Source organism: Patiria miniata, unplaced genomic scaffold (genome assembly GCF_015706575.1).
Source record: "Patiria miniata isolate m_02_andy unplaced genomic scaffold, ASM1570657v1 HiC_scaffold_16, whole genome shotgun sequence".
Taxonomy (NCBI): Eukaryota; Metazoa; Echinodermata; class Asteroidea; order Valvatida; family Asterinidae; genus Patiria; species Patiria miniata.
Window position 1 is genome coordinate 9,318,883 of NW_024037054.1, and position 108,702 is coordinate 9,427,584.

At 40.0% G+C, this 108,702-nt stretch overlaps 5 protein-coding genes across 5 annotated transcripts; 2 read left to right on the forward strand and 3 right to left on the reverse strand.

Annotated features, from left to right (window-relative positions):
- Window positions 1-1,531: 1,531 nt before the first annotated feature.
- On the forward strand, window positions 1,532-3,766 carry LOC119722927 (the record flags this gene model as incomplete). The annotated part of the gene is given in 2 exon segments (XM_038193332.1): window positions 1,532-1,711; window positions 2,351-3,766. Coding segments are annotated over 2 exon segments (326 nt in total), but the record flags the coding sequence as incomplete, so codon positions are not given.
- A 7,651-nt stretch (window positions 3,767-11,417) lies between these two features.
- On the forward strand, window positions 11,418-18,234 carry LOC119722928 (oxidoreductase aflX-like). The gene is made up of 4 exons (XM_038193333.1): window positions 11,418-11,843; window positions 13,560-13,764; window positions 15,712-15,891; window positions 17,820-18,234. Exons 1-4 carry the CDS (start codon window positions 11,706-11,708, stop codon window positions 17,972-17,974), a joined length of 678 nt encoding a protein of 225 aa, XP_038049261.1. The 5' UTR covers window positions 11,418-11,705; the 3' UTR covers window positions 17,975-18,234.
- Window positions 18,235-27,157: 8,923 nt separating this feature from the next.
- On the reverse strand, window positions 27,158-31,426 carry LOC119722929. The gene has a single exon (XM_038193334.1). It carries the CDS (start codon window positions 30,019-30,021, stop codon window positions 27,166-27,168), a length of 2,856 nt encoding a protein of 951 aa, XP_038049262.1. The 5' UTR covers window positions 30,022-31,426; the 3' UTR covers window positions 27,158-27,165.
- An 11,387-nt stretch (window positions 31,427-42,813) lies between these two features.
- Window positions 42,814-94,615, reverse strand: LOC119722930 (testis-expressed protein 11-like). Its single transcript, XM_038193335.1, has 32 exons — window positions 94,435-94,615; window positions 92,086-92,231; window positions 91,384-91,517; window positions 90,499-90,583; window positions 88,263-88,342; window positions 85,945-85,975; window positions 85,666-85,715; window positions 83,966-84,100; window positions 83,400-83,480; window positions 81,550-81,635; window positions 81,305-81,356; window positions 79,966-80,061; window positions 77,879-77,960; window positions 75,948-76,029; window positions 75,436-75,587; window positions 73,773-73,858; window positions 73,396-73,536; window positions 73,019-73,121; window positions 71,198-71,316; window positions 70,596-70,681; window positions 68,945-68,992; window positions 68,555-68,592; window positions 67,703-67,792; window positions 67,231-67,301; window positions 66,867-66,983; window positions 64,397-64,472; window positions 63,932-64,084; window positions 61,913-62,024; window positions 57,366-57,492; window positions 50,048-50,124; window positions 45,223-45,316; window positions 42,814-43,243 (listed from the first exon to the last, which is right to left on the reverse strand). The coding sequence occupies exons 2-32, from the start codon at window positions 92,141-92,143 to the stop codon at window positions 43,169-43,171; spliced, it is 2,817 nt and encodes a 938-aa protein (XP_038049263.1). The 5' UTR covers window positions 92,144-92,231; window positions 94,435-94,615; the 3' UTR covers window positions 42,814-43,168.
- A 5,222-nt stretch (window positions 94,616-99,837) lies between these two features.
- LOC119722931 (sulfotransferase family cytosolic 1B member 1-like) lies at window positions 99,838-105,006 on the reverse strand. Its single transcript, XM_038193336.1, has 6 exons — window positions 104,798-105,006; window positions 103,930-104,159; window positions 101,966-102,092; window positions 101,668-101,762; window positions 100,652-100,829; window positions 99,838-100,386 (listed from the first exon to the last, which is right to left on the reverse strand). Exons 1-6 carry the CDS (start codon window positions 104,919-104,921, stop codon window positions 100,280-100,282), a joined length of 861 nt encoding a protein of 286 aa, XP_038049264.1. The 5' UTR covers window positions 104,922-105,006; the 3' UTR covers window positions 99,838-100,279.
- Window positions 105,007-108,702: the final 3,696 nt, after the last annotated feature.

Consider the following 108,702-nt stretch of genomic DNA (forward strand, 5'->3'; position numbering starts at 1 on the left):
AAAACAAATTTAAGTGACTTTAAATTATGAAATGGGAGGAATATTATTGCTCGATAAAATCTGGACTTTCCCAGTTCACTCGCTTCGCCTCGTGAAATGGAAAAGTCCAGATTTTTACCTTGCGATAACATTCCTTCCATTTCACTCTGAGCCACTTAATATTTGTATAGTAGACCCCAGGGCATGGTCAGAGTTGTAATTATACTCTCAGAGTACGAGCACTTGTACTTCCGAGTACGAGTACGAGTACTCGCATTTCCGAATACGGCCATACGGCAAATGGTTCATAGTGCATAATTGCCCCAGGCCCAGTCAGACCGATATACAGACCCACTCATGGCTAGATGTTAAATGTGTTTGTCCGGACTTGCACAGAGGAAAATCAGGAATCTCGATTTCTCAACAAGCCAATCAACCATTTCAAACTGAAAGTGTCGATAAAATAAGGCCATGGTAAGCTATAACATTTTCGCCCGAGTACTGCTATTCGAGTACGAGTACTTTAATGATCGAGTACAATTTTGACATGTCGAGTACGAGTACTTTGCTGCCCGAGTACCAGTATTGTCATTTCGAGTACGAGTACTTTAATGATCGAGTACAATTTTGACATGTCGAGTACGAGTACTTTTTGCTGCCCGAGTACCAGTATTGTCATTTCGAGTACAAGTAATTTGACATTCGAGTACAAGTACGAGTACTTCAAAAAAAGTACTCGAGTAGTACCCGAGTACGAGTACCGAGTACGAGTACTACAACACTGGTTGTAATTGCGTCAGTCACAAGTCAATCACAAGTCAGGTCACTAGTAACGAGGGATGTAGAATGACAGAGGAATATCTCTGTCACGGCTCATTTGAATAGTTAGTGATTTAATTTATGATCTGGATAACTTGCAATGACTTTTTACTGACTCGATCACAACTCCGGGCGTGGTTGCATTGCATGACTGATTCTCATCTACTTAATATGTAATTAAGCATGATATGGAGGGAGCCTTTGACATGATTTAACCATGTTGAATGTGACAACAGGTAGAGTAATGAAACTACTATCGACAAAAGTGTTTGTGGTAATGTACAATTCGCAAAGTGGTTTCATAGGGGTCATTTAAGCAGACTTTAACTGCACATTTGGATTGGTATGGAGAAATCAACCCATGGTTGAACTTCATTTTGAAAAAGTAACAATTCTGGGGTATTTGCGAAAAGAAATAGATTTGATTATATTATCTTAATTTAACATTTTGTTTCCCAATGGTTCACAATCTATTTTCTATTCTATAACTTTCTTTTCATTGAAGCATTAACAGTAAAGACAAATCAACAAATTTAAAATTTCTTAATCTACATTGTATGTATAAACTTGTCAATTTAATTTACCAAGGGATTATTGTTGAAGAAGTCCCAAACTTTGATGTTTTTATCATACCTGGCAATGCATACAGATAAGTATCCAAATTTCAACTTTTGTTTTGAGTCTCTAGCTGTAGTGCTGAAACGTCTGTTTTGTACCGTTCCGTTTACTTCAGACAGCAAAAGTGATGGTGGTCCATTCTTCACCGAGTGGATCATGAAGCCATTAGCTCATCTCTTCATTGGGAGAATCTTGTCCAACATGGCAGTCATGGAGAATTATCTGATCAATGAATGTCAAGATATCAACTTCACCATCATCAGACCATCAGGACTACAGGACAAGCCAGTCTCAGGTGAGGATGTGGAATATCTGAGAGGTTTTGACTTTAACCCCTTCTCATTGCTGAAAATCTGAGCAGCACAAAATGGCACAGCTTTAGTATATTGTGCTGATGGAGTGCATTGTCACTGTACAGGCTGAGTAAAAAAAAAAAACCGAAACCCAAATGTTGGGACTATTGTTTTAGTGAAGTTCTGCATGTAGCACTTTCAAAATCTAGGATATGAAATCCCAATTCATAAGCTTTCTTTTAGCACGAGAATCATTCAAATCACTCATGTACTTTTCAAGTTACGGAATTTTAAACACAACCACTGTTATAAAGTTCTGTCCACGGATCACCAAAATAGGTGTGCGTTCTTTCAGCAAAACCAAAACAATTTACACACATCCTATGTGATTTGTTTTTTTGCTCAAAAAAAACCAGTTACCTTTGATCGCCAACAGCTGGCGTCCTGAAAGAAAGTTGACCTCTGAAAGACTGCAGTCGCGCGCCGAGTCTCATGCACGCATGATGCCCAAGTGCCGTATCACGCATCTACCAGAAATTTGGGAAGTCGTTTATCCTTGTGTAGAGGATCCGTGATTCAACCACGTGAAGACCATCCAAATCTGTTCAACTTTATAATACCTCTCGTTCTCATCCAAACAGATAAGGAGTACCTGACAGAGGAGCTACAATATGTCACGAATGGCGCGGGACGTATATCACGAGCTGACGTTGCTAGATTTATGCTGAACGCACTGGACACGTCTGATTATGATAAAAAAGCAGTGGCAATTGCTATCAAACCTTAAGATGAAAATGAAAGGTACATGACTGTAAGAAATAATATTTTTTTACACTGTCAATGTATAAAAAAAAGTCTTTTAAGTTTTATGGTTTTAAATTTAGCATTGCCCAAACAGAGATATTTTTCATAGGAATTAATTTTAAACGTATTGTTAGTGTTGCAAGAACACAGACATTGCCTTATGGGCTCCGAGCACAAATACCGTACACCTTCAGCGGCCAGAAAAGGAGAGTTGGGGGAGACCTAGACTGATTCCCGGTCCATTCACTGCGTATTTTGAATGATCCAAAGTTATCAGGGGCAGGATTAGTCTGGGAGACCATCGCAAGTTAAAATTGAACGTATTCGAGCGCCGACGATGCGCGACGCTCATGCGAAGACGATGGGGCTTATAGGTCTTGCACATTCAGGCAGTCGTGCATACTTTGCACGCGAACCATTACAGTACAGCTCATGCTTCGTTTTTATCCACGGGGCTCTCAAAAGTGGTAAAAAGCGCCCTCTTTTGTTGGCGCACGGAGCCCATAGAAGCCGCCAGCTCATTGCTGATAACTGAGGTAGTAGAATGCCAGGTTATTGTCCAGATTGCAGGTCGAAATTGCTTCAGTCAGTGTTCTTTGTCATTCCTAAAATCTAATTATAAAACTTGTCAGAAAATCCCCTCGCCCCCTTTTGATTTTTCAGAGGGCAGGTCTTTGTGGAAAAAAATCTGACATCCGCTGGTGCTTGTTTTAACTACATTTCATTCATTTACCCGTCAATCAGAGAATTATAAATTAACATTCATTTGCCAGTAATGTATTTATTAAATTTATAAACTGTTCAAAAGAAAGTGATTGTTTTTCAAGTATTCTAAGTGTTTACTTACAGAAGATGATTAGAGAATACTCCGTGAAACAACAAATTTAAATTATGGCTTTATTTCTATAAGAAAAAATTTATTCAATCAAGTTTGTATTTATTCCATGATTTGTTTCTTGATATGATCTGATGATTTGAGTTTTCTACTAACTGAGGATAGCATATTTTATACCTTCAAGATTTTATTTTCCTTTTTTTTTTTGATCAGTTATAATGTGAAGGACGTGGAATAAAAAATTAATATATTGAATGAATTTAGTTTCATTGGAGAAATTGGTTAGGAAAACAATAAAAGTAAGATTTTAAATGTAATTATTTTTTTAGTAAAAGTATATTCTAATGAACGTTATGATAATTTGTAAATGCTTGATATTATAAAATGGATCCATCAAGCTTGTTTTAAATTAAAAAGATATCACCTTTTTCCTCAAAATCATTGTTTAACCCTTTGATAAATAATTTGAATAAAATGTCATTAAAAAAAAAATTAGGTGATCCTTGCATATAAAAAACATGAATTTTGAAGTGTACACCCCAGCACATCCGACCGCTGAGCTGGTGAATAAAAGTTATACTTTATTCTTTATCAAAGAGTTCCGAGAGCCATGGAATTTGGGGGATTGAAGACAAATGGCACTGCACCTCTGGCCTGGACTTGTGGCTTCCAATTCTGAGCATTTTGAATGTTGTGGAGAAATCCTTTTTCAAAGGGCAACTTTTCCAGTTTGGGAATAATTCGTTTTAGGGGTGTGCCTTCTTGGATGAGAATATCTCACTAAAGTCAATGGTCAACCCATCAAAAATAGAAAGGAAACTGATAGACGACATTTTGATCATAATTTTTCTGCGTAAGCCTGAACACCTGTGATAGTTTTGCGTATTTAAAAAAAACATGAAGTATGGGGATTTAATTATCACTTGGTGCACCCTCGACGGAAAATCGAAACGCCACCTGCGGTAGTAAAGTGCGCCCTCAACAGGCGAACAGATGACAGTAATTCAACCGCATATATACATAATGTATAGGGTGCGTTCGAGTAGCTCACCCGGATCGACTTGAATTATAATTAGCCACGACAGACGGGTTAGCCACGACAGCGCGGCTAATCGAACGCTCGATCAAGCGCGGGCCATCACGATCCTCACGTGATGTCCGTAGCCCTGACAAAACGCCCGTTTCGTGCTGGGTCTTCGTTTGAGATTTACTGTTTTTGTGTCAATATTGCACTCAAAAAAGTTAGGCTGGAACTAATTATAGCCTCTACAACGGCGCAATGAACTTATAATTTGATTTATTAAGTTCGTTGCGACTTTAAAGAGCTATAATGAATTCCAGCCCAACTTTTTGAGTCATGCAATATTAACAAAGACCTAAAAATAATATTAACTTGATTTTTTGGGTCCACTTGACATCGCTGTCGGGCCTCCATATTTGTCCGTTTTTAGGGATGAACAACGCATGCGTGCCTTTATCCACTGAGTGACTCTTCGGCGGCCATAACCAAAAACTGGTCCTGTACATGTACGTGTTTCTCTTTGGTTAATGTTTTTGGGATTTGAGTATTGCATTATCTGTTGGGATTTTCGCCCATTTAATACTCCCAAAGAATTCACCGACAAGAAACAACCGAACCAATTCTTGGTTATGACTATTTGACCGCCAAAATATCAGAACTCTCACTCTCATCAACATATCATCTTTCAGTTTCTTTTCATTTTTCTTTTCATTTTTTTTTTTGACTTTTCGAAAAAAAATTACCCAAAGAACCGACCCCTATTTTTCCCAAAGCGGAGAAGTAGCCATCTTGAAAAAAAAAATCCTCCACCACATGGTAAAATAGCACCACTTTCTGAGCACAATTGCATCCAAAATGCTCTTAATTGGAAGCCCCAATTCCGGGCCAGAGATTCATTGCTATATCTTTTCAATTGCCCAATGTTATGGTTCTCGGAACTCTACAGAATATTTTGAGGGTATTTTGTATTCATGAGCTAGGCGGACGGATTTCTGCCGAAATCTTTGAAAATTATTTTCTCCCGTTTAGAAGCAGTGGCGTGGCACGGTCATTTTTATTTGGGGGGTAACATTTTTTGAAAAGGGTACTTGCACATCCGTTTTGAAATGTAGAAAAGTAGACAGGCTTTTTTTCTCCGTACACTTGGCCTCCGTAAAATCAAAAAGCGGGGGGGGGGGGGGGGGGGGTTACGTCGTTTACCGTCTGTCGATTGGGGCGCGGTTCAAAACCGACGAATATGCACATAAAGGGCCAATACATGGTACTTTTCAGGGCGATACATGTGCATTTCAGAAAAAGGCACCCAAAACGGCATATGCCACAAAAAAGGGCACCACTTCTCAGAAAAAAAAGGCACTTCGTAAATAAAAGGGCACTCTTTACAAATTATTGGTTTCAGTTCTTTTCGTTAAAAGGAAAAATAGGCCTGGCTACGTGCATTTTGGAAAGTTGTAACACTTGCGTTTGCAATATCTTAAAATCTTTTCAAGACTCATTATTATTACTAAGGTTCCTATGCGTTATGGTGTGCCTCCTTCACGAGTTATTAATTGATAAATGTCACCCTTTTGGCCGCGTTCCATTGGTCGACACCGACGCCAAGTCACGCAGAGTGACGCTAATGAATTTGCTCATATGCCCGTCGTCGGGTCGTTGTTGCCGGGCCGAAATCGGTCATATCAACCGTAGCGCATATGGCGCTTTGCTGAACAATGCACGTGGGTTGGGTGGGAAAAATACTTACTACTTTTACTTGGCGATAGTTCAAGGTGTAACACTAGCGTTTGCAACAACAAATCAAGCTGAAATTAGGGATATACTTGTTCAACTACTTGTGAAAAAACAACTTCCGGAGATTCCTAAAAATTGGTATAAATACATAAATTTGGGGAAGTTTTCGAACGATTTCTTTCAGCAAGGTCAGCTTTACCAGTAGTATTAGTGGAGCTGCTAAGCGAAAAATCGTGCACTTTGTGGTAAAAGCATGAATTTTGGCATGTGTGGTCAAAATGGGCTAAAAATCATTTTAAGATCGGGACCCATCCTGGATCTTGCCCATTTTGGGGGCGGAGCTTGATTTTTCAAAAAAAGGGGTGCAAACAATACAAACTCAGGAAAACTGTATTTAACATCAAATTTCCTTGTTTTTTTAAGCTTTGAAATTAACTTAAACATGAAATAAGACATTCTAGCATTCTAACACCAGTTATCTTCCACCCATTTTGTGGGCGTGGTCTAAATGGTAAAAGAGGCGGTATATATTAGCAGTTTGGTTCTAATATGGAAAACGTCATTCAGTTTGGTGGTAAAATTCTGAAAATTGGCATGTCCAATTGAAATGGGCAAACATAATTTTTTGAGGTGAACGCGTCTTGGATCTTGCCCATTTGGGGGGCGGAGCTTGATTTTTCAAAAAGGGGAGTGCAAAAAAAGAAAACTCAGAAAACTGTATTTTACATTCACTTTGTAAATTCTTACATTCTAACGTGTTATTTTCACCCTTTTGCGGGCGTGGCCTAAATATGTAAAGAGGCGGTACATTAGAGCAGCTTGATTCAAACGAGGGAAAATCATCATTTTTGCTGGTAAAAACACAACTTTTCTATCGGTTAACTATGTTTACCATACACTGTAAAGATAAGTTTTAAACGGTTGCAAGACTAATTGTTGCCCTTTTGTTCACTCACCCTGTATACTTACAATGGCGGCATTTCCTAATTGTGCATGTATTATAAACACTATGGGGATCACAAGGAGAGGGAGGGGAATTAGGGGCGGCCCAATGAAGGATTTCTTGAAAGTGCTCTTCTAATATGTTTAATATATATATATATATATAGGCATATAAACAAAAAAATGTGCACAGAATATACGTCCATTCAGGCGCGGTTCTAGAACCAATATTTTGTGTGGGGGGGGGGGGGGGGGTGGGGGGGGGCTAGCACGGTGGATCCAAACTTTTTCAGGGAGGCGTGCTGAAATGTTGACCGGTTATTTTTTCCAGACACTTATAGGCCTCCGAAAATCAATAGGTGGGGAGGGGGGGGGTGTTCATGCCATATTTTCAATGGGGAGCGCCAATAAAATCCTAAAATCATTCACGCTATATTAACTAATGTACCCTTGTCACAGCCGCTATTTCTTCTTTAGGGGGAGACCGTTCGCATGTACATCACAATCCTTCTTTATGCTAATGCAATTTTTTTTTTTTACGGAATTTATTGGGGGGGGGGCTAGACAAAATTTGGGGGGGCTACAGCCCCCATAGCCCCCCCCCCCCCCCCCCGTAGAACCCGCGCCTGCGTGCATTCCTTGCAGTGTGTACTGTTGGATTTATATTAGATGGATGGTGGGACTTGGGGGAGTAATGTGTTACTGATTGAAAAGGAGGAATAATGTTGGGGTTTTTTGAGAAATTATGTAACTTCTTAAATAATGCGTTAGCAATGTCCAGTTTGCTGACGTCACGATCCTAAAACCTCACGAAGTCATTATGTTTTTCTATATAATATCTAAGGGTACGTTTGGTAAAATTTGGATGAATGGTTTTTAAAATTAAAAATAGTCTAACTTTCTTGGACGTGCTAGGGGGTGCCCTTTCAGGCGTTTTTATGCCCCGCGGCGAAGCCGAAGGGGCATACTGTTTCCGCCTTGTCCTTCCGTGGGTGGGTGGGTGTGTGAGTTTGTCTTACATTCCCTATGTGGACTTGTGAACAAAAGATGTCCACATAATGCAGGTTGTGTTAACGTTATGTGGACTAAGCTGTGTCCACATAACGTTTTGCACCTTTCTGGAAAACAGGTTTAGAGGCATTTTTGGGTTAGGTTTATCCGTAGCAGAATGAAGAGAAACACTATAGGGAATCATAGAAAAAAAATTGGGTTGAAAGAGTTTTCACAGTTTAAGTAAAGTTAGTTTTTGTACCGAGTTTTCTTAACTACACGAAAACAAAAGAATGTCCACACAAGGTATGTAACGTAAACCTGGGTGTGTGTGTGTGTCCGGACAAATCTTGTCAGCGGGATAACTTGAGAAATACTTAAACATATGAACTTCAAATTTGGTTCGTGTATTGTTCTTGGTAATCCTAAGAAGCCTATTGCATTTGGGACCGAAAGGTCAAGGGTCAATGTCACAGTGGCTGAAACAATAGAAATTTTGTCAGCGCGATAACTTGAGAAATACTTTACATATGAACTTCAAATTTAGTTTGTGGATTGTCCTTGGCAATCCTAAGAAGCCTTTTGCATTTGGGGCCAAAAGGTCAAGGGTCAAGGTGGCTAAAACAAAAGAAATTTTGTCAGCGCGATAACTTGAGAAATACTTTACATGTGAACTTCAATTTGGTTTGTGGATCGTTCTTGGTCATAGGCCTATCGCATTGGGGGTCGAAAGGTCAAGGGTCAAGCTCACAGTGGCTAAAACAATAGAAATCTTGTATTTATTCTGAGATCATAGGGTTTAGGGATTAATTCATATAAAACCTACACGAACGTGTTGCTTAATTTTCATTCATACAGATGCGAGTAAATGCTTCAAAATTGGAAGTACCAGTAAAAGCAGATGCCATGTTTTATTCATACGAACATGGTATCATTTGTACTTTATGAACTTTGTTAATATTAATTTTTCGCGATTAACATATAATAAATGCTGTAGCTTTTGCGCAGAATTATTTGCTTTATAATTTCAAGGTTGCCCCAACCCAGCCTTGTGAATGACAAGTGCATATTTGAAATCTGAAGCATTTACTCCTTTATATTCATACGAAACGTACAGATGGGAGTAATGCAAATGCCAGTTTTTATTCATACGAACTACCGTATGGTATTATTTGTACTTTTTCGCGATTAACATTAATAAATGCAGTAATTTTTGCGCATAATTATGTGCTTTTATATTTTCAAGGTAGCCCCAACCCAACCTTGAAATATGACAAGTACATATTTAAAATTTGTAGCATTTACTCCTTTTTATTCATAAGAAACGAAGTAAACGCTTATAGTGTAGCAAAAGCATAAAGGTAAAAGTAATTATTTTCAGAATTTAGCAAACGGTTTTTAGTAAAAGTGTTTGCTTAATTTTCATTCATACAGATGCGAGTAAATGCTTCAAAATGGTAGCAAAAGCAAATGCCATGTTTTATTCATACGAACATGGTATCATTTGTACTTTATGAACTTTAATAAATGCATTAATTTTTGCCCAGAAGTATTTTACTTTATAATTTCAAGGTTGCCCCAACCCAGTCTTGTAAATGACAAGTGCATATTTGAAATCTGAAGCATTTACTCCTTTATATTCATACGAAACGAAGTAAACGATAAATAATTTTTTTCTGGTAATGAAACCAAGGATCCTCAAAAGTGCATGCCCCATGCACTGTAGCTCGCAAACCCCGAAAAAAAAACGTAGAGAGAAGACAATGAGAAGAAATTACAGTTTTAGAGGTGGGAGGAAAACCCCAGAAGAATAGTCTGGGGAAAACCCACGGAATCGAATCAGGTAGGGACTGAAACCCAATCCACATGTAGACCATGGGTGCCGATGCACAGCGCATTGTGCACGTAAACGGCATTGCGTTCGTCGCGTTTGATGCGCTTTTTTGTATCTGTCCTCCAGCACGTGACCCTCCCCGGTGCCGCTTTCCGTTTCGGTTATGATAGTTTTATTTTCCGCAAACTTATAAACATGTAAAGCTTTACATTTTGCAGGCCATTTACTCAAGAGCAAATGGTTTTTAGTAAAAGTGTTTGCTTAATTTTCATTCATACTGATGCGAGTAAATGCTTCGAAAGTGGTAGAAAAAGCAAATGCCATGCTTTATTCATACAAACATATGGTATCATTTGTACTTTATGAACTTTAATAAATGCAGTAGTTTTTGCGCAGAATTATTTTGCTTTATAATTTCAAGGTTGCCCCAACCCAGCCTTGTAAATGACAAGTGCATATTTGAAATCTGAAGCATTTACTCCTTTTTATTCATACAAAACGAAGAAAACTGTTATTAGGCCAAAAAAGGCTCTGGTTTCTGGTATGCGCGCGCGTCGCCATAGCCATGCGCGTCGGCAATGTAAGATGATGTCTTTCAATGTAAGATGATGTCTCAAACCACCAAACTCACTGGTTCGACTGGAATCCTGCTGCTGCACAATTTTAACGTGTTATTTCTCATAAAGTTATTTCTCATGTCTAAGTTTATTTCAAGCATGAAGAACAAAGGAAAATGGATGTTAAATACAGTTTTTCTGAGTTTTTTATTTTTTGCACTCCCCTTTTTGAAAAATCAAGCTCCGCCCCCCGAAATTGTGCAAGATCCAAGATGTGTTCACCTCTTAAAATTATTTTCAGCCCATTTTAACTAGACCTGCCAATTTTCAGGATTTTACTACCAAACCGAATAATGTTTTCTATATTAGAACCAAACTGCTAATATACCGCCTCTTTTGTACATTTAGGCCACGCCCACAAAATGGGTGGAAATTAACTGGTGTTCGAAAGCTAGAATGTTATATTTTATGTTTAAGTTTATTTCAAACCATAGAAAAACAAGGAAAACTGATGTTAAATACAGTTTTCATGAGTTTGTATTGTTTGCACCCCCTTTTAAAAAAAATCAAGCTCCGCCCCCAAAATGGGCAAGATCCAGGATGGGTCCCGATCTTAAAATGAATTCTAGCCCATTGGGACCCCACCAGCCAAATTTCATGCTTTTACCACAAAGTGCACGATTTGGGCAAAAATGGACATAAGCAGCTCCACTATATAACCAGTATTGACGTTTCAGCATCGATACTGACGACGATATTTTTTTACTGACATGAAGTTAAGAATTTACTTCTTCCGTTACTAACATTTCAATCATTCTGAGCATGTTTTCTGAGAAACACAACGTACAAAAGGCCATGTTTTGGGGGGTTCACGAAGAATTATTCTTCTTTTCTTCAGTGCTACGCAGTTCCGCTTCATTGCACGTGTCATTTGCCAGGCGCGGCTGGCCCAGTTATCGCACCTGTCGAATCAACCCGGGTGAGCTAAACGAACGCACTCTTTGGAAAAAAACATTGCCGGTGTCATACAGGCCTTTCCTTTTTGTTTGTAAACATTGGCGCCATTTTGTATGGGCTGCCGTAAAGCGCATAAATTGAAGCCGTGGTTGGCAACATATTTTTCCAAAAAAAGTCCTCATAACGCCATCAACACATAGTACAAAGGCATATGTGGGAATTATTTTGTGTAGCGTTGTTTATACCCGTGTCAAGCACACACCGGCGAACTCTACCCATGATTCGACTTGAAAGTTAAACATTTATATAAACTTGAACTAACGGAATGAAGAAATTTGCTGTACTCGGAGCCACTGGGGAAACAGGGCAACAGCTTCTAAAGCTGGCGTTAGGGGAAGGACATGAAGTAGTGGCTTTATGCAGAAATCCATCGGGACTGAACGTTACTCATGAAAAATTGAAGGTTAGTTTTTAACTTAAGTAGCTGGAGTTACCCAGCCCTAAATTTTATCATTGGGTTGTACAACCCAATGATAAAATTTAGATAGTGGATATTTTGCCGGAGGTAATGACGGCAAACTAACGTTTACTGAAGGTTTGCCGGCGGCAATCCATATCAACAGAGGGCGCTGTACTCTTTAAGATAGGGCTGAATTATAAGATGTATTAAATTCCCACTGAAAGTTGTGTAGCACGTTTGTGTAGTGGTTAAGCAAAGGCTCTAGTAAGCAGGATGACTCGGGTTCGATTCCGATCGCAGCACATTTTAAAGTTTTTTTTCTCATTTCCAAATAAATAGGAATATTCTTCTTTATTATTTTAACATGTCTCAAACATTTTTTTGCAGAGTATTACATTTTCTTTTTCAGATTTGTGGCTCTGGAGGAATTTTTTTTAAAAGGGAAATAAAGTCCGAAATTATAAAATGGTCTGAATCCATCTTGTGAATACGAGGTTACAACGATAATTTTGGCATGGAGCCAGACTAAAATTTGTCACCGGAAAATGTTTAAGTACAAAAAACCAGTAACTGCGCATGTTCAGTGCATATCCGGCAAACTAACGTATACTAAAGGTTTGCCGTCTCCGGCAAAATATACACTGCCTAAAATTTAGGGCTGGGTAACTCCAGCTAGTTTTTAAATTTAAGCGGGAAGTCCAGTGTTTGTATTCATTCCTCCAATATGTAAGAGCGCCGAAAAAAATTACTGGGCCAACACTCACCTGAAGAATACCAAAAGTTGTAAATCTGATGAAGAAAGTACACCATTTAAAGAGTGCAAAATTTCTTAGTTAATACTTAACAACCTGCAGTGATTCCACCAGGCGCGGTTCTACGGGGGGGCTAGGGGGGCTGTAGCCCCCCCCCCCAAATTTTGTCTAGCCCCCCCCCCCCCCCCCCCCCCCCCCCGCAAATAAATTCCGTAAAAAAAAAATTGCATTAGCAAAAACAAGGATTGTGATGTACATGCGAACGGTCTCCCCCTAAAGAAGAAATAGCCGTGACAAGGGTGCATTAGTCATGTTAGTTAACTGAATGATTTTAGGATTTTATTGGCGCTTCCCATTGAAAATATGGCATGTAAACTATAGTTGGGACCGCCAAATAAAAATATTGCGGTGGCACAACTACAGATGGTCCCCCCCATAGATAATTTCATTGGTCCCAAGTAAAGTCAGATGTGTATTAGAGTTGTAGGGAATGTTTTATAATCGTACAACAATGTACACTATAGTTGGGACCGCAAAATAAAAAGATTGGGATGGCCCAACTATAGATTCGCCCATCAATAGCTAATTTCAGTGGTCCCCGGTAAAGTCAGATGCGTATCAGAGCTGTAAGGAACATTTTATAGTTGTACATTAATGTAAACTATAGGCCTAGTTGGGACACCGCAAAATAAAAAGATCGGAGTGGCCCAACTATAGATGGGCCAGCCCAACAGTGGAACTTACAGTTGGGACCGTCCCAACTATAGTTGGGCCAGCCCAACTGTGGAACTACAGTTGGGACAGGCCCAACTATAGTTGGGACCGATGCGATAGTTGGGGCGTAACAACACTACTGACATGGGTTCTTGTGCACTGGTGGCAAATTAGCTTCAGGAAGTACGATGACGGTAAAGGCAAAATATCCACTGCCTATCAGTTATCATATGAAGAATTATTTCATTTTCAGGCTGTGCAAGCAGACGTGTTCTCCATTGATTCGTTGAAGCAACACTTCGTTGATTGCGATGCCATTTTCTCCTGTCTTGGAAGGTCGACCTCGTATACCAGACTAGAGTCCACTTTCTACTGTGATACCATGAAAGTAATCACTCAGGCTATGAGGGAGGCTGAAATCAAGCGGCTTGTTTGCATGACCTCATGGGCTACGGATTGTAAGTTCATATCAAGCTTTTTTTTAAATCATTGTCACGCATGGGCGGATCCCGGAATCGGGGGGAGGGGGGGGGAATAACATCATCAGATACCTCCAGGGGATACTGTTCTGATTGGATACTATCTAATGGGAAGTCAGACCCTAGTGGTGCTGTTCACCTGCCAGGTGGGAGGGGGGAGCTGAAGGGGGCAAGAGAAGAGGCTGGGTGGGGAGGGGGGGGGGGCTAATTCAGCTGAAGCAGAATGAGGAAAAAAATACACCCAAAATCATCACTTTATTACGGAAGCGTATATGACTATCTGAGTTACTGCGTTACTGAGATAAACTATCTTGGAAACATAGAGTCCCATCATAGAAATCACCTTTACAACTTGGAATGCAGCGATAGCACATCATGAAAACGCTGAATTCCATGAAAGCCTGTCATGGAAACAAGGAAATCTGTGGTAGGTTATCGTGGAAACGTGGCTTTTTTCGTGAAAGGCTATCATGAATAAGTGGAATTCCGTGATATGCTATCATGAATAAGTGGAATTCCGTGATATGCTATCGTGGAAACGCGGAATACTGTGATAGCCTATCACGAAAATGTGGAATACCGCAATAGGGTATCTTAGCAACATGGAATTTCGTAATGTTTTATCTCGGCAAAGCGAAATGCAATGATATCGTTAGCCTACACAAGATTCCCAATTTCCACGATAGCTCATCACGGAATTACATGCTTGCACGATAGCCTATCACCGAATTCCATGTTTCTGTGAAAAACTGATAGTATTCCACATAAATTTCCGTGATGAGCTATCACAGTATTCCACATTTCCATGACAGCCTATCCCAGAATTCCACATTTCTGTGATAGGCTATCACAGTATTCCACGTTACCACGATAACCTATCACGGAATTCCACATTTCTGTGATAGGCTATCACAGTATTCCACGTTACCACGATAACCTATCACGGAATTCCACATTTCTGTGATAGGCTATCACAGTATTCCACGTTACCACGATAACCTATCACGGAATTCCACATTTCTGTGATAGGCTATCACAGTATTCCACGTTACCACGATAACCTATCACGGAATTCTACATTTCTGTGATAGGCTATCACAGTATTCCACGTTACCACGATAGCCTTTCAGGAAATTCCATGTTTCCAAGATATGTTATATCAGTAACGCAGTAACACGGATGGTCATATACGTTTCCGTACTTTATACATGTACCTTTTTCCCTTCACTACATGCAAAAAACCCCATATGATCGAACACAAAAAAAATTGGCCAAAAAAAAAAATCCCTACCTACCTACCCTATTTTCGAATGCCATGTAATCGGAAGCAGAATTTTTCTTTTTGGCCAAAGTTACCAATAGCCGCGCGCATTCATAACGTACAGCAGGGAGCCAGGACACAGACGTTTGCGATGACATTTTGACCAGCGTTTGACTAGAGACGTTCGCACGTTGCTATCAGTGCGCAGGCGTGAGTTACGTTACACATCAACCCAAGGGCGGATCCAGGGGGGGGCCAAAGGGGGCCATGGCCCCCCCCAAAACGAAACCAATTTTTTTTTTTTTTAATGTGACATCGCAATAAAGGCAGGCAATGGGTACACCACCATCTTTTCCTCAAAAAAAATTGGTTAAAGTGGTCAGAAATTGCCTCAGATCGCACCACAGAGCATCTAGAATCCAAAAAATTTTCGGGGCCCTCACGGGCCCCGAACCCCACGCCGTAATTTTTGAGACCCACTTTTTTTGGGGGGACCAAATTTTTTTTTGGCCCCCCCAAAAATTGTGTTCTGGATCCGCCCTTGCATCAACCACTAGTCGACTAATGGTCCTTGCCTGAGCTTGCTCTAAGCTTCCAAATGAAAATATATTCAAATGGTAAGGTTTCATAATGCAAGTCATGAAGATGATTATTTCTTTACTCAGATCGGCGGAGTGAGCCTGGCACATTCCTCGTGGAACGGGTGTTGAAGCCGTTTATGCGACTGACTATCGGCAGAATCCTTGATGACATGCAACGAATGGAGAGATATCTGATTGACGATTGTCAGGACCTCAACTACACTATTGTCAGACCACCAGGCTTAACCAATGGACCACTCAGTGGTAAGAAATCTAACCTATCAACATCAAAATATCAACCCATTAGAATAAACCGATGGATTAAGCCAACAACAAAAAAGTCTCCAGATTCTGGTCTGCGCGCGTGTCGCTGTAGACATGCGCGTCGGCAAAATTAAACAGTTTTTTTTCAATGTAAGATGATGTCTCAAACTGCCAAACTCACTGGTTTGACTGGAATCCTGCTGCTGGGGGGGGGGGGGGGGCCTTAGCGCAATATGTAAGTGAGCAGACTAACGACCAGCCTGGCAGCACAAGCACGATGTTGATGTCGCTGTATAGTGTATGGGCTAACGTTACTACTGATTTCTCTGTTTTTTGTCTTGACTATCCAAATTTCCTGAAGTATGTTCATGTATGTTATTGCGTTACTGAGGTCACCTCAAGCTCCACTCTGAAGGATAGTTTTGAGAGTTTTAAGGGGATAGAAGCGTCATCTGCAACAAGTAAGGGGAAAAAAATAAGAAAACTTGCGTCACCGCACCGCTCCATACCAGAAACCGAAGACTTTTTTGTGCCTTAAGGATGTGACCTTGCATTTAATCACTTTAATTTTGTACATGTTTAGCAAATATTTTAAGAACCATTTCAACGTTTAGCCATTCACAAAGGCTGACACACGCTCATTACTAAGCAGACCGGCGCCATCACTCATTGACATGATAAATCAACAAAAAGTTAACTACGTGTGCCTCAAATGTGATTGAAGTGCTTCAAAGGTTTTGTGAATGAAATATAGGTTTGAAAACATCATTAAGTCTTTGTTCTAAGTAGGTTTAACTCAAACAAGCATCGAGTGAACGTACATGTAGGTCCCTTTTTTAAAATTTTGGGTTTCGTTGAAACGTTTTTGGAAATTTGTAAAAGAATTTAGAATCGTTTTTATTTAAACATTTAAACATGTTAATGTCACATCCTTAAGTAGTATCTAGTTAACATGTGTCAACTAACAGTAAATGTTGCAGAAGTTCTTGTACAGCAAACCAGTACTCTTTATAATGTCCATGTACTATGCAAAGCTGTTTGCCTAAGGCCAAAAAAAAAAAGTCTCCGGTTTCTGGTATGCGCGCACGTCGCCGTAGCCATGCGCGTCGGCAAAATGAAAAAGGTTTTTTTTCAATACAAGATGATATCTAAAAACCGCCAAACTCACTGGTTTGACTGGAATCCTGCTGCTGCACAATTTTAACGTGTTTTTAGATGGGGTTATGATCGAGAATAAGCTTTATGTGGCCTCTCTGTTCTCCCATATATTTGCACTAAGTTAGTCGGGCACCATTTGCAGTCATCAGCCGACATTCGAAGCAAAAAAAAAAAAAACAGGTAAAAAAAAAAAAAAGGCGCGTCGCCGCACCACTTTTGGGGCAAGCTCCATACCAGAAACCGGAGACTTTTTTTTTTGGTCTAACCTAAACAAAGATTGTTCAAATCCAGTTCGTAGGTGTGACGTCATCTCAATACTAACGAACCGGATATCGTGCTATGCTACACCGTGCTATGCACGGTTTAGCAAAGCACGAATGGAACCGGAAGTTAACGCATTTGAGCGTAGGGACTGAAAACCCAATCCACATATTGGCGCAGGCGGGATTCGAACCCGGGTCGCAGCGGTGGATGGCGAGGAAAGTACCGCTACGCCAACCTGACTCCCCAAAACAAAGGATACCCAGTGCCTGAATTCTTCAAAATTGTCAGACAGTCCTGCCTAAAAAAGATGCATTCATCCTCAATCCTCCAAAATCCTCAACCTCTACAAACACCGTTCATCCTCAATCCTCCAAAGTCCTCATGTTTATCAAACACTATATGGGCGTGAGTTAACAGTGGTGCGCGCATGTGTATGACGCTTTTACTAACGAACCGGATATCCAATGCCATCATGTTTAATAGTTATTTGGGCTTATTTTCTGCAGGTGCAGCAGTGGAATGTGAGCAGGAGGGGCAATATGTGTATTCAGTCTCCTGGAGGCGCATCTGGATGTCTCGTGCTGACGTGGCCAACTTCATGCTGTCCACACTCAACTCTGCTGATCATGACCAGAAAACAGTCGCCATAGCTGTACTGTAAGGAGTACAAATGTGGCGACTGAATAGAGTCTAGTCTCTGTGACAATCTACTACACAGTGGTAGTGGTTTGACCAATACAGGCTCCAACTTAATCAGCCTTGAATCCAGGGGCCCGTGATCGTTCCTTACACTAACCCCTGGCTGTGATGATGACGTAAATGACGCTGAATGGCTATTCACAGCGTACTGCGCGGGCATTTCGAAGATTGCACGCTGGGCGCGCCCGTAATGCGCTCGCACTCGCGTGCTTAGCTTTGCACGTAACGTCACGTACGAAAAAAAAATTATGATTCAAAAGTCGCGATGCCTGTACGATATGGATTATGTCAGCCACGTTTTTCGCTAAAAAAAACCCTGTATCTGTGGTTGTAAAGGCACGAAAGGGGTACGTACATTTAATACAAATCTTTGCTAATTAACACAACGTCCAAACGTTGTGTTTGAAAGGATTGATTCTTCAAAATCACAACTTTTAACATTTTAAAGATGGCGTCGGTACGTAAAACAGATAAACTGCAGCCCTAATTATAATATACCGTATTTCGGTATATTTAAATTACACAATTCCAGGGGTTATGATCGCGCAAGGCATGATGGGAAACAACATGGTGCTGCAAGATCGTACCCACGGGGCACGAGGTTGTGACCTTACAGGCTCTAACATTTTAACTTTCTGAAATTAGACTTGATTCAAGTCTGGCCCAGTTCTTCTGAAGGTCGTTACCTCAAAATAGCTGAACAATAGAGGACAATAGGGTCCCCAATTCCCGAGAGGTCCCCAATTTGGATTTGTGTACAAAACATATGGGAGGTCTTTCTAATTGCAGGCAAATACAAACTTGTATGTGCATGCTTCAAGGCACCACAGTTTGTAACAGCGCCCTCTATTGAGCTGAAGCAGCTCAAAATTGCAGATATGTTTTACCATTATAAAAGGGAATATACAACATTTGCTAGCATCAAAAAAGAAAACTACTAAATTATTATGAAATACCTTAGTGGACTGTTAGTGAATGACAGTCTTAAGCATCCTGTAAAATTATGACACCTGATGCCTTTGCTGTCATTTTTAAGAAAAGTGGTATTTTTGTATCAATTTCCAATGCTGGTCGGCTGACCAGTGTTGGAAAAACTGGCTTTTTAAAATACTGCCCCCAATTTACCATATTGAGTTAGTCCGCAGTTTGTTTGCAATCAATTACACACCCATGATGAACGGGTAGAAGCCAGCGAGACTGGTTCCCTGACCGTACAATTCCCTGACTTCAATAAGTTGCTCTGTTCATCTTCAGTGGGGTCAGGGAACCAGACTATAGGAACATGATTGTTTTTCTTGGTTTTTCCAGCATCTACGATCACAAAACTTCAAACAAGTCAGTGTAACAGTATTTGATACAAAATACTAACCCCCCCCCCCAAACCCATCCATTTCTGAAAATTACAGCAAAAGCAAATGTTGTTTATTCCCTTTAATTCCACATTGTAGCAGCTTGTTGATCACATACAAAATTATCATGGGGCCAACTTAAAAATGAAAACTAGCAGAGATGAATTTACAAGAGAGTAGTAGTGTAAGTTTCATTTCCCACCATTCATGATTTTCTTGTTTATTTTACAACTTCGTGGTTCTAAAGTATAGATATTATATGTATACAATGAAAATAGCCACCATAGATCTTTCAATAGCGGTTCAAGGTTTTTTAGTTTCAAATTTGCTATTTTTCTTCTTGCCAGAGACTACAGCAGATCCAATCAGATATGATGGAGTGTAGTTTCCAGTTTTCTTAGAAGTCTTTTAAGCTTATTTTGACCTTTCTTTGTTTACACTGAGCGATTTGCATAAAGTCTACTTATTTGCATGCGACCTTTAATGCTCTGCACCTTTGACCCGAAGAGGTGATTTGCATACGAAGCGTACTTTCGCAAAGGATTATATGGGGCGCTTTTGTACATGTGCTGGCTGAAAATTGGAGTAGTACAAGATGCATGTCTGAAACCGTCTTTTACCTAACGTTTACGCTATCGCTAAGACTTGAAAGAATCCTACGATAATGGAGATAAGATTTGTAGTTCTTTACTTGAAGATCTGTTGTGTTGATTAAATGTTAGTTTCCATCAATCTGATGAATCTCCTGTGGAACTGTGATTACTGACTTGAGGAATTATTGATACCGATCGGGTCTGATCGTGTGAAACAAGTGAAACTGTGAGTAAACTAAAGAATTGATAGCGGCGTTTGAGTGTGAAAGACATGAAACTATAGACGTACAAAGTGAACATTACATGGAGATTAATAATATACAAATTATTATTCATATTTTTTATTTTCGGATAATAGTGTAATATTGATCAGTTGTAAAGCTGTAGTGCAGAATATCTGGCTTAGCATTGTACTTTTAACAATACATGTACATTATGTGGATTACCACCTCTAAAATGAAATATTTTAATTGAAATAAAATGGAATAAGAATATTTATAAGTTTCAATAGATAAAAAAAGACAAAGTTCTGAAGGTATTGAAGTATGTTACTCTTAACTTAGAAGCAACAGTGTACTTTTTATCTATAAAGATTAAAGATGCACAGCTATTTTCAAGTGTCTCCGAAAGTTCTTGTTTGGCTATTTTTCTAGCAATGTAAACTGGTATTCTCTTTGAATGAGACATCAAACCGAAACATATTGACTTATCTTTATAACTGGAAAAGGCCATGTAAAAAAATAAACCAGTTTCGCATTCCCGCTGACTTCCCTTTTTCCCCCTGGGTGCCTCTTCTTTTCTCCGCATACTTTTGTTTTCATAAATTTTGTATATTGTCAATACATGTAGTTGGTATTTTTGCCCCCAACAAAATTGTAGCCATGTAAAAATTGGAACTATGTAGAAAGGGTTATGGACACAATTTTGTATCATTACATAGTGCATAAAATTGACAAAATGTGCGGGTTTTTTTTGGGGGGGGGGTTTAAGTGATGTTGCCAAAAAGGCAGCACCATGTACACCACCCTCTTTTCATTAAGAACAAAATAGTTGGTTTAAGTGGTAAGAAATTGCCTCACACTGCACCACCAAGGATCTAGCATCCAAACAAACTTCCGGGGCCCTTAAGCTTGCCCCTCAATAAAAGTCAAATTATTTAAGCGAACAAAATCATATTTTGTTGTACAGCACGGACACTACATCTTAAAGGGAATATACAACATTTGCAAACATCGAAAAATAAAATTACCAAATTTTTACGAAATACCTTAATAGGATGTTGGTAAATGACAGTCTAAAGCATCCTGTAAAATTATGGCACCTGGTATACTGTCATTTTCAAGAAAAGTGGTATTTTTGTATCAATTTCCAACGCTGATCGGCCGATCAGCGTTGGAAACAACTGGCTTTTTTTCAAATACTTGCCCCAATTGACCATTGCACTTGTTTGCAATCGATTACAAATCTATGAACGGGTACGAGCCAGCTAGACTGGTTCCCTGACCTTACAATTCCTGAATGTATGTAAACTGCTCTGTTTCTTCTTATATGGAGTCAGGGAACCAGACTACAGGAAAATGATCGTTTTTCTTGGTTTTTATAGCATTTTCGAACCCAAAACCTCCAAAAAGTCAGTGTAACTATATTTGCTTTATATTTCCAACCCCCCAATTCCATCCATTTCTGAAAATTACAGCAAAAGCAAATGATGTATATTCCCTTTAAAGCATGCTTTAAGCTACAAAGTGTTTATGTGATTCCGTTGGGTGAAATTAGACGTGAAATGGCAGCTTCGAGCTGTATGTACTCCTCAGGGAGCTGAGATGGTATTTGGAATGTTTCGTTGGCCCAATGAGCAGGGTAATAATGATGTAGCGCGTTGAACACCAATACTGCAGGATATGTGCACTTTATAAATACACATTATTGGCTTTTCCGCAAAGTTGCGGAAAAGCCTTTGTTTTTGTTCTCATTTTTTTTTTTTTTTTTGGCTTCTTCTTTTTGTCGCCTAAATCCCATAGACTTTGTGCACGTTTTTTCTCAACGCCACTTTTGGCATTAATATTTGTCATACATCATTCAAAGTTAGCATAAGCATAGCCCCTGTAGCAAAGATGTGTCCCGAAGATTGACGTCATGGTGACGTCATCGACTAATTTATTATAGATTTTTGAATATTTAATTTTTCCCATAGACTTTGTACACAAAAATTAAAAAATAATTGTCGATTTTCAAAGGGCATTTTTGACTCTTTGCCAGTAATTCATTTACACCAATCTTTGTCCAAGCAAAGACCCTAATTAAAACAACATTGTGGAATGATGACGTTATGATGACGTCATCCTGTGTTTATTTATAGGCAATTAAATTGTGTCACTTTTAATGTTTAAAAATGCATAAGAAATCAACCGTACGCGTCCGCAGCATTCTGTTGCCGGCAAGTGGTAGAGCAGGTTAAGGTCTTCATTTCATTCAGTGTGCGTGCAATCACGTGACCCCCGCTTCCGGTCGAAAAAGGCCCAAACCGGAAGTGGCTTATTATTTAAAAATGGTAATAGAAATGAACTTGCTTTTAACGGTGTAAGTCTCTTGGCCGATAGAATTCTTCAAATCATCTACCGATGACGTCATGCAATCTTCGAGCGCCCTCTAGCGACAGGTTGAAAATTAGCAAAAATGTATTTTGAATAGATGTCTGTGGCGAAGTTTCTCGGAATCGCCTAAATTTTGGTGTATATAATGACCTTGACCCACTTAAGACGTGTGCGAAGTTTTAGGCGAATGACGTCATCAGACCGGAAGTTATAATAAAAAGACCCTTTTTCATTTGAAAATTCCTGAAAAATCAACCATGGCAGTTTTTATATTTGTTTTTACTTTAATTGTCGAAGGAAGGGTAGGTCTAAACCATTTCAAAGTTTCGAGGCGATAAGCGAACTCGAACATACCCTGCGCACGCTTAAAACTTCACGTTGACAATACCTCTGCTTCAAAACATGCACAGGACAGGACGTCCACAATGTACATGTACATGTACATGCACGTACGTTGTACATAGGCACATACATCGTATGTCAGTCAGCCTGCAGCGCACGTGTTGCTGAGGTCAAATCCTGTCCACAGTGACCGTTTTAGCCGACTTTCGGCTAACTTTGACAGATTTTAAGTTCATGCATGCGCATAGACAGGGACGTATTATATCACTTTTGGCATTAATCTTTGTCAGACATCATTGAAAGTTGGCATAAGCATAGTCCCTATAGCAAAGATGTGTCCCGAAGAGTGACGTCATGATGACGTCATCAAGTGATTTATTATGGATTTATGAATAATTAATTTTTCTCATAGACTTTGTACCCAGCTTTCTCCACAAGTCTTTCCCTATACAACACTGATATATCTTACTGAGTAGTTCTGAACTTCGGCTGAGAATTACTATGAGAAGGAAAAAGAAATCGTATTTTTTTGACGCCTGTCATTTGATTCAAAATATTCCCAAGATTTAGAAAAGCAAGTAATATTTTATAAAAATGTTTCAGTTTAGGAAAATCACTAATTTAAAGGTGCAGTTTTTCTGCTGTGGGATTGTTTAACCTATTGACTTTGTACACGTTTTCCATCCACCATTTTCATAACTTGGCGATCTGGAATCGTCATCAAAGTTACAGCCAAGAAAGACCCTCATACAAAGATTATGCCAAGACTATGACATCATGATGACGTCATCATCAAATGATTGATTATGGATTCATGAATAATTAATTTTTATCATAGACTTTGTACACAGCTTTCTCCACAAGTCTTTTCCTATACAACACTGATATATCTTACTGAGTAGTTCTGAACTTCGGCTGAGAATTACTATGAGAAGGAAAAAGAAATCGTATTTTTTTACGCCTGTCATTTGATTGAAAATATTCCCAAGAGTCAGAATATCAAGTAATATTTGATAAAAATGTTTCAGTTTAAAGGCAAATCACTAATTTAAAGGTGCAGTTTTTCTGCTATGGGATTTTTAACCTATTGACTTTGTACACGTTTTCCAGCCACCATTTTTATAACTTGGCGATCTGGAATCGTCATCAAAGTTACAGCCAAGAAAGACCCTCATAAAAAAATTCTGCCTAGACTATGACGTCACGATGACGTCCTCACCTAATTTTTTATTGATTTTTGAAAATTTACGTACATATTGTGAAGTCTTATATCTACAGAAATGTAAGTCCGATTGGGTTGAAACTTGGTATGTGGCTATACCAGGATGTGTTATAGATTAAAAATGAGGTGACGTCATGATGACGTCATCCTGAGATTTTAAATGAATATTTATTTGTTTGCACCTTTTAGCCATATCTCCCGAACGCAACATGCAAAATGCAAAATTCTTTCGACAGATTTTATGTTCATGAATATTCAGGGCATATTATTGATTAAAAAAAATCGTAATGCGGAAAAGCCCTATGTTCTGTTGCAAACAGACATAGACCTCTAGTTAAATTTCCGCACGTGCTAGCCAATAGCATGTACAGGGCGAGTCAAAAAAAGCGAAACCCAAAAGTCGGGACCATTGTTTTAGTGAAGTTCTGCATGTAGCACTTTCAAAATCCAGGATATGAAAGCCCAATTCATTAGCTTTCTCTTAGTACAAGAATCATTCAAATCACTCGTGTACTTTTCAAGTTACAGAATTTTAAAGTTCTGTCCATGGATCACAGGAAGGTAAGTGTTCTTTCAGCAAAACGAAAACAATTCACATATAGGGATGTATGTGAATTGTGTTCGTTTTGCTGAAAGTACCGTCACACTTTTTTTGTGATCAGTGGACAGAACTTGAAAACGGTGGTGTGTTTAAAATTCTGTAACTTGAAAAGTACACACTGGTTTGAATGATTCTTGTACTAAAAGAAAGCGTATGAATCGGGCTTTCATATCCTAGATTTTGAAAGTGCTACATGCAAAACTTCACTAAAAAATAGTCCCGACGTTTGGGTTTCACTTTTTTGACTCACCCTGTACAGATTAAAATATGCACATCTGTAATTCTACCTCTGGATTTAACACATGGTGAAACATTAGCACAGGGGGAAAAATACAGAAATAAATTGTGCTAATTACGATTCGAAAAGAGCACAATAATATGATTAATAATTAAGATCTTGACACGTCTCAATATTCCAGCCTATTTTCAGTGCACACCTCTATGCAAATAAAGGTCTGATAACATTTTACAAAAGTATTCTGCATAAACATGCATTTCTTGTCATTAAGATTTTTTTTTTTTTTAAAGCTAAAGCATAAAGGAATGCAGAAAGTTTTCATTGAAAGTTTAAGAAATCAGCAAATAACTGCATGCCAAATCAGAGATTTTTTGCGAGAAAAAACTTCAGGAACCGTTTCATGAACACTTTTTAACTTCTGATAATTACTCATTTCGACATCATTTTTTGACATCGTTTGATGAAAGCTCGACATTAAAACAAACACCAATATCTTGCCGTCAGGTTATATACCACAAACTTAAAACACATTTTGAAGCTTTCATGCCAGTAGCCAAAACCAGATTAATGTGTAAGCATACAAAACAATTGAAAGGTTTTAGTCATTATCCAATCATTAATACAAATTGCTGCAAACAACAGCCTTTCTAATGCTCCCTTTACCCAAACAGCATGCCCCAGATTCGGGACATTTTACATGGTGTATGTACAGTAAACAATGAATTTCAGAATGCAAACGCCGTCTTTTTAACTGTTGTCCACTTTTGAGGCGCCGATATAGCGGTGAAAGTAAAATCCAAGTTTCTGCTAGCAGAAAATTAAGGTTTTTTTTTTTTTTTTAACTGGCGTTTTGACTTCTAAATCTTAATTTCCACAAGCAGGAAATGGGAAAACGGGGTTGCCGTCTACTTTTATTTTTTTCAAGTAAGAATTTGATATTTTTAGTTGTCCACTTTTGAGGCACCGAGAAAGTCATCAAAACTAAAATCCAAATTTCTGCCAGCAGAAAATTTAGTACATGTATTTTAAAAACCGATGTTGCAAAAATAGCAAAATATACGGTTGTGCACTTTTGACGCTCTATAACAGAACATTAAAACTAACAGTGAAATAGAATGGTCAATGTTTAAAATCGCCCTCTCAAAGCGAAGAAGTCTTGCACACGAATTTGAATGAACATAAAAGAAAGGTGCTGCTCAATCACTTAATTGATTGAACTGAAATGGAGTCGAATGCTCTGGTAGCGAAAATGAAACGCGTGTTCATAGCGATTCTCAAATTCAGACGAAAATGAATGACCGATTTTCAGAAGTGAATGAACATTTTATATTAAATCTATATTTCCCACATGGCTCTTCAGAAAAATGCAATTGCTTGAAATTTACAAATGAGCGCAGAAATTTATCTTAAAATACAGTATTACTTTACAAGTGAGTTTTATACAGTCACCACAATCAAGTTTACATTCGCTTGTTTCATCTTGCTTTAAGGCCAAAAATAAAAAAGTCTCCGGTTTCTGGTATGGAGCTTTCCCAAAAAATGGTGCGGCGACGCGGCTGGTTTTTTTTACCTGATTTTTTTGCTTCAAATGTGTGCTGATGACTGCAAATGGTGCCCGACTAAACTTAGTGCAAATATATGGGAGTCCATAGAGGCCACATAAAGCTTATTCTCGACCATAACCCAATCTAAAAACACGTTCAAATTGTGCAGCAGCAGGATTCCAGTCAAACCAGTGAGTTTGGCGGTTTTGAGACATCATCTTTCATTGAAAAAAAAAAACTTCATTTTGCCGACGCGCATGGCTACGGCGACGCGCGCGCATACCAGAAACCGGAGACTTTAGTTTTTTTGGCCTAAAGGAAACTTCGTCGTGTGCCCGGCAGAAGGGCATAAGTGTGCATATGCCCTTATGCAATGTAGCGTAATGACCAACATGTTCCCAGCAAAAGGTCATATGCAGAAAACTGCCTCAATTTTAATGAAATTATAACATTTTCGTCAGAAATTAATACAAGTTGTTCCTAAACTTATGATTCAAACGTGTGACAAATTTCAAATTCGTACGATTTATATTACGTGTGGGAGAACATTGGATACAACATGCACGCGAGGGAACAATGGAACCTTTCAATGCAATTTTCTTGAAAATGATTTTTGCGTCAGAACGCTCATATGCCCTTCTGCCGGGCACCCGACGACTTGTTCTTTACATTATTTCACCAAAGCACACGGTGGTTCGGCGCTCTGTAGTACCGCCCTCTCTTGACACAAATCACTTATGTCTCTCCTCAAAGTCCCACTTGAAGGAGAAATGTCCACGACGCACGGCTGAGAAACGATGTCGTCAAAGTCAAACTCGGTACAATTTCCCTCACTAATGTCCGCTTCTTTCTGCTCGAATTCCTGGGTGTTTTGCCTCTTAACTTTCGCATAGAAGGGCGATTTTTGACTCACTGATTCCTCCGGTCGTTCGGCATTTTCATCTGGGGAACTCTCCTGATATTCCACAACTTTGACGGCATCATCGAGATTGGTCAGAATTTGGCGGTCGTGGTCCGAATTTGAGTTAGAGGCGGGAGGCGAGTTTTTCTCACCGTGGACAGGATCGGTTTCCTCTCCGTCACTGTCAGCAACCGAGTCATAATCGTTCTCAAATACTCCCTCCTCACCAGCGACTCCTGTATTCTCGTTTGCGACATGTCCAGCCAAATCTTCGATATCTACTGTGCTCCGACTCTCGTTTTCAGCGCGAGTCGTTGCGTCATCTTCCCCGGTAGAACCGTTGGACATCAAGCTGTCTGTGTCGCTAGCTTCCTGTTCTTGATCAGTGTCGATCTCCGCATAGTCACCTTCGCTTACTGAAATAGCTGCAGACAGCCGTTCTAAGGGAACGGTTAGTTTCGGGTACTTTTGTGGCACTTTGGTTTTAATGAGTTGGTCAGTTTCTTTGGGTGGGTCTGTTTTAGTTTCGGATGTGGAAATGGTCGTTTGGTTGGTTGGGGTTGCATCGCTGGTTAAGAATGGAGGAATGCGAGTGATGAGGGAGTTAGGGTTACGGTAAGGGTCTGGGGTACAGGGAGTTCGTAGAACACCATCCCTGGGTGTTGCCGGGAGTGGTCGATGTAGACTGTTCGATCTCGCTAGAGCTCCAACAGCGGGCTCTCCCAGTGACTTCATGCTCCCAATTCGACGGAACGGTCTCTCGTCTGCAAATACAACATTAGGAGCTCTGTAACCACTGTCAGTAGGGCGAGCAGGGAGCGGTCGTTTCAGACTACCTCCCCGTGCATGGATGCGTTTAGAGTCCGGTGCCGGTGGGGAGGAGCGTGCAACGTCCGTTACAGCGTACGCGGGAACTAGTGACTCAGCCTCGGCACTGCTGCCTTCAAACTCGTGTGGTATGGCCATGGGAGTATGAGGCTGGGCGGAGCTTGACGGCACGGGTGGGGGAGGACTAGAACCGAAACTAAACTTGCGATTGCGAGAAGTCAGTTCACAGTCAGGAGTGATAGTTTCAGAGACTTCAATACCGTCAAATCCAGAGTCCTGATTCTCGCTACGGGAAATAGTCAAGTTTAGTCTCCCGACGTCCGTGGCCTCGTAGTAATTGTGTTCTAACGTATAGTACTCGGGCTGACTGTCAGGGTCTAAGTCTAACTCAAAGGTATCTACCGAACCACAGCCAGCAGGGTTCTTGAAACCTTTCAAGGTTCCAACACTGATGGCTGGTGAACCATTAACAATGCCATCTCCGTTAGCAACGAGGTCCAAGGGGACGCAGTCAGATGGAGGTCCCCCAGCACCATCTTTGGATTTAGCGGCGTCAGTGACTCGACGATTTGAAGCCCTCTGCCGGTTAAGAAAGACAGTCAGTAGAACGATGACAGTAGTGAGGAGAATCCCCACCACTGAAGCGCAGATTACGAATGGCGTAAAGAGCCCATTCCATCCATCATCTTGATTTGTTGATGCGTCTTGCTGATCAAGGAGAATGGGATAAGTGGGTGTAAGAGAAGAATCAATGGAACTGTGGGTGCCTGTTGGTACCATTCCAAGCGTGCTCTTGGAAGGAGTACTGTCTGTAGATCCTGGGGTACTGGTTCGAGTCCCATCTCCGGTAGGTTCGATGTGCAATGTCATGCTATCATTGCCTTTAAATCCAGACATGTGTTTGACGGCGCATTCTATGACGCTGCCATTGTGTGGCGCATTGACCGGTCCGATGGTCAACTCATCCCCGACTGTTGCCGCGTCCACACCGTTGATGCGCCAGCTGTATGATAGCGGTGTCAGGTCGTCATTTGCCACACACCTGTAGGTCAAAGTGTCTCCTAATTGCGGTTGAGCAACGGCTGTGTGAATGAGCACTGAGATGTACCGACGAAGAGGGTTCAGAAAACAGGTGCGACTTTGTTCTAAACACATGAATCGTACGTCGTAGTCGGCTTCAGTCAAAACGCGCGTAACCACGTTTCTTACTACAGGCGATCGCGTCGTGTTCCCCCTCAAAATCATCCCTCCGTACATCCACCATAAATGGCCGCTATAGTCGGGGTTGCGAGATTCACACACTAAATCTACCGTGTCTCCAACCATTGGCATACGGGACTTTGAGTCCACGTAACACCGAGGGTCGAATGGGGCAACTGTCAGTTCAGCGGCATGGGAAAATTTTCTCACGGTCAGGGTGGTGGACGAAGCGAATATTTGACACTTGTACGTGCCCACGTCGGAACTGGAGAAATTCCGTATTTGTAGGTTGAATTCTGCGAGAGCTGGATCACCAGTTATCGAGTACCGTTCTAGCTTGTCACTGTCCAGGGTGGATCGTTTAATATGCCGATTGTGACTGATGTATTGTCCCAAGGCGTTGTTCCACCAAGCCACGGTGGCTGTCTTTTGGTAGTTTTCCACGGAGCAGAGCAAGGTGGCCGTCTCACCGAGCTGAACGGCGGTATCCTCTGGCTCACTACGAAACGCATACTGGGCCTGGGTAAGTATGGGGAGACATCCACTCAGTGTTGTTAGCACTGAGAAGATGAAATATCCATAGTAAAACGATGTCATGGTGGTAAATGGTCTGCTCTCTCCTGCAGCAATGACTGTACTGACACTGACAAACGCTAATGTAACCTGCCTCGTACTTTATATATTGTACAGGTCCAGGTATGACTATCACATGGTTCGTTCCTAGATACACGATCCATGTACAAGATAAGCTTTGGTGAACACGTGGAATTCAACTCAGAAATATAAGAAGTACGATATCCATTCGTGGCAATATCGGTATGTGGTTCTCACGCAAAGGCAGGCTTAGGAATGACAGGCCGCTGGTCTCTTTTCTACATTTATGTCACGGTGGCGGCTAGGATCGTTTCTCACGGGCAATTGGTTTTCCCCACAGTGTTATTTCACAAGGTAATTCCATAAACACCAGCCGGAAGAGAGACACTGTTGCTAAAGTTCACAGTGTACTAAGACTAAGAGCGGGAAGAAGTCACCGTTATCCGGCCCAGTGTATCACATGGCGTGGTGATCACTTCCTATGCTATCCACTGTAGTTGGTTTTATTTTATCATGTCTGGTCTATCCCATAAATAGAACTTGAACCCCCATCCAACATGTACAACATTTTGTACCACAGCATTTACATGTACATGTACGTTATGTACAGCGCGTTAGCACTCTCCTTGGCGATAAGGAATTTTTAGTTTGTTGTCACAGTTAGTGAGTCAACCGGCGCCGGTTCACGGTTGATACGGCGGGAAAGCCCAACCAAAGATGCTCGAAGTACCGTGAATTAATAATTGGGCAGAGCTAAAAATATACAATCCAGACCACATATGCATTAGTAGATGCAGCAACTTTTGTCTTGACATCTTAATTAACTGCAAAGTCAATGTTTCTACTAAACGCGTGTAGAAATCCACAAGGCATCCTCGACAGCAGTACCACAAAATTCTCAATCGTATACACACGAATCTCGAAGTCTATGGTCCATGCATGTGGTTGAATTACAGTTTTCGTACAAACTGAAGTCTATAACTTACTATATTCACAAGTAGGGACCTGTGCAGTCGTGCATGAGTTCTTTTTGTGAAGTGTCTGATCTCTCGCCCTTCTGGAGGAAAACCTATCGGCAGATGTGCTCCACACCTTGGCCAATCTGCTTGGTGTACATGTATGTCCGACCATGGTCCGACTATAAACATCCCTCGTACCGTAAACTCGACATCCTCACTTCGCACGCTCACTTTTCACACTGGAAAACCTCTGGGCCGAACTGGTCGTAATTTCGATGCCATCTGTCGCATATTCCGTGCTCTGTGTTCAAGGACGACATAACCGGCCCGGTGGGGGTTGAGAAATTGGACACTTCCACCGAAAATCGGTTGCAACATAACAAGGGCCGTAACCACAGATGATATCGCGAGACAATCAAGAGACTGCAGTGGTACGCAGACTGGCAAAGCTTGGCTCATTAGCCGCTAGCTGGTGCGCATCATTACTTCCAGTGGATTTGCCTTGGCATGCGCGCATCACAAGGGCGTACAAGCTTTCTAGTGTTGGTGACTATTTCATGTCTAGTCTAAAGTGCGCTTATAGCTTGCACTGATATGCCAAAGTATATGAATTCTACTCTTGTCATTCAATGCAATGATAATTTATTCATTTGAAATAAATGGAAGCACGTTTAGATTCCTCTCAAATATTTTTAGTGATAAATTAATCACTACAAATATGCAGGTGAAACATAATTATGACCAAAAAAATAGGATGATGAATTGTATTGTAGTTTAGTGGGTTCTCGTGTTTCGTTTTTAAAAAGGAAGTCCAAAACAATGTGAATGAAATTAAAAGTCATATACAACATTTGCTTATGCTGTATTATTTTTTTTTAGAAATGAATGGATTTCAACGGGGGTTAGTATTTTATAGCAATAACGGTGCACTGACCGGTTTTAAAGTTTTCAAGTAGTGTTCATGGATGCTGGAAAAACCAAGAAAAAATGCTGTTCTTGTAGTCTGGTTCCCCTGATCGACCCAACTTCAGACGATTTTTTATAGACGTCGGGGAATTATCAGGTCACAGATCGGACTAGCTGGCTTCCACCCATTTCAAGGGGTAACCGAAAAAGTATTTGAAAAAAAAGTCAGCTTTTTTCCAACGATTGTCGGCCGACCATTCTTGGAAATTGATACCAAAAGTCCACTTTTTTTTAAAATGACACAAAATCGGGTGCAATGAGGATGCCTGAGGCTATATTATTCACTTAAAGTCAAGTAAGGTATTTCATAATAATTTGGTAGTTTTGATTTTTGCCTTTAAGTTTAATCAAGGGCGGATCCAGAAGACAATTGTTTGGGGGGCCCAAAACAATTTTGGTCTCCCTAAAAAGTGGGTCAAAAAAATTACGGCGTGGGGTTTGGGGCCCGCTTAAGGGCCCCGAATTTTTTTTGGATTCTAGATGCTCTGTGGTGCGATCTGAGGCAATTTCTGACCACTTTAACCAATGTTTTTTTGAGGAAAAGATGGTGGTGTACTCATTGCCTGCCTTTATTGCGATAAATAAAAAAAAAAAAAACATAAAAAAAAAAAAAATTGGTTTCGTTTTTGGGGGGCCATGACCCCCTTTGGCCCCCCCCCCCCTGGATCCGCCCTTGCCTTTAATTCCTGATCCAGAGTGATCAAAAAAGAATCAGCAAAACTGATTTGTATCAAAATCCAAATATTGCGACGTAGAACAGTCGTCTATCAGAACCCAATTCGAGGGGGGGGGGGGGCGGTCCACCCATTTCGGCTCCCAAATCAGCATTCCTTCAAGATGCTGTCATGAGTGGGCTAAGGTGAGTAATACAAATGACACGAGGTTTGTGTTTACCGTGTCACGAGGTCTTAGCGGTTTTTCTTGTATGTCATCGCGGAGATGATGGGGCTTTTTACGGCGCGTTTATAAGTGTTTTTAACAACGTACACATATGCTGGTACATAGTGTAAGCGTAGAACTTTGGCGCAATTGTACATGACGTGTTCTGACATCACTGTACATGTACTTTCGGTTTCCATTACTGCAGGCAAATCACTTGGACACCATAACTGTGGGGCTCAATGACTGAAAAGAAAAAAGCGGTGAATTTAGTGCGTTTTATCCTGCTAATCAAACAAACAAGAATGGTACGATGTTGGAGGTCTCATACATTAAGGGAATCAAGGTACCACTGTACCAGGCACAAAAAGTACATGTAATGCTTTTGGTAAACAAGTTTAAAACACATTACAGAAGACGCCCACGTAAACCACAACAAAATTAGATCAGAAGAGTTGAGACTATCGGGCACATTTGCCATTGCCCAGACAGGGTACACCCATTATGATTGCTGATCAATTTCAATGTTTTAAATGCGTGTAACTCCATGACAAACATTGCATGTGTACTGCAACAATATTTCTATGTATGCCCTATCATATGTAACGTAGTATAATCGTATTGTTAAAGGCCATGAACATTGAAATCGTTCAGTTTTTTTTTCTTCCCATGATGGTCTTTTTGCCTCGACCATTCCTTCCTCCATGCCTCGACTAGCGAGCAACATGGACTTGTCCTTGACCACGTGTCCATGGTAGTCACCTGTTAATACAATGATCGGCACATCAGCCGAGTACCAGATGGAAACCATACAACGGGTTACTCCACTCAACAGCGGTACCCATTTTTTTTTTTAAAGTGACGTCGCAAAAAAGGCAGCCAATGTGTCAACACCATCTCTTGCAAAACAAATATGGTAACTTAAAGTGGTCAGAAATTGCCTCAGATCGCACCACAGATTATCTAAAATCCAAAAAGATTTCAAGGCCGTAAATTTTTGCATCAACTTTTTTGGGGGGAACAAAATTTGTCCCCCCCCAAAAAAACCAATGGTGTAGTGGATCCGCCATTGAGTGCACTCTACTACTTTGAGGCTGTACACACAGGATTCTGCTTGCTCGTGATACTACGTTCATTAGTAGACTAGCCATTACGGCAAGAGCAAAACCATTTTTCAATTTTTTTTAAATGTTCTTAGCTAATTATAAGTCCGTCAAATGTCGAATATCTTCAACTCAACAGGCGTGCAGAATTAACCATGGTATTAAAAAAGTCAAAAGTCGAAACTGAAGTCACATTTTATCGACTTCGGTTGGGCAGAAATTAGCATGAAATTTATCAAAATGACGGAAAAGTGGAAAGCATGAAATTTGGCGGGAAAGTACAACCGCATAGACAGTAATAGATATCCGGCCACATCACTCAAGGCAACCGGCGCGGAAATCAGTAACTTCCAAACAATTGCGCTCGTTATCAGGGTGAGACATCCCCACTCGCTATCGCCATACAATTATTCCTGGACAAGAGAGTAGAGAGAGGAAAGAAATGATTTCCATCGCAGAGGTGTGACAATATTACTGTGATGTACTGTGATGTTTCGTTTTATAATAATCAACGGAATTATATTGCTGATTCATTTGCAGTAGGCCTACTTCCCATAATGAATTATGACGACAAACCTCTCTATTAGGAATTTTTAAGGCTGTTGGCTGATAAGCACGCGCGCACTAATTAAAAACAGCGTTTTCTGCTCCAGATGAAAATACCCATGTAAAGTTTATTTTTAAAAATGTACAGTTTTTGCAAGCTTCCGAAGGATGGTCCGTTATGGATTTGGACTTCTTTGGACGGAGACTATTCACTTTATTGCAAGCTCAAGCCGTCTAAAGTTCACAATAACAATCAAAAACGAAAATCGAGACAATGTCTGGACATGTAATCATGGAAAGTACCCTGTAATTCGTACAGACGAGCTAAGATAAGAACTGCTGAATAAGAACTGCGGTTAATAAATCGAAATGCTATTGTCTGGCTAGACATTTCCGTTGTCCGGAGACTTGCCCGATGAGATTACCGAGCGTGCGGAGGGACAAGACGCCCCGGCAAAGGCGCGTTATCGTCCCCGGCGACCTAGAATCATAAACCCGCTGACATCAATCGCGCGCCTTGGGGTCAAAATGCTCCTTAATAAATTGACCACAGCAGAATGCGGTCACTTCATTTATAGCTGACCGCATTTTGCTCTTTATAGGTGGGAGACCCAAATGGTCAGCACAAGGGGACTTATTTATAATCAGACCGGATGTGTCGGAAGTAAACACATCGAAGATAAAACTTTAAAAGCATCTATTGTTAATAAATTTGTGAATCTGCACCCAAGTCTGATTACAAAACAAACATAACAATAAGAGAACAATTATAATTTGTGGGATTGAATCGGCAATGTCCATTGTCTATAGGGTATTTTTGTTCACACGTATAAAAAAATTAGGCCGCAAATTACGTAACTCTTATTATGTGCATTGAATTTCGTGAGTTCTGGATTTGAGTCCCGCTCGGGATTCAATTTAATTGATGCGTTTGCAACAGCACCGGTAACACAATGTTTAATGAAATTGTGCAATTGCATTAGCCAGATACTGTGTTAAAGTGTTAAAATAGGGTCTAAAATTACTTTTGAGATTTTTTTTTGGTAAAAGAAAATGTGCGCATGCTATTCAGTGGCGTATGGGGGGGGGGGGGGGGCAGAGGGGGGGGGGACTCTGCCCCCCCCCCGCGGATTTTTTTTCATCACATTTTTTGTTCAGGAATTATTGAAATAAATGGTTAGAGAGTTCTGACATCATCCAAAAAAAAAACCCGCTCAAAAAACATTACAATGCGCCGTGAAATGGGTATATAATATGCAGTATGCATAATAATTGTCAGTTTTGAAGAGCGCCCCTGTTTAGAACACAACACCCCCCCCCCCTTGACATCAAAAGCTGGATACGGCACGCTGCTGATGCTATTCCAAAGAACACGAAAAATTAGAATGCTCGAGAAACATTTGAGAAGAAAATCCGTATTCGTACCAAACTTTCTGAAATCCATTGAAATGGAATGAATGTTCTCATTCTGTGTGATTGAATAAACTTGTTTGGACGGGAAAACTTCAAATATTGACGATAACCGTGTGTAAATGGCGAAGTACACTCGAAATTCGTCAAATATGTATAATTTTTTTTTCATTCAAAAAAGTAGAGCACCGTGAGTTTAAACTGTCACAGACAATTCTCCTCCATTTCAAATTTGATCCAAAAATGGTGTACAACCGAAAGGTATACATACAATTACAATGAAAGTAAACTGATACGGACAATGTGCGTGACAATTAAACACAAATGGATGTTCCAACATTTGCATACAATAACCAAAGTACATAAATGAAGTTTCCCACGGTAGCTAAGTGAAGGCAAATATATTTATTTAAAAGCAACTAAGCGAAGCTAATGAAGGTGGAAGAGGAAATAATGAGCTAAAACAATGCTACCGTCTGCACATGACTCGCTTTCCCACGCCAATCAAGCAGTAAACAAAACATGAGAAAGAACGAAGTCACGCCTGTTATTGTGACATACCAGGAAAAAGCACGCCAATTCTTACGCAAAGTTTGCTTTCCAAAGACGTCCTTTTCCTGTTTCGATTCAGAGTTGACAGGCACTTGTGTGGGAACGGGATATCACATGCTTCGGGGTTTTTTGAACTTACGCCATAAATGGTTTGTTTTTGTTTGGACAGGCTACCTGCAATACTTGGCACGATATGCATAAGGCACGCATGTGATCATGTCATCATTGCTATTAATAAAAATGACATGACTTTCAGTAAAAGGTAACGAGGACTACATGCCATTCGTTATTAAGGGCTTATAGGCCTAACTATGATCATTGCATCTTAGCTCATTTGTTGCATAAAGACTGAAGTTGGGTGCGGGGGTCCGCTCATAAGTTCGACGCCTCATAGGTCCGACGCCTCGCGTCGGACTTGTGAGGCATAACAAAAATGCGCCTCATAGATCCGACGCCGCATAAGTCCGACGCCTCATGCTCCGACACCTCACAACTTAAGTCCGAAACAGCGTTTGTCCATTGTAAGACTTATGAGGCGTCGGACTTATGACGCGTCGCACCTATGAGGCGGAATTTATGCGTCATAAGTCCGACGCCTCTTAAGTCAGAAATTTCGGACTTATGAGGCGTTGGACCTATGAGGCGTCGGACTTCTGATACGGCCCCGAAATTTTAGCTCAGTTGCTGCTACATGTATACATTTTTTAGAAAACAAAGATAACATAATTATACACATTTCTTTGGGTGTTGTAACTGGATTCCGTTGCTATAACGCAAGTAAAAACGTATGCATGCCCGGGCACACTTGTTTAAAACCACGCCACTGTCAATGGTGCACTTTCAACGACTGCTTTCTGTCGACTAAAACCTTCTTTTTTTTAGAAAGTCACTTGTTCATGACAAAAACAAAATCCGGTCAAACAAATTGACATGACCACTTTGAAACTGAGGGCTATTTCTGTACGAACTGACGCACGACCTGCATTCTCTGCAATCATCTCCTGCCTACATGTATTGCTGGCCAGGCTGAGGCTAGGGTATCATCCACAGGCCTCATCAACTCAAGTGAAGCGCTCTGACTAAATGGCATCGGTAAATCACCCCAGTATCATGACACCTGCTAGTAGACAGTGCATGGAGGGGCTTAATTGAAGGGGAGCCAGGGGAACAGACTGGCGCGGGATCAAGAAGGCAACATTGAGGGACTGTGTTGTCAGAAACATAGATTATGCATACAAATTGAAGCTTCTCATGAAGCTGAAGGGTCCTTCATAACTTAACTTGACTAATTATCAAATGATCTGCATTTGTGATTCGAGTCTGTCATTTTTTTTTAATTGCTGATATGGGTCCACAAGATTTTTCTCCTTGATACTGCTGTGAAACTCAGGCAAACATTGAACCTTTTTTAGAGGAGGAGGACAACTTTCTCCGTCTTTCTTTGGAATGTACGTAAAAATGTACACCCAGCCGATTGAATATTGGAAATTAATCCACAAACACCAAAAACTCCACAACTAAGCCTCTTCTCTTCAAGTTTGACAAGTTGATGAGATGCCTGTATAGAAAGCAACGATTTACACGTATTACACTTTTAAATTGTAACAATGTGATCTTAGTGCCTTCAATAATGTCACCAGGGCGTAATATAGGCCTCTTTTAAATTGGCATGTACGTATTTCAGGTGGTCACAGAAATCCGATATCACACAATAGGATGAATTAGAACTGCCCTTTTTACAAGTGTAAATTCCCGTTCACCATAGCTAAAAATGCAAACCATGCACTCAAATAAAATTCATTGTGTGCCCCTTATCAACATGTGAAAACAGCACATTTTGTATAAAGTCCTATCAAGCAGTTTGTATTTCAGCATGACAGGTGCATCAAGTATTTCCTTTCACAGGGTATTTGTGCATCATTCATCTGTCTGCGTTTCATCTTTGCTCTCACGTGTCTCATGACATCCATAGCTAGTATTGCAGTCCCATCGGACTCATCATCACAGACAGTGTGCATCAACATTATATATTCAGGGAAAATAGCCGATGGCTCGCTAGCGGCCACATGGGTCCAATATGTACTACTTGACTATAGGAGAAAATGTATTCAGTAATTCATGTAGTAAATGTGCAGCATTTTCACGACCATAAAAATACATCAACACGAATGTTGCATCAACCCTTCATCCCACTGGCCATGAATATTGCATACATACTTAAAACATCGGTGTTAAATTCAACACAACTAGCAGTTTCCATCTCACCGGTGTAACACTTTGACGCCGTTGGTCCGTAACTGGTGTTACATTAACACCACGTTTTTTTCGCAATGCAAACTCACTCAAATAATATTTAGCTAACACTTGCAAGACTGCATAATATATATGCTTCAGTAATCCATGGCACAATATTGTTCAGGCAAGTTGTCTGCACATGCAAGCAGGAGGTTGCGGGTTCGAACCCTGTCCGGGCAAGATTTGCCAGTTTCTCTCACAAGCGCTACAGACCGAAAGGAAAGGGGCTAAAGTCTCCAGTATAAAGTGGTGTATTTGGTTTGAATTTGCTGAATTCAATTCTTGTTTGTACCATATGGTTATGTGTAATAGGAATAGCAATATGAGGCATGGGTTACATTATCTACACAAGCAGCCAGCATATGCAGGTAAGATTGTCAATTTAAACAAAAGTCTGAAGATTGGATGACAGGTCTACACACGCATTCTTTCTATCTATAATGATGTCTTTCTCTCAGATCCAAGAAAGTCTTATTTCAGATGTCTGTAAAAAATGTCAAGCCTGCATATGGTATCTATATACAGAATTTCCAGTGTTCATGAAAAAATATATTTGTGGGGATGTAATGTGTCCAATTCCTAACTATATGTGAAAATTTTTAAATTTTTAATACGACTGATAATTAACATGCAGTCTTCAACACCCTAATGCACCACAAGCAGAGGCAGAGGGGTGACGCTCTTTTTAAGGGCATGCAATATATTCTTTAAAGCATTTCTTGAAAATGCACCTTTGTGTCCCATTTAACCTTATTTCAATTTTTATTTTGCAAATTTCAAGGGTGTTCTGGTGCCTTTTTGGTTGTTATGCTAATGTTAATTTCCATATTCAAGAGCCAAAGTGTGATGTCATTTCAGGCAGAAACCTCAATGTTACAGTTACTTTCGTAAATTGTTTTGTTCTTTGGTAAGCCACTGAGCCAACCAGTTTCTCACTAATGTTTTCAATGAGCAAATTTTTGGGTTGCCAAATTGAACAGAAAACCCCTAAATTGAACAGTGTCTTCCTGAAATATCACAGCAGCAGCGCCCTCAGTTGTCCGGAAAAGCATGGAAATTGTTAAATGTTTAAAGAAGAGCACTTTTCAATAAAATTAACCAAAATGGGATGTCAAATAGTTTTCATACATTTAAGAGGAGTAGAGTGTTGTACAAAACAAGTTCCTACGAAAGATTTATTTCATGCCCCCTTTAATTTCAGAGCAACATCTGCATGTAAATCATGTGTATAGATAAACACGATAACAGTGTGCGATAGCTAGGATTGATCAAAAGGAGTGAAGGTGGTGGGGCAGTGGGCCGGCCTGGGACCCAACTCAAATTGTGACCATTTTTAGCTGCTAATATTTAATCGCAGTACTTGTCAGAACAAAGTAACATTTTATTTTTCACGTTTGAGTAGGAGTTGTGATACAACTTCTTTAAAAAAGGTAGATAGGATCATTTGCATTTACCTAAAAAGTAAATACCTACCAAATTATCAAAAGCTTACTTCGGAAACACACCGTGAAATTATTCTGTCTGGCTCGCTGTCATTTAGAAGCAATCAAGAAATGTAGGTGATTTCCAACGATCAGTCAATTAAATGATTTTTGGAATAAAGAGTTAAAATGGCAAAATCGTATTTCGTGATCAAAAGATCGGTTTGTCCGGAAAGTGTATACATGTAGTGTCCAATGAAACTTCAGCAGGTTAGGTTTCAACATTCTTCTTTGGATTTTGAGTGGTGTTATTAGTGGAAACGAACAGCAAATGAAGAAATGATCCTATATGCCTTTATGTGACTTTTGGCTAGACTATCTCATTGCAAGCATGCAAGAACTCCAGCGAGAAAAGTTCAATTTCAGATGGACAAAAACACCGCTCCATCCAAGCTGGCTATGGGCCTGGATGACTGAGTAATGATTGGACAACAGTCCAGAGATACCGGTGACGACAGATCATCAGACATTGTTTATAATTACTCATAGCTATATGCTCATGAAATACGATGCTTTTAACGAAATTACCAGTAATCTCATCTGACTGAACAATATGCCCAGCTCGCATCATTGCCCACCACCTTAAGGAACATAAAGTCAGGCAATACGAGCGGCTTGATTGGTTAATGCAACCGCGAAGACAGCCAGACAGAGTAATGGCCGTGTGAGGCAGCAATGGTCCAAATATGACATGAAATCCTGAAATATGACGCTGTGTTATAACGAGCCTGTCTGTGATCTGAAGATAAACATGCAGCCTGCTGATAACATAAACAGACATTTTACAACTTGGGAATGAAATCCAGCACCTGCTGGCGACAGTCGGATCAATCTCAGTGACAGGAACAGAATAAACTTCCATCTTGAAGTATATTTGTTTATATGTTTTATTTATATTTCATTCCTATCTGTTGACACCAGTGAAATTGAAAAATTGCCCACAGCGTAACTCAACACTTCAAGAAAGTAGTGCCATATAGGTAGTGCAGAGAAGAGGTTGAATATAGGTTGAGTTTTAGAGATAGGAAGAAGATTCAGGGATCACATTCTCAGGTGGAGGGGAAACCCACAGAATCAGGTACTAAAAGGTTACTCTGTATGTGTGATGTATTGGTTGGGATTCGAACCTGGGACGCACAGATGGATGATTAGGAAAGTATCAATGTGCAAACCCGACACAGATGCTGTCCATTCTGAAACCAAAAGAAAGTTGAAAGAAATGATATGGAACACTCTTTTCAATGCAAATCTGCAGTGGAAAAAGTAACGTGTTTACTGATATTACACCACAATATATTTGGAGTAAAGAGAGCCTTTTACCAGGTAGTCAAAATAACACTGTCTTTATTCAAATTCTTCCCCAATACAATAACTGTACTTAAGTGGATTATTCCTCAAACAAGACACAAGCACTCAACATTAAACTAGTAACTATAAACGAGAAATTGCATCCAATGCACACACAAAATGGAATCCTAACTAACTTTTTTTGAATAGGCCTACTGTGTTTATTGCCTGAATTTCATAAGATGCAATTCACATGCAAAACCCAGCAAAACCCATTGTACGTCATTTTTACAGGTTCTGGTCCAGTCCATCATAAGTCCTCACAAGTCAATTCAGTGAACCGTGACAATGACATTCTTTTGTAGCTGTTCATACCTTGTGACTGGACTTTTGAAAGGACATTTGATTTACATTATGTTACTTGTGGACTCATAAATTAACACTCTATTCATCACGTTTTCATTTTTGTTCTCGGTACCAACACTAGAGGCAGAAACATCACATCCTGTGTAAGAACATTTTAAAGTTTCAGAAAGTGAACAAGTTGCAATCAGGGAAACAAACAGCAAACACTTAACACATCATGAAAACAAGAAGATGGCTAATGCTTCATGAAGGAAAATCCAGGAATATACAATAAAATTGATAGTTAATCATGTTAAAAACCAATCTATTGAAATGTCGGGCATTAACATTTAAAAAAAAAAAACATTTAAGCAACAATTATTTAACTACTTCTGATTAAGAACAAGCATTTAAGGTAGAATAGATCACCACTAATTGACTTTCATGGAAGGTGAAGACGGTCCTGGATTAAAACAAGTCCATCACATGACTCCCCTGTTCATCATGATTGAAACATGAGTGTGGAAAATGCCAATGTGTGAATAATTTTACTAACATTTCCGAGACTGAAGATATTAAAGATATGGTACATCATTTGCAGCTATCCAAAAGGTATCTGGTTATGTAACTATTGTTGAAAAGCATAATTGGTTTAAAGATAGTAATGGGACTAAACTCCTTGTGAATTTATTCTTCCTAAAGACGCATCGTTGGAAACTTCCGTTTGCAGTTCGTTTTTTTGTTCAGCTAATCTCGCACAAGTGTTGATACGGCGCACGCGCGCGCACAGTTGCTATAATTCGTCGGTTCAGTGCGCGACATCGCGTAGCTGCAATTGGCTCCGTGAGAACGTGTTTAAGATGCTGAATTCAGGCCCAATTCAAAACATGACTCAGCAACTTTTGATTTGAAATCGAGATCCTAGAATATTGGTTTCTCGGAATAGACAGCATTCACTGAGCTGAAACTTCATCAGGTTAGTTGTTCAGCCCCCTTCTTTAGATTTTGAGCACTTTTGTTGCTTTAAACAAACATAATGCACAAATTACAAATGATGGACGCTACCTTTAAGTTGAGTGTTTTTAACCACAGATGAGGGCTCAATTTCATGGAGCAATAATCAGTCATGAGCTGTGTGATTCCAGTGTCGTCTGGTGATCTGTTTTTTGTTCAGCAATTTTATTTTGTTCTCGGCAAACTTTCATGCTTAGTAGTTCCACAAAATTGGCCTAAGTTTCAAAAAGTCGATTCAAATCAATTCAATATTCAAGGAAGCAGGTCCTGATAGTTTTACCTACAGTCACTGTACCCTCATGTTGGGAAGACTCTACTCCTCCTCCTCGACACCCTTCAACTTGTTTCTCTCAATCTTGTCTAGGACTTCTGCATAGATGTTCTTCATCTGCAAAGTAAATCAGGATTCATTCTAAGGGATTCCTTAAACAGAATCACAAAATACTCTTGTATCTTTAGGACAAAGAGTTAGAGACAGCACTGAGCAAAATGTCTTCAAATCAACTATTTATTTATAAGAAGGATTTGCGTCCGGGTGATGTAAATCAATATTAGGTTTTGCCCTTCACCGACGTATAAACACTGTATACTCAGTGTGTTACCTCCCGAGTGAAAGTTGGAAAAAATCACTCGGGTGGGACTCAAACCTATGACCTTCTGCTTTCTAGTGCAGACATCTTACCACTCGACCACCAAGCTTACCGGGATCGGCTGGCTGGTTCGAATCTGATGTACATGTATGTAGCAGCGGGTACTGCAATTAAACTATTATTCATAAATACCTTAGACAGTTTACGCATTCCTATTGGTCGAGAGCCCGTCACGTGGCCGGTCTTAAACGGATGATAAAGACATGGCTAGCTGGTCTTAAACACTTTTCCAGTGTCACAATAAAATGTGGACTCCTAAAAATCCAGTGCCTCTTATCGTTTCATTGGTTGAACGTTCACAATCCTCACGTAGGCATGCGCAACACTACCAGGGAGTCAGAATTTTATAATTCTAAATTCAATACGCAACGCGCCAGGTGCGTTCTGCGCGACATCGCGCAGAACATGCTACGCGTGCGTCAATCTCCATAAAAGGGTTGTTTACATCTTACTCGCCAGCTGAACACTCCATTATTTTGCAAGAGGGATGTTTCAAAAAGCATAAAGTGAATTTGTTGAACAAAATCGGGATGTTTTGAACGAATTATATGATTTTTTCTAAACGAAAAGGTATTTATGAATGGGAATAAATATGTGCTCCGTCGGTATTTATCACTCTGTTTAAGACCACTTAGAGTCTGGGTGCTGACAATTACCCTCGCCTCCGGCTCGGGTAATTATCAGCACCCAGACTCTAAGTGGTCTTAAACAGAGTAATAAAAACCTCCGAAGCACACATTTATTCCCTTAATAAGAAGGACTTTGCGTCGGGGTGATGTAAATCAATATTAGGTTTTGCCCTTTACAACTATTTATTGTTTATTTGTTCAAATTGTTGGTAAGTGCTGTGGTCTACTCATGACGGTGATTGTTTAACACAAGACACCAAGTGAGGTACCACAGTTTTCCTTCTATACTTATTTGCAACATGAGCAAACCTCATACCCCTCCCCCCCCCCCAAATATTGGCTCTAGAACCGCGGCTGCTTGTTGGTGGCAACACATTACACAGTAGGTAGCATAACAATAGGTCAAACAAGAACATCATGCTTTCATGGATGTTCACAAGCATATAGAGAGTGTGCTCAAAAAGAGTGCAACATTCAGAAAACAAATACATATGTAATTGAAAAGTCTGCTTGATGTTTTTTTTTCCTTCAAATGAAATTGTATATTAAAGCCTGACTATTTCTCAATCCACTCCTTTTTTTCCCCATTCCATTTGGGTCCCTAGATCCAGAAATACAATCAATTAAGTGAAAGGGTGTAAATTGTACTTGGGCCACTCTCACCTGGACATGCTGAATCTGGGTTAAGCAATGGGCATTGAAGTCGGTGACATCGCAGGTGAGAGTGGCCCAAGTAAAATTTAAAACGGTTTACTTCATATACACTACTGCGTTGCATAAAATTAACTCATTGTGCACTTCACTGCATAATTTACCTTATATACACTGCGTTGCAAATAAATTACCTCATGTACACTGCGTTGCAAATAAATCACCTCATATACACTGCGTTGGAAATAAATTATCCCATATGCGCTGCGTTGCACATAAAGTACATTCAACATCACAGAAGTCAACAATTGTTAAATGACTTCCTCAGTCAGGTTACCTTACACAGTACAGTGTAAAAAAATGCCCTTGTATCAACACAAGGGCCAAATTATTGTAAGAATAACAAACTTATGAAGAATGTGTCTTAATTAGTTTACCTTGTCTTCATAGTTGGACTTGAGGCTCGTGAGGTGATTCATGAATCTCATACCCAGACCACACCATTTCTCTGCATCAGTCATCTGACCACCACTAATGACAGCATAACAAGTGGTCATCGATTAAAAGGGGGATTAATTCACATATTTGATATTTTGTGCATTTTCCTGAAAAAAATACCTCTGCTTGTCACCAAACGCCCTAATTTATCTCAAGTCTGAATGTGAAAAAAAAAACGACACTGACGCACATCGAGCTAATAACGAATAAAAGCTAATAAAACCAACTAGAAGTTTATTCTCTAATACGTAAGTGATGCCCTCCTAGGCTGTAAACAAAACTTACGTATTGATTTCAAAGCCAGACTGAGCTCCCAACCAAAACGGTATAAACATTCTTTTTAACAAGTATTGTTTAACATATCGTTTTCAAACTACATGTACACGCAATTTAGTATTTTGATGAGGAGTACTGTTTCAATTCACAGATGTGGTTTAGAAATTACATGCCAGGCATTCAGTTTTATTATCAGAAAAATAATAGTAACAAATACTGATCGTTTGCTTCAAAAATGTTAAGTATGTAGTAATAAGCCCTTAATCTATTTTTTTTTCAGTAAAACCTTTCATTTTAATAAGCAAGTTTACATATCTCGGTTCTGCATAAATATTTTAATCAAATGAACCACAAATGGAAAGTGACTAGATACATAATGTAATAATCATTGTAAAGTTGAACAAAATAATTTGACTGTAGCAGGATTAAAAGTACATGTAAACTGAATAATTTTGTTAACAAATTGATTTCCCAAGCGGTTAAAAGTGATATCAACAAATGCTCAGTACAGTTCACTTCAATTGATTGTCTGATTGGTTCCATTTCATAGTGGTTTGTCTTAAAAGTAATAACGATGACTGCTTCATGCCAGCCAGCTGGGTCTTCCATTGACAAGAAACCAGGCATGTCCAAGGCTATCTGGCCACAAACGCTGAAATTCAAGATTCCTCTCTTTCTCTCTCTCTCTCACGCAGCCACACATGATTTTGTCATCATCTCCCAGGGATCTGCCGGTGAGGAATCGTGGGTAATGTTGAATCGTGGGATTGCTAACGCGTCAAAGGCCTTTGTAAATACTGTAGTGTGGATAATTTTAATCTGAGGATCATGTACAAAGACTTATTTTGTGGTCCAATGGGAAGTGGAGTGATCTTCAGTTTCACATAATATTCATCTAATGTTAGGATACTGCAGGTTGGGAGTTTCAGTGAGTTCCATATAACATTTTTTCAACACTTAACATCAGTAACAATTGGGCGGATCCGGGGGAGGGGGCCAAAGGGTGCCATGCCCCCATCCCCCCCCCCTCCCAAAAAAACGAACCCAATTTATTTATTATTTTTAATTGACATCGCAATAAAGGCAGGCACTGCGTACACCACCATCATTTCCTCAAAACAAATTCATCAAAGTGGTCAGAAATTGCCTCACTGAGCTCGCACCACAGAGCTTCTAGAATCCAATTTTTTTTTCGGAGCCCTTAACCGGGCCCGAACCCCACGCCATCATTTTTTGGACCCACTTCTTGGTGGACCAAATTTGTTTAAAAATAAAATAAAATTGTGTTCTGGATCCGCCCTTGATCAGTAACATGACTGTTATTTAGAAACGACAAACAAACATAACAAGTTACATGTACGACCCAATTTTCGTAACAGTAACAATCCTTCTATTATTGAAGCAAATTCTACACGTACAGAATTTCAGGAGTAAAATTTTATTCTTGAATTCGGGAATGTAGGATGGGACTTTGCGTAGCATTTGGTAAACGTTTAGCAAATCTATTGTACACTGTTTAAGCATTTAAATGTTTAGCCACTATACAAAGGCTGCCGCCTGCTCCAGTATACATGTAGGTGCACAACAAACAAAGGACATCATCAATTTACAAAAAAGATTGTTCATAATGGACTTTCCTTTATATTCGGAAATAAAATGGATGTAAGGCATCCTTTATTTTTTATGAAATGCATGTTTAGAGCGGATCAGAGTAAACATCACTTTTTACAATGTGGTAAACTTCACATCCTTATTTTTACCATTCCAGTGCAAAACAGGATGCTCAATCCATTCTGATAAAGTTTTTGAAATGCCTCTAAAAATTTTAGCACTGAAAAACATTGTACCCATAGAACCTTGGATAAAGGTCATCAAACCTCATATCCAACCCAGTAATTTAATGTCCAGCCACGTGAGTCTTTCCTTAGCTGCAATCCAGACCCTATCAGACGCCACACTAATTCCTGGTATGTCAGCTCAGTAAGATCAAGGCCATCATGTCATACCAGACTCAATTCTCAAGATGTTTTTGCCCCAGCTTCTGCAACTGTCGAGGGGATTACCCATCCAGGGACTGTTGGTCAGACCTCAAAATTCATGAGTTTGTATATATGTACTCTGAATCCCTAGACTTGAAAGATATCTTGATTTTATATGCAAACAAATACTTGAACTTGACAAGGGCGGATCCAGAACACAATTTTTGGGGGGGCCCAAAAAAATTTTGGTCCCCCCCCCCCAAAAAAAAGTGGGTCTAAAAAATTACGGCGTGGGGTTCGGGGCCCGTCAGGGCCCCGAAAAAATTTTGGATTCTAGATGCTCTGTGGTGCGATCTGAGGCAATTTCTGACCACTTTAACCATTTTTTTTGAGGAAAAGATGGTGTTGTACTCATTGCCTGCCTTTATTGCGATGTCACATTAAAAAAAAAAAAAAAATTGGTTTCGTTTTGGGGGGGGCCATGGCCCCCTTTGGCCCCCCCCTGGATCCGCCCTTGGAACTTGAATAAAAAACCAAGTCACATAGACGATATAATTACTAAGAAATAAGTGATGTGTTCAAGCTAAATGAGTCGTTTGTCGGGAACTTTCATTTGGAGATTCAGGCCAAAATAGAGCCACTTCATCACATCACTTCATCACATCTCTTGGTGTTCCGACTTCCATAATTTTTGTACTAAAGATGGTACCAGCATGCAGTTTTCACAGCAGTAATGCTGAGATTGTACTCTTTTCAAATCTTAAAAAAAAATTGACCAGGGTCAACAAACGACTCATTTAGCTTGATCGCATCACCTATTAAGAATTATTTCCATACTTTCTCTGTTATCTTTCAGAGGGTACTGTATTTATGAATTCAAGGCTTTGATTGATTCAGCAAAAAAAAAAAAAATTGTGAAAGAATTTCCAAAGTCAGAACAAAATGTTCTCCAATCACAAACAATTCTTTCCATTTGTGAAATTCCCTTTCACCCATACCAACAAAGACAAAAAATCAACTAAAAACACCTCAACAATTATGGAATAAAATTTGCATATGAAAACAAAACTATTAAAAGCTGTAAATTGTTTGGAAATCGACAATTGTTTTCAAAAGGGAGATTCTCATTAATTTCACTGCACACTGATGATCCCTCTAATGATCAAGGGCACATTAAATACGTTATAAAATGCAAAAGGCTTAAGAGATAAAGTGCATGAGTTATCCGAAGAATTTTCGAAGATCCTGATATGAAGCAGATTCTCCTTTTACGACAAATTTCCCAGGAGAAAGTGAACTGATGAGTCAGCATTTTACAGCTCATGGTGTCATCATTCACAAGTGCAGCAAGAATGAAGCTGGGTCGAAGCCCAGATGGTCGTCAGATTCATGATGCAATCCTTGACAAATGTCAAGAAACTGGACAATTATACGCTTGCTCAACCAATGACTTTTCCTGGTTCTGTTTATGGTCTACAAGGCAGTCGCCCAAAATCTTGAAGGCTGTAATTCACTTGCATGTACTTGCTCCAACCAACGAGGAATTTCTTCTAGTCTATATCCTAGCCCTACGCTTGTCTTTATCTGGAGTAATATCTCCCAAAAGGAAAGGTTTCATCACATACTACTAGATACAATTCTAAACATGTGGCTGCTTCTTCATCCCCAACTTCATATTCTCTATTTCAAAATTTGTTTAAGACATACCAAACGTTTGTGGGGTGCTGTGGTCCAATGGTTACGGTGTTCGGCTCGTGTGCCGTGGTGCATGGGTTCAAATCCTGACCGTGGGAACATGGTGCTTGTGCTCTTGAGCAAGGCACTTTACCATTATTGCTTCGTCCTTCGGATGGGACGTAAAGCCATAGGTCCTGTGTGTTGTGTAATGCATGTTAAAGAACCCAGTAACACTTATCGCTAAGAGAAGGGGTTTGCCCCTGTGTTTCTGGCAGTGGCTGCAATGTGCGCCGCAGCACTTTGTCAACCATTGTAAGGTGCTACATAATGAGTCTCATATTTCTCAAAAACTTTATTTACCTTTCTTTAAGAATTGACATAATTTCCAGCACCTTGGGTACCTAATTGTTGGTAGATACATGTGCTATATAAGACTCCGTTATTATTATTATTACATACCGGTACTAACTCTGAAGTAATGTTCACAGATAACTATATGAACTAGAGTGACCCCGCTAGATCTGGAGCCAGCAACAAGAGACCATGTTTATGGGCTACATACACAAGCATCATTTTAATGGTTACAAAAGGAGGGTTGGGGGAAGACCATTGGGGTGGACACTCGAATGCATTGCTTATTATGCCTAGCACTCACGTGAAGATACAAATGGTTTGTGTAGATTCAGAATAAATTAGTAGTGCGTAATTCACGCTTTATGCGCAAGAACAAGTAAACGCATGCACTGTGCCCTTCCCACTGGAGCTCTCAAAAGTGGTCAGAGCGCCCACTACTCGTGAATGGAGTCCATAGTGGGCGTATGGCCCAACCTACCTGAGTAGATGTATGCCGGTGTTCCAGGCTCGGGTTAGCAGCCACAAGATCTGCATCTCAGGGTATTCTGTAATCCCCTGAGGAAAGGAAGCAAAGTGATGAGAAAAAAGTGGATAACGGTCCGAAGAAATACAATGAAGACAGGAGATACATTTACAAAACAGATTTTTTAAATTTCTTTTGATTTGCAATTCATCTTTAATTTTTATGGGGAAGGGAGGATTGAATAAGCACAGCTGGTGAATTAATAAAAACGTTCCGGGAAGATAGACGGATAGGGATTAGGTGTTGGTGACATGACGTGAACTTTCGATTTTAAAATCAGTTACATTGATGTCATAAACATCTGTGAGTATACATTCCTCCATTGCAGGCACACTGAGGGGGTACCAAGGGAAGGACCCGTAAATATGAGAATTGTTACTGTTGCCAAGATTCAATTTCATTTTGTAAGCACATTTCCAGTCATAAATACCTGGCGCTAAGAGTAATGAGATTAGTTCTGCCATCGTTCTTGGCAGAGATCCAACGGTGGAGGGACAGAGATGTCAAACAAAAAGGGGCAACACACAGCTAAAACTAACGTCAATCTTGACAATCTGTGTACTAAGCAGGGATGTGAGTGACCACTAATAAAAATAGCTGAAAACAGCTGAAAAAGGTGTAAAAAGGCTGAACTTTGGAAATCTCCTATACTTTTGTACACAGCAAGAGAGGGAAAAAAAGCTGAAATCCGAAACAAACAAAAGCTGAAATCAGCTTTAAATCTGAGATTTCACACCCCTGACAAAGGTTACGTTTAACCAACTGTGAAAGGAGCTGAAGGATGCAAAAATAATACTTCTGAAAATTGTCAGCAAATGTATCGAAATGCCATCACGATCTGAAAGAAATAGTTCATTAAAATGACAGACTGAATAAGCGTCATCATGAATTCAAATGACACGGTTTCTATCAGGTAACATTCACCGCAAGAAATAGCGGGACTGGATGTCATCTGCTTGTCATTTAGGAAAGGAAAGCCGATATGAGAGTTTAATCGATTCCAGAGTGCTGGCTCTGATCAGAAAGGTTAGTTTATGGCAATATTACTATTAGTTGTAGCAAGCCGAGCACATTGCTGGCTCTCATGTTGGCAATTTAGTTGAGTGCAGGTATGCTGGACTGACGATAACAGTAGTCCGAGACCAATGTAGCAAATATCTATTACAAATTTCTGTAGTTATTTTCTCTTACTGCTATTAGGAAAAAACAATTTTGAAACAGGACATAACAAAGTCTTTCCAATCTCAACAATAACGGTTAGTCTGTTCAAGATTAATTTGTGTAAATCAAATTAGGTTTTGCCCTTCACCGACGTATAAACACTGTATATTCGGTGTGTTACCTCCCAAGTGAAAGATGGAAAAAAGGGTTAGATTTTGTACGCATCAATTTCTCATCAGCAGATGAATTTATTCCTGCAGTGTCTGAAAGTTTATATTGCTCATGACTCTCGAGATTACTTATTACTCACTATTTTTTTTAATCTGAATTTTGCGAAAGCTGTAGCTATTTCAAAGACATTTTCCGCTTCACATTTGATTCAAAAGTGAGAATATCACAGGAAGCTTGTGTCTGCAAATAAATTAAATTAGCAATTCTTGAATTCACTATGGTATGCTGTATAATGGCTATTCAAGTTCATTCCAACTGCTTGGTTTATTTATTGTTCTTGGGGTTCCTCCTCATCAAGCTCTAAACAGTGACACATAGGAGTGATATCAATTTTATGATTCATCACTGACGACAGATTTATATGCCTGACAGCGTCACTGATACCCTCTTGATATGGGTGTGCAATGAACCCCTGGTTGTAGTAAAAACTAAATACTGCCATTGGTGATTCATGCCATGAGTACTACCAGAGAAATGTGTCACGAAATCCAACAAAAATGTATTTGTGATATTAGAAAACCTTTTCCGTCCTGGATCTGGGGAGGGGGGGGGGGTTACAACCCCCTGTTCAGCTGCTGACTAATGTTTTACTAGTAAAATGGCCTGAAAAACATTGACTCAAAATTTATTCCCAAATTTATTCTCAAACAGCCTTAGAATGCAGGAGAAAGCATCGTAGATTTAAACATTTTGCGTGGGCATGCCCCTGGACCCCCTTAGCAGGGCGTCCAAAAAAACATGCCTTCACTCAAATATCAAAAACCCCTTTCCTGAAAGCTAGATCCGCCTCTGAAGGGGTAGAGGTGAAATTTTAAATAAATAAAAAAATAATTTAACCTTTTTTACTGATTACCCCAACATCTTGGAACCTTGTTGAATCAACCCAAATTCTAATCTGTAAACCAGCACTATACATTTCTCACACTTAGAAACAAAACTCCGACATCAACTAGTCCCAATTATTGCAAGGTTACAATGGATCTATAAAAAAAAAATGAAACTGGGTTTTGGATTTTGGCCCATGATAGAATATCAATTTTTGTAATGCTATCCCGAAAAACATCCTTGCATCCCATTGAGCTTGATTTGTACTGTTCGTATTGACTTAAAAAGTTTTTTTAGTTTTTTTATGGCCTTTTTATTTATGCTTAAATGCAAATTTACATATTCGTGAGCCAAAGTTTGATGTAATCTTAGGCAGAAGTGAACAGCTTCAGTGTTACACAATGTACAGCTGCTCCCACATTAAAAGTTACAAGACGTTGGGGTTTTTTTTTGGCTGTGGTAATCTTTTTGTTTTTGGTGTTTCAATACATGACAGTCAAAAGCTATGTATCATGTTTTGGGTTCATAATTAGTACTGATTCGCCAGAGAGTATGCCCTAAGTGACAGCAATATTGCCAAGTTGTCAGCAACAGCATGGAACATTTTACATGCTGAAAAAAAGTGCACACCAAAAACATTCAAATCAAAAGGGTTTCTTGTTATCTTCATACAGTTATGTTTGCACAAAATAGGTCTCTTTGTAAAAGCCACATCATGGACCCTAATAATTGCCTACATGCACACGTGCAGATATGATCTCATCCCTGGAAATAGAACCTGTGACTCTCAACTGACATGCTCATGACCTTGTTAAATGACCCTTAATGACTTTGACATGCATAGGAACAATGACTCCAATCAACCGGAAGACTCAAAGGTGCCGATAAGGCAGGGAATTTAATGACATCAGGGTGTTTTGTTTTTCAGATCTGCCGTCCCACATATGCACACTATAATTTTTATTTGAAGTATTTTGACTTGTTCCTAGTGTCCTCTCAGTACCTATCTCTCTGACTGACTGACTGACTGACTGACTCCCCTGACTGACTCCCCCCCCCCCCGACTGACTTCCCCCCCCCCCCGACTGACTGACTCCCTGACTGACTGACTGACTCCCCCCCCCCCCCCACTCGCCAACTGACTGACTGACGGACTGACTCCCTTACCGACTGGATGACTCCCCAAATGACTGACTGACCGACTACCCGACTCCCCGACTGACTGACTCCCCGACTGACTCCCCAACTGACAGACTGACTGACTGACCCCCTCCCCAACTGACTGACCCACTCCCCGACTGACTGACTGACTCCCCAACTGACTGGCCGAATGACTGAATGACTTTCTGACTGTCACTTGTGAGCCAGGCATTGTGTAGGATTACCCTGTCATCCACAAATTAGTTAATTTTTGGCCCATTGTGAAGACCATGGGCACGAAAAGACTTCCCGTGAATTCTGAATGAACTGAACTGAATTTGTGCTCTCTGAGACTAACTTTACTAGTCTTGCTTGCTGGTCTTCTTTAAGCCACAACATCAGAAAGGTTAATACCCTTAGATGTTTATTATTATTATGTCACTGAAATACACACACTCATTACTTATTTGTTTACTGATGAAGGAATTGACAAACAAACTGCGGTTTCAGAAGTCACAAACCCTGGGAGGGATGTGGGTTTTCCCTATCAGGAAGATTTGGAATAAATGTACATTGAGTTCTTATCTTGATATCAAAAATGTTTTGACTGGAAGGAAGGACTGTCATTTGTCTGGCTGGAAATGACAGGAAAAACATTTAATGGTCATTTTATGGGTTCCAATTGTTTTATCTGATTTCCATATGTGACCTTGGGAGAGAAAAATGTAGGTCGGTCGTGTCTGTTTTGTGCACCCGTACAGCTATACAGTGCAACAATGAAAGGGTTCCCCTCACATCTGTTCTTGTATTATCATTTAGTTAGGTCACTAGCACTGTAAGTTCAGTGTTTTTGGAAGGCTTGCGAGTAAAAACAAGTTACAAGTTTACTCAGGTGGGACTCGAACCCACAACCTGCTCCAATGGTCTTGGGTTTGTTTTTAAAAAAGAAACTTTTACTTTTACATGACAATTTTGCAAAGAGTTCAATAGGGAAGTTTTGAATTCTTTTTCAGTTGATTGCATCGATGTGACACACATGATTGATGTGGGAATAGGTTCTTTTGACTACATTGACAAAATGGATGGAAAAAGAATCAAGGATTAACCACAAATTGAATACATTTGGATGAGAGTTTTTTTATAGTCGCCATCATGAACAGCAAATGGTAAGGATGTGATGTTTACATATTTATTAACGAAAACATATTCTACCGTATACAAATTTTCCAAAACGTTTCAACAAAACCCAAATTATAAAAAAAGGGATGGGTTTCATTCATGCGATCTTCCTTTATAGTTAATATGGCACAAATATTTATTTATGTTTTCAAACCTGTTTAATTTACAAAGCATTCAAGCACCGCAGTGCTGGACTACATTTGGGGTACACGTAGTTAAGTTTTTACGTTTTCAATGACTGCCCGTTTCTTATTGTGTCAATCATTGTTGATTTATCATGTCAATCACGCCGGTCTATAACTGCAGACAGGTGCAGACGAATGGGCAGGAGTCAGCCTTAATGTAAAATGGCTAAATGTTTAAACGTTTTAACAAATTTAGATACAAAGTCACATCCTTAGTAAATGGTGCTTATAGCATGTATAGTGACCGCGCATGAGAGCTCTGTTTTCAAGACACACTACGTGTGAACAGTGCGCACTGGTTCAAGCGCAGTGCGGTTCGTGCGATTATGCATAAACTCCTGTAATGTCTTCAAGAGGGAGCCCCAGGCCAACGGTGGCAATGCATTCAAGAGTCGATCCAGCCTAATTTGTTACTGTTAAGAGGGTACATTTGCACAGAGTCAACCGGTTCTGTAATAGGCATTTATAGAAACATGTACGGTTCAAGCCTGTGACACAGGGTCAATCGTTGTATGCTGCAGTGGATGTGATTAATATCTACGGTGAATTGATTTCACAAAGTGGTTCCTGTTTCCTGACAGATTCCTGTCCCATCCTGCAATTAGGCCTACTGTCTGCAAATAACTCCAGACTCTAAAACCACAACATGAACCCAATCAAATGTTCGTGTTGGTACCAAAGGCGTTGAAGTTGATTTCCTTAATTGTGCCATTCAGCAACATCAATTTGTTTTCTCTCTTAATAAATTTTCTACTTTATTCTGCCCACAAAATCCTTTTTTGGGGTGGGGAGTGGATGTCATCTCCAACCCTCTGAGAAAAAAAGGTTTTTATTTTAGGCACAAACAGATCCGCCTTGCGAAAAGACTTGCTCACCGGCCCAAAGACTGGCTCCTGGTCCATTATCGATACTGATTATGGGTTGGGAACCATGCAGCCTATCCCGCAAGAACAGAATTATTGTCGGCCGCAAATAATTCGCAATTTGTAAATTAATAGTTCAATAACTAAACGCGAGGCGACTTTTTTTGGTCAAAAGTGAGTAACTTTTGTATTGCTAGAAAAACAGCAATTTATGAAAGGGATTTATATAGCACCCAAGTAAATCCTTGTCATTTGATCGGAGGATTGTAGGTCATGCGGCATTCATTTATCAAACCATTGCAAGGCCACGTCAATTCAACGTGCATTTTCGTCCCATCCCTTTTGATCTATTGCACGCCGCGCACATGGACGCGCAGCAGCTCGGCGCTATACAATCTTTGCGCTATTTAGACCATATCATGCGTTTCAGCAGTACAAAACTTGAAGTTGATGCAGTGGCCTTGATGATTTTTTTGCACTGTGTTGGGAACTTACAATGTTAAGTTTCATTAGTGTCAATGATTTGACTTTTAAACCTTTGTTGGCTTTGAACAAGCTGAAAAAAAGTAGTGGATATGATACAATTTTGTGACTTTTGTTTGTTCTTAAAGTTTTATCCTCCAATCGAATGACAAAGATGTACTTGGATGTTATATAAAACAAATAATGAATGATTTGCATTCATGCAATGGTGAGAATATTTTCATTCGTTGAAAGATGGAATGTTCCATTCTTCGCCTCGTTGAATGGAACATTCAATCTTTCAACTCATGAAAATATTCTCATCATTACACTCATAAACATTCATTATTTGTAATCTACTTTATGGATTGACGGGGACAGGGAATGCAACTTTCATTACCATTTAGTTGCATTCACCTAAGTTGTATTCACCTCATTTTAGGCCTTTAGGAAAGTCTGTTAGCGATGTCGTTTCAAACTGTACATGTTTCTTTGTAATAGTTGTACAATATTTATAATAGTTGCTTTACAATCATGCAGTAATCCCATATGCTTTTATGTTATTTCATTGTGCTCTATTGTATTTGTAATGTATTGTATTTGTACATGTGTGTATTCATTTGTAGTGTATGCAGGGCCCCAATGTAATCAAAGAAATGTAATAAACAAATATATAAATAAGTTTAGTGTTAAATGGTAAACTACCCACTTCATTTTTGCCAGACCCTCTTATGAGTGACCTAAATCAGTTGTGTTAACTTGTAGGTTTAGACTTTTTCCTTCCAACCAACACTCTACTCTTACATGTAGCCTATTGTTTGGGAAGACACTTTTTTAATCAAAGTAGGAGGCTTAATTTTTGTAGTATTTCACATAGGGGGAGTGTCATGGCCTAGCGGTTTAGAGCACTGGACTCATGCTCTTTGTGTTTCAGAGGCAACAGTGACGTGGGTTCGAGCCCGCCGGCGGACACTTGTGCCCTTAAGCAAGGTACTTAACCAATCTTGCTTCATTCCTCAGATGGGACATAAAACCGTAGGTCCCGTTTGTTGTATAAGGCCTAACGCACGTAAAAGAACCCAGTAACGCTTATCGCTAAGAGAAGGGGTTCGCGAAGGTTTCTGCACAGTATAGGAAGATGATGATGATGATAGAAGCAAACAATTGATCTCCTGCCCATTTTCATTTGAACCTCTACCCTTTCCATCAAGAATTGCTGTATCTTACCTTGTCACTTTTCTCAATCAAGTTGAATGCTGTAGTGAAATGTCCCCATGCTTCCTGTCTGCTGGCTGTATCATAGCTTACTTTGCCATCCTTCAGGCATATCTCTATCATACTATAAAGGGCTTTGCTGTGGACGAAAATATCAAGTTTGTTGTTAAAAAAGAAAGTCAAAATATCCAAAGATACCCAAAGGTATCCAATTACAAAAGAATTATCAGGCCAACTGTGATGTGATCAAGCTAAATGAGTCGTTTGTCAGGAATGTTCATTCAGAGATTCAGGCCAAAATAGGGCCACTTCATCACATCACTTCATCACATCTCTTGGTGTCCCGACTTCCATAACTTTTGAACTAAAGATGGTATGAGAATGCAGGTTTCACAGCAGTAATGCTAACATTGTGCTCTTTTCAAATCTGTAAAATAAACATTGACCAGGGTCGACAAACGACTCATTTAGCTTGATCGCATTATGAGGTTAATGAGTCAATTCTATACAAAAAGTAGGGAACAGGCTAAGAAAAAAAATTAGTCACTGAAAAAAAAATCAAAACAATTAAAGTCCACTTCTCAATAGTTTTTTTATATCTCAGGGTGGTTGAGAATTCATTGTTGTTTTTTTATAAAAACCTGCTGCAGGCCTTTTGATTGTGCTCGTGGAAAATGTACAATGGAAGAAACTACATGTAACTCATAAGTCAAGTCACAGCTATTAGCCCTTTAGCCACTCTAACGCCCGAAACCGCCCTGCCTATTACTCACTGTAGCGCCTGAAACCACCCCACCTATTACTCACTGTAGCGCCTGAAACCGCCCTGCCTATTACTCACTGTAGCCCCTGAAACCTTCCTGCCTATTACTCACTGTAGCATCCACACCGCCCTGCCTATTACTCACTGTAGCGCCTGAAACCGCCCTGCCTATTACTCAATGAAGCCCCTGAAACCGCCCTGCCTATTACTCACTGTAGCGCCCCAAACCGCCCTGCCTATTACTCACTGTAGCGCCTGAAACCGCCCTGCCTATTACTCACTGTAGCGCCCCAAACCGCCTTGCCTATTACTCACTGTAGCGCCTGAAACCGCCCTGCCTATTACTCACTGTAGCCCCTGAAACCGCCCTGCCTATTACTCACTGTAGCCCCTGAAACCGCCCTGCCTATTACTCACTGTAGCGCCTGAAACTGCCTTGCCTATTACTCACTGTAGCGCCTGAAACCGCCTTGCCTATTACTCACTGTAGTGCCTGAAACCGCCCCGCCTATTACTCACTGTAGCACCCCAAACTGCCCTACCTATTACTCACTGTAGCGCCCCAAATGCCCCAGCACTCTATGGTTTTATTGATTCTTCAGTGAATAAACACATGTAATACCGTACAATGTAATACAAGTACTAATGGGTTAACCACAATAGACCAGTCACTGTACGGCTTGAAACCACCCTGCCTATTAGTCACTTTTGCGCCTGAAACCACCCGAGCACTATGTAGAAATCATAGATGTATCATTCAATAAACACAATGTAATACAATGTGGTACAGGTGTTAAAGGGTAAAGAACTCCTTACATAGGCCTATATCTTAAGTTAGAGAAATTACTCCGTAAAAGAAAACAATGGATGTGGTTATGCTAATTGAAAAAACATGGGTAAGTTAAATCAGATTCTGAGAAGACAGGATTTTTCACATTCTCTTTTTTTTCTCATTTGATTGCACATTCACGGAATTTTCAGTTCTCTAACACTTCCTTTCTCTGAATTTTATTAATTTAATTCCCCGTGCAATTTTGTAGACATGAATTTCCTTTATCTGACTTTTTGTTCCTTTCTTGGAATTTTATTAATTATTTTTTTGTTGAGGAATTTTGAAGACATGTATTTCCTTTATCAGACTTTCTTTGGTTCCTTTCTTGGAATTTTATTAATTTAATTTTTTAGTGGAATTTTGTAAACATGTATTTCCTTTATCTGACTTTTTGTTTTAATTTTAATTTTATTTTTTATATGTTTTTGAGGACATTTTTGACATGTATTTCCTTTGTAAGACTTTTTGGGTTTCTTTCTTGGAATTTTATTAATTTAATTTTTAGTGGAATTTTGTAGACACGTATATTCTGACTTTTTTGCATAACACTATTCATTTCTTGGTAAATATGTACCACTACAAAAATGCTAACAATGGGACCTGATGATAGCAATGAAGAAACCATGTGACAAATTTAATACTTTATAAGGTTGTACCATCCTGCTGACAAGTTTCTGCACACAAAACCCTCGGCTGCAGCAGGGGAAAAAACACAGGAAGAGAAACTATGCCGATTGACCACGTGGACGGGATATGGTAGGAAACTACGCAGTCAGGGTCAAACTAGGCAAGCAATTGTTTGGTAAATAATTCCCCCAAACAGGAAGAGCATTGGTATTCATCGATTTGGAATAATTTATCTTCTGAGTTCCTTATCGTTCTTCCTGGCCACACTTCCAGAGAAAACAAGTTTATTCAGTACTATTAGTGCAGAAAGAGTCAAAAGAAAGTGACCTGCATGTACCCTAACCTGCCCAACTCCTTCAAAATCCATCCCCCCATTTTGGTGGATTTCGGGGACTTGGTCCTTCAGGCCTGGTTTAAAGGGAATATACATCATTTGCTTTTGCTGTAATTTTCAGAAATGGATGGAATTGGGGGGTTGGAAATATATAGCAAATATAGTTACACTGACTTTTTTAAGGTTTTGGGTTCGAAAATGCTATAAAAACCAAGAAAGACAATCATTTTCCTGTAGTCTGGTTCCCTGACTCCATATAAGAAGAAACAGAGCAGTTTACATACATTGGGGAATTGTACGGTCAGGGAACCAGTCTACCTGGCTTGTACCCGTTCATAGGTGTGTAATCGATTGCAAACAAGTGCGATGGTCAATTGGGGCCAGTATTTGAAAAAAAAGCCAGTTTTTTCCAACGCTGGTCGGCCGACCAGCGTTGGAAATTGATACAAAAATACCACTTTTCTTGAAAATGACAGTATACCAGGTGCCATGATTTTACAGGATGCTTTACACTGTCATTCACTAACAGTCCAGCAAGGTATTTCAATATGATTTGGTAGTTTTTATTTTTTGATGTTTGCAAATGTTGTATTTTCCCTTTAACTAAATATTAATGGAGTACGATCGACTTGGGCCTGGAGGTGTAAAACAAAGCATGTATTGGAAGCATTGTGATTGATGGATTTTGGCAACTAATTGGTCCAGTACTTAGTAAAAGACAGTAGGAAGTTAGTTATGTTTTTTTTGTTTCTTTTACAGCAATCCATTTTATACACTAATGAAATATGTCTTAAAAGAGCATGTAGGCTCATTTGCAAAAAAGGACTATTGAAATTGATCCTGCTATCAGAAGTTATGCAGTAATAGAATCTGTTTTTATAGCTGTCCATGGAATGACAAATGTTGGAAGCTATTGAACTGAGTGAGAATTACAGATTACACACAGGCATTCAAATATTAATCAGCACATTAATCATTATTTTGTGTTATTAACACAAACTTTTTGTCTTAAAGACAAAAACATTAGTTTTACTGTCAGACTGTGTTTTGAATACGAGGAACAAGCATAGAGCTATATTAAATTACTAGAGCGCTGGCTCGATGTAAGTGATGCCTGCTGGGCACATCCATGTTTGTTCACAAACCTATGGGAATCTTGCAATTTTGTACGGCTTTTGTACGTCTATTTGCATATCTGCGTTTGTATTCTAAGTTATCAAAGCCGATACGCCCAAAACCAAAAGGCACGATCAGCAAATGAGCGTTTCATTATGCTCTCAAACAATGCAAACACGAGGGCGTATCCGCTGCAGCTGATTTTTGCCATGGCGTTTTTTAACATACCAATTTGTTTGCACTCCTTTTCAATGCACCACACAACCGCTCGAAATTTAACATCCCTATTGGAACGATCCATGGAATCAGCAAGGTATTTTCAGTTTTTATGTCATAACTTACAAACGCGGTAAAAGTTTTCATCCTTCAATCGAGTATTATGAAGACTATATAATATGCTTCCGATTAATGTGAATTTTATTAGAAAAATACTCTCAATTTCCTCCACAATAATACTCTGATAATTCCACCAACACAAGAGGGCAGTATACCTAATTTACAGTTAATGCTAGTCTTGTACAGCCCAAAAAGATTTGGTGTATTTTAACATTTCTTAACTATCTGAACACAAGAATTATCCTTCCTTTTGACTAATAAAATGTTCCTTGTACATTCTTCACAATTAGAGAGAACAATAGCTCAAGATGTTGTATGATAAACTGAACTGATTTGGGAAATATTGCAAGTCAATCAGCCTCCTTTGCAATGGGATTTAAGGAAATGGTCACAACCCATAGGTACAGTCGTATAGATGGGCAAGATTCTCAGCAAAGGCCAATTTTATAGGGAGCATGAATATTTGAGGACAATTTTGTTCCTTTGGTTGCAATCTTGGAATTCAGAGACTGTTTCAGCCATCCTGAACACGCTACGTCTAGTATACTCACCTGCATTTTGTGAGGTCCACACCCTCAGGTTGCTGGAGATATTTCTGGATGATTACTTGCAGTACTTTCTTGCAGATGGATGAAGGCAGGAAAGGAGGCTGCATGGTTAGGGCTAGAGTACAGACAGACAGGTGCTTTTTACTGGATGATGTACAATATTCTTACAATTACATCAAAACTTGGTTTTGAGGTAAACTGTTAACAGGAGTAGTACTGTTGGTGTTCACAACTCAGGTTTTAATAAAGATTTCTGGCCAGGAATAATTATATCAAACAGTAGGCAGGAAAGGAAAGAGGACCTCGCCATAGGCCAAAACATTCTGCCATAGTTTCTAATACCTTAAGTTCTATAATGGGACTAGAGATTATGGATCTCAACCAGCTTCAAGACCACCCTAGGGGAGGGGAGATGATGGGCAGGGGAAGGGGAGAATGGGAAAAAGGGGAGAATGAGGAAGAACAGAGGGAGAGGGCTCCAATACACTACCCAAGAAAATAGATTCAAGTGTCTTAATCTCAGTGTTAGGGTTGGACACTATAGGCAGGGGTTTCCCTTAACTTTTTCCTTTACTGGCCGGCCGGGCCGTAAACCAGAGTTTTCACTGGCCCGCAACCTTTTTCACTAGCCCACATGTTTTAATAGTAACTTTCAATCAAATCACCATAAGCATTTTTGATAACATTTTTGATAATAAATTATGCAATATGAATACAATCGGCAATTATCTTAATCATGTACATAATATTGCATGTAGTTCCTTTTTAAGTGATGTCAATGTTTCTTTAATCGTCCATGCTTTAACATAGAGCAAGGCTTTAATTAACAGGAATCAAATAGGGGGAGAAGTTATAATCAAAATTTATGCAGTGTGCTTCGTTCCGAACTTAAGGCTTTAGGTGTTCTATTTCGAACATGTTTTGATAAAACACGAACTAAAAAAGCGTTATCTTGAGGAACAAGAAAACATTGCACACAGTCGTGGTATTAATGGGAGTTTACCAAGTTAGTAACTGAACTGTTTTAACTTGTTTGAAAATGAGTGAGAAGGCCAGTATTTTCAAAAAAACATCTCTCGCGCGCGCCATGCATTTCTAGCGAAGAATGGTGCAATCAGCGTGCCTAGCCAAGAAGCGCTGCGGGCGGGCGACCCACGAACTTACGCTGGTCACGTCAATCCATAACGTTTTCCGGAGCACGGTCCACTTTACATTCAGTAGTCTTTACATTCAAAATAGGCCCCTCGAATCTCATATTGTCCTCATCTTTTCGGTACATTCGTTTGATAGTGTTCAAGAAATCATCCCAATTAGAATCCGTTCGGGCACAAGTTTTGGCAGTGAAACTGTCATGAAAGTTTTCTCCTCACCACGTTGTATGATACGAATACGATGTTAACGTACGTACATGTACGTCCGTACCGTGTGGACTGCAGACGAAGTCAATCACGTGCGCTGCATGTGTGCACAATGTGTAATGGCAAATACACGTTGATTCGCCTCATGTTCGTCGTTGGGATTTCAATGCACGGCGCACTGCGAATATACATGGAGTGATACGAATTCGAACTACCGATGTTTTTATTTCGGTCGGCGTGGCAAAAGTATTCATGTGTTGTATCACCCTTAACTTTTTATTTTGATTGATTGAAAAATACTGTAGGGAAAACTTTGTTATTTTAATTTTTTTTTAACAGGTTTTTTGACTCGCCCGTCGGACTACTGAGAGGGGGGTTTTGACTCGCCCGCCGCTGTTTTCACTCGCATTTGGCAAGCGGGCGACCGCTAAGGAAAACCCCTGCTATAGGATCATATATCTAGCTCACGGGAATCCCTAGGGCAGGGGAGGGCCCAGAGCTTGGGCATGGGAAGCAAAGGGGAAGGCCTTACACCCTACCTGCCATGGTTTCTAGTGTGTTGATCTCTGTGTTAAAGTAAAACACTAGATGATATATCTCGCTCACAGGGTAGGCCTTAGGGCTTGGGCAGTGTATGGAAGGGGGAAGGCCCTTTACACCCTACCTGCCATGGTTTCCAGTGTCTTGATCTCTGTGTCAGGGTTGGACACCACCTCCTCTAGGATCCTTTCTAGCTCAGAGACAACGCCAAGGTTTGCCAGAGCTTCAAATTCATACAGGGTCAGCAAGACTGATGCCATTTCTTTGCTATCGCTCCCTGCCACAAAAACATCAGTCACAAAATATGTCACAGTATTAAATGGAATCAAACTGATGTACCAAATGACCAAATAAGTACACTCTTGAAATATTTTCTTCTTCTAGTGACCAAGGATTTTAAAACAAACCTTGGAAGAGCAAAGAGAATTTTTACTAAAACAAGACAAACTAATAATTTCTGGACGATTTATATGAATGTTCTACAAGCTATCTAGTCCTTTCTATTTATGCATAGATATTACATTATATAAATTGAGGCTATTAATTAATCTCAAAGCCCATTAAAAATTGAAAGTTTATCCCTTCCTACCTTGTTCCGTCTGTAGTTCCTGGCTGATGCTTCTACAGACTTTGATATGGTCAAGACACTGCTTGAAAGAAGCAAGCTGAAAGACAATAAAATAGACTGACTTCAAACAGAATATCAGGTATATCTAACTAATATACACAATCAAAACAACAGCCTGATCTTACTCTATGTTGCTATAACCGAATACAGCCTCGATTGTATAATCGAATGTCAGACAATCGCTGTAATGCATGCACTTGCATATGACACCCATTGTGTGTCTGGAACATATGCCATGTGGCATTGGAGTCACACACATATAGTTGCCTACATGCGCAGTGTACAGGGCTTTATAGATTGGTCTATTCTCAATGAATCATTTTCTTTCTGACAAAAAAGATCTAAAACTATTCGCGCATGTTTGATAAACCCTGTGATGTGACTTGACCAAGGCAACTAGCTTCATATCATTTGGTGACAGTGTCACACATACATGTAGGCATGTGGATCTCAGCCACATCATTCTTGTTTGACCCATGCTCTACGTAAGTGACATTAAAGATGCAGGCCTCACAGTGCCCCTCTTCATCAATATAGGTTTTTAGATATGGTTTTTAGATATAGGTTTTCGTCAGAAGCAACAGAGACGGTGGTCTTCCTCTTGATGTAGCAGATGATGATGACGTAGACTTTGTGAGTTATTCGGAAGAATTTCTTGACACAGTGGAACAGGCCGCACCAGGAAGTTTGGTTGAATGGTTTCTAACTGTCAGCTCCACTAAAACTGAGCACACTACAATTTACCGCCAGGTAAACCGTGAAGGAGAGGAGTGGCGTGCGACGAAGAAGCTCGGCTCACTGTTAGGAGATGGTGAAGATGTCGCCCATCGTAAGCAGCTAGCCAATGTAGCATTCCACAAGATGAAAACATTGTGGTTACAGCATCACCACGGGAGTGAGGAACTCTGTCTGCGCCCGCCTCTACAATGCGTTCCTGCTCCCTGTGCTCCTCTACAACATGGATACCTGGGGCCTCACTCAAAAAAAAAGAACGATCAACTGGACTCATTCCAAGAAGCCATTTTTACGAAAGATCAGTGACCACATCGCATCTCCAACAACACACTCTATCGTCGCTGCAAGTGTGGTCCGCTCAGTATCAGACCCTTGAAGCACGCATGTCCTGCGGCTACTGAGAAATGTACCCACTCAGAAATTCATCCACGAGTTCTTCGGCACAGAAGCAGTCATGGAAGGCTTGCGAGGACACCCTCGTACCACACTACCAAGCTGAAACCGTTACTGTGGTTTAATAGATTCATCAGTCAATATCTAAATATATAAATCATTAGTTGTGTTGTTCAGCAAACACGCTGGTCCTTTTCTATTGCTTGCGTCATACTAAGCATGCGCACATTAGCTTAAACATGACGTAAATGTAAACAATTGAAAAGGACCAGTGTGTTTCCTGCCACCAAGCATCTCAAAAGTCCACCATTACAGGAATATTTTTCTTTCTCGTGTTTTGCCATGGTGGCTGACATATTTGAGTGAGTTGTTACGATTAATCTTTCTTTCTTCTTCTTTTTTTCTGGACAATACGTCTCCGCAGGTTTTCTCCTGAACGGTTTGTGATATGAACTTGTAACTTTCAATATATATTGACCCTCATCCCAAGTGGTGCATATTACTCTGGAGTCATGATTAAGTCATCAGAAGTCAAATTACAAGCAATTTTAGAGGAAAAAGTGGCCAAATACTTTCACCTATAACTCAAACAAAATGATCATTTATGTTCCAAATTTGTAGTCACATAGACCATTAGTTGATAAACATTTGTTTTGGTTGTGTACGTGAACTCGCTTGACCTTTACTTCCGGGTCAACCAGAAGGTCAAAGTAAGGTGAATTCAAAATGAAGACTTTAGCCTGAAATCAAAACAAAGCAAAATTTCTTCCAAACGGTTTACACTATGATCATAAAAACTAGTGTGAACTTGAACCATGTTACGAAGATGCTATAATCTTTGTTACATGTACATCATCATGGCGTCATCAGGTATCAAATTACCAGCGATTTAAGGGCAAATTTTGACAAATAGTTTGCGCTATACCTTATGAACTAAATAGAGTATCGTGTTCATTTTTTGTGAGGTTGTACACTATGCCGTGAGAAACATTTCTTGTCCCCGGACACAAAACCGCTTGACCTTCACTTCTGGTGTTACCGGAAGTGAATAAAATCTGAATATAACTCAAAAGCAGAAGCATTTTACCGTTACAGATACATTTTTGTAACAAAAAAGTTGATTGTACTGGAAGGGATTTAATTTCGTGATCCTTTGTTCAACATATTTAAACATATATTCCTAACTTATCTGGGTAGTGTATAATGAAAAGGCTGTCCGCCCGACCACTCTGCATTTGTAACTCAACAAACGCGAATCTCTAGTTTCTTACTACATTAGTGGTTTCCTGATCATGTAACGTACCTTATCCTCTCGATTCAGCTGTTCTCTGGCCATCTGTAGAGCAGCAGCAGCTGCCATGAACAGACAGGTCTTCTGATGAGCAGCGTTATTCTCCTCAGGAGGCAACAAATGACTGAACTGATAAAGGACAAATTCAAAATCAATTTAGGTTTAGTTTAAAATTGAACGCACAATTGCAGAAAACCCTGTCTATTATTCACCATCTTTTATGTCAAATTGATACATGACGTCATGCATTTATAGCTGACAGACAGGGTTTAGACCACTCCCTGAGAAAATTGACTCAAAATCCATAATGTTCAACTGACCACAAATTACAACATTTCACTTTATTTTCTGAACAATTTTCTTAAAAATGTCTTACCTTGCTGCAAAACGTGAAGAACTCATGGGTTAGTGTGCTGTTCTCAGACGATTCAAGCGCCATGTTCCATGCTGTAAAAAGAAAAAGACATTAAACGTTTACCACAAAACGGTCATCCATAAGAACAGGGCAAAGCTAGTCTACTAAAGCTGGTCATATAGAGCACAAAATTCTAATTAATTGATCATGTAGGTATGGCTATACACATGCAGTTTTTTTTTCCATGCATCCAGTCTACACGGTGAGTAGAATGTAGCCAATTCATTTGGTGTTACAGGGTAATCCTATACAATAGCACTGCCCGGCTGCCAAGTGACAGTCAGTCAGTCATTGATATAGGCACAAAGAGGACACTAGGCTGGCCCTCTGGGACCAGCACGAATGAAAAGTTATCAGATGTGTTCCCTCAAAACAGAACATTTCAAGACGAAACTCATGCTCATATTTGAAGGTCATTAAAACATTTGCTCACATATTTTCATGAACCAGCTTGCTTCTTCTGTCCAGGCAATATCTGTGTCATCCATGACAGTCTCTGCATGACTGTGGAGAGTGTCATACGCTAAAACAATGCAGACAAGAGGATCTGAATTCATAGTTACCTAAGTATACATAGTTACCTCACAATAATATAGAACAGTATGCATTGAAGAAGGAAATTTGAACTAGTTACTATTATTATTATTGTTTATTCAGCATAAAAACCAAAGAAACAAAAATCACAAAATACAAAAAAAGCAAAACGCAAACCAGAGGCATATATGCCTCGAATTGAAAAAGTTTACCTAAAAACTGTGACCCGAAGGCCTTCAATTCCAATACCTCTGGCTAAAAACAAAAATATAAATATATAAAAAGCTATAAACCACTAAAAGTACAATACGTTAAAAAAAATTTAAAAAAAAAACAAACAAAGTTAGTAAAAACCAAATATATATAAAAAAATTGCATACAAAAAAATAAACAAAAAATACATAAAAATAATCAATAAATAAATCTCAATCAATCAACCAATCAATAAATCGAGTAACCAATAAATTTTAAAATATGACCTGCTAAGTAATCCTCGTCTTGGTCTAATTTTCTATTTTTCTGTGTCTGAGACTACTATTAAAAACTCTAGTTAGTCTCTAATTATTATATGCCTTCAATCGAAATCAACAGATCTGCTACAAACTGTCCCATTTCCTATCCTACCTTCAGGAATGAACAAATAATGAACTTGGTGTGAATATTCACATTATCATTTAAAGCCAGCATTTAAGATGCAATTTCTGCAACACCTTCCATGAATCTGACCCTACATGTGTATTCCCTGGCTAACCTGTCCTCAAGTATGATAATACTGCACTAGCCTCAGTCCTGCATGGAGATATAAATACAAATAAGACACATGCACAAACAGCACAAACAGTTACTTTAACTGCAGTCGTACAACAGTAATATAGTAATAACTACATCAAAGTTTTTTTTTTTTTAAATAACCTGTTCATGATAATTATAAACCATACACAACACGAAAGGATTTTTTTAAAACTTATTCAAATACACAAATAATTTCATTTTCTCCAACAAGTTGAAAGATAACTGCATTTGAATGCACAGAGATGTATCAATCGTTCCTAACATGAGATGGGCAAGCTTTTACAAGCAATGTATGCTAAAATGGTGAGAAAAGTGAGGAAAATGGACACAAAAAAAAGAACCAACTTACGTATTTTCTTTACCATCAGCAGATGTCAGCTGAAGTCGTGTTAAGCATCTACAATGGAGGGTGAAATAACAATTATTAAATGCACACTCTGATACACAGCGTAATGTAAGAAATGGTCTTTCTCTCTCACTGACACAATTTGAATGTTTGTAAATGGGGAGAAACTTGATTAATCTGTAGCTTCCAGATTAAAAATGTCCATAACAAATTTCATTCTAATAAAATAGAACTGTCTCATCAACAAATTCTGAGTGTGATGTATGGCTTGCCAACTACAGTAGTCAAAGTTATTTGTATGACCATAGAGAAAGGAACATAGCAGAAGTTACAAATCAGGTACTTCAAAACACCAGGGGATCTTTGCCACCATCTTATGAAAACAATGTAATGGAGAATGAAACAGCAGCCACGTGGAGTCAATTCCCATATGCTTCAGGATGCAAAGCTGTAAACAAGTGGCAATGTTATATCTCTGTCTTGAATACTGTATTTTCATTGGCCCAGAACGATCACGTGTTAAGTTAATAAAAAGTCGTGGCACACTCCCTGTTGGATATACTGTACGGTACGGTATGTGTGAAACGCTTATATTGTTGGTGGCCACGCTATTTTCACCATGTTTTCACACATGAGTGGGAGCAGCGAACTAGCAGACGATCAGCTGTTTGGAGCACACGACATGCATGTGAGTTGACGTTCAATTGTCATGATTGTTGTGTTGACTGCTGTTTGTTTTCGTGTTTTTTACATCAAAACCCAAAGAAACCAAGACAGAGGTATAACAAAACAATTGTTGACTGCTTTGATGTGGGATATGATGTTTTGAACACCATCGGTGCCCCTCCTGTGTTCAAAATGTCATAGCCCACATCACAGCAGTCAACAATTGTTAAATATACCTCATCAGGCACAAAGGGTCTCTGCGGTCATAAAGATTTATCAAAACCTCCTAAGTGTACTGTCCTTGTTCTCTGGGTATGGTTGAACCTGGGCTAATATACAAATATTGAATGCTTCGAGTGGTGTAGTTAACCTAGCCTCCCGAGGTGATCCATGGACATTCTATTTTCCCGAGGCGAAGCTGAGGGAAAATAGAATGGTCCATGGATCACCGAGGGAGGCTAGTTTTACTTCAAAACGAGATAAAGCATTCAAAATTTGTTTTATAACACTTCAACCACAGATTCTGCTTGGTTTTAATATTTTTAATTATTTAAATCTGAACACAGTTGAAATAAACTTCAATTTCAATACAAAATTGGTGGAAAATGTATCTCTCTCTTCCAAACTACCCCTTCGCGAAATGCTTGAACCCAACTCAGTGGCGCGCTCTCTTTGGAACGCGCTACGCGCACACCAGCATGCATTATTTTGCACACAAATACTGCGCCGTGGAAATAGTACTTTGGTTGCTAATGGTAAAGTACTTTAGTTGCTACGGGTGTAGTAATTTTGGCCGTGCACAAAAAAAGATAGCAAAAATAGAAAGTGTCATGTGACTCGCTCTCAGCCAATCAAGACACAGAATCTGCGGGTGAGGTGTTAAAATTAGAATTAGCTGATTTCACTTTGTAAGCTCAAACTCCTTCTGCATCCTTTCTCTATGTTCTGACCCTGTGGACGACCTGACTGATGACCTCATCAAACCAACCTGAGAGATGTCAGAATCTGTTGCTGATCCTCCGAGTGCTGCACCAGTTTCTCCAAAGCTTTCACAGCGATAGTACGGTTGTCTTTCTAAGGCAGAAAAAGTGATTAAATTCAAAATATAATTTGCAACAGTTTTCATCTGGAAGAGAATCTTGCACTTGTTTCATGGGATTGTTATGAGTGTTAAGGTTACTAAATGTTACTGGAAGTAAAATTTGTTTTCCTGCTTATACACTATGGACATCTGGATAGTTGTAAATCCAGGGGGGGGGGTTATAAGTGTGTAAGGCCATATCTGAAACGGGCTTCCAGAGTTTGGGCTACGTCTATTGTCAGCATGCTCTCAAAAGTTCTAATTTACAATGGCGTCAGGTCTCACAATGCCCCTTTTTATCAATTTAGGTTTTTAAATACGTTTGGAAAATCAAAATTTAGGTTTTTAAAGCTTATCAAAGTGCCAAAATGTAGGAATTTATAGGTTTTTATATGATGCGGCCTTGATATTCATACAAGATTCTGATAAATGATCATCCCCATCTAGTGTCAACTGCTGTCCTGCACCCCCCCTCCCCCCCTTCCTCCTTGTAGCACCATGCAACTGACCTCCAATGCCATCTGAGCCGCTAAGCAGATGAGACTGAGGACAGTCTCCTTGTAATCACTCCCGTCATCTTGCTTAGCTTCCTTACTGCAATCACTCAGTCTCTGAATAGCTTGGGTAGCTGTCAAATAGAAAACAATGAGCATATAAGCAGATTAGATCGAGGAAAGTCTCCTTGTAATCACTCCCATCATCCTGCTTAGCTTCCTACTGCAATCACTCAGTCTCTGAATAGCTTGGGTAGCTGTCAAATACAGAACAATGATTCTGTTCAAGTTGAAATGAGTGGTTGAGAGCTGGCATGGATTCATATAATAACATGACAATGTAAAGACTTATCTAGACCCTATTTCATGGCTCTGTTAAAGGGGCACTATAGGTCCTGAAATCCACGAAAATTTCATGTTTTGGATTTTTACTTATCCTATTTCAAACATCTGGTTGAAAAGAAACCAACCTACTGTAAAAAACCTGGTTGTTTACATCGATCACAGCGGAGTACGAATATATATTTTTTCTGTCGTTCTCAGTCAATGTACAATATACACGTTGTGTGTGTCTTACAGCACCGTGCACATGCTCGCGAAAAGCGTGCGATGACCAATCATTCATGCACAAAATGTGGTTTCTTAAACGTCCGCAAAAGGCGAACACTTTACAGATGAAATCACAAAAAGCACCCAAACAGCTGGACTTTTTGGGGTCGCAAAAGTGGACCCCGAATAGGTCGAATAGGCGCGTATAGCTCAAAGTACGCACAGCTAATTTCATTCTGAATGTGCACAAACCCATGGCCTCTTTGAGTGAGTGTCAGGCGTCTTCGCGTCAGCGTCAGGCATTCTCCAAGTGGTCTCCCCCTTACCGTTGAGGGGGTACTTGTGCACGGAACCCATGGGAAGCAGAGCCTTGAAATTGGTCGCAAATGGACCGATCCATTAAGCCCTGACCCACTGTGTTTGGACCAATTACGGTAGTGATCAATTTCCAACGTAGGCTATCAGCTTTGGTCCAAAAATTGAGCCACTGGTATTAATGCTATGCTCATAGCAATTTCTGGCAAGGTATGCCCATCTAGAGTTAGAAAATGTGTGATAGCTTTGCAGGGTGGCAGTTTTTTGGTGTTATCACTTTTAATTTTTTTTTTTCAAAATGGCGCCAATATGTTTGTTACCGGATTAATTAAATGTGGTACCAAGCATGTTTTGGCCGCCATTTGTTTTTAAAGTGATAGCACCCAAAATACTGCCACCACTGCAATGCTTTCACATATTTTCCAACTACAGGGGTGCATACCTTGCCAAAAATCACAATGAGCATTATTCCCCTCATTTGATACCCACCAAACCCCCAGGCTGATGGCCTAACAGGCGTGCACTTGCATGTGCATATGCTGTGCATGGCTGGAACATACCATAATTACATAAACGAGACTATAATACTGAGACAATGTGTGTAAATGGTTGTGAAAAGTTGTAAATGGAAAATGCATTGAAGTAATTATGAATTAGCCTGGAATATTGCAGCTGAAATTTCAAAGTAGCCATTTTAAAAATGTTTTACATTTGAAAACCTTTCGCTGACTAAATACATATACCAGTCACCGTGTTGTGCTATAAATACACCAATGATGCGTCGCACTAACGACGTGTTTTGTGAAATGAATCGCAGGATACGTCGCAGCTGCGAAACATCGTAGGGATAGCGTCACAGTGCAACAATGCATCACAAGTTACGATGAGTTTCATGAAATCGGATGCGGACACACTGCTCCTAGGGTTATCAAATGTGCGCCTTGTTTAACTTGTAAATTGAGGATGACTTACCTCCATCTCCGTCTGCTTTCCATAGTGCCACCTTGTACAGGATGTATTGTGTGAAGGGGCTAATGGGATCTAGCTTCTCAGCTTCTTTCACTGCTTCCAATGCCTGGAGATACAAGGATCCAGACCAATTCAAATATCAAATGAATAACCCTCACTTTCCAAGATCCTTTCGTAGGATATGACGGGGTTTAGGAAGGCAAACAGCACAGACGACAGTGCTATTACCTTACTGTCCCTTCAAAGTTTAAGCACAAAGAATATTCCATTGGTTTGCGGAACACCAGTGGATTTCTGGAAGGTTCATATAGCAACAAAGTAAATGTTGATGAGTGATAATTCTTCAAAATTTTAGTAAAAATAATTTGGTCCCAATGTACCTGATCAGGTTGCTGCAGATTGAGGAAGCAGGAGGCTCTGTTTCTCTGTAGTTTGGCAAGGCTTTCATGGTTGGAGTCAGCTTGCTTCAAGAGCGTCAGTGAGTAGCTGTACCAGGCTAATGCTTCAGCATTGTCACCAACCTGCCAAATGAGAAGTAATGACATGAGGCCCCATCTAATGATGCTTCTATGCAGGAAATGTTATGTGTTAAGCAAAAGTCAGAAACCATAAACCAATTATGCCATGTAGCCAGGGATCACACCCAAAGTATAAGCAATAGTTTTCTAGCAATTTCTGCTTATCCGCTCTTTACAACGTAAACACTTAAAATTTTTAATAGTCGTAAAATTGATGAAGTTAATTTTGAGCTACTCACATCATAATCACTTGCTGCTTTGTCCCATAGAACAGTGTGGAGATGTCTCTGAGTGTTGACATCAATGTCAAAGACAGACGAATGACCTAGAAATAAACAGAATCTGTGTTGACTGGCGTGGGATCCAAAACCTGCATACTACAGTCAGTTTCCTATTTCTGTTAATTTGCTCAAACATATCTGTGAATTATGGGGGCTCAAAAATTAACAAAACAAAGCAAAAAGATTCCCCCGAAACTGAGATAGAGAGGATAAACTGGGATAGGAGTGCACAGCACCAGCTGCCCCGCTCGAGGTATGTGTCCCCCTCCATCCCCCTGCCCCCACTCAGATCACCGAGAAGGCGGCAAAACACATTTTGTGCCCCATCTGGAAAAAGAAGAAACCAAGTTCCCCCTGCAAAGGGGACTCCAGTTATGCTAATGGTGCAGCCAAATTTGAGACAAAATCTGCATGAAATATAAAATGCTGTTATGCTCCAACTTTGGTGTAAACAGCATATCCATTTTTTCATTTCAATCAAAAAAATTGTTCAGATTAGTTACAATTGTCTGCTAGATTTGGGTACATTTTTCTCCTGTATTTATCCCAAAATCAAATTCGTTATTTGCATGCAGAGTTAGAATATAGATTCGACTTTATCCCTAACAGTCCTGAATCCTCAAATTTTAATATGATTTTGCACACCCCCTAGGGGGTTAGGGCCAAGACTGTATTGCATGATACGTCAAATACCACGTGACCATCCAGTTTGCCCGTGATTGGACACCATTGCAGTAGGCAAGCATTTGGTTAGCAAACCACGTCATGTGTTGTAAACTAGACAGGCTGAGGCCAGTAGGGCATATTTTTCATGTAAAATAACTGCGAATTCTGTATTCAATGGCATAATGGTAACCTGTGCTGTGTACGGTTGTCATAACCGTGCTGACCCAGCACTGGGTGTTGCCTCTACATATTTCTCAGTTTTTTGCCATCCATCACAGCTTTGAAGGCTTTCCTACTACACATACACATGGAACTATACAATCTTTGCCTACTACAATGGCGATGCTGACTCTCCAGTACCCGGATGTAGGCCGGGTCACTTGGGTCAGTATGATAGCCCTACTGGAGGGGTTGGGGTGGGGATTAGGGGGAGGAAGGTGGGGGAGTGTGTAGGGAGTGTGTAGGGATTGTGAGCGAGTGGGTAGGGGAGTGACCACAAATTCGTAGCCTTGTGGAGACACACACACAATAGGGAACAAAACATTGTAAAGGTCTTCACAGGGCAATTTCTATAGATGAATAGGTCTCCACAAGGTTTTCACGAAATAGATATATGGGTTTTACTCAAAAACTAGGAATTTCCAAGGTGGGTTGATCTGTCGCAAATGGAAGAGTTTTAGAAAAGGGATATTAATTCCAAATTTCAGCCAAGGAAACTAATTCTGGTTAAAATAAGAGCATTTTGAAACTTCACTTTCAAAATTGAACACTTTACTACACGAGAACAAAGAAATGTCTCAACAAGGATACAAATTTGAGAATAAGTGGCGTAGGGGTGTGGTAGGGGTAGGGTGGGGTTAGGGTGGGGTTGGGGTGGGGTTGGTATGGGGATGGGGTGGAGGTAGGGGTGGCTTGGGGCTGGTGCCTTTCTACATCTTCTCCCTTTGACCCTCACCTCTGATGCATTCCTCTAAAAGTGCCTTTGCCTCTGATGTCATCTTGTTGCTAAGCAACAGCTCAAGATGCTGAATATACAGTTTACCAATGTCTGTATCTGACGAGAATCGATGCTCCATTTTTTGGCAGGAATTCAGACAGATGTCCAGCCTAATAAAGACACAAAAACGTCCATTAGGAGTTAAGATCTCGTAGCAACAAGTAAATACAACATTGTACAGAAACTCTGATAATTCAGCAAGCAAGTATGCCTATATACACACACGTCAAAGAATGGTTGACAACGTCAATGCAAAATTTGAGTTTCATATATTAACCCTTCAAAAATATTCACCAACAAAATCATTTGGAATTTGGGTGAAGGAGGAGGGAATAGTCCTATTCAAAACTGATCTGGAATTCTTCACCATTTTCAACACCTTAACATATTATGGAACCAGCTATTAATAACATTTGTTTTGTTCTTTATTTAAAATTCCTCAAACTAAGATCATATTTGTTGCAATTTACTTGTCATGTTCAGCTAGCATCCTGATTGTGTGGACTGCCAGGTTGACACTCAGGTGTGCATGGCCTATCAAATCATCCAAAGCTGAAACAAATCAATGTAATTATCAAATATGGCTCCGGAATCAAACAAAACAAAAATTTAAATTTGAAACGCCCAATACTAATACTGGGTTTTATTCTTCACCGACTATAAACTCATCAGCTTGTTTGAGTGGGTCTCGAACCCACACCCTCCTATCAACTAGTGCAAATTGAAACAGGCCAGCCGACCATGGCAAGCTCGGTGGTCAAATGGTTTAGACATCTGCAGTAGTAAGCAAGACGTCACAGGTTAAGGTCCCTTGGATTAATTCCGATTTGCATGCGCCCTCGGGCGCACGCGTGCGCATGCGGGAAAACTCCAACAAAGGAGATTTGGAACCCACTGCCCCACATCGGCACGTATCTGCCCGCATTGGCACTGACTTGCACACGGTGGCACGCAAACGAACTCATTGCCAGGCGGTACACCATCACCAAAAAAAAAAAAACCAGAAATGCACAATAGCCATCGTCTTGGACTACCCAATTTGTTTTGTCAGCGTTAATCCAGGTATAAGTATAGTCATGCCTGTGCACACTAGCCCGTATCGGCACACAATGCCACGCAATTGCCCGCGCGTACACTCAAAGGAACGCTAGGGCCCGTGCAATTGTGGGCAGACCCATGCGGCACGGAGTTGCTCGCATGCGTATGCATGCACCAGCGTGCACCCGCGGGCGCAAGGGGGCGCATCAAAATCGGAATAAATCCATGGGGCCTACAATCCAAACTGATTAAGCTTAGATTTCAGACAGCACAGAGTTTACAGTGTTATAAATTTACAGTGGTGTGGGGAAAAACACAGTAGTACAAGTTAAATTTTCTCAATGCAAAATATTCCATGACACAAGAGTTTGAAATGTAGTTTGTTGTTTTGAGGAAGGATTTCATGAACTGTTGTCTTAATAGTAGAGTGGTACATCGACACACTCTCAATGTTTTGCATTTAAATATATTTTCCTCAGGAATTGTCTTGGTTCCTTCAGGATACTTGATGTTATAGGACTTGGGCTTCCTATAACTGATTGCTGTCATGACACACACACGGCACTAAAGCCAAAACAACTGAACTAGAACTCCTTGCTGATTCGTTTGTTTGCAGACCAGAGTTGTAGTGTTCGTACTCGGTACTTGTACTCCAGTACTACTCGAGTACTTTTTTTTACAAACTTGTACTCGTATTCAAATGTCAAAGTACTTGTACTCGAAATGACAGTACTCGTACTCGGGCAGCAAAGTACTCATACTCGACATGTCAAAATAGGTATAGCTTGACTTACCACAGCCTTATCTTATTATAGATACTTTCAGTTGGAAATAGTTGATTGGATTGCAGAGAAATCAAAATTTCCTGACTTTTCTCTCTGCACCTCCAGACAAACACATCAACAGCTATCCGTGAGTGGGTCTGTATATCGGTCCAACTGGGCCTGGGCCAATTACGCAAAATGAAACATTTGCCGTATGGCCATGTTCGGAAATAGAAGTATGCGTACTCATACTTGGAATACAAGTACTCGTACTCTTACTCGTACTCGGAAGTACAAGTACTCGGAGACCTGTACTTGTACTAGGAAGTACTCGTATTCCTACTCGGTAACCTAAGTACTCGGCAGTACTCAGTACTCAACTACAACACTATTGCAGACACCATTTTATAGACAAATGGACTCGGTGAGTTCTAAAAAAAAAAGGGAGCTTTTTAAATAATGTTATGTCATATTTACCCTTTTAGGGTTTTTGTAAAGCCTAAAGCTACAATTCAATACTGACACAGATGTCCTTCGACAATCAACAAAAAATTTCACGAGCTTGTAAGCAGCCATTAAATGTTGTATTCAGAATTTACCTCCTCTAATCCTGACGTCACTGCCGTTGGTACGAAGAAGAATCTTTATCTTGAGATGGAGACCTGATGGGTGGCTATGCTCCTAAAGGAAAAAAATAAACACTATCTTTGACTTAACCAACTCGATTGAGAAAGATAGAGCTTTCACTCCCAGTACATGTAATTCCCATCAAATGCAACCTTTTTACATTCACTTTCCCTTTAAGACCCCTCTCACACCAATACGTGAAGCCATTTCGTGGCCACTTCGAGGTGTCCGTGGGCGCAAAAGTTCAAAAATCGAAGTAACCACGAAATGGAATCGGATCTCACGGGTTGCCATGAACTAACCACGAATTAAAAACGTGTCGATTCCTTCCATGGGCCAATTCTCACGGATGCTCCACGGATCACCCAAAAAGTTTGTGGATATGTTGAAAAACTGAAACGTGTGCACTTCGGAAATTTATTGCCGAATTGAAAACGTGTTCAATACGGCTTATTCGAAGTACTCTCGTAGTGTTCTCGAGGTTGGGTTGAAGTTACATTGGATTTTAAGGGATGGCCCCGGATTGATTGTTGGCCTGTTTTACGGCCGTTTTCATTACACAGTACTCGATGGTACGTCAGACTGAGCTCAGGAGTCCACGAAGTGTCCACGTGTTGGCCACAAAGTGCTCACAGACTACACGTAGTACTCTCGAGCTGGCGCCGTAGTCACCACTGACACCACGTTGTAGTCTCGAGCTGGCGCCAAAGTCATCACGGGATGCAATCGGGATGGCCACGAGATGTCGCCGGCGTGCAGTCCGTGAATTCCACGGAACGGACATGAGCACGGGTTGGTCCCGTGGTGTTTCCGAGGTGGCCATGGATTACTCACGAAGTAAAAACGGGTACCACGAAGTAAAAACATGCTGGCATAAAAAAACGGACAAAAAAAACGGAGACCACGGATACTGTTGAAAAAAATTGCATTTCCGAAGTGACCTCGCACTGGTCTTGGATTGGTGTGAGAGGGCCATAAACAACACTCTCTGGCTGACAAATTCAGCTACGCCATCACACCAGTCACAACCAATCAAGTGACTCTTTTTAACAGTTACGAATTCCCTTGTTATATTGATATAGCCATGCTTTGACTGGAAGTGATTGATATGCCAGCTGTACCTACCAGTTACCTCTTTTGTCTGTTGATGGAATTTGACTAGTCATAGTGTTTACCTGAATGTGATCTGACTGGTTTTTTTTTACTAGCCTGTATACAAATGCATGGCAGGGGAAGTGGAAAAACATTTTAGACTCTGTGCAGGGGCGGATCCAGGAATTCTTGCGGGGGGGGGGGGGTTCATCAGCAAAAAAATCTGAAATAAAGACAGGTTTTTTTCTCCAGACACTTGGCCTCCATAAAATCAAAAAGGTTTTTTTTTGGGGGGGGGGGGTGGCTCGTACCATACTTTCAATGGGGCGCTGTTCAAATCCGACGATTATTAACATATATTACAGAAAAGTGTACAAATACCCCCTAATAACAAAGCTGGCTCTGTCCATATTTTGTGCACAGGCGGACATTATACCAGTATATTTTTTTTTGGGGGGGGGGGTGTCAGAGCAGGGGCGGGGGGTTTCGCATTAAGAATTTCTATGAAAACAATTACTTTTTGACAGAGCTGGGTTTTTTTAACCTCCAAGCCCCCATTTTTTTTTTAATTTGGCTTAAAACGTTGGCGTTTCATTAATCACAAAATTCAAATTATTCATCAGAGTAGACTGGTATTAATTTGTAATTAAGTTTATTTCATTGCTTTCATTTCTTTTTGCAAGTTCCAAAAAATGAACATTTTACCTCGCTTTCAATTTAATATGGCCGACTCGTGAATAAGGCTTATTATATTTGTCCTGTAAGAAAGGTCTTTCATTCATTCCCTTGAAAAACTCCTCTTATGCTACAATGTACAGATAAAGTGTGTGAACATCTTGTATGATGGAATTGAAAACATTGGAAGATGTAATTTCAATAATCTATTTAGGCTAATTAGCACTGTACACACAGTATGCATCTCCCAATGTACAAGAAAACTTTGTTGTTTAAATGACTCATTACTCACAGCATTAGCCAAGCCGACTGCATTCAGAGCTTTCTGACTATACTGCTCCGGGTCCCAGTCTAGGTAGGTACTAGCTAGCAAACGCAGGGTCCTGGCCTGAAAACAAACAAATAAGAAAAGAACTTAATATTGCAGTGATCTCAGCTTTGAAAATTGCCAGCCTGAGTAAAACCAGCTTGCTTCACTCTGTTATCTTTCAATCGTATATCCATTAGGCCAAAAAAAAAATCTCCGGTTTCTGGTATAGAGCTTGCCCCAAAAGTGGTGCGGCGACGCAGCCTTTTTTCCTTTTTTTAAAATTGTTTTCCTTCAAATGTCGGCTGATGACTGCAAATGGTGCCCTACTAAATTTAGTGCAAAATGTATTGGAGCCCAGAGAGGCCACATAAAGCTTATACTCGATCTTAACCCCAGCTAAAAACATGTTAAAATTGTGCAGCAGCAGGATTCCAGTCAAACCAGTGAGTTTGGCGGTTTTGAGACATCATCTTACATTAAAAAATTTCTTTTTGTAATTTTGCCGATGCGCATGGCTACAGCGACGCGCGAGCATACCAGAAACCGGAGACTTTTTTTGGGCCTTACCAAACAATTCCTGCGACAGGGTGCATGGATTGTGTATTTCCTTTGAACATGACATGTTCCATTTTTGCATCAAAGATACCAGAGGGATTTTAAAGTGCTTTTACCAACAGCCAGCCAGAGTGTCACTTTATTAAATTCTTGTACCAAAGTAAAACCTGGACCCTTTAATAATAAAAGCACAGCAGATACCTTGAAGCCTGCCTCTAAAGTCGACCTGCGATTTGATTGTGTCGCGATGGAACCATATCGGCATCAAGCACAAAAGTCATGCTCAGGTTGCAAAACTGAGAAATTGTGTGATTATCATGGAACAAGCGGCATCTCAACACAAACTAATTGCAACCATGATCATGTCACCCACGACACGACGATTTATAATAAAATTTGATGATCCGTAAGCACAAACAATGTCATAACTTCACACAGCTCGACTGCGATTGATTCCTGTCTGACGGGAACACGTTCCGTCGCAGCACAGAAATTTTTCTGCTCTTGCGACTGTGGATTTTTTTTATTAGCGCCACGTGATTGTGATTGTCTGTATATCATCACAGTTATACTCAGGTCGCGTAAAATGACAACTCATATGTTGCCGACAGTCATAGCTCCGGCGCAATTTGATCCTGAAAAGTCAGTCGCCAACTGATCTGTCGTCGCAGACTCAACCTTAGGGTGGCTTTCGGGGTAAGGCCGTGTGCATGTATGGGAGAGTTGCACCAAAGATAAAAAACGGAAAATGTAGGGCAAAGCTCACCTGAAATTCTGGTTCAATAGGATGCTCCCCCTTACCCAGCTCAAGACTCTCTCTAGGTTAAGAAACATGTAATAGTAAATAAGTAACACTATTGTCAAGTAATGCCCGGGGAAAGACCAAAAAGGAAACAATCAAGAAATCCTCATAAATCAGTAACTGCACAATTTCATGAAAAACATTATTGTCTGCACTCTCACTGTCCACCATCAATGTGTTGTTTTATATGTGTTGCAAAGCCTGGTTACCTGAGCCATGCGATAGTGGCTTTGTAGTATTTCTTGTCCAGAGTGTCGCAGCCAAAGTTGTAGCACAGCATTGCTAGATAGGAAGACTGAAAACAAGATATGAAAACTCAGGAAAATGGAATGCTGTTTTTGAAATGAACCTGAGCATCTGTGAATAGAAAAAACATGAAATGCCACTTAGGGTTTGACTTTAGCGGTATAGCCCGCTAGCCAAATGCTAGTCAAAACAGTGGCGGGCTAGTCAAACTATTCCTTAAGTAGCCCGGCTGGTGAGCCAGAAAGGACAGAAAGGAATAGTCTTTAAATTCAGAAAGTAAACCTGTATCAATTTGTGTCCAATTTTGTTTAAAGTTAAATTATTTGATCTGTTAATAAAAAGCACTGACAAGATTGCCTCAGGATACACGTTTTACATGTATGCACATTGTTGTTTATGAGACACTCTATAAAAGAAAAAATGCGGACTAGTGAAAATACCCGCGGGCTACAGGCTAAAGCTAATATTTGGGGGGGGGGGGGGGCTACGTGCTGAAATGTAGACCAGTTATTTTTTTTCCGGACACTTAGGCCCCCGAATATAAATAGGTTGGGTTGGGTGGGGGGGGGGGGGGGGGGGGGGGGCTTGTGCCATATTTTCAATGGGTAGTGTACAAATGCACCCTTCTCACAACTATTTTTTTATGGGGAGACCGTTCGCATGTACGTCACGTTCTTACTTTGTTTTTTTTATGGAAATTTTTTTTGGGGGGGGGGGGGGGCTTTAGCCCCTAGCCCCCCGTAGAACCGCCACTGGCAGGCTAGTTAAGAGTCTATTCCAGTAGACCGGTCGAACCCTGGAAAAGTGGGGTCTACCTGATGTTCCCCAATACCTATGTTCCCCAATACCTACGTTCCCCGAAATCCTTAGCATTAGGGTTAGGGTTAGGCTTGGGGTTAGGGTTAGGGTTATATGGTAGGGATTTCGGGGAACATCGGCATTAAGTAACATCGGTATTGGGGAACATAGGTATGCACCCGGAAAAGTCACTTTAGTTGTTGTGTAGTTTGAAATTTGGACTCCATGAAAATACGGACTCCTTAGTTGTATTGTGCGCGCTTAAGTGAATATATCTGAGACAGTGAAAGGTCACGTGTTAAATTTGCAGTCCATATATGGTAGAGGGATTACATTTCACAGGACTCCAAATCTCATATGAGAATGGTATATGTTTATCAGATTCAAATGAACTAACCACTCCTAGGAACCTTGATAGTGCAGTGGTAAGACATCTGCACCAGTAGACAGGAGCTAGTGGGTTCAATTCCAACTTTAGTGAGCATTTGGCCTCACAAACTGTTAAAAGTTAAAGGGTCCATGAAGTGACTTTTTCTTAGAAGCATATTTTGTGCAACCTTCTACTCATCTTAAATATATGAAACATATTTGACATCCCGTTTTGGTTAATTTTATTGAGAAGTGCACTTCTTTAATCATTTAACTTTCCGGACAATTGAGAGCCCTATTGCTGTGACGTCATATCAGGAAGACACTGTTCAGTTTGGGTCTTAAAAAAAAAAATTTACGACAGCGAAATGTCCAAAGTTTTGGCAACTTTTGGTGCTGAAATAGTGGTAACATAGAGGTTTCTTCCTGAAACAATATAACACTTTTGCTCGTGAAAATGGAAATTCCCAATAGCATAAAAACCAAAAAGGCACCAAAACTCATGAAAATTGAAAATGAGGTTAAATGGGACACAAAGGTGCATTCCCAAGGATTGCATTAAAAAACATTACACTTCATGCGCCCTTTAATGAAGGGCAAAACTAAAAATACAAATTTAAAACAAAATATAGGCTGGGCTGAATACCTCTTTTGGCATCTGTGGAAGGAGTGCTTTTGCTTTCTGAATCCAGTGAAGTCCAACTTCATGCTCATCCTGCATAACCAACTACCCAAAAAAAAACCCAAAAAACATGGATTTTTGGGATAAGTTCAGAGGTGTCTACAATGGAATAGTGATAACTTGATATATTTGAGTATTTTAACATGGCAAACACATGGATGGAGGAACCATAATGCTCAACAGAATTTGACATCAAACTATAACTTTATTCCCATTTATAGCCCCCGTACGACCAAAATGATTTGCGGTCTATCACACACGGTGTATAACATGTAGGCCCACCAGAAGGTCACATTGTGAGTGCCGTACGGTATGATTCAGGTACTGAGAGATGACGCAGGGAAGTTCAGGCAAAAAAAGCAGTCACAGTTGCCCAAGCAAAATATTTAGTTTTTTTCGGGTTGGCTCAGTTTCGGGTCAGTTCGGGTCGGTTTTAGGCAGTTCAGATCGGTTTCAGTTATAATATATATTTATAATGTTTCAGGTCGGTTTGGCCTGGTCAACCCGACCTGATGCACAGCACTACTCACCGACTCGCCCTTAGTGGCATATATCTTGAATGCTTCTCTTTCTACTTCTATGCACTGATGTTGCTGGGCTTCATGCCATTCATCTGATGAACCACCAGGAGAAGATTCCAACATTGTTTTCATTTTCTCCAATCCCTGAACATTAGTTAAAAAAAAAAATTAACATAAAAAAGAACAAAAAACAGTTAATTTGGAACAATAAAAGTCTACAGCACATTCCAATATACCTGCAACACTTTTTTGCGAGGCTCTAGCGTCGCCGCGGAAACACGTACCGCCAGTATTTTAATATCATTTTAAAGCTTGGAATCTTATCTTGGAAGCTTGGAAGTTTATCCCTGGTAAGTATTGGTTTTATATTCAAAAGGGTTTTAAAATTATTTGTGTTTAAATATAGGCATATCAAAAACAAACTCAACCGATTTCAAGGAAAATCAATCATGCGCATTTTATGTGGAATTGCTTCATCATGTTCATGATGTGACGATCTCGTTGCCTTTTACTTTCTGTGTTTCCTTTTTTTTCGATCCACGTAGACTACACCTTAAATACACAATCTTGTTCTTTGTTTCAACTTCAACGTAAAAATCAACTGTGTTTTTTGTTATTTCAAGAGCTTGCCTCGAGTTTGCATCTGATGATGTATACTGCATCATCGTTTCTCTTGTAATCGGTTGAGTTTGTTTTCGACATGCCTTTATTTGAACACGAATAATTTCTAAACTCTTTAAATATCAAACCAAAACTCGCCAGAGGTAAAGTTAAGATTCCAAGCTTTAAAATGGTATAAAAATAATGGCGGTGCATGTTTCTGCGCCAACGCTAGAGGCTTGCCAAAGAAAGTTGCGGGTATTTTGGGACACAATGTACTGTGACACAAATTGCACTCAACTTTAACTATCACCGATGACACCATCAGGGTCATTCTGTACTTCAAGTGAAAAGCTAGTGACTTTCATGACGTCAACAAAAGTCAGGTTTTTGTTGGTACCACACTAACTATAAAACTTTATGTGGGAGGGATTTTTAACAGGACTGTCAATTTTTGATAATGAAGCTAAACGTGTATGAGGTGTGATAACCAAATGCAACGACGTTTGTTTCAGGCAAGTAGAGCAAAATTACTGGTCCGTCGGTCTTAGCTGATTGTGACGCTGCTTTGTGTCAAATCACCCAACGCCCTGGAACCAGTCATTTTCACTTCCACTAAAACCATTTTATTTTTCTAAATTATACAATGCCTGAATAAATCCCTGTCATCTGATTGGTGGGTCCTTGATCACGTGTCATTGAATTATTCATCCCAACGCACAGCGCAGCCGCACCGCAATAAAAGTTCCATTCCAAGGTAACTAGAACTTCCATTGCACGGTCACCCATTGGTTGGGTTATAACACAGCTCCGATGGCTCTGATGCTGAACATTCATAGGGCGAGTTTACAAGTTACCAATCAGATGACAAGGATTTAATCAGGCATTGCATAAACAAAAAAATAATGTTTCTAATTCGTGCCATGGAAAGAACAATTCAATTCGGTGACAGATGGAACATTCCATTCTACTCGGCTTCGCCTCATCGAATGGAACATTCCATCTGTCACCTCATGAAATTATTGTAATCACTGCACTCATAAACAGTCATTATTTGTATACTGCCACATCCATCACATTTTGTTTAAGACTTCAATTCGGTTACTTACATCCAATGCTAAGCTCAAGGACTGGTCAGCCATGGTAGGTTTCTGGCAATCTAGAACACAATCAGACATTTGAATCACACAATTGTCCATATTTTTTAAGTTTTGAACTTGTTCTCAATGTGGCAACAATATATAATTGCTGGTAAACAAGGAAAAAAGATTTGACAATTGAATGAAATATAGTAAGATATTACTGACAAGACTAATATGCATGTTACACAAGGAAACATCAACGCCGATTTCAATATTTGTGAATGGTAGGGAAGTGTTACAACTCACCAAGCCATGCACGCCCAGTTCTGCCTGCCATCTACAAAAGTAAATAAAAAATCAAGCAAAAATGAGTTCTTTAACCCCAACTCCCTAGGTCTTTTTGCTAGGATGTAGCCTCAATCCTGCAAAATCCTCCAATTGGCCTCGTGGAAAAATAGCATATAGCCTCAATCCTGCAAATTCCTCCATTATTTCTTGAATATGGTCCATTGAGGGGTGACCACTGCCTGAATCCTGCAAAATCCTTGAGGGTTAAGGGCCTTGAGGGTTAAGGGCCTTGCAATTTTGAGTCAAGGCTCTTCAAGGCCCATAGATTTTTGCATTTTCCAGATAAATCTGTTCGAAATTTTGTTGTTACCATTTTAATCGTATTACCATGGAGGAGGGAAGCACCCTATAGATTTGTGTGTCGGGCACACTTCCACTTTTGTAGCATCACATTTTGTTACCATTGTAGTAGATTTGCTGCAAAAATATTCCGTACACTTGTGGGGCTAATGAGATGATCACTTTAATTGCATATAACTATGGAATAGATCTGATTGGTTGTATATGTCTCCCTGATAAGTGCTAAAGATTTGCATGTATTTGTGTTAGATAATGCTGATATTTCTGACCATGTTGGGCCAGCAAATAAAAATTTCCCAAATCAGTTTCTTGGATTCCCCCTTTTGGTCCACTTGGGAGAATTGTGTGTCAATATAGAAGTAAATCATTATTTTGTTTAGTTAAACCATATTGAAGACCTGAACTTATACTTTAATAGATACAGTGCAGTCATAAAACGGTGTAGGCCTATGTGAGCATGTTGACTGCAATTAAAGAAATGTTGTTCTTCGTAAAGAGCAATTCGTGATGATAAGGGCGGATCCAGGGGGGCCAAAAGGGGCCATGCCCCCCCCCCCAAAAAAAAAGAAACCATTTTTTTTAATGTGACGTCGTAATAAAGGCAGGCAATGAGTACACCACCATCTTTTCCTCAAAAAACATTGGTTAAAATGGTCAGAAATTGCCTCAAATCGCACCACAGAGCATCTCGAATATTTTTCGGGGCCCTTAAGCGGGCCCCGAAGCCCAAGCCGTAATTTTTGACCCACTTTTTTTTTTGGGGGGGGACCAAAATTTCTTTGCCCCCCAAAATTGTGTTCTGGATCTGCCCTTGCGTGATGATGTGTCACTCATGTGACTATAATTAGTTCTATATCAGTGGTCATTTCATAAAACAGGGCCTTGGCTTTGGCCTTGAGGGTTAAGCCTTGGCCTTGGCCTCGAGGCTTGAGGGTCAAAGCCTTGGCCTTGGCCTTGAGGTCAAAGCCTTGGCCTTGAGGGTCAAAGCCTTTGCTCCAACACTGCTATGACGTCACACTATTGTTAAAAGTGTGGATTCGGATCTACGAATCTCTTAAGTGTGGATTCGGAACGACGAATCTTTAGTAAAGTGTGGATTCGGAATTACGAATCCACACTTTGAACATGTCGGACAATTGTTCTCCATAATGAGCATGAATAGGACCGTCTGCGTGAAAATTTGCTTTCCGAATTACTAATGCATCTGCACTGTCAGATTTTCCGCCGTCACTGCAAAATCGACTTTTAGTCAGAAAGAAATCGTCGTCTGAACTATCCATTTTGACGTAAGGAGCCTGTGTGTCGATACACATGCTAAACACGTCAGGAAACAATGTTGCAACCTGACGCCACTTCCGCGCTTGTGTACAACGTCTATGGAGAGTCATTTCAAGTATTTCCTAACAATTTTGGAAACATTTATCAGTCCCAGATTCATGTCTTATCATCATTTTTGCAACAAATGGCCTTCATTGAGATGATATATGAAGAAAAAAGTGCCGTCAGGTTGCAGCATTCTTTCCAATACTTCTGTTGACGCAATGGTTTAAGTCGAAGAATACACTCGCAAGTGTGGATTCTTAATTTACGAATTCACTCGGCGCTTCGCGCCTCGTGAATTCTTAAATTATACGAATCCACACTTTCTCGTGTATTCTCCTTAACATAATCCAGGCCTATTTATGCATGGCTGAGCAAAAACAACACAAGATCCGGCCCAAAGACCTTGACAAAGTGCATCTTGCGAAATCAGTAATGCACTTTTGCCTCAACCTCAATCTTCCAAATTCATCCTCTTTGGCAAAGAGGGTTTTGAAGGATTCAGGGCGGTTAGGATTAAGCATCCCTTTGGTTAAGTAGTACCACTGAAATAAATGCAGCAAGCATAAGATACAGTTTATGGCAAAAGATGCAAAACAAATAAACTGTCACAAACAACCTTTTGGGTGAAACACGCTAGAATTGAATGAACTTACAGTTATCTGCTTCTTGAGCATGACAAAGGATTCCCTTGAAGATGGGATAGAGGAGGCCAAATTGCAGGCAATGTGTCTGACTGTAGGGAAGAAATAAGTGCATGTACAGTCAATAGTTGGTTTCATTTCAATACGTACTGCAATCCCGACTTCAAATATTGTGCATTTGATTAGCTCACTTGTGTCGGCTCAAGGTAGCTCCATGTCTTTAGATTACTGAGCTTGCATGTCATTCTTGTGGCTCATCCTGAACAGCCACCAAAGCGGGGGTAGGCAAGGAATCACGTTACTCTCATGCATTGTTAATCTCAAGAAGCTGACAAATATGGCAACCGGACAGAGGGAAAGATTCAGAAATTGCAAAACATCAAGAACTAAAGTCATTATTCCACAACCGGTTGACCTTTGACATGCAAGGGGAAGTGAGCATTCCATTAACCTGGCTCTCATGACTAACTCATCTGCCTTTACCTGAGTCAAGCTACTCAAATGACCTGTTCTCTAACCAAACTTGTTAGTTCGGTTACTTATTACTCAAGTTACAAATGATATTTTACAAAGTTTGAAATCTTACTACAGAAAAATATCATTAAAATGGAAATGTCCAGAGACAATTTTTTTTTTTACAATTTCGACATTCAACAACAATGCTACAATCCCAACCAAAATGGTTGGGACACGTCACAACAAGCATACCTCTCCCGGTCCCCAACTCCCCTTCTCCCCCGGTCCCCAACTCCCCTTCTCCCCCGGTCCCCAACTCCCCTTCTCCCCCGGTCAATGTTGTTATCTCCAGCTGGAGCACAGACCACGCAATGAGAGACAACATTGACCGGGGGGCCGGGGCAGGGGGTCCAGCAAGATTCGGCTAGGACTGTAGTTTCAGTCTTATCATTAGCTCACAGTAACAAAATATCATGACAGTTACAATCTTATGCAAGGTAGAATCTCTAAAGTGTTATCCTAAGATGACAGGCTTGTACAGGGGTTTTCCTTAACTTTTTCCTTTACTGGCCGGCCGGGCCAGTAAACCAGAGTTTTCACTGGCCCGCAACCTTTTTCACTAGCCCACATGTTTTAATAGTAACTTTCAATCAAATCACCATAAGCATTTTTGATAACATTTTTGATAATAAATTATGCAATATGAATACAATCGGCAATTATCTTAATCATGTACATAATATTGCATGTAGTTCCTTTTTAAGTGATGTCAATGTTTCTTTAATCGTCCATGCTTTAACATAGAGCAGGGCTTTAATTAACAGGAATCAAATAGGGGGAGAAGTTATAATCAAAATTTATGCAGTGTGCTTCGTTCCGAACTTAAGGCTTTAGGTGTTCTATTTCAGACATGTTTTGATAAAACACGAACTAAAAATGCGTTATCTTGAGGAACAAGAAAACATTGCACACAGTCGTGGTATTAATGGGAGTTTACCAAGTTAGTAACTGAACTGTTTTAACTTGTTTGAAAATGAGTGAGAAGGCCAGTATTTTCAAAAACAAAACAAACATCTCTCGCGCGCGCCATGCATTTCTAGCGAAGAATGGTGCAATCATTAGCCAAGAAGCGCTGCGGGCGGGCGACCCACGAACTTACGCTGGTCACGTCAATCCATAACGTTTTCCGGAGCACGGTCCACTTTACATTCACTAGTCTTTACATTCAAAATAGGCCCCTCGAATCTCATATTGTCCTCATCTTTTCGGTACATTCGTTTGATAGTGTTCAAGAAATCATCCCAAGAATCCGTTCGGGCACAAGTTTTGGGAGTGAAACTGTCATGAAAGTTTTCTTCTCACCACGTTGTATGATACGAATACGATGTTAACGTACGTACATACGTCCGTACCGTGTGGACTGCAGACGAAGTAAATCACGTGGGTTGCATGTGTGCACAATGTGCAATGGCAAATACACGTTGATTCGCCTCAAATACACGTTGATTCGAATATACATGGAGTGATACGAATTCGAACTACCGATGTTTTTATTTCGGTCGGCGTGGCAAAAGTATTCATGTGTTGTATCACCCTTAACTTTTTATTTTGATTGATTGAAAAATACTGTAGGGAAAACTTCGTTAGTTTTTTGACTCGCCCGTCGGACTACTGAGAGGAGGGTTTTGACTCGCCCGCCGCTGTTTTCACTCGCATTTGGCGAGCGGGCGACCGCTAAGGAAAACCCCTGTTGTATCTAAGATGCATATACGCTACTGATGTACACCCCTACCTTTGGCGTTGAGTTCTTGATGCAATGATTCGCCAGTTTTTCTTGCCACTGCAACATTCCATAGTGAGAAAGCACAATTCTGCAACTGGGTTTGAACAAAATAAAAGTAAAGAGATCAATTCATTCTCCTGATCAGCGTAACCCCAATTCCATAGGCATTTTTGCTAGGATGCAACCTCAATCCTGCAAAATACTTCAACTGCCTCCATGTAAAAATTGCTAACAGCCTCAATCCTGCAAAAATCCTCCGTTATTTCTTGAATGTGGTCCTTGGAAGGGTGACCACTGCCTCAATCCTGAAAAATCCTCCAGCAATCACTGTCAATATTTTGAGGCAGACTGAGACAGTGACATCCTGGAGCAGTGCAGAGGATTAAAAGTATAATCTACATGTAGGCCTAAATTTGTGCACGACTGAGCATAAACAACAAAAGGTCCAGCCAAAGAGCTTGACACAGTGCATCCTCCAAAATCAGCCACACCTTTTTTTCCATAGCCTCAAATCCTGCAAAATCCTCCATTTCGCAAAGAGGATTTTGGAGGATTTGGGAAGGTTAGGGTTGTATACGATTTATGGGGATCATTGATAAGGACAAGTTCATGAAAAGTTACTGTCTTGAGTCAAGTCTTGTCAGTGTCTGATAGTATGGACAATGTTGATATATAAAACAAATTTGATAGGCATTATGTGCAGATAATTGCATTTCCTGGAGAACTATGTCATCTGGGGAAACAAGGCCATCTGTGATAGGCCTATTCAATTGGCCAGGTTGCATACTAATGAAATAGTGTCCACATCACTAGTCAATAGGTACTACAATTAATTATGGCACAAAAAGTTTCTATACACATAAAAGGTAATTTGGTTGTTTCTTCACTACCTACCTGTATTTCAGCAGCCTGATTGTGTGCTAGTCTGGTATCCAGGCCTAATACTGACTGTGAGATGTCTAGTAGCCGGTCTGTGAGCTGATCACACTTGCTATCATCATGTTCCTGACATAACTGAGTCACTAGACCTGGGTATTAAATACAACAGAAGTAAATATAAAAGTGGTAAATAGGTCGATTTTTGAAGCAAGTAACCTCCATTCTAAACACAGCCTATCAGAATAGCAGTATTCAATATCGCAATACACGCATTGCAATCGCTATTAAACTAGCGAAATACGAGCTCTGAACTAAGAAAATGGTTTGGTGGGAGTTGAAGATCGTAATCTGGGTTGGCTTGATGTTTTGAACTGTGATGAAGTAGACACAGCGTATCAATACAATGGCGGATCCAGGATTTTCCAAACGGGGTTGGCTGGGGTGTTATAAATCTTGAATATAAATCTCACTTTTTATCAACTTGTAACTTTTTTTGTTGATGGTAGTTTATTGTTCTCATCTGTTTTAGCAAATTGTAAACGGCGCGCTTAGCGTGCAACTTTTGACCAGCGCAGTACGCAATTGCTGCTGGCACATGTAAAACTCAATTGGCAAGTTTCTCCTTTTTGTCACTGAATTACAGCACTGAGTGACAAGGTAACATCTGAAAATGAGTGAGAAATAAAAAGAAAGGGGCATTATAACACGTATAATTACCATCAATTTCCCTGACTGCATCAGCAAGATCATTGTTGTCAGTCTGTATTGCTTCCATTTTGAATGGTCACAGTGAGAGCTACTGCACGGTCCAAAGATCAGCTGTTAGTGAAGTAGATGCATCAATGACAGCTACCAAGTCATCACTGTAAAATTAAAACAAATTTGAAACCTTAGAAAAAGGTAAAATACTTTCTGCTAAAATTTAGAGGTGTGCATTTATGGGTATAGTACGGAAACCGGGTACCTGATTGAAAATACACACAGGTAGGGTCCTACTAGCCCGACTGCGTCTGGCCGTACAGTACTATCGCAAGCTCTGTAGTACGGCCAGACGCCCGATGCTTCCACAGAGACTGAATTTTTTTGGCCGCCGATGTAGCGATTTTGCTACATCTTTCGATCGCGATTATCTTTTCATCCAGGACACGAATTTCCAAAGTTAAGGTTCGTAGTCGTAGAGCAACTCATACCTTTTCGAAAAAAACGTTCTTTGGTCTCAATATTTTCATCCATCTGGCCACAAGACGAATTTCAGTCATCAGATTCCACAAATATCGTCCCCCATGCGATCCCCCATGCGATTTCAAAATGGCGGCCGCGCTGTAATGTATGCATTATGCGAGCGCGCTTGGGCAAGATAATGAATATGCATCATAGTTTATGACGTTTGTCGGACACTCAGCGCGGCTGGCCATACAAACGGGTCGCACTAAACAGCGTCAACACAGCGTCAACACAGCGTCAACACATGACAGAAGCGTCAACACACCGTCAACACATCCAAAACACATTCTGAATTGACAAAAAGGGCATATAATTGTGAAACATACAATAAAAGAGAATTTCCATTGGATTGAGTTTCCATTTCGTTGTTAAAAATATCGTATTTTCACGCGAAAAAAATGACCTTAACTTGCACGGCCGTTGTCCGCCATCTTGACTTCGCACAAAGCTTGGACTACACCATTTCAAGTAGGGGTGTGTAGGTAATGACATTATCTTGTCATAAACAACAGAGACGCCTTGCTGCAGACTAGACAGAGGGATATCAGATCTGTGTGAGGACTAAGGATCGGAGGAGTGGTAGATCATTATTTTGTGAGTTGTGTTTATGTTTTGGTCTTTGCAGATATTTTTAACACTGGCGACCCCGGCCGCGTCCCTCTCTGTTGGTTTATTGTACAACGCTATCACCCTTTAGAATAATGGTATGGTCCGCGCTGCCACTGAGGCAACATGGCGGGTGTTCGGCAGCCGATTTCGGAGCGGCACGGAGAGCCAAGTTTCTTGAACTAAAAATCGCGATTTTCAGACGTTTAACCTATTGATTTTAAGCACAAATCTTGTTTCTGTCCATACTGTATGGGTTACATACTGCTTTTGTAAATTTTAATGCATTTTGGATGTGTTGACGCTGTGTTGACGCTGTGTTGACGCTTTGGAGTGTGTTGACGCTGTGTTGACGCTGTTTAGTATGACCGATACAAACACGAGGTCATGAACTAAATAATGCATATTCATTATCTTGCCCAAGCGCGCTCGCATAATGCATACATTACAGCGCGGCCGCCATTTTGAAATCGCATGGGGGATCGCATGGGGGACGATATTTGTGGAATCTGATGACTGAAATTCGTCTTGTGGCCAGATGGATGAAATTATTGAAACCAAAGAACGTTTTTTAGAAAAGGTATGAGCTGCTCTACGACTACGAACCTTAACTTTGGAAATTTGTGTCCTGGATGAAAAGATAATTGCGATCGAAAGATGTAGCAAAATCGCTACATCGGCGGCCAAAAAAATTCAGTCTCTGTGGAAGCATCGGGCGTCTGGCCGTACTACAGAGCTTGCGATAGTACTGTACGGCCAGACGCAGTCGGGCTAGGGTCCTACCAGTTAAAAAAAAAAATCAAAGTCGGAAGTTGCTTGTTTATACGGCCAATCAACATTGATTTTTAGGGATTCACCGCCCGCCTCGATTTTAACTCACCCCCTGATTTTTTATATTTTTAATTTTTTTTTTAAGTGCGTTTTTCCCTCAAAGAAGGTGTATTTTCCAGACAAGTTTCTCACCACATCCACAGGCACTGTCGCACTGATTTGCACGCAAACATTGTGTTCAACATACTAAGCAAATCACGCGAATTCATAGTGCTAGGAGTAAAGGGTGAGTGCGTCATTACACAAGTGCGTCGTTTTAGCTGACCGGACGATACTTTGAAAACTTCTTGACCATGTTGATGTTGACTGTCCATAGACTTTGTACCCAACCAACGAAGTGGCGTACGTCTGGGTGCTACATTCTTTCCCTACATGCTTTCATGCATGCTAGGCCTACTTCAATACCTGAATAACTGGAATCGCCGCAGTTCCCATATTATGATGAAATTTGATTCACTCCTCCATGCTGAGAGAGACAGGCCTAGTTTTGTGGTCCCGCGCCGATGCCTTTCTTTGCAAGTTTTACACGCGTGCAGAAAATTACTTCACAATTTTACCGCGCTGTGACCTTTGACATGTAGTCTCGTCCACCTACTCGTTCTGCGGTCTATAATTCCTCAACCTCGTCCCCAGGGTGTCGAGCAGTACGTGCCCACCACTACTGGCAACTAGGTTGGCAATAAAGTAAGCACTGGGGACGAGGTTGATAATTCCTGGCTTGAAAAGTAAACTTTTCACGGGGAAGTTTTGAAACCCCGGTTTCGCCTCGATCCTTCGGATTGTGATGAATCATTCATCATCCCATGGAGTTTCATAGTGAGTCCCGTGGTCAAGTCTTATTTCGGATAACTTTGGCTATATTTGGCAATCTTATCGTTCCTCATCATTAGCCTTTTTTTATGAGCTAAAGGTGCACATGACTGTGAACTGCCCATACCAGTCCTCATAACATCACAAAACTTTCATTCCCGGAGGTATAAGTACTCAACGGACTTCACTGACGTGTTTTAATGACAGACTGTTAGTATTTCTATCTATTCAGTATTGTAGTCTATTGCCCACCCGGTCAAAATGTAAAGGGTTTATCATGCTCAGGGGCAGCGGAACCGGGGGGGGGGCACTTGCCCCTCCAGATTTCCCAAGCAAACAAAAGTGCCCCTCTCGCGGTTATAAATGTGCCACCTCGAGATGAAAACGAAACTGCCCCTCAAACGCACACAAGTCATGAAATAAAATTGTCTCCTCTCTTGTAATTAAAACTGCCCCTCAAAAACAAAAGTGCCCTCTGGCACTAACAAGATTGTGCACCTTCTCACCTATGGAAAACTATCCCTCGAAAGCGCAAGCACAAACACCCCTCTCGCAATAATAAAATTGTTCCCCTCTCGAAATGGAAAATTGGCCATCAAAAACAATAGTGCTCCTCTCGCGATAACTTCTCGAGATGTAAAACTGGCCCTCGGAAGCACAATTTTAGTAATGCCCCGCTCGCAACATTAAAATTGTGCCCCTCTCATGAAAAACTGGCCTTTAAAAATAATTGTGCTCCTCCTCACGCGAATAGAAATGGTCACTGAGCTGGCTATTAAAAGCAACAGTGCCCCTCCCGCGATAAAAAAAAAATGGTCGCTCTACATAGCTATAGTCAAATTCATGGGCGGACCCAGAGAGGTTACTGCCGGGGCGGAGGGTGTGGACGTGCGGTGTGCCAAAGGCCCAAGGGCGGATTCAGGGGGGGGGGGGCCAACGGGGCCTTGCCTCTCCCCCCCCCCCCCCCCAAAAAAAAAAGAGAACCCAACTTTTATTTTAGTGACGTCACAAAAAAAGGCAGCCACTAGTACCACCATCTTTTCCTTAAAAAAATAACCATTTAATGCTTAAAGTGGTCAGAAATTGCCTCAGATCGCACCACAGAGCATCTAGAATCATCCATTTTTTCGGGGCCCACTTTTTGGGACCAAATTGGTTTGGCCTCCGCCCCCCCCCCCCCCCCTAAAAAAAAAACCAACAAATTGTGCCCTGGATAAGGTGCCCCCTTTTCTGAGCAAGTGCCCGTTTTTGGTGTTGCCCCCCCCCCCCTCCCAGTTTGAAAAGCATTCAGCCGCCCCTCGGTATACCCACCCCCCCCCCCCCCCCCCGCCCCGGGATTTACGCCCATTATGCACAAACTTTGAGGTAGTGTCGGGACTATTGTTTTAGTGAAGTTTTGCATGTAGCACAAAATCTAGGATATGAAAGCCCAATTCATAAGCTTTCTTTTAGTACAATAATCATTCAAATCACTCATGTAATTTTCAACCACCGTTTTAAAGTTCTGCCCACGGATCCCCCCCCCCCCCAAAAAAATGTGTGCGTTCTTTCAGCAAAACGAATATAAATGTGACTTCTTTTCGTTTTGCTGGAAGAACACTTACCTTCGTTGAGTCGTGGTGATAGCACTATCTTCGTTTTACCCCATTAATCCGGGGAAGGGTGTGCTTGCCCCCCCCCCCCTACCTCTGGAAAAGCAAAGGGGGAAGGCGCCAAATGTCCCTGCCCACCCTCGAAAAATGATAAATCAATAGTACAATGTATGTTGAAAAAGAACAGGGGGGGGGAATGTGCTTTGCCCCCTCGTTGCTATTATGACAAATACTGATAATTAAGTATCAAAATAAATACTCAATTTCATGTCATCTCACGGATAGTTGAAAAAGTATCATTATTATTTTATAATTCCTTGGTCACTTTTTGCTCCTTTCCCTCTTCCTTCCTTTCCTGTATTACTGTAATTAATTTACGTCCTTCCTTGTAATTGAAAGATTTAAAAAAGTACGTTTATTCATACGAATGTGAATATTTGCTGTTAATTAAATTTCTTTTCAATTGCATTAGTATACATGTATTCACCCGATATAATTCAGCCTAGTGTATGTAGCCCTACATATAACTTTATAAGCTTAATTTGTAATTACGGGTTCCAGGTCTTGTCATTTTTGACATTCTTTATATACGCTGCAAAAAATGCTGGGTAAATGATAGCTGGGCAACTTCATTTCGGCATTTGTTGGGCAATTTCACCCAACAAATGGAAACAATTTTCAGTTGGGTAAAATAGCATGTCGAACAACTTATCAAATAATAATTTCTATGATTTGGGCACACGTTGTCCATTTATTCGGTATCTATTTCATGGTTTGATACAACTTACTAAAATCTATCTATCTATTTGAAGGTTTGAAAAAAACTTACTAATATGTAAACTCACTAAAATGTTGAGCAAAATAATTTTGTTTTCCCAAACATATTGGGAATTTTTACTCGAGAGAGAGAGGGCACTGTTTGCTAACTTTGCAGTGCTGGGGTACGCCATATATATCAGCATTTGTAGCTCGCGAAATGAGTCACGGTGGCAGAAGATTTGTTGAGAGAATGAGGGCTGTCGGACCTGAGTGGTACATATTTGAGTAAGAAATCAGTTTTCGTGTTTCCCAGATAATTAAGAAGCTGAGATAACTTTTATGTATGAGTTTATTCAGAATGCTAATCGTCGCATCATGGAGGTTAGGTAACAGGCCTAGCAAATTTCAGGCCCATAATTATGTTCATGTTGCCTAGCTACATGTACACGAGGTAGACCTAGCCTACACGATACAATGTCACAAGCATATTATTATATCGTTGGGGTTGCCATTTCATGATATTGTACTGTTGAACATAAATCTCAGTGCAATGAAGAATTGAGTTTGATTTCAAACTAAGGTAGGTTTGTAAATAAAGAGGACAGATCATTGCCGAAAAAAAAGTTTCCACAAACATTGGAAACAATTCCTGCCCAACGTTGTTCAGAAAATGAAATTTCTCAAAAAGTAAAGTAAAGGCCTGTAAATGGTTGAATATTGATAACCTTTCTACTCGACGTGAATCAGAGGCCACATGTGCACTCATTCAAATGTGCGAATTAACACATCGTTTGAACACTGCCTTTGTTCAATGCATGCTTCACACATGTTTTAATTAGGGCTCTGAGTGCATTTTGTCCCATTTGCTAGATTTTGTTTGGGGGTGTTGCGATTGGGCTCCTTGAAGTTATTCAATTAAGTGAATTATTTAATTTTCATTTTTTGTTTTTGTTTGAATTTTCTTTTCATGAAGGACATGATAAATATGCTAACATATGTGGACATCATTGGTGAGACAAAACCAGCCCTACGTGCTAGTCGTGTACAGCAAATCTGTGCTAGAGCCAAAAGACGCGTTTGTGATAATCGAGAAATGGACTTTATCACAGCAGTCTCTGATGAAGGCCATCATAAGGCCTATTGTAACAAAAAAACACTCATCGTTAGTTGAATTGTAGAGTGCTAGATACATTGGTTAAAATGCCTTATATGACATGTTTAACAACAGTTTATTAAACAAATACAGACTCAAAGCCAACAATTAATGGGGGAACCCATGTTACTCTGAGACGCATCTACCATTTTGCACATAAAGGACCCAATTCCAATATCAAACATAATTTTGAACAGTTTGATGAATTGTATTAACAGAATGCGATCATCGTGAGCTGACATTTTGTATTTTTTCTTCAGAACATGCTTGATTTGAGTTTTATTTAATTATGTAGTAATTGAAAATCAAGTCACCAACAGATTCTTTTAGAGCATGTTATCTTGATTCGAGTTATATTTAATTCTGAAATAATTAAACAGCAAGTCATCAACATATACATTTTTAGAACATGTTGTCTGGACTCGAGTTATATTTAATTCTGAAAATAATTGAACACCAAGTCATAATTATTGTCAGGTGATCAAGGGAAATTTTGCAGATTTAAATTTTAATCATCTCTTTGAAAATCGTATTTGAAAAAGATCATTATTTAAAAAAACGCATGTAGCGTGATCAACTCCCCTTTAAATGCTTTAAAGGGTTTTGTTAAAAGTGTTAAGTTTAAAAGTGTTTAAAATTGTTCAAAAGTTTGCTGTTTGATGATGATGTTTGTAGTAAAATATTTTTAAAAAATCAAGCCTCGCTTTAAAGGTATCTCTTATGTAAGCATTCCGCAAACACCAACCATTGGTCAAAAAATTGGCCTAAAATTGAGCAAATCTATACAATATGGTACCCAACATAATGACTCTTCTTTAGTAACCAATAATTGAGAAAATACTAACCAACAACTAGTCAACATTATTGACCATATTTCAGTTAATTGCTTACCAACAATTCGAATCAATGTTTAAATGTACCCAGGTCTGTAATTTTTCCCAAGTTTTGGGTAAATGTGTTTGCCCAACGGCCGCTGGGCATTTTTCGCTCGAAATATTTGGATGTTGACTATTGTACCAACGTTGGGTAAAAAGTTGGGAAAAATTTGACCTTTTTTGGCATTGTAGATTCTTGTTAATTATGTTTTTGTGATTTGATATGAAAATTAAAACAATTAACCATAAAATGCGGCAAGCCGACTGCGCACTATGTAGCAGTGTTGTAGTCGAGTCACCAGCGTCGAGTCCGAGCCCCAAGTCCGAGTCTCGAGTCACAAGCCTCGAGTCCGAGTCCGAGTTTCCAGTCACTGGTTCTTAGCTGTTCACCAAACTAATAATTTTTAAGATTTATTTTTCAATCATCCATTCTGTCTTTGAAGTAAATCTCAGTGTATAGGCCTACAGTTTACCTTGTGTGTCTGGGTGTGGGTGTGTGTGTGTGCGTTTGTTTATGGTGTAAATCGAGGACACAGAAGTGCAACATCATCGGTGAATCGCGGACAGGAACCAAATCGAGGACGACCTCGATTAGAAAACGTGTACAAAACCAATGAGAGCTGTTGCGAAAGAGTACAAACAAAGGAAAAGGGAAGAGGAACCGTAAAAGAAAATCCTCGATTTAAACCATACACAAACGTGCTAGTAGATGTTGTTTAGACCCAAAATGTGTTTTCCTTTTAATTCCAATCCTTAAAATAAACCTCCTCCATGATACCGGAATCTTTTTGGCATGACACCGGGCCTGCGGGGTGCTCGTCGTGCATGCAGGCGCAGGGCGTGCGTGCGCCGGCGGCCCCTGAAAACGTAACGTTGTGGGTTTTTTCTTTTAATGAAAATCGTGACTCGAGTCTCGAGTCACCAAGCTCGAGTCCGAGTCATCATGGTCGAGTCCGAGTCATTTTACAACGTGACTCGAGTCGAGTCCGAGTCATGAAAAATGTGACTCGAGTCCGATGTCCTGGACTCGAGTCCTACAACACTGCTATGTAGGACGTTAATTAACATTCCAATGTCAGGCCAGTATTGCCAAGATGTTCCTCATACAGTTGATCGAAACGTTGACTCTGCTCTGCCGTCAGATATTCCCGCCAGTCGCCAACTTTCCCTGGAGGAGGGAAATAAATTAAGTGTAATTTGGGTAGGAATCCAAATAAAACTAACGAGAACGGAAAGATTTCTTTATTCAAAATTGTACACTGGTACATGTCACTTATAGTTTCACACCGGATTAATTACATGTACCTCACTACTGCCACAACACAATACCCCAACCCACCCCTCCCCCTCCCCCAGAAAAAAAGGAATTTGAATGTGTGTTTAAGTAACCGGGAAAGCCTATTATAACCTCAAAACATTATCGTTTACCCTACCTTTTCTCACGAACTGCGTTTTTGTTTCGTCAATGATCTTGGACATTGCCTGGGTGTTTTCACTGAACCTTTTGCGCATGCTCTCAAGTGAACATTTGCTCGAGATAGATGAGATGTCTTGGATGTCTAGTTCTTTGCCAAGAAATGCTCCCACTTGTTTGATGACAGCTTGTTCTTCCTGCAACATAAATTATCATCTGCCGAAAGTTATTCTCCTTGTGCTCTTCAGTGAATTCGAATGTTTGTTTTCTCATTAAACGAAAGTAGAATTTGTTTGTTATATTTTTACGAAAATTATTTGCTCTTCTTTTGGGCGTCTGCAACCAGTAGCGCATCCGAGTCGAACGTAACAATCAAAAATCGAACATAACAAAATCTGACGGGCCTGACACCCCCTACTACAATCCTGGACCCGCCCCTGTAGTAGTTCCGGTTGTGAGGTGCTGTCGCTTTCATTTCCTGAGACAAATTGACGCCAGGGGCCAAGATGCCCCCCCCCCCCCCCAATCCCCACCCTGGAAATATTTCGAAATTTGAGATGTAATTATTGCGCAAGAAAAATGGGCAGATTTCTAGTTCATTTTTTCAATGCCGTAATTCAAAAGTGAATACCTTTGTTTTTGCTAGAAAACGTGCAAAATTATAAATGAAGTATTTTCAAAGCATTTTCAAGGCACAATCTGGATACTCTTTGCCAGACCCCTAACTTGTAGAGTCATGCATTATTAAGGAAAATGAAATGACTTTGAGAGAACGAAAGGGTCTTCTCAAGTCTATGAACACGCAAGAACACAATTGATGTAAGCTGCAAGGCATCCATTTGCTGTATAGAACAGGACTGGCCGAATTATGCACTAAATAAGTAATTAAAACTACTTTCTAATGTTCATAAATTAAAATGGAAAGAAAAAAGAACAAGTTGAGACAAAAGTATTAAGAGATAAAAATTGCAATAGTTTGAAATTGGGAATAAGAATTGTAAAACATAGGCCCTATTTTCTACGCGAATACCGTACCTTTTTCAGATCTTCATACTTGAGAAACAGGAAGTTGTTGTGGTGTTTCATCTCCCAGTATTGCTTAACATGGGTGAAGTAGGATCCGAATGGAACTTTAAAACAAAAATTGATGGCAGAAATAGATGAATAATATTTACATCAAATTGTTTCCTATAAAGTTTCAAAAGAAGCGTGAACTTACTTTTTGAACATAATTTAAAAGAGCCAGCATTTAGAGCATACCCCTTCCCCTTATTTCCATCACTGATCAGCTACGCCCACCTCAAGAATTCAGCTCAATACATGTTTTACTTACCTTCTCCCTTCATGAAGAGTGGAACAAACTGCTCCCAGGAAGGACAAGGGTCTGGCGCCTTCAGTGCTTCGAAGAAATGAAAGTACGACACCGCTATATCCTTAGGGTTGCGAGCAATGTATAAAACCTGTGTAAAAACACATCGATGAGAAGATTCTGTCATCACTGAAAATTAGGCCTACACGCGGTTCATTGCTTGGTTTATGCTTTACTAGACTGCAACGCCTCAACCCCCCCCCCCCAAAAATCCCCACACTCACACCCCGCTCTTGTTTTATTGTACTCCCGAGGGCAATGCTATGTGTTTTCTTTGTCCCTGTATATTATAACACACTCCCATAGACTAAGCGCACAAACCTACTACAGAAGACCGTTTGGAACAAAAGACCTAGCTCCCGATATGACTAAAAGGATTTGTTGTTCTCCCTTTGTGTTTCTGTCCTCGGGTTATGTAGAACAAGTACGTAGGACTATAGTTGTATTCACACCGTCAATTGTGGACGTCCTGTTGTCCCTCTTTTGTTTGTAGGCTCATTAAGAAGACTCCCATATTGTGTTTTGTACATGCACGACCCCGATCGCCGACGTATGCTGGGAAACGCGGACGATATTGTTCTCTTTTGTTCTCCGGCATTTTGGCGTCCACGGTTTGAAATTCTGAATGAACGCGTCCATGTTCACAGCCTTACCTTACATACATTCCTTAATTGTATTCGTGTAGTTAAGGAAAACTCAGTGGAGATTTTACTCCCACTGTGAACACACATGTTTACGCTACATGCCTAGTGTGGACATTCCTTTGTTAATTCATTTTGCGACAGATAAACCTAACCCAAAATGCCTTTAAATCTGTTTTCCAGAGAAGGGGAACCTAGTGTGGACGTGTGCAAGACCACGAAGCGTTCACGCTTCCTGCATCCCGTGGACCTCCACAAAGACTATGTAAGGTTAGAGCAATCGTGTTATCCTATACCTGACCTCCTATTGTTCCTTCTTTTGTTCTTATAGTTTGTACCCTAACTTTTTCTCGTCATCTCCCGCAAGGTTTGTACATAAAAACCTCCCGAGGACCTGGCTCAGGTTCTCCGGGTTAATGTAATCGCACACACCCCATTGCCCAAGTCCTCAGTCGTAAAGAATTACAAGATCAGTCGTGTTTTACATAAATCTCGAGGACAAGGTATTATCTTTCCCTATGTCCCTTTTATATAACACTGCACACTAAGCACACAAACTCAATCGAGGACCGCTTTCAACAAAAGATGAACTCTCGAGGACAACAAAGAATATGTTTTTCTCCCTGTGTGTGTCTGTCCTCGGGTGTTTGTTTAATATATTCAGATAACAGTAAACAAAAGACACTTGACCAAGCAACTAATGTCAATTATCTTATATATCAGATTAAATGATGTATCTATTCTTATTGTAATAAAAAGCTAAAGCAAAAGATATGATAACTTTAATTTATTAATATAGTAAAAGTATATTGCTAAGAATTATACAATAATAAAAGGGACTTCTTAACTCCAAAGTCATGCTGTAATTCAAACTTTCTTGTTTGGTATTAAATGACAAAGAAATACATAAAATGACTTTACATTTTTCCCCCGACATCATCGCCTCGCAATTTGTTTCCGTGCCGAACCTTTAGAGATTTTCAGATGGATGTTTTGGGATGTTTTGTCACCAAATTCATTCAAATCGGAAGTACAGTTCGCGGAAAAAAATACATCAAATTTTCGATGCGGGGTATCTCAAATCTTTTAATTTCAATTGACCGCGAACAACAGCTAGCATTCTTTCGCTTCGTGATAAAAGTGATAGCATGCCCGTATTGGTCTATACGAACTAGATATATTATAGGAAGGGAGAAAACAAGGTGGCTCACAAAGTGGAATATTAAACGGGAGCAAGAGACTGAACGTGAAGTTTATTTTATTGAAAGCAAAATCGAATCTTGATACCTTGGCATTTTTCTGAAAGAGCTGAGCAGGCAGTAGATGGGGTAGCAGATGGGTCATGATCACCCTCGGAGAAAGCCAAGATTCGATCAGCTTGTACACTGGGGGCGCTGTTTGTAACTCCTCCTCTGACGCGCCACTGCACATGCTCAGTTCCAACGGCAGACCAATATTGGTTTGTTCCTCAGGGCATCCCAGCATGTAACTGATGATATTCCTTAACCATGTTGTACCTGCCAGAACATATATATATATATATATATATATATATATATATATATATATATATATATATATATATATATATATATATATATATATATATATATATATATATATATATATATATATATATATATATATATATATATATATAAAAGGAACACCCCAAAAAAGAGATTCCTGGAAAACAAATTAAGCTTATATTTGCAAACAAAAATGAATAATTCTTTCCGATTGCAGGAACAACGCCGGTGTCATATGAAAATCTGACTCCTATGAATATCGGACCTCTTTTTTCGCTATTATTGGTTAGGCCTAATCCCTCGAACATGCCAGGTCACTCTCCTATTATCGTACTTACGCATGCGCAATATTACCACATACTAGTCCACATTTCATGGAGTCGGATATTTACCGTCGATCAAGTCGGCTTTTTGATAATGTTTTTTATATTCAATGTTTGCAAATGGTTTCAAAACATCGGATTCAAACAAAGAGAAGGATACGTCAGCATATCGCCAAAAGCTCGGTCGCATAATAGAGTCCAGATGAGACCCGGATTAAATCTTCTTCCATTATTTATGTGGCTTGCTCATCTGAACATTGATTTTAAAAATCAAAATATCACGAATGTCTGAAGTGGGCGTACCTGATTTGGGGTAGGAAATGACGAACACATCATTCTTCCGAACATCTAAGTCGAATGCACCCTGAAGATTGCTGTCCAGCGCTCGCCAGGGTAACGGCATTCCACGGAGAACATTTAAAGGCATCTTGCAACTTGAATCGTGTGGAGAAACAATAAAATATGTTTTGACGAGAGCCACCAAGTACCTAAAAGCAAGCGTATAGGGGCGGATCCAGGAATTTTCGCAGGAAGGGTTTCATCAGCAAAATAAATCTGAAATGTTGACAGTTTTTTTTTCTCCGGACACGTGACCTCCGAAAATCAAGAGATACTTTCAATGGGGGCGCTGTTCAAATCCGACGATTATTAACACTATATTACAGAATATTACTATAAATTTGTTGACAAAGTCATGGGTTGTGAAAAGACTGTACAGCCCATTTTAAACCACTTCCCGTATAAAATACTATAAAAACTTAACAGTTATCAGTTAAAGATAAACATTTAAAGTAATCATGTAAACTGTAAAACAAAAAGGATACATTTGAAATTTAATGCATAAGAAGAAAAGAAAAAGTAAAATTAACATTAACAAACCTATGACCAACCAAAAAAAAATAAACAAGGAAGATAAAATAGATTCGCGGACAAACATTACACACAATAATAAAACGTTAAAAAAATTACATATAAATTTAAAAGGGGGAAAAAAAACCTCAAACCAACTGGCCAACAAAAACAAAGGACATAAAATAGAGATATTATCAAACAATTACACGCAACAATAAATCGTTTAAACTAGTAAATGTAATTCTGAAAGATAGGGTCAAAATAACATTAAACAACAATGGAAATGCACAATAAAACCAAAATACACACAACAGTGAAGCATTAAAAGAGTTTAAATTAAAAAAAAAATTAAAGTTGAAAATATATATATATCTAATAAAATATGTAAAAATATGTAACGAACAACTTGCTTAATAAAAAACAAAAATAAAAAGATGCTATATTAAGCTAAAAGGTCAAAAAATCAAACAGGGAACTTTTGAACACATTCACAGATGAACTTTGGATGACGTGTTCAGGCAGACTATTCCACTCATTTGCAGTACGTATAAACAACGAATGTTTGAAACAATCAGTTCGGGCAAAAGGAATATTGAGTTTCAGGCTAGTATCATTTCGCCCAATTCTCGAGGCTGGATGAAACTTATGAAGGGCATTAATATTGATGAAGCCCTTAAGAATTTTAAAACACATTAAAACACAACCAAACGAATGAATTTTCTTCTAGTTTGGAGATTACTCCAGCCTAATTGTTCAAAAAGGGGGGTCATAGCTTGTATTCCAGTCTCTGCAGATAAATCTAACACTGTGGTTTTGTACACGTTCTACAACAGAAGAGTGGTTTTGTCTGTATGGGTCCCAAGCTATGCAACAGTAATCTAGACGAGATCGGATAAGAGAGACATAATGTTTTTTCACAATGTTAGCTGAACAATTGCTGAAATTTCGTTTTATAAGTCCGAACATGTTGATGGCCTTTGTATAAATAGTGTATGAATAGTGTACAAATACCCCCTAATCAAGCAAGCTCTGTCCGTATTTTGTGAACTGGCGTTTGTGAACTGTATTTTGTGAACTGAATTTTTACAGATTTTCTATGACTTTTTTTTAGGGGGACCGAGCTGGGGGCGGGGGGGGGGTCCCCCGAATCTGCGCCTGGCACATGTAAACAAAACGTCGCAACATTATGTTTCAGGGCTATTGAATGAGATCCCTACACAAAAAATGCCCCTAAATCATTAAGGTATGCGAATAATTAAGGTTTGCACACGTGGCGAAGGTTGCAATCATAAGACAAACATTACGTAGCACATTGTGAGGTTCGAAAACAACCGGGGGAAAGTCGAGGTTTCCCCCGGTTAATTACTTCACAAATTTCCATTTGCGGCCTGACATTAATTTAGTTCTCGTATAGGATAGATGGGTTCCCAGTTCTCACCTCTTTAAAAATATATAAAGTGGAAACCGGTAACCAGTCTTTCCAGGGGCAGATGTTGTGGCGCTCAAAAAATAAAAAATAAAAATTTCAGAGCGCAGACGCCTATAATTATATAGAAGGGGAAAAAAACGTTTTTGTCAAAGAAACAAAACAAATGTCAAAATTCTTTCAGGGAACAAAATCGAATACGTTGAAGAGCCTGACCGGAAACTTTCAGTGAATGAACATAACTTGAAGTGGAAAATCTTCTATAGCAGTGGCGTATAAAGTAGGAGGGTAAACGACGCATGCCCCCCTCCCCACCCCACCACGGACGTGCCCCGGCCTTCCGCTCAACTTACAACGGAGTAGGCAAAAATCAGTGATTTGTTGTCATTGACCCATTGAATGTCCCTCTCGAAAATGAACTGAGCCCCAGCTATACGCCATTGTTCACTCGCAGGCTTCTTCACAAACCTTTCAAAGAGTGAGGAATCACACAACAAAAATTGGGTTAAAGGAAACACGCAGTGGAAATTCAGCTCATCTTGTTTTTATGCACATTACTATAGGTGCTGCAACAATACATACAAGATCTTAATACTTGTTTCCATTGAAAGTGGCAAGAAAGTGGAAGCTTTTCCATTATTAGCAAATCCTTTCATGTAAGAGGGCGCTATTTTGCTTTTGTCATACAAGGAACTCCTTGTCAAATGTGCATATGAACAGTAAAAAACTAAGTCCTTCAAAATTACCCATAAAGAAATATTTTGACCAGCTATTAGCCGGGGGCGGAATCCGCCCCCCCCCCCCCCCCAAGATCTTGGCCATCGAGCGACGAAAAATTATAAAACTCGGTACATTACATAGCACAACTTATCATAAACATACCCCAAGAAATGTCATGACTATAGGTCATTTTGGAATTATGGCTAATTAATTATTCATATGCATGAATGGTAATTCTGCTCTGTGTACACTACGTATATGGGGAAATTCAGTTTTCACGGCGCCTAGCGGCGGAAAAATGTTTGTGTTAAAAGATGCGCAAGACTCGAGGCTAAAAAGTCGTAACAGCTCGGGTTGCGAAAAAAAAAATCAAGTCTATCGCGGAAAAATTCGAGGTGGGGCGGATTCCGTGCTCCCCGGCCCCTTAGGGTTAAGTGACTATGTGAAGGCACGTCATATAAAATAAAGTATGATAACAGCAATAGCCGTAGCCTCGAAAATAGCCAATAAAATAGATGGTTACAGTCATTCAAAGTTAAAACGAATTCTTACCTGAGCCGAGTCTTTTTTTTTTCTTATCTTTTTTCGTGCTTTGACGCCCGTTTCAGTGCGTTCCAGAGTCGCGTTGAACCGAAATCCGACAATTTGATGTTTGAAACAGGAACGACTCCGTCCAAAGATCGAGTGTTGTATAGTTGTTTACAATCAATGGAAATTTAATAAATACATTGCCTGTCTGAAACCACAATGTAGCTGCAGCGCTTAAGGCGTGATCTTCGATCCTGGCTTATTTACACACATGCAACATAGCTCTATGTTATTCAAATCAACACAAAAGTATGTTAGGTCATGCACTTTTCAAGCTTAATATTGTTGATGTACCCTAACGTGGCGCGGCCCCTTACGTAGCGCACTTTGATTTTTCGCCTGTAGCGCCTACCTAGAGCAAAGGTTTAACTGAAATTTCCAAGAAAGTGAAATTTCATCAAGTTCTAAACACTCCTCTTCATAAATCGTTAGTTTATTTACCCGTAACAAAGTTAGAAGAAAAAACTACATTGGCGTGATTTTCCGATTTTATTTTCAAGTGCAAAGTGAACCCTTTAAAAATGCCCCGAAAAATAAGAAAATAATTTTCTGACAAACATCTGGCTGGGCATGTAAGTAGAGATAATAATTGTTTATCAGAATTTATCAAGTTTACAGAAAT

What these genes read in the sequence shown, in the direction of transcription:
- LOC119722931 (XM_038193336.1), bottom strand. Translation starts at nt 104,921, where the DNA reads ATGCCTTTAAATGTTCTCCGTGGAATGCCGTTACCCTGGCGAGCGCTG. An exon ending in ACTCTTCATGAAGGGAGAAG is followed by an intron (nt 101,763 to 101,965) that starts GTAAGTAAAACA and finishes TTTGTTTTAAAG; the next exon opens with TTCCATTCGGATCCTACTTC. An exon ending in AGTATGAAGATCTGAAAAAG is followed by an intron (nt 100,830 to 101,667) that starts GTACGGTATTCG and finishes TTTATGTTGCAG; the next exon opens with GAAGAACAAGCTGTCATCAA.
- LOC119722930 (XM_038193335.1), bottom strand. Translation starts at nt 92,143, where the DNA reads ATGGAAGCAATACAGACTGACAACAATGATCTTGCTGATGCAGTCAGG. An exon ending in TTTAGAGGAATGCATCAGAG is followed by an intron (nt 73,859 to 75,435) that starts GTGAGGGTCAAA and finishes GTTTATTTCTAG; the next exon opens with GTCATTCGTCTGTCTTTGAC. An exon ending in ACCGGCATACATCTACTCAG is followed by an intron (nt 45,317 to 50,047) that starts GTAGGTTGGGCC and finishes TGCTGTCATTAG; the next exon opens with TGGTGGTCAGATGACTGATG.
- LOC119722929 (XM_038193334.1), bottom strand. Translation starts at nt 30,021, where the DNA reads ATGACATCGTTTTACTATGGATATTTCATCTTCTCAGTGCTAACAACA.
- LOC119722928 (XM_038193333.1), top strand. Translation starts at nt 11,706, where the DNA reads ATGAAGAAATTTGCTGTACTCGGAGCCACTGGGGAAACAGGGCAACAG. An exon ending in TTACTCATGAAAAATTGAAG is followed by an intron (nt 11,844 to 13,559) that starts GTTAGTTTTTAA and finishes TTTCATTTTCAG; the next exon opens with GCTGTGCAAGCAGACGTGTT. An exon ending in GACCTCATGGGCTACGGATT is followed by an intron (nt 13,765 to 15,711) that starts GTAAGTTCATAT and finishes TTCTTTACTCAG; the next exon opens with ATCGGCGGAGTGAGCCTGGC.